Source organism: Mastacembelus armatus, chromosome 15 (assembly GCF_900324485.2).
Source record: "Mastacembelus armatus chromosome 15, fMasArm1.2, whole genome shotgun sequence".
Taxonomy (NCBI): domain Eukaryota; kingdom Metazoa; phylum Chordata; class Actinopteri; order Synbranchiformes; family Mastacembelidae; genus Mastacembelus; species Mastacembelus armatus.
In genome coordinates this window covers 3,988,220-4,132,398 of record NC_046647.1, presented here as the reverse complement: position 1 = coordinate 4,132,398, position 144,179 = coordinate 3,988,220, and the positions used below count along the sequence as shown (strand labels likewise).

Here is a 144,179-nt window from a genome sequence, read left to right as displayed (position 1 = left end):
TGACAGTAATTCTACATATAGGAATAAAACAGCTCCTCATCTTTTCTCTTTTTCAACCGTTGTGAAGAGACAGACCTACTGTACATTCATTCTTCTTACTGTACATTAAAACCTGCATCTATAGGCATTCCATCTTCCCACTACTGGGAAAACACCCTGATCCTTTTAAGCATGTATCTCGACTGACCCTATCTTTTCATCAAAAGTGATAAAAGCCTCGCCTTTACTTCTGATGCCATCTTCCCCCCTAGCTTCCCACCTCCTTACCTACAGTCGCTCTATGACTGCTACATCTGAATCAAGAATGCAAATGGGGCTGGAGCCTCACAAAGCCTGGGGTGACCTATATTACAGCTAATGATAGGCCACAGTGTCGGAAGAAGAGCTGGAATGAAAGAGAATTTGAATGAAGCTGACCCACATACAAAGGCACGACCAGTCGAAAAGGCATGTTCCTTCCTACTAAGTAGGCCACAATGGGCTTCAGGATTATGCAGAAAAGTTCCCCTTTCTTTCTGATGGATGGAAATGGGAAAAGTGATAGGGAGCTCATGGAAAAAGGAGCTTTTTTCTTACATAGATGGCAAACAGTAAGGTGAAAGTGCCAGCTTACAAATCAGCAGCTAAAGAGAGTGTGTTTATGTTATTTGGTATAACCTCAATAACAGAAATAAGGTGTATAAAAAAACACCTTTCAGTATAAAGCATCATTAATGTTTTTATGGTTATACTTAATACATCTGTTTAAAATTAGGGAACAGCAGAGGTAAATACAGAAACATTCACCTCTGAATAAGATCTTTTTTTTTCTTTTAATTCCTGTTTATTAAAACATGCTACCAGTGAGTTCATTTTGCTTTTTAAATACCCATTCCAAGTACAAAATCAAGTGAGTGTACGTACTCCACAAAAGTATGTGGATGTGTGTGTCCCTCTGCAGAGGGCTGCAAGTTCTCACTTTGTCTGAGACACAGGTAGGAAATGTTTTATTTCCCGAGCTCGTGTGGCAGTAATTGGTCTGGTGTGTTAATCCTAGGATAACAAGTGTTTTCCAAAGAGAGTCAATGATCATCTTACAAGGTCAGTTTAGCCCCGTGCGCCATGCATAATGGAGAATGCAAAGGCTAATAAGTACATAATCACATCACAGACACACACACACATGCACGCACACTCCAACTCATACATGCTTGTATTTTATACTCATTTCACAGCTAAGGGTGGTGTAGTAAAAAAATACAGTGATTTTTAACTGCCATCTTTCCTCTCTGGAAGGCTTTTCAATCTAACAGGGCCACCCTGCGGTCTAGCCAACACTTTGCCGTTATCTTGGCGGGGAACCCTTCCCCTTCGCCTCTAGCCAATGGGATTACAGCTGGGAGGTGGTGGCGGCAGCAACCACGCACCGTGACCCGTCCGTTTTTTTACGACTTCATTATTTTCCCTTCCTGCCATGCTCGTTTTCATTTGCCAGAGCAGGGCATAATGACTGTGCTATAAAAACGCTGCTTTAACGTTTGCATACTGTTCTCATTTGGTCCACCCCTCAACCCTTCAGCTAGCATATGGCAGGTAATCAGGTCTGCAATCAGGGCTGCACGTTACACAGGGCCCCGCTTTCAGCACAGGGGCTATTACCCATCTGTCTCATGACACACACACGCACACACACACACACACACACACACACAAAACTACACATGTATTCCTGCAACCATGCTAAAACAAAAAATGCAGATACTTGCACACAAATTCATCCATTCTCCACATAGATGCAAATGCTTAAACAAACACAAGCATCTACAGCATCCTATGTACATACATAAATTCATGCACTATCCCAGTGCCTAGCCTATAGAAAATCACTATATAAAAGTCTTCAGCTAACAATTTTCTATGAAATGTGCATTAATTATAAATTGTGTGGCTTTTCTTCTTTCACATTTCATTAGTAGCAAATGACCTGTGATTTCACAGTTTCACAGATCTATGTGACAAAATGCCTGATAGTATGTGGAGCTTAGCTAACAAATCTGGTCATTTATGAAAGAACTTTTGCACCTCACCTCTGCACACATTGGAATAATAATTTTACACATATGAAGACACATATATTCCCAATAGCTTTAGCATATGGTTCCATCATTAAGTATGAAATATATGCAAAGCCTGTAAAAAAAAGTCTGCTTGGGACACTTATTTTATTTTTTTATTGTGGATTTTTCTCCAAAATCATCTGACAGAAATCTAACAAACCCAAAATATATACATTGATTTTTAAATAAAACAAAATGTGAGCCTTGTGAACATAATTTTGACCAAATCTGGCTTGTTACACACAGATCTGAAGACCTTTCCTTCCATCCTTGAATCACTTACTGATGATGATGCAATCCTAACATGTTTAGGATCAATGTGCAAACTGATTTATGATGCCATTTTTGTTTTTGGCACACCAAAAGTAGTTCTTAACCTATTGCAGCTGATGGACACATTATACACGGCTGCATATGGGATGCGCGATGGAATGAAGAGGCCTGTGTGATGATGATGGACTTAGTGTGACTGGCATACTACTGTGCAGTCCAAAGGTCATGGTTACAGACAGGAGGGTAGAACCAAGAGGGTCTGTTTCATTTGGCAGGCAAGAATGGAACTTCCAAAACTCCAGCCAAAGACAAAAGAGACATTTCAGTGTAAAATGCTACAGAGGCAATTCAGAGGGCAGCCAAGACAAAAGATAAAACATGGTTGTCAGTAAATACAGCAGTGATGATAGGACAAACCAAGTCTGGCAACAGGAATAGAAACCATTACTCCCAACCAGACGGGAACTTTAAAGATTGGAAGAATCTTGTGGTGGGATATCCACCTCCAACCAGAAACCCCAACTTTCAGATTGTACAGATGTCCTGCCAAACAGTCTGCACATGCGTGCGTGTGTGGGGGGGGCGGGTCCATCTTTCATGTGTGTGCACAAATCCACAGTGTACACACATATTCTCCATCTTGGCTCCCATGTTTCATCCTCTCTGCTCGTCCTGTGTTGTGTTTGTCAAGCTCTCAGACCCAAATCCATTATTACCTCCTGAAATGACAACTCATTTCCACAAATGTAATCCCTTGCATTGCCTGCATGAGGCTGTAAAGTAAACACAGACCTCTCTCAACAAAGCACAGTGCAAGGGAGGGTACAGACGTGCTACTTCAAATTTGCATAGGGAACTCGAAATGGTGTACACCAGACTCGAGGGGTGAAAATGATAAAGACAGGGCATTTGGAGAGGTTTATTCTAAAGCACCACTATAAATATGGTATATATGTAGTTAATATAGCATGTTTTCTGCTATATTATGAATAAATAAATTAGGGTCGCTACCCTTAAAAGTAATATCATCGATTGAGTCCTTTAATTATCTTTCTCTTCAACTAAACAAATTCAGATTGAACTAATTCCACTCGAGGCAGATCAGCCATTTGTAAGAGTTCAGTTTCAGTTCCGTTTTCTTAAATCTGTCATTTTTATCTTAGTTATCTAACAGTGCAGCAACAGCTTTTATTTTAGAAAATCACCTTGAAGATCACCTTTTATATCTCCTCTTTGTACTTTCCTTTAAGCAAGCATCCAAAGCATTTCTTTTCAGAATCCTTTAGTCTATTAAATGCCAGACACCTGTGCAAAATCATTATTTTCCAGACCCCGGGGTAACAGGTCAAGATCCCAAAAACATTTAATAACAGCAAATCTCCACATGGGTAAAGCTGGAATCAGAGAATGTGTGGTATTTTTGCTTCTGGGCACACATAAACCCAAAAGCACAACTCCAGAGACACAAGGCAAAAGTTAAAAAGCCTGTTTATCTTTGGTAAACACATTCACACATTGCAAACACATCAACTGAATCTGTTTTGTGAAAAAGTCACAAATCAGGCATCCCCGCTGCCACAATTTGAAGGTTGGACGTCACACATCCACACATACACAGTTCCATCCTCCTAGACACACAATGACAGAGATAAATAACAATAAAAATACATCCTGCATCAGCCTGCCCACAAATTCATTCTTCACCCTCAGCCACATCATATGTGACTGGTTTAATCGCAGGCCAATCATTGTCAGGTCACAATTAATAAAAGCCACAACAGCCACAAAATAAACAAGTCTAAATTGCTGCCTTAATCGAATGATGCAAACATCGGTGAGTTACAAAAGTTCACTGCCGCCACTGACAATTTCCTAATTGTATTCACTCATTCATGGCAATTTTATTAACATGGAGCGGATGTCTTCTGCCCTTCCACTGTCACAGCACCAGGGATCTAATTTCATTATTTTCCACAAGATTTGCTTGACTACTGCCGCCATGTTAGTGGCATGCCATGGCCAGATGTTTATGCTATTTAAATGAGGAAGCAAAGCCTGTTGGGTAAACATAATTAAAGAAAGTTGAAGCTTCTTTTTTTTTTTTACTACTCCTCTTACTTGTCCTCTGTTTGTCTCCCTGTCTCTCCTATGACGCTTTCTCTCTCTTTCTTAACTTTACTTCATTAGACAAATTTCAATTAACATCAAAGCCACATATTTCTCTGAGCAGGAGCACTAGGCTTGCATGGAGGGCTGGGTACGCAGAGAAGTGTGACACAGTGGACAGCTATAACATGCACACACATACAGCATGCACAGATGCTTAACACTTAACATGCAAATATGCTGAGTTTGTCCACAAATAAACAAACATCAGTGAACAAGTGAAGAAAAGTGCAGAACAGAAAAAAAACAAGGAGCTGAAGTTTTCTTCACAGGAGATGTTGAGCTGTTAAAGGGCATCTGCTGAAAGTTGTGTGTCTAGCATGCTTTTGAATCATTCACAGCTCTGTCCTACAGTACCTGTGCAGCTGATGAATCCAAATACTGTTGACCTGTGGCGCCCTTGGCGTGTGTGTGTTTATTAAAATCATCACCCAGTGCGGCCCAATCACACAGGAATTACTGTCCACCTCTGCCGCATGCTAAATAAGAAAAGAGAGAGAATAACAGAGAGAGAGAGAGACTGAGGGTAAATTAAATCGCTCATGTCATGGCGCTAATAGGCCAGTCTCACTCTCCATGTAATTCCAGAGGCCAGGACTGAAAAATTAAGTTTAAGTTGGGTTAAAAAAATACAGTAAGAACAATCTATTAGGGCCAATATGACAAGCACTGTGTTATAAGAGGTCATTACAAGATTATGTAAACCAAGAGAGAGTGTTTCCATGCAGTGGTCATTTACATTGTGATTACTGAGTCAGAGTTACGCAGTGATTATACAGGGGGTGCCTGTGTCACACTTTACCCACAAACTCAGAGTATACACACACACTGACTTATGTCATGAGCGTATATTAAGGAGGATTTGATCTGCAAAATAAAAGCAAACTCACAACAACTCCTGTCTGTTGGATGCCAAGTGAGGATTTATTCACCATTACCCCTATTTTGAAGGGTGATTTGGGGGACACCTCACTCATAAAAGCTCTCATTCTAACCGCCAGAAGCAGAAGCATTCATTAACTCAATTTGATAGAACACACTCCATTCTAGGCGCGCATTACTGGCCTGTGCAGCCAGCTTGATGGCTGAAATATGCTTTGTGGCTTCAGCCATACCGATGCTTTTTAAGTATGCAGCGCGCAACACATTCGATACCCTTTAGTGCACACGAACTGAGTAGCTGTCAAAAATACAACAGGCATCTCAAGTAATTATGCAGATTTATGCAAAACATTAACAAGAAGAATTAAAGGCACAAATGAGGTGGCTACACTTGAATTGTTAAGATTATGAATAATTACCATGAATCTTTTTGCTCTTAATATAACTTGTTTTTGATAAACAAAGCCTTAATTATCAGAATACTTTGGAGGATTCCAGTGACCTTCATTAATCTTAGACAACAAGTCTCCGGTGAGACTTGAGATGAGGCCTACACGCATGCATACAGACACACACACACACATATGCCCACACACACCCATATAGGGTAAACAGGCACGCATGGCAGCGCATATACTAACTATCCACTCCAGCCTGGAGCGCGGAGACAGGTATGTCTCCTAGTTAAGCCAAGAGAGCTTCTCACACTCCCCGGAGTGTCCAGGTATGCTAAGCCAGTAGGACAGATGCGCACACACACAGACACACAGCAGGTGATTCAGATGCTCCTTTGAGAATTGGCAGCACCAGGTCCTTCACTAATTACAATTGCATCGCACTTCCCTCCCCTTTACACTTTATTCAAACTTTGTACATGAATATTCCAATGGAGCCATTGTGCATTGGACACGCTGCTCAAAATGTCCCATAATTAAAAGCATGATGTGCGAGATGAAAATATTAAGAGTGTTGAGACTCTGCTCAGATCTCACTTTAACTGAGGAAAAAAAATTATTTTTTCACACACAAATAACAGTGGAATGGAATGGAGGAGCTTAGTCTGTATATAAATTTGTTTTTTACCTGCAGCCACAACACCAGAACCGCAACGTTTTTCTACATGAATCCTATTGTACAGTATATGTAAGTATAAGTATTTTCAAATCACAGATTGTATAAAGTTAATTCATTAAGCTGGGTTTATAAATCAATGGGAACTGCGGAGTTATTAGATCCTCTGTGTAAGCCATGGTTGTTTGGGTGCATCGAAATTAGTACTACAACATAATATTAAAATTACAAGTTAAAGAAATCAACTGGATTGAAAATAACGTGTTTGAAAGCAAAGTCATTTGTTTATTTGGGCACAGTAGTGGGACGAACAGTAATTTAACAGATCAATAGAGCACATATGATACTGGAGACCACACCTGAACACTAACACCAGCTGACTACTGGCACAAAATAGCAGACAGCAAGTAAGAGGTTCAAAAACAATGGCTTCTGAGCCTGAGCAGAAGCCATTGTGGCAGACAACAGGTGAGTCTCAGACTGGCAACAAAGACTAAAGCTGCATCTGAAATCACATACTTCTCTACTATATAGTATGCGAAAAATAGTAAGCGAGAAGTACCCAGATGACCTACTACTTCTGCCCGAATTCTGAAGTGTGCATACAATGGACACTTTGCTATCCCATGATGCCACGGGAGAGGAGTCATCAAATTTGAAAATGGCGGAAAACGCAGACGTGGCCCTTTTAGTGTACCACTGTGGTTAAATTTCACTTGTTTAACATAATCTAAATAAATGGCTGATTTATTGACAGTTTAAACAATGTAAATTGATAAGATGATTTTGTGAATCGGCTGTAAAAAGATGTTTAATTAGTATTCCATTTGTACTACACAGATTCATACCATATAGAACATACTTTTTTAACGGGCAGGAAGTACGTTCTTATTCAAATGTAGTACCTACTAGAGGTGTGATAACAGGAACACTCTAGAGAGGAGTAAACAAGTCTTGTGTTGCTGAATTACAGGGTATCTTCTGGCCTAAACAATTTTCAAGGAGACATGGAGTAATTTTTAGCCAACACAAACTTACAGGAAGTTAAGTTAGTCCATCTTACATGAAAAAGATGAAGATAGTTTCAGTGCTGGGAAGACTAAGGTAGAGAAAACAAAGCAGTAGAGATGGTGTGGCAGTATCCAGGACTGACCCGTTTTAAAGCTAGTTAAGGCTTTTGAAACATCAGTCATGCAACGGATGTGTCATGTTTCCATCTACTGTTTAAGGTTTTTGCCACTGTTTTAAAAAGGTTAGAACCATTTCAAAATATTGATTGTTTAATGTGTTGATACTGTTTTGATAGTTCAAAATTGCCATCTCTACAAAACAAGCTACTGGCCAGGTTTTCACAGCAGTTCATGCACCAGCAGGGTAGCAGTACCAGACAGGCAGTAAGCAGAACAGAGGTCCAGAGCAACAGGGAATGCAGAGCACAAGTGAGTAGGTTGGAGAGTCATAGTAAGAATGGAGAGCCTGGTTTAATTGCAGATAGCTGGCTTCTATGCAGGCAGGCTGATGACCTGGGATGGAATGCAGGTAAGCGTGGGTGGGCCTGGCTAGAACAAGTAAAGTTGGGGCATAGACTGACCTGGGTAGGGGGCAGAACTGTATCAAAGTAAAACATTTTAAAAGGACATCCTGGAAATCATGACAAATAGAGCCATCATTACCTCATGTGTAATGGCAAAAGTGACAGTTAACCTGGAAATCTCTCATTAAATAAAAAGTATGCATATACTTTATTAGTTTTGACTTCTTTTTCACTTATGATAGAAATGACACACTGCAAGAAAATCACATCTGACAATGATGAAAATGCCAGACACCAAAAATGATCCTATTGATTAAGTCTCCACTGTTAACCCACGTTAGATACGATTAACTAACAGCTGCTGCTAAGCACTGAATACTCTCGGGCTCTCAATCAAAATAATGAAATGCACAGTATTAATATCATGTGCTGGGATGTAGCACTTTTCATTTTGTCATGAAAAAAATGTTAACTGACTTTGACAAATTCTTTTCTAGCTGTTGCATTAGTGGGCTCTGGACAGAACCTGAAAATGATCAAGAAAAGTGAAGACAAATGACTCAATGATCAGTTTAACTTACTCCACATAACAAAATCTCAAATATGTTAACCTCTGACAAAAATTGGAATATAACAAAACATGTAGCATGCAAGAGTGGATCCAAATGATAGTGTGTACGTTAGTATTCATACACACAGATAATCAGTGTGCATGTCAACCAGTCAGTCATATAATGAATTGTGTATTTTATATTTACATTTACATTTTAAATTTGTCTCTTAAGTCATTTTAACGAGATGCACACGTATGTCACAGTTCATCTAGTCTATTTATTCTATCTATTATTCTTTCGTGTCTGCCAATATGGACACAGTCAAATTATGTCCTGTCAAAACAAGTTTGTCACCCAGGGCTACATCATTCAAGCTCCAATGCGTGGGGTCCATAGGTCTCCACCTGGCACACGTACATCCTATGAACCAAGAGTGAACAGCGACTCCGATGCCAGTGCTGCAGGCTTGCTATCCAGTTGGGGCTGCTTGAACCCATTGAAGTGAGCACCCTTGATGAACCCCTACTGCTGTTGCCCTCTCACAGACTATACAGATTGCCGTGACAATCCTAGCCCTGTGCTTACCGCATCCCTTCCTACTTTCTAGGTCTCTTCCTTCTTCATACCTCTCTCTTCATCCCCTGGAGCATATGGGAAATCTCTCTCTCGCTCTTATATACATATATATGGTTAATGATGTTTTCCCTATGGTGTGTGTCAACTACAGATGTAGCGTTTCAAAGTGTCACACTTTTTTTTTGTGGTATGGTGGTATGTTTGTGGATGCCCTGGCAGTGGCTTTGCATCAGAAATGCAGTGGTTTTAATCCTGCACTGGGCTAAAAAAATATCAAATGTTCAGTCCCTCTTTCTGCCACTAGGTGTAGCAAAACATATTAGCCTCTTGTGCATAATACACAAATATACAGGTACTGCTGCATGTAAAAAAAATTTTATCTGTTACACCAGGTTTCTTGTATCTAGTCAAACATCTATTAAACATGGAGCACAACACCATAACTTGCTAAAATAGTAAACACTATGTACAGGTTCCTAAAATTAAAACATCTTTGTGTCCATATCTGATAGATCACACAGCTGCTGTCACAACCATATGTTGTCTTTAATTTTATCAGCAAAAATATTGTCAACTGGGTTTCATTAAAGCACAATATAGCCCACCACAGAGAGGGGAGACCAGACATACTGCTGTACAGTTTCAAATCGACTCTCCCAAATGACTATTTTACAGGCTACTTTTTCAATCACCCCCATGATATTCCTATAAGAAACAGCAGCATGCAGATGATTGTTGTGAAGCATGGCAAAAGTACAAAGTCAAAGTATGGCATTATTATCCTTTCAAAATTCACAAGCATCAACTGATAGTTTGGGAGTGTAGTTTTCCTCTGCTCAGGCTTGCACACAGATTCTTTCTGCATGTGCTCAAAACTTTGAGCTTGCACACAGATCTTATTGCTTGCACGGATTTCCTCCTTTCGCACAAAGCTCTGCACACACCTAACTTGCAGTGATACAACCCCATCAAAAGGCCTATATCAATAGGAACAGACTTCTGTTTGGACCAATGAAATTATTGCTGTTTAGGCCTCACGTCTCCCAGGCATCCTCACTGGTTGCAAATTCAGCTGCAATTGCTCCTCCAATGTGAGTCCACCTGATGCTTCCACTGCAATAAACAAAAATCGGACAAAAAACAGGCACACACATTTTAGCTCCTTGTAAAGGAAAAATTAGGTGTGTATGTCAAATAAAGAAACCAAAATTAAAAAATGAACTCCAGACTTTACATTCATTCACTTAGGCAGACGTCAAAGCAACAAACCAACAGGATACAACCCAGGACATGGGATGCGATAAAGGCATGGGGTGCTGGGTGTTTGAGTTTGGTATACATGTGAATGCATGTGTAAAATAGAATTTTAGAAGCAAAACACATGTGCAATGTTAATATGATGTTAATGTGCAAGAATGGAAAAGCCCATTAAAAAACAATGCGATGCATTTACACCATACAATGCCTGTAGTATTGCTGACTGTCTGGGCATGACTTAATCAAACTGATTATTGATTAATTCAAAATCGAAGACAATTTATTTTTACTGACATGCTAGATGATTGAGCAACAAAACAAAAACACTGTAAGAGAGCAGAGCATATAAAGTGACGTGAACTAACGCGCTGTACAGTATTGTAATTTGTCTCAGTATAGCTATGTTTATTTCCTGTCTCTTGCATTCTTACAATATTTTCCAACATCGGCAGTATCTAGGCAGTAGGCTATCTGTTGTCATCCCCTCGGGGCACGGTGTAAGTCGCAGCCTGGGTAGTAATGTTAGGCTCTCAAATGGGAAAAAATGTACATGTTGTAAATTCCCTGTTGTTTTCCCTGTTGTTACTTGTTCAATTAATATTACTCTGGCAATCTGTAGTGCAACCAGAGTGAGAGAGAGGGCCTTAGGGAGATTTTTTACCGGGATTGTTGTTGTGTCTGTGACATGACTGTGGACTGATGTTCCAGAATGCGTTCATGAAAGGAGTAAGTTGTATTACATAACTACTGCCATTACACAACACGATGTTGCACATATCTATGATGCACACTATTTAATAACGGTTCTTAAACTTGTTCTAAAGTGTTCTAAGTCAATTTCTCTGTATGTACCGTGAAGTTCATTTGCTAATCAGACTAATGCTAGCAGGCTACCGCAGCAGAGCGATCTACACGACCATGGACGTAAACAAAACACACAACTGGACACCGAAGTCGAAGAGAGAGGGGCCACTGAATCCATACACGCCCACCATCTAGTCTCTGAAAAGGCAGTAGTGAATTATTTGGACATACTAATTTAAAATCAAAATCCTTCTAAAACAGTTTTGAGGCTATTTTTTTTCACCTAACGTGAGGGAGACACTATTTAATGTTATCATATGTTGCATTGTACTGTAGAAGTGTATACAGCATTATAGTAGAAGATGGAAACGTGCTTTAGTGTTTTGAGCTATTGTGATGGTCTTGTGTAAAGCAGCACATAGAAAAACTGATGCAGGGTTGCGTTTCAATGTGTATTGAGGTTACTATTTTTTTTTTTACTTGATGAAAACTTTTTATTCATAAATAATGTCATGCTGGAAGGCCAGAAATCTCAATACCTGGTCAAGTACATGACTTTGATTATGAATTCTTCTCCACATGCTGAGCCTCTGCAGACAGCCTATGTTATGTTCATTTTTTTACTTAGTGCACTATTAACTGTTGTCACTCCAGGTCCATTTTGATTGTCAGTCATTTGACTTGTGTTGTGGTGGAGGGCACCCCTTCCAAAACCAAAGTGTTTTATATTATAAATGGGGGATCTTTTGAACTCTTCTGAAAACATTTATTTGTAGAAATTATCATGATTTTATGATGACCATCAAATTTGGGGCACTATTTCTCATCTGTTTACTTAGCGCCAGATCACTGATATGCAATAACAATGTAGGCATCCAGTATGTTTGAAATATTTCATATTGCCATGATTCCACTAGGACTGCTGTTGGGCCCAGTCAAAATCCTATCCTGGGATGTTTGAAGAGGTGGCAGCTACATATAGCAAATCTGTGTGTGACTGCCCTTGTCGCCCTAATAAGCAATAACTTGAACAGTAACTCTGGCCTTCCCCTATTGATCATGAAAACACAGAATTCCTCATTTAGAGGAGAACAAAACTAGTCAATATGGCTTTCAAATGTTTTACTGCCCTCTAGAAAACATCAATGCAGGAATATTGGCCAAGTTTACATAGACAGGAGCAAAGGAAGGGAGAAAAAAAGATGGCTGCCGTTAAGCTGTTAGTCAAGAGAGCCAGATTTACTGTTTCTCTTTCTACATTTTCTCTCTGTGGATCGATTGAGGAGTCAGCTCATTTTCTCCAACATCAATACTGCAGTGCCCAGTGCAGTTCACTCTCCCCTTCAACTTCCTTTCATCCTGGCCACACTGGAGCTTGCAGATGGTAGTTGTTGCCCTCCCCAGCACAGGATCAGTTCACACTCACCTTTCCATGCCTTAGCTGTGTGGAGGAAAGGAGAGAGGGAATCAAAAAAAATAGCTGACCTCTCATGAGTGGTTCGGGGCAATGTCTTCCTCCTTTGTAGTCAGTCGGTGGACTTTTGAAGACCTTTTCCCACTTTCTGCACAGCAGCAGGATGCTAAATGTTGGCCAGCCATCACATTTCCTGCACTTTCTTCTTACTATGGAGGTGTCTTGCAGAACGTCTTTTTAAATGCCTTTGGAGGTGCATGATACCCTCCACAGCAGCTCTTTTCAGCTTTTCCACTAACCCTCAAACCTTTAAGCAGCACAGGGAGAGAAAGTTGAAGAAAACTGGCCTGAATGGCAGTGCTCGAGGGCAGCCCCAACCTCCATCTTGGCACCCTGACCAAGGCAACCGGTGGGACAGTGGGGGTGGGGGTGGACTTGGCACACAACTTTGAAATTGTGGTCCAAGGTGTTCACAGGAAATTGTGCCCCAGGACAAGAGTTTGGTTTACATGACTTTTGTTTGATGCCTGTCTTTTTATATTTTTATTTCTTTTTTTGTTCGTTTCATTTTTGTTCTTTCACAAAAAAGGGCACACGTGCAGCCCGTGAAATCAGTCTTTTTAATATGTTTATTTGTTTTTGATAGACAAAAGCTTGGTGTGAACACTGTTGTGAAGAATCTAATAACAGAAACATTTTGTTACACTTTTTTATTTTTTAATGTATCTTTCACTAAAAAAAATTTGCCTGGAGATAATTTATAAGTTATTTGAACTGGTTAAAGGCACATCTTTGTTGACAATATATGTATTTCTGAGCTATAAGTTGCTTTTAGCAAAAACAGCTTAACAGCAAAAACAACTTATTGAACAGAAAAAAAACATATACAAGTCACTTCGGTGTAAAAGTTGCATTTCAGGTTATATTAATTATAGTCTAAATTAGTCTATGAAGAACGTAGGGTAGGCAAAACAACCAACATTGGGGTGGGGGGAAACGAAGCGGTGTATCTGAATGTCTGAATGCCAACACTCACTCCAAACTTTGTTTCAGCTGCAGACTTTACCTGCACTTTAGAGTCTGCAGTATACAGTGGGTACGGAAAGTATTCAGACCCCTTTAAATTTTTCACTCTTTGTGTCATTGCAGCCATTTGCCAAAATCAAAAAAGTTCATTTTATTTCTCATTAATGTACACTCAGCACCCCATCTTGACAGAAAAAAACAGAAATGTAGAAATTTTTGCAAATTTATTAAAAAAGAAAAACTGAAATATCACATGGTCATAAGTATTCAGACCCTTTGCAGTGACACTCATATTTAACTCACATGCTGTCCATTTCTTCTGATCCTCCTTGAGATGGTTCTGCTCCTTCATTGGAGTCCAGCTGTGTTTAATTAAACTGATTGGACTTGATTAGGAAAGGCACACACCTGTCTATATAAGACCTTACAGCTCACAGTGCATGTCAGAGCAAATCAGAATCATGAGGTCGAAGGAACTGCCCAAGGAGCTCAGAGACAGAATTGTGGCAAGGCACAGATCTGGCCAAGGTTACAAAAGAATTTCTGCAGCACTCAAGGTTCCTAAGAGCACAATGGTTCCACAAAGTCAACTATCACTGCAGCCCTCCACCAGTCGGGGCTTTATGGTAGAGTGGCCCGACGGAAGCATCTCCTCAGTGCAAGACACATGAAAGCCCGCATAGAGTTTGCCAAAAAACACATGAAGGACTCCCAGACTATGAGAAATAAGATTCTCTGGTCTGATGAGACCAAGATTGAACGTTTTGGCGTTAATTCTAAGTGATATGTGTGGAGAAAACCAGGCACTGCTCATCACCTGTCCAATACAATCCCTACAGTGAAACATGGTGGTGGGAGCATCATGTTGTGGGGGTGTTTTTCAGCTGCAGGGACAGGACGACTGGTTGCAATTGAAGGAAAGATGAATGCGGCCAAGTACAGAGATATCCTGGAAGAAAACCTCTTCCAGAGTGCTCAGGACCTCAGACTGGGCCGAAGGTTCACCTTTCAACAGGACAATGACCCTAAGCACACAGCTAAAATAATAAAGGAGTGACTTCGGAACAACTCTGTGACCGTTCTTGACTGGCCCAGCCAGAGCCCTGACCTAAACCCAATTGAGCATCTCTGGAGAGACCTGAAAATGGCTGTCCACCAACGTTCACCATCCAACCTGACAGAACTGGAGAGGATCTGCAAGGAAGAATGGCAGAGGATCCCCAAATCCAGGTGTGAAAAACTTGTTGCATCATTCCCAAGAAGACTCATGGCTGTACTAGCTCAAAAGGGTGCTTCTACTCAATACTGAGCACAGGGTCTGAATACTTATGACCATGTCATATTTCAGTTTTTCTTTTTTAATAAATTTGCAAAAATTTCTACATTTCTGTTTCTTTCTGTCAAGATGGGGTGCTGAGTGTACATTAATGAGAAATAAAATGAACTTTTTTGATTTTGGCAAATGGCTGCAATGACACAAAGAGTGAAAAATTTAAAGGGGTCTGAATACTTTCCGTACCCACTGTAGCTCCTTCTGTTGGGAAGCATTTTCACTTGTGTTACACTAGGAATTATAGTTTACCATGAGCATAAGCGTTTTTACTTTTTCAGCGGTACAGTATTATCTTCAATTGAATCAAGAGTGTCAAGAGTGCCATCTAACACTAGTGACTACTCGATAAAATTACTGTGTATATAAGTCACTTTGCTGTATAATTCGCAGGACAAGCCAGAGGAGTAAAAAAAATTGCAACATACAGTCCAGAAAATACAGTATATATATTTAAGTTGAATGCATTGTTATCACTGCATTAGAATAAGGAAATTTTATTTTTCTTAACATGTGAGAAAAAGAAAAAACATAGATAAAAAAAATAACAACAAACCAATGGGATACGGCATGGGGTGCTGGGTTAGTTGTAAAGAAAGTGGTATGACCCTTAAACACTATGGGCCTGATTTACTAAAGGTTTGCCTGTCGTCGCACAGATGGCTGCTGTTATTGCAGCGAGGATGAGGAGACGTAGAAACGGCAGAAGCAGAATGTCTGATAAACATACACCACATAAAATAAAATGTTTTTGTTGAGTTAAAATTGGACAACTGTGTTCATGTTTGCCACTGAAAGCATTTTGATTGTAAATAAATAACAGACTTTCAGGAAAAAAATGTTTGACTTTTGAGAGCATAACTTGTTCTGCAGTTGGCTCCAGGGAGTCGTACCCAGGTATTCCTGTCACCTGCTTATCAGTCAGTCAAAGCTGCACCTACTGCTCAATGCTGCTTAGGGGCATTTCTTCCCCCGTCACCCCACCCATTCACTGATGCTTTGTTACAAGCCGATTTTTCTTTTGTTCTTCGCTTTAAATCTTGCCTTCTTCTTTTGATTTCATCTGTTGTTCTTGATGTTTTCTCAACGGCATTTACTTTTGAGCAGATACCATCCCATATAGCGTCTTCTTGAGAAACAGTTACATTGTTTTGCTGTAATGCCTAACACCTATAATTCAGTCGGTTCAAACTTACTTTTCCTCTTGCACTCCAAACTCTTCATGGTGGAAAATGTTAAAATGCACAAAATCCTTATTTAAATAGGGCAGACTGCACAAGGTTTGCATGTGTTGTCATTTGCTAAAGTACTTTTAGTTGATTACCCGCACATGCAATTTAGTAGTCGTTGTTTGGGAATTTACTAAATCAGGCTCTTTGTCTATCATAACATCAATGATATGTCATCAGTTTTTTTTTCTAGTTTCTTTAGATTATCCTTTTGCAGAGTAATTCCACTTAAACAATGGAGTTATAGCAATCCACAGAGGCATATGTGCAACATATTGCTCAGACTCTGACCCCACCACCCTCGTAATTGGACATACGCAAAGTATTGTTGTTGTCTTTGAGCCCTCTGCCTTTGCTTGTGGTTACTTGCTCCAACACGGACTCTACAAAAAATAGCCAGCACTACTGCCATTTGGGTTCTAGTGTGTTTGTGTGTGTACCTGCATGCTCCCATGTGCCCCCCGCCTCACATATACACAAGACCCTGCCGCCTCCTCCAGGCAAACAGATGTCCCCCATAGCTGGGGTCCACATTTACACACAGAACACACATTTGAGGCAAGACGTGTAGTCACAAAAGATGTCGCTTGGCTGTGCGCTTCACATTGCTGCTTAAACTGTCCCACTTCAGATTACTTCGTTGCATATGACACAGATCTTTCCATGTTCAGAGTTGTGTTTTTGAACTACATGAATACAGAGTTACAATTCTCAAAATTTGAGTTTGTCAAATTTGCCAATCCAATAACTAAATCTGACATATAGTTGTGCAGCTCAGATAGCCATCCTAATTTTAGCATGCACAACACGGGGTTAGCATGGAAAAGAGAAAACAGTGTAAAGACAAGAAGTATTTGATTGATTTGCAGAAATATCCTCTGTCAGAATTGAACTTTTGTTACTTTTACACTATGCACATCTTTTCAATATCAATGTCAATTCACAGTGGTATGAGGTTACATCCTAGAATGGACACAGGTGGTCTCTTTTTAGGATTACTGAAAGAAACAGATATAATAAAATATGCTTTTGCTGGAAAATGTTGCCAAAAAATTTGCTCACCACCAGAAATGATATGTAGTCTATGCACACATACAGTCACACATATGCAGCAGTGAGTGTGATTTAGCCATTACAGACTTTATATGCATGTGAATGTGTATAAAAAAAAAGAGATTGTGTTTGTAAGTGAGGCTCGACCTGATAAATGTATTCAGTTCTCCGCAATACTGCCAAGCCCCAAAATTCATGTAAAACACCACAAAAAGGGATAGGCTGATACAAGATAATGAGACTTGAGCTTGATCATGGGAGCCCATCCCTATCAAATATCCTATTCTCTTTTTTCATTTTCATGGCTTTATAAAAAAAGAAAGAAAGAAGAAAACAGAAGACCAATGTACCTGCAAGCTGAAAACACACAGCCATACAGAATCTATAGCAACAGAAATGAAACAGATGGAAGTAGAGTAAGTGCTGAGAAAAAAGGAAAATATCTGTGAAGATGCAGTAAAACACAGCAACAAAACAGAAATAGACTCTTGATTACATCATCTGTAATGCACCATAATTATATGCAACATATAAAAAATTATTCATAATTATTTTCAAGTCCTTGAGTAAATGACCACTGTATACTTTTGACACCATTATTTTCTATTATTGTAAACCTTTCATTTATTTATTTATTTATTTTAACTTGATGTGTGATGAAAATAGGTTTTTAATGCTAGTTGAGATTTTGAGCATAAAATTTGTAGTATATAATCAGGAGAATACATACTTTAAATAATGATCCACCTTTTTTTTAATTCTTTAAGAATAAAGTTATTCGAGATATAAACATTTTTATATTTCAGTCACTTAAATGTATAAGTAAAATACAGTTACAACAGGTCTATAAATTCCAATAAAAATGGGAAAATAATTGTAATGCTTCTTACATGAGTAACATCATTATTTTAAAACTGTTTCTAATGTGCCTTTCATTTATTATTAGAGAGTTTAAATGAAAGATAAGACAAAGGACCCATTGTTGTGCATCTTAAATAAATAAATATTTCTACTTGTTCCCCACAGTTTCATCTGTGACAGAAAGAAGTATGTTCATGTCGTAAACAAAAACAATGTAAGAGAAATAGCCTCCTGGTCATGAATTTAAATATTGGAAGTATGGGAAATATTCCTATGATGATCTGCACGCCATGATGTCATAATATATTCTAAGAATTCTGTGTTTGACAGGGCACATTGTGAACTTTGCCACCTCCTGCATGTAACTGCCTGTCACAGCAATTTTGAAGCTGCTACCTTTTGATTCATGTCTATGTTTTGAGGTAAATTAGGCTCTCTGTTGCTGTATCTAAAACCTACAAGCAATGGTGGTATATGGAGTAAGAAGTGGGGGATGAGAAGGGGAGAAAAAGTAGAGGTCAGAAAGGAGTCAAGGCAACCATGTCCTTGTATTTCCCTCCAAGCAAATTAGAGGAACACAAAAGTCTGCTTTAGGAGCCTATTGGATTCATGTTGATACGCTATGAGATAAATATGCTAAAACATTCATCTGTGAGAAGGAGAAGGTGACAGAAAACAAGGATAAGGTGAGAGAAGAAAATGGAGGTGCAACAGGCACACACATATTTAGAAGTTGCTGGTAATGTGCAGGCATTCACCTATTGGACGAACATCTTTCACTTTATTAGCATGACAAAGAACACAATCATTTTGGATATGCCTGAATGCCATTTTCATTAACTTCCCAATGATTTATTAACAGAAGTGTCAGGAATGCTATGAAAGCTGCAGGCCTCGTCTAAAACCACCCAAAAAATAAAATAAAATAAAATTGAACAAGAAACTGTAAAAAAACAAATAATGCAAAGCAAATGAAGGAATGCCATCTTTAGAAATGAATAATGAAAGAGCAAAAACCTAACAAAGAGAGGTTACAGTGGTGAACAAGGGGTTAAAAGGTAATCAGTTTTATAATAGCCGATCCCCATTCTGAATGAAATATATATCCAGTTAATTATGACATTCATTAGGTTTTAACACAGCACATTCAAACTGAGACTCCCAGCTGGGAAACATTCTCCAGTTGGCTAATAGGAGATTCCATCAGCCATGACAGAAACTGAAACTCATATTTTATGCTGCTTCACAGAGTCTACATATACTGTATTCAACAAAAAAAAAAAGACACACAAAAAGATCATTTGCCTCTGACCCTGCAGTGGCCTTTTGGGCCAAATGAATTAGGACTGTTTTCACTTGTTGGAGCTGATGGTCTTATAACTGCTTAAAGGTTTGATCTCACTCATCAGTCTAGATTTTGTCAGAATTTTCAGTCTCTATGTATTTATGTTTTTTCTTTTTTTTTTTTTTTTTGAATGACTTGAGAGAGAACAGATGTTTTCCCCTTTACACCTTTCCTTCTTTGGCATCAATTAACATGATGTGAGTTGATTAACTCAGCAGATAGTATACTGCATGTTCATTTCTGTATTTGCTTAAAAGGTAAACTGCATACTCAAATTCTGATAGAACCCCCTCTCCCAACATATTTTACTGAGGCAGCAGAGAAGTGAGGTTGCAACTACTGTAGGAGGTGTGGCTTTGTGGCTCAACAATGTGGAGAGTTAGGGAGAATGACTGAACACCCCTCACTGTAGCATACACAGAGATGCAGAGCTGACTTGATCAACAAAACACTAAAAACAAATCTTTTCATTCAGTTCATTAAGCTCTTTGACTCATCAAAATCTGGTAAAATGATGCTGACCCAAGTATTTTCCTCTACAGATATTTGTTACTTTGCTTATAAGATCTTAAGATGATTAGACATATAAAACTTTGATATACAAATGCATGCAGTTTTACCTTTTGAGTTTTTAATATATACGGTAATATAAGCTGAACAACAACCAAGGTCAATGGAACAGGGGGTTCTCACCCTCACATCATTAATATGTTTCCTTTTATTTTGTTCAAATGGTCACATATCAGCACAAAAGGAAAATGCCTTCTTCAGTGTGCAATAGGTTCAAACTGAAGGCATCAGTATGTTTCTCTTCTACACATAGGACACATCATTGGTTCAAAATCGCATCACAAATGAGTTCACTGAGCTTAAAAAATGAAAAATTTGTGAAAAGTGAAAAATTTGAATAAACTTATAACTTGAATCAACAACTGGGCAGTCATGCTCACAGATGTTTCAGATAGATTTCCTTGCCTTTTACATTTTTTGATATTGAAGTTTTTCATTTAAACTGAAGAACTTAGAGCTGCAGTTGCACCTGCTGGAACCTACCAGAGTCGGTGCACACACAAAATTCAAAGCTGCCCCTAGGTACCTCATTAAATTAGAACTGTATGGTAACGGAATCCAATACTGCCATTCACTATGATTCAAACTGTATCCATTATTATTAGAAGAAACAACTATGACTCAGTTTAACACATTTTAAAGTAAATGGTCTTATACTTATATAGCACTTTTCTACACTCAAGAGCACTCAAAGCGCATTTTGCACTATTTTGCCCATTCAGCCATTCGCACACACATACACAGGCCCAACACGTGGACTAGTAAAGCCAAGGATCAAACCACCAATTATTTTGTTGGTTGACCTGCTCTATCACCTAAGCCACAGATACCCTGAAACATTTAGATCTAAAACATGACACATTCATTGAAACCCAAGATGCCAAAACAGACCACTTGATCAATTCCACAATCAATATGTTGTCCAACTGCCCTCTATATCAGGGTTGGATTGCACTAATATATTAGACCAATGCAAGCTTAATGCATCAGTAAACTGCTCCAGTACACCAGTAAATGAGTAAAATGCAAATTATCATTAAAGATTGAAAGTATTAAGCCTCTTTTAAAGATCAGATATTCACCACTTCAATTTTTGATTATTTTCTACATAATGAAAGTAATATTCTTAATATACTTAAGTACATGTATCTTTAGAGAAGCACATTGCATTCACAAAGAGAAAAAAATGGAGAGATCTGGAGCACATAATTATGAGATATTTTTCAACAGTTTGATGGTGAAAGAGTTCCCTGAGAATCATCAGGTTTTCATGATTTCTTTGGTATTACAGAAATGTGGTGATAGGTACATCCATAATGAAAACAAGTTCTTTGTTCCAAAATGTAAATAAATTTAGGCTAAAAAACGAGGTTCAATTTACAGCCCAGAGTTTAATTCAGTATACGCTTGGACTGAGGAAAGAATTGGGGCACTTCAGAAATGACCCGTGAATTATCAGGATTTTAAGATTTTTTTCAGTATTAAAGCAACATGTTACACGTTAAAGGTCTTCACACTTTTGGACAGATAAAATGTCTTACAAGAAACAGGAAGTGGACCAAATTGACTGTTAACAGTTTGTTTTTCCTAGTACCACTGGATGTACTGACAACTATGACAGAATTACAATGCATGGAGTGAGCTATTTTCAACCATAATGTAGAAATACTGCTAAGTGAAAATAAGAAGGTAATATTTTATACAACACTAGGTACAAAACCCATCAAATGAGACTTGCCATGCATATTTCTACAATAAAATATGAAGTGAAAACTGCAGCAAACCAAAACTGATTCTTCTCTTGCTTTCAGTGTTTCCTAAAGTGCAGTATGACTAAGTTATGGTCAGAAGGAACCATAAATGAGTCACAGACCTATTTCATTTGGCTTTCGACTTGATCATGACATGCTTTTATGAGTACACTTTTCATTGGTGTGAAGGTGTAACAGCGCATGCCAGTATTCTTAACGGTCTGCCTGGGAGTCCCACATCACCATCCTCACCAACAACATAAACACTAACAATGGAAAGAAGAGAAGTTGATTCTGAGAAGACAAGTGTTTTAAAGAACTGTGCTTTCCACCACTAAGCTGATGAATGACTCTCCCCGTCCCAGTTCCTCAGAAAAAAACAGCCAATGAAAATAAGCTCAACTGTGCAATTTAGAGGGCCTTATAAATCAGTCCTAGTGAATACACATATTTCCGTGTGGGGAAAATTTATATGTTTAATTACCGAGCGCAGGTGCCAGGCCTTGGCTTTACTCATTACAGTAAGATATATGAATGGTGGCGAGAGCCCGGATAGCACAGGACAAAAGGGAGGACAAAGTAATTAGCCAGCTCTTATTTAATGGGACCCTTCCTCAAGTCGTTCCCGGCTCCCGTTGCGGCTTCTCGTCCATATGCTTCAATTCAGAAGTCATTTCATAAAAGACCACTGGTGGCAGGTAGCACAGCAGCAATTAACACTGGCAGAAAATAGAATCGGCAGGGATTGAAAATTAAGTGTTAAACACTGTGTAATGTTTGATTGTCCAGCTTTTCTTACCACAGCCCTTCTCCTCTGCTTCTCTCCCTTTCATCTCACATGGATTTTCCCTGAGATGGAGAACTGAATGCTCACATCCCCTGCTGAGCAGAGCTGTGTTGCAAATGCCTTTGGCCATAGAGTGGTCGAGGTTGGTTTTGGCTGCATATGTGTATTTGGCAAAAATGTGTGTTTATCTTGTAAGTGGACTTGGCGGTGGAATCACCTTTAGCTGCATGTGTGTGTTTAGCCTAGTGGCACCTGTCCTGTGTATAAAGGATAGCTGAGACATTAGCCACTGCAGCCACTGTGCCAACCACAGGCCTGTACCATCTTATCTCAAGGACTCTAGACTTGTACCAAGCACGTCTGTGCCAAAGGAAAGCACTGACCATCCAGAGTGGGGTTACCACTGTTTTGATGTCTTAAGTATGAATGAATGCTTCATTATCTTTCTTATGAGGAATGCAGAAATAATGAATGATTTGTAGAAGTGAAGGAGCAACCCAGAAGCATTTTTTACTCAGTACTTTTTGAGGTTTATGTAAAATGTGTGAATGTGTCAAAACATCAGGAAATCCATTGCCGTTCTCGAAAGTGACTGGAACGTTTTTACGTCAGACAATCCACAGTGATCAGTGAGCATCAATAAAAAATGCTCCAAAGGAACAGACACTAGAAATAGTAAAAGAAAATCGATGTGCCAAAAAAATATACAATAATTTAAAAATACTGGTAATAAAATAAAAAATATAAATACAAGGTTAAAATAACATGAACAGAAAAATGAAGAAAAATAAAAAGAAATAAAACAAAGTAAAAATGCCCAGGGCATATTTCAAGTTGCATATTAAGTCAAATCAAATAATCAACTTCTGCTGTCTTTTCTCTATCTCATACTGCAGCACTGCTGCCCTTTACCACAGCAGGAGTGCAACATTTCTCTGCACATGCAAGCGAAAATTAGATTGTGAGAATGCATTCAAGTTAACTGGTGTGTCTGAGCTCTGACAACCAGGCTGGCAAAATACACACTCACTAAGCTTCCACTCTAACACCCTCTTTCTCATTAGCAGAGATCAATGTACAAAACTTTCAGCTTGTAGCGCTTTACTTGTAGCCAGCACGAACCATCGCTTTCACCGGTTCAAATGACAAACATCAGTGACAGTAGGTCATGTCAGCTGTTGCTAATTAATACTAATTCAGTTGAGTAACTTGTTAACACACCAAAATGAGATTCTGCTGTTTTGAGTATGTGCACTTTCTAATAATCTTTTGTGAGGGAAGAGTCTCCATGGATCTACAATGACTATCAACAAACTATAACACAAAAGTATTACAAATAAAGCCTTAGACCTTTCATTACCTAGTTGGCTACAGCAAAGCCTCAACAAAAGGCGTAGCATCTCTTTCTTTCTGTCTGTCCACACATAGACGTACAAAGACACACACACCAATCATGTTGAGTCAGTCCAGTAAGCCTGGGGCTGTTGGTTGGCCAGGGTATCCCTCACTGGACACCACTTGGCTGCTTCTGACCTCTGTATACTTTCCGTCTGGCTACAGGCTAGTAGCAATTGGCAGGCTTGCCTTACTCTGTGTGTGTGTGTGTGTGTGTGTGTGTGTGTGTGTGTGTGTGTGCGCACGCGTGCGTGTGTGTGTGTGTGTGTGTGTGTGTGTGTGTGTGTGTGTGTGTGTGTGTGTGTGTGTGTGTGTGTGCGCGCGCGCATCTCTCTGGCACATGTCAGCTCTGAGATTATAGCTTTTGACCTGTGTGCTCAGAGGCTGTGTTTGGCTCATATTTACAAACATTAGACTGTGCAGCCAAGGGCCAGTTTGGCCTGAGCAGCCGTGTTTAAGGGGGAATTAAAACACCTGATGTTCTCAATCTGTCTCAAAGCCAGTTATAGGCACTGTCCTTTGGCAGTCAGGACCCATGGTAGATAGCATGTGGACAGTAATGTTAAATGAAAGCAGTGTGCTTCATAACCAACTTCACAGTTGGGAAAATTCCAGCATAGTATGACCCTTTATAAATTGAAAAAGAATCACTTCATACAGTATATGAAACTCAGCTTAGGATACATCCACACTGAGCTGGCCTTAACTAAAAACACACACACAGTTGGTGACTGCCATCCACACAAACAATGTATCTGTCACACCCATCTTTCAAAACCTTCTCCAGAGTAAAGATCTTTACAAAAACAACATCGGCCAGTTTCAAGTAAGCAGACTTTCACTAACTATCTAATGGACCTAAGACAGAAATACATGGCACAAAATTAAGCCTTTTAACAAACTAAAAAACAATCACAGAAATGCATCAAACCACACAGGTCTTTCACATTCTGGCTGAAAGTTTGCCCTCTATAAAAAATCAAACAACATTTTACTAGAAATAGAAATAACTTCTATTCGGGTGTAGCTTAAATTTCAGCTGATTTCCAGAAAACAACAAAAGAAAATGTGAATAGATCCACTACTGTACTACTACTATACTAACATTCTTCACTTAGCAAAACAGCTAAAAACAGATCATATTAACTGACATCAACAGTATTTCTATCATATTCAGTACTGTAGAGGGGACAGATAAAATGGAACCAAAGTAGTAAATCTTTACTGCAGTTAACATACTTTGTCAGCAAGCATGCAAGCATGCAACGACTGTCCCTCTACCTGTCTGAGAACAGTTGGAAATCCTCAAGTCAGCCTGCCACCCCGGCTGCCATGTCTCCTCCCAGCCACCCCACCCAGGCTCCATGACCCCATTTACACTCCTACTGGGAACACAACCAGACAAGAACCAGAAAGAGACAAAAAGTGGAAGCAGGCAAACAAAGCAGAAGACCATTTGATGCTGTAAGCCATTTTCACATAGTAATACTGTTCTTCCTGTAACACTTACATATGACCATTTCAACATCAGTGAAAATAGCTGTTGCATATGATTCCTTGAATTAGTTTTATATCTAAACAGTAGATTTAAGCAGAATACAGTCACACACTCAGAGTAAATGCCCCTTCGAACCTTTCCTTAAACTACATTTGTGTAATATATACAATGTTATTTCATTGATGCCTCCCACCTAAGATGGTATTTTCCTCCCTCCATCCCTGAGACCTCATCTGTTTTTACTCTTTATTTCATGCTTTTATGCTTAGATGACTTGCTAACTCTGAATAACATATGTCATGAGGGCTTTGTCTCAACCATAAGAAGAAAATTTAGGTACTTTGACATCAAGGTGATCAAAAATTCTGTTTTCATCAGCCTTCATCACACCTTCTCCTTTTCAGTACATCAACTTTTTCCACTTCAGCCAAGTGGTAAAAGTTTTATTTTGTAATATTTGTTCTATCCACAAAGAACACTGAGCATGTGCCTACAGAGACATACTTTGTCTGTTTGGTAACTGGGCTGGCACAATTTTTGAAGGGAAAATAAGTTATTTAAAAAATGTACATCCCAGGTGGTAAAAGGTTCAGGATGAATTGTTTAATTGTTTTTGTATCTTGGTATGTCACCTTTTTAAACAAACAGAAGACCATTTTCCCAGTTGTGTTTTGTACAAATTTTGACTTTATCAGGAACTTTTATAATGAAAGAAAGTTTTAAATAACATATCTAATATTTAACTTACATCTTGAAAAGAGAACATGAAAATAACATTTTAAAAATAAAATTGGTTAAATACTATTAACGTAATAAGCCACAAAATGGAAATCTTTAGCATTTCCTGTCCTTTAACCTACAAACGAACCATGATCCACAACACACATATTATGTTAAAGGAAAAAAAGAGAGAAAAAGGCATAATGCAGGAAGAATAGGGAAAAGAAATAAGAAGACAGAGATGGTGTTTGGGGGAGTGTATCAGGAGGAGGAGTAATGAATTCCCAAAACTAATCTGAGTATAATCAGGGCATTGCCCCTGTGTCCTCAGCCCATCTACACGAACCAGAAAGACACTAGAGGAGTTCTGCTTACCCATAACCCCCAGTGTGTCGGAGGTGGTGTTCCCATGACCCACTTAACACATCTGGGTTAGCTGTGTTCAACCACCAACTAACACACACACCCACACAGCCAGGTACATAAAAAAAGAACAAGGCACATGAAGCACAGGGGTTCAAGTTTCTTTGTACACTACTCATGAGGTATGTTTAAGAAAAAAAGACTGCTGTTCCACTTCTCATTATTGCTAAATGTAGCATATCTATGACAGCTATCCATACCTCAGCATCCAGAGTTCACCAGTAATTGTTTTTTCTGAGCATTCACCATCAAACTCGGGAGGGGCCAAATGTGCGGCCTCACTTCACTGTATATAAACAGCACTGTGAGACAAACACCTTGAAGAGGCAAAAGGTTGTCTCGCTAGTTGTAGTGTGCGATGTAAACTAGCAAGGATTTTTTTTTTTGCTGAAGTGGGGCCTTTTTGCAGAGGCAGGAAGCGAGTAAAGGGCACATGAAAAGAGCGGTTAGTTTCTTTAAATGCAGGGGTAGTTCTGCCTGTATCGGATCCAAAAATAAAAAAAAATAAAAATAAAAAAAAAAAATGTTTGAAGTGTTTTTGTCTTTCAGGCAAAGGAGCAAAGGTGTGCTTTTACGTTTGAGGCAAAAGGCAGTCGTGTCTTCAGCGTTTGTGTTTGTATGTGTGTGTTTAAGTCCCTCTTGCTAGTTGAAAACTATCCAGAGCCCAGGTAAATGGCATGCCGTCCTCTGCACATGCCCAGTGGCTTTCTTGTTCTCTTCACAGAGAAGAGTTCAGAGGGCCGGTTAGCACCGTTCACAGTGGACCCCAAGGCTTGGTTCAAACACACGCACACACTGAAATTCATGCACAAAGATTTCTTTAAGCACACGCATGTAGCATACACAATTCCACAAACACATTCACACATGCTCAGCGGCTTTCATAAATTCAAGAAGCAGCAGCAGCTGTATACACATACACAGACGTGCACATGCACACACAGTTGGCCCATGGCTACAGTGTTCAAACAGGCGTTATATTGAAATCCAACAGTAGGGAGAACCTTGGGTTTTGCTGAGGTCTATAGCAGGTTATTGATCAAGGTTAGTTTACTGTGAAAACGCTGCCTGTGGCCAAGGGCCATTCACACCAGAGGTGTGTGTGTGCTTGTTCCCTTCTCTCCACAAAGTAACTGTTTCTTCATCACAAGCATAAAATCGTAGGGGAATAAAGATTAACCAATACTAATACAACACAGATGCCTGCCTTCATCAGTACATCAAATACAGACCCAACCTGTGTGAAACTGCAAGAAATTTGTCAACATATACATATGGGTTGTCTGTGTATGTACATGTCTCTACAACCAGGGTTGTTATGAAAGTTCAGACCTCATTCTAGGTTCAGGTTAGAATCAGTATTAGGTTAGGATTAGGGTCCAGGTTAGACATTTAGTTGTGATGGTTAAGGTCAGGTTAAAAGGTGATAGGGAATGTAGTATGTCCTCACTTTAATAACGTGGCTCACATCCTCCGTTTTCCCACCACCTGCACTAGGTTGAGAGGACTACCCTGGACACCGGGCTGTCTTCCTGTGCCAGCACACCACTCCATAAAAGATAGCTGCTGCCATCACTGTGTTGAAGAAGGTCCGGAGGAGTTCCCCCTAAACGACCTTAGCCTCCTCAGCCAGTGCAGCAATGGCCTTACTTATAAAGACTAGAGCAGGCTTATAACCAGTGTTATCTGACCAGTCCAATTTATTGTTGAGGTGAACACTCAGGTACTTAGAAGAGTTAATTCTCTCAGTGTCCATTCCCTGGATGTTCATTGATGTCAGCAAGCAGTTTCTGTGCCTTTGATCTTCCCTGCAATTATCTAGATGTGGTTCTGCAGACTTCCACAAAGTCCTAGATCACCTCTGTGATAACAGAGGCATTAAAATGTAAGTTAATAGGTAAATGAAAAGGCCATCCATCTATCCATCCATTATCTATATCCACTAATTACTAACCAGGTTCATGGGGATCTGCTGGACCCTGTCCCAGCTTTCTTTGGGTGAAAGGCAGGGGTACCCACTGGACAGGTCACCAGTCCATCAGAGGTAAATGAAAAGGCGTCACTACAAAAGAGAAGATCTGAGTTTGCATGTATTTAAGTAACCTGATTACTCAGAGAAATCAGATTACATGGGTCATACATGTTTACCTGCCCTTTTTATTATCTATTCTATACATGCATCAGTCAGGAGACAAATAAGAGGTTAGTATCTACTGACCTATTAGTATCCTCCTAGTCTATAGAAAGGTTGTTGCAGAGCAGCTGACTGCTCTTGCTTTCTAGAGGAAATTAAATCATGTCTCGATCATGGAGGGGTAGTGGAGCTGTCTTCCTTTACTAGCACAAGGCCTTTGATACTGTCATGATATCCTATTGAGCAAACTGGAAAACTATGGACTTTCCACACACACACACAATAAACTGGATTAAATCTTACCTAAGTGGCAGTCAAAAGTGTGTGAGGATAAATAATACTATGCCCTCTTAAAGGATGCACCATGGGAGTGCCACATGGCTCCATTTTGGGCCCTCTGCTTTTCAGAATGCACATCAATGTCCTCGTCTTGGTGTGTGATGTTATCATGTATGCTGATGACACTCATGGGAAAAATGGAACACAGGTGGCAATAAGATTAACAATGGAAATGCAGACGGTTGGTGATTGGCTGCAGAATTTTTGTCTCAAATTAAACATTGAAAAAACGACTGCAAGGTTTTTTACAGATATAAACTCTTAAATTGTTGAGATATTTTCTCACATATCTCAAATCACAAATCTCACATATAGCTAAATTCAATGATTCTTCCACATTTTTACTATGGTATGATGAGCTGGTTGCAGGCCTGTAAAACAGCTTTGAACCCTCTTGAATCATTACATAAATGTGCACTCAAGAATCATGATAAGAAAATTCAACAGTATCATCACTGTTACACACACACACACATACTTGTTGAATGTAATTTTTTAAACTTTGAAAATCTAATAATACACACTAACATCTGCCTTACTTTTCAAAATCATTAATGGTCTTACTGCTCCCCCTTTGAGAAGGTTTGTCACACTGAGCTAGGAAAAAAATAACTCAAGACACTTTCCTTTATTGCCATGAATCAGTGGAACATTTTCCCAATAGAAATTACAGCCTGACAAAGCAATGGCTAATATCAAAACAAATTTTTACCATTTGTGATGAATGTGTGTGTGTGTGTGTGTGTGTGTGTGTGTGTGTGTGTGTGTGTGTGTGTGTGTGTGTGCATGTGCATGCATGCGTGCAACATTTACGCATGTAAATTGGAATGGTTTTAGAAATAGCATTTGGTTGATGGGTGGGACTACAGGTGGAAATTAGCAACTTTGCTATAACCTGGTACAATGCATTTCCTTCTTTAGAGGTCACTGTAATATTGTCCACTGTCCCTGTATAAATAAAACTATACCTATACCTATACTTTGCTCTCTCATTTTGCTTTAGGATTTTTGCTGTTCTATTTTTTTCTAGGAAAGAAGGTATGACAAAAACGTTTCCAAATAGAGTTCATTGAATCAGATCTTGCCCTCATTTGGCTTGCTGTGTTCCTGTAGTTAAATAAGTTTTGTCTAAAGCTACCTTTACCTTTAACTGTGACATCAGCGAAGCCACATAACATCCACTGGACCAAACCCACAGCCAGATAAAACCAAGGAGGATAAAAGAAGGAGAGGAGAACTTAGTCCAGTGATGACAGCTCTTTTGTGTCCTGCAGCCACCATAGTGCTAGGAACTCCACAGACTCTTCTAACTCCATTGGTATGAGCCGAACTGTCTCGAACTGGAGTCTAACTCCCTACAGCTTATTGATGGCAAAGGAGCTGATGTCTCACTCTGTCTCCATCTTAATTTAATTTAGAGCTCATAACTCTTGGAGAGGAAAAGATTTCTGAATTCTAAGTTATCATTTAAATCTCAGAACTTAGACCCAAACCTAACCTGATTTTTAAGTACCTTTCTCCACCATTGCAGAATCACTTGTTAATTTTATCCCTCACCAATCTGTTCACTGTATTTATCATGTCATAACATCATTACTCACTTTTACTTTTTTTTGGAACAGAGTTCAAATAAATATCCAGATTGTACAGAACTGGCGAGCCTTAATGTTCTTCATCTCAATGAACATCACAGTGCAGAATTCTTCCCTTCAGATTATGAAGATCTAATATTGAGAATTGTTTATCATTTACGGCTGGAGACTGGAAATCTGCCTGATGCCCCTGTTAATTGTTGAAATATTAGTTATGAGGTAATAATATTTATAAAATGACTTTTTGATCAGTACAAAAGACAAGTTACAACAAATGATATAGTAAATCATCCAGAATCAATCAATGAGCATCAATCAATACACAGCTCCTTCATAAACAGCAGAATACAGAGTAAACCAAAGGTTTAGATATTTCTAGAATTGTATAGGGGTTGCTTTGTTATTGTCATTTACAGGTGATTTACACATAGATCTAAAGGCACTATGCTCTGAAATAGTACTTCTCATTTCTTCTGTCAAAATACACCAAATCCCACTTTGCACTGCTTAATTTGAATGAACCTCATCCATCTCCACCTCTCTTCCCTCTTATGCTTTACCATGGAAACTTAACTATTCGACAGCTGTGCAAAGTGAATTTCAAGGTCAGGACATTAAGCACTGATTATACTGGTTGTTGTGCCACCACAAAACACATCCCTATCTCTGCTCATCTTATAGCCTCTTCACAATGGAAGTCTTTAAAGTAATTCACTGGTTAAAAGCTGCAGCAACCACTAATCCTGCAGTGCAACGTAAAAATGCATATCGTTACAGGATACAACACAAATGGTTCAAGTGTGCTTTGCCATGATCACTCTACATAGCAGGCCCAAGGCTTAATCTTTGGAATACACTATTACTTACCATAGTTTATACAAGAAAATAGAGCTGTTGCCTTGGTCTACAAAATGATGTTTTTATAATTTTGCTTCATACATACACTAAGTTCACTATTGGTCCAGTTACCCCAAAACCTTGTTGAATTTCTTTAACCCTGAAACCATAGGTCAACCCACCAAACTACAAACTGATGAACAGCCAAAATGCCCTCCTCTAGGAACACACTCCCCCTGAAGGCCTAAAATTCAAACCAGTTCTCACAAGGATAGGAGTGCAAGAACACACATACACAGATACAAACACACATACCCCCACCCCGGCTTTCTTCTGTTTGGTCACTAATGGATGGTGAATCTGCTGCTTACTCATGCATAAGGCTGACAAATTGTCCCTCTACGATCATGGCCCCGCTGCTGTGTGATTTGTGAAAGATGGGACACGACAGCATGAGTCGGCAGCTCAGAGCTTGAAAAAGGGCACCAAGAATGCAGTCAAACTAGTCTGAAAAAGCTGCATTTGAAAAAAAATTGTATATCTGAGGGCTTACAGGCCACCAAGATGTGGATGAGCTGCTGCTGTGTGTGTGAGTGCATGTATATCCGAGAAAGACACATTTCTAGCAATGACCTTGCTGTAAAGTGAGCTAGGAGAACTTTCATCTGATTATATGTCTAGGGTGGGATATGAATTTACACAGGCTTCACCAACAAAGTCAGAATCTCAGAACATATATACACAAACGTGGATAGTCGGCTAACATATGAATTAATTTGACTGGATTTAACTGAAGGATAGCCCACATAATGCCAGTTTTCATAATGCACACTAGTCCCCATTTGAAGGGTATTATGTGTAATATGACCCACATACAGTCCAGCAGTCCCTGCTTACAGTACAATTTCACATAACATACTTACTGCTCTACAGGCCAATTTTTATAATACATGCCCTTTCCAGTCGAGTGTTATCTGGGAATTTAGTATATACCAGTAACCTGATTTCTTGTCTATGAGTGCATGCCAAAAGTAAAATATCTTTTTAAAAACCAATATTAATATTTGCATGAAAAAAAAACGTCATGAGTTCATGATGAGTTCAGTTTTCTTGGTTTGCTATGAAATCTATATGATGTATGAATTGTTTAGAGATGTAGGACATGACAAAATTAATTATTTGGGGTAACTATGTTGCATCATCAAGTTAGTTTTGCTGCATTGAAAAAGTAGTATAATTTTGAAGAGATCCTTTATTGCTCTGTGTAGGAAAGCTCTTATAGCTCTTAACAGAAATATTTAAAGGTCAAAGTCAGATACAGAGTGACTAGGATCTGGAATCTTGCTCTTGGAGAACAGGTACATCATCATTCAGTCTAAATCCAGGGCTATTTCAAGCTAACCAAAAAGTTGTTGTAACTGATACCCAGTCTTTGCAACTGTTAAGAGCATAAAGTCATCTCAGAACACACAACACATCCAACTCTGAGGTGGATAGGCTATTGTCCAGTAACAATTCTCAGCTTGCAGTAGGCACAGGCTCACAAGAATAGGACAGTTGAAAACTGAAAATAAAAACATATCCTGGTCTGATAAAGGTTGATTTCTGCTTACAAATTAAGGCAGCACATTACTGATCCAAAGCTATAGAAATATCATAATCACACATACACTTTTACTTCAGGATTTTCACAGATGACCTGTTTGCTGTCCTCTCTTTCTTCACAGCTTAGAGAGAAAACATGAGGACATGGTTAGATGCTATGGATCTTCCTATTAATGCACACACAACAAAGTTGTTGTCCTTTTAGAATTTCATTGCAGATTAGGATTAGGATTTTAAAATTATTTAAAGCTCTCTTGCTAATTCAGAAACTACACTTCTACTAAATCTGTGTCTCCTTTCTAACCCCTTTCTCTCACCTACCCCCAAAACCCTGTCTTCCAAAGGCCCGTGGAGAGGCAGCAGCTTTCTTGTCATAAACATCTAGCGGTCAGGTCGGCACTAAGTCTTACAAAAGTTACACATTTAAAAAAAGCTGCTTCTCTCCTTCTCTGCCTGTCTGTCATTCCTTCAGAGCAGAGTTTAGGCTGTGATAGAGATTACGACAGTAGTACTACTGCTAAAATCTATGCCAGTTGACAAATCTGGTGGGGCAGGTGTCTGGGGACGGACTGTTGAAAAAGAACTAGAGAGGTGTTTTGACCTGTGGGTCAGGGAATGGAGCATTTTGAACAGGTCCAAAATGGTTGATAGAGCAGACTGATCAGTTACGATACAAGACAGATGTAGGGCTATTGCACAGCTGATTTAGGTTTAATAAAAATGTGTGTTCATGTGCTGCAAGTACAGCACATCTGCATCTGCGTGTGTGACTGTTTAAGGCTGACTCCACAATCTGTGTACATAAGAGGGTGTCACTGGTCCGCAGCTCATAGGGACTCTCAACAGTCTACACTTGCAAAATGCTGAATTCACAACACTTCAAGAGCCACCCTTTACCACAGCAAAACCACGTTCTACCAGTCGCCACTGTCAGACACAATATGGTGTCCATATGCCTATGATGGCATCCAGATGAATCAATGTGAAGGGGAACTACATGGCATGGAGCCATGTTGGGTCTGATTAAACACTCAAAAGATAGGTGCTCAAAAGAACAATGAAAATATTTTTTGCTTGCTGTAGGCTTTCTTGATAAGTGATGGGTAACAAAACCACGATGTGCTATAAAAGATTTATGTACACATTTACTATACACATCAGAATCTTATTCAGTGGTTGGTTATCTCCTAAAGCTAGTAATTTTAATATAAATTTCCTTGTTTGTGCTTCCACAGATGGTACCACTATACTGAGGGAATTTCATCCAAAAAAAGAATGTAACTTGAGAAAATATCCATTTGGTTTGTCTGTACATTATAAGAAAATGCCATTTAATTAAATTAAAGCTTTGGTCGTATTTTTGTATCTGTGGCCATTGTCAGTTAACATCAATCATACCACTGTACTCACTAAAGTAATTTAGGAACTCTAGGAACACACAGCAGAAATGAGCAGCCAAATAATCCAAGTCATTTTATCTGATGTAATTCAAATGTGAGCACACCTTAAACATAGGAAATAATCTATCACAGCAAAGGCTGGATTACCCTCACCTGGGGCCCAGCCTCAAGATCTATTCAGACCACAATATTCCTGGTTTGGTTCACTCTCACCATTCTCCTAGAAGTTGATATCACAATGATTTGTTCACAACTTGCCACCAAGTGATCAAAACATTACTTATTGCAGGATTAACATAGATTATAAAAAGTATTATTCCAGAATAGGAGATTGCAATAATGGGAATTTGCATTACTGGGTACAATGATATTGCATACAACAGAAATCTTTTGACCTGGGGCCCCCAAGAATATTTATACACCCATGAGCATTGTATAGGAAATTCTGATGCTGATGGAGATCATAAAAGAGGAGAATGACCAAGAAGGAATACCTGAGTGAAGATTTTTTGGTCAACAGATGACAAAAAAAAATGCACTTTAACTTTATTGCACTGTTTGTTTATCAGAGGTAACACTGCCAAAGCAATATGCAAAGTGTAAGTCAAGTTAATTTGGTTTGGAAGTATTTATTATACAAGAATACGCAGGAGCAATTTCTATGATAATGTAAAACAACACAGAAATGTAGCTCTGCAGATTATTCAAAAGCAAAAACAAACTAATGATTATTGTTGGTGTGTACATGTATGTGTGTGTATTTGATCTCACTATATTGTAATGTTACTCTGTCTCACTTCCTGTCTCTGCTTCTCTACACCCACCACCTCACAGTTGCAGATTTGGCCGCTTAGCGCTCACCATGGAGCGACTTAATCACCAATGAAAGAAAGGGGTTGAGAAGGAGGGGATATGAGAAAAAAAGAGAGTGAGAGACATAGAAAGAAAGGAAAGCAGTGCTCTACTGCCCCCCACCTCCCCATCCAACCATCCGACCCCTGCCAATCCCACCCCCATACTGCCCGCGGGGCACCGTCACGGTGACAGCAGTATGACAGTAATCTTCCAGGGACACTTTTCTGTTTTTTTTTTTTTTTTTCTCTTTTTTTATGTTTCAATGGGTGAGGATGGGGTGGGGGTTTATTGTCAGCTCCCCCAATACTACCCCCACCCCTTCCACCCCATCCTTACTCAGAGGTACCATGACACTTAGACGATCGCCCCTGAACAACACGTGGGACAATGATGAGTGTTGCCGGCACTGGCACAGCTAGCCAGGAGCATCGACATGCCTTCCCTCCCTCTGCCTCTAAAAATACCTCTACACAATGAATCTGATAATAGGTTTATGCAATGATGTACCAGTGCATGGTAATGTATCCACCCCGACATCACCCACCATCACCTCAACTGATGTTAACCCAAAAAGGTTTAGCTATAGCCTGAAAACAACAGTATGTCAAATTGCATCTTAAGTGTATATATGAACAATTATCACAGCATTAAAAAAAATCAATGTCATTTGAGGATTTAAAGGATAAGGGTAGTGCTGTTTTATATTTTTCCTATTATCAGCAAATCCCATTTTAGTCCATTTTTTACTTTCCTACCCTGACATTCTTTTTCACTTAAATATTTAAAATGGATCAGAAGTGCAAAGCTTTTTTTTGGTTGTTTGGCCTTTTAAAAATTGTTTTTATTTATTTAATTTTTTGCTCAGTAATTTCCTGAAGCAAACAGGCACTCTAGTTTTTCACAAACATCACTCAGAAGGAAAACATACATTTGATGGGGACAATTTTCAGGTTTGGATTCATACACCGAAATTCAATTACAATGTGTGTTCATGGTAATGAAGGAACTTCCCGTCTGGTGCAACAGTGTGGCTCACCGATATATTTATGGCAGTTTTTGGATAACAGTGGAGCTCTACGACGTGCATGAATAAGAGAAGACTTTGAACACGTGCACAATTGTTGGGATCAAATGCTTGTTGGTTTTGTTTGTCAATGGCCTTTGCTGACAGTAAGGAAAATGTAGAGTAAATGTAGAATATCACAGGACAAATGTGTGACGTTGAGAATGCATGTGGTAAAAGGAAGAAAAGAAATAATAGAGGTCAGACAAGCACAACTTTTAGCCACACACTGCACTGAGTTATGATTGCAAAGCCACCTGTTTAGTGTAAGTTATTCTCTATATTTGTTTGAATTGGTGCACACGTAAGAATTTGTCTCCTTGTTGAGCACAATGAGGAGTAATGTGTCTATGCATGTGTCGGTAAACAGAAGGTAGAACTCCAGACAATAGGAAAAGAGCCAGATTTAAGAGCACTGTCACTTGGAGTGAGCCAAGCATCTCCATAAATCCTAATACACACTTTCCCTGTGGAAAAAAAGGCAAAGAAAGGGAGGGAATGAACGCATTTTCTTCTTATCTATCTGTCTTTCACTCTTTTTCCCCAGTGAGAGAGACAGAAGGGAATAAATGACTCCTCTCTCCTCGGTGTGGGCTGACAGCGCAGCAGATGGTGGTTTAAGCAGTGAATTTATGAGCGCCACAATCTTAATGTTGCAGAAAGAAAAGAAAAGGACTTGCATCAAACGCCACTGACAAATGCACTTGCTAATATTAATGCACTCCTCATTCATCCAATATGCTGCCTAATTGCTTTTCTGTACACAGTAATATGGCACCTGCTGCTCAAGTCCGGCACTCGCGTCGGGAAAGGGGAGATTGGGGGTGGGTGACAGAGAAGGTAGAGATGTGAAGGTAGAAAGAGATGAGAAACAAAGTCTCTCTCTCTTTCTCCCCCTTGTTTCTGTGATGGATGCAAGGTTGTGGATCATGCGCCAAACCTGTCAGTGTTCCTAATTAAAATTTTATACTTACAGGCTCAGGGAAAAAAAGGTGGAAAGCACTCAGTAAACAATCAGTTATAAGAGGAGAGAAAGGGAGAGGCCATCACAAACAGGTCTGCACAGTAGGACACGCTGAGGCATGCAATCCAATTTTAAGTACAGCATCATGTAGTGAAAATCCTTGGACTTTATTAGAGCACAAGGCCATCATGCCCACAGATCAAGCCCAAATCTAAAGCAGTGAGTTGGCCACCTTTGATGTAAAAAAAAGTTTTAAAAAGTCTCTTGTGGACATGCCTATTGTAATAAAAGCACAAACTGTTAACCTGTATAGTAATGTCACCTTCAAAGTATCAGTGACTAAAGCAGTAAAGCAATTTCAAAGAAATGAGCCATAAAATTAAGATGTGCCTTAAATTTCTTCCTAACTAGCCACAGTTGCTGTCATAAGCAGCACCGATATTCATTGTACCCTGAGTGCAAAATCATCATTAAACATCAAAACAAATATTTTGATTAGAACTCAATAAAAATAATCAATACCTTATGACTTCACAAATATTATGAAATATTCAGACCTGAGAACTTGCACATTATCTCTATTAGGTGGCAAAAATTCCATTTTCTACATTGCCAGAAACTGGTGTCAAATTTGTTTTATGTCATTATAAGTCATGCCTTTCTTTTTCAGAAATTTGACTTTTTAAAGTCAGACAAAAGGATATTATCATTTTAGTGCTTTGCATCATGTTTGGTGTCCATCTGGGGCCCATGTTAGCCCCCTATAGCCCCACCATTATCTGCCCTGCAGCTGCTGTTAAATGCACTAAATTGTAAAATAATGAGTTTGTAAATTGAACACAATTATGGATGCAAATTGAATAAATCCTCCAAACTTTAGATTGTCCTTTCTCCTCACATCAACACTTAATGCCTAATGTTTGATGGAGAGTAGAAGGAATTGTAGAGTAGAAAAAGTACTGGGATAAAAAAGTGAAAATGCATTTTGCTGTTTGAGGTGTCTAAGATTGTAAAAAAATGAATTATGATTTGATGGGACAGTGTACCAGTTATGGAATGAGAGGTGCAGTATGCATAGCTGGTTCCATGGTGAATGATCAATGCTTCAGATGAAGGAGTGCAGTAAAGCAAATCAACAACTACTGAATCTGCAGGAGTACCTGAACTGAAAACACACACACACACACACACACAGACACACACACATGCACAAACACACGCACACACACACACACACACACACACTGTAGGTCAGTGATTTCTGCGCTGGGGGGTGCAGTATAAATCTTAGGTGTCATTAAATGATTAATAAATAGGTGGAAATCATAAACATATTTCTAATATAAAAATGTATTTTACAATAAAAATGATTTTTATTTTGACCTCTTTCTTTTGTGAAATACTGCTACTCTGAAAAGTAATTGAACAAAACAAGTTGACTTGTTTCAGATAGACCGCTACTAATAAACATTAAACCTGTGATGTAGGGTCACACAGAGAGGTTGCTACTTGTTTAGGGAACAGTGCTACATATATTTATTGCCACAAAATAAAATGTAAAATCTCCACACAGTGCAAAACATATTTCAACATGAAAAAGTGAATTTCAAGAAAATTTGCATTTATGCAGAATTCAAAAAGATTATGCTAATGAGAAACTAACTGATATGAAAATTAATGACAGTAAATCAGCAGCACATTTTGAAAGGACATTAGACAAGTACCAATTGAAATATAAGGGGAATAAAAATACAGGAAAGGCAACTGAACGATAACCATCATGAAATGGGCCTCTATTATTACATTCAGGACCATAGCCAGGTTTTTAGAAGTTCTTAGGTCACAGTCCCCCCATAATCCCCACATCACAGTTTTTGAAAAATTTGAAACCAAAATAAATGTTTGAAGCAGTTAAACATAATTATACTTTCTGTAAATTATTTCTGAAGTTGATGGTCTAAATTATTTTTCAAAACCATCTTGCGCAAATTAGGTATTTATTATTTTGATGGTCTAAATTTATAAAAATTTAAATATAGTGTCTTCTCTAAAGGAAGATAAATTATTAAGCTCAAAAACACTGTGTGGAAGTTGAAATAATGCAGCAACAGACACCGAAACATCAGACACAATCAATCACACAGGATTCACTTTGAGCATCTGCCATGCATGCATGCACACACACTGACACACACACACACACACCTGCTTTTACCTCTCCTTCCCTCTCTGTCTGTGCATGTGGGTGGATGTTTTGCATTCATTTATCTTGTCTCTGTGTGTTTGCATGTACCATATGTGAATAACACTTCTAGCTTCTACTTTCAGCCACAGGCAGCACTGAGGTCACCACAAACCCTGTGGTTTTACAGTTTGTGTTTTAGGGAAGAGTAAAAAAAAAATTAATAAAAATTAATCACTGGCACATTTGCAAGTTGTAGGAAGACCAGAGCATTGCCATCATCATCTTTGCTGGTGATACACTACCCACAATCCTTTTCCACAAGCCGACTAATTAGCCGCAGAAAGGTCAAGTAAAGTCAGAGTGTGATTAGAAAGGGTGGAGAGAAAGAGGGAGTGGGGGGGATGAGGATGACACAGACAAGAAGAAAAAGAAATGCACATACATCTAGTTATGGGACGCATGCCAGAATGACACCCTCCCCACCCCCCACCCCATGCCCCCCTCCCCTCCTAATTTTTTTTATTCTCTGGTCTGTTCTGTTCCTCCTTTTACTGTCCACTTCCTAAGAGCTTTACTACAAAACACTGTCTTCAATTTTTAATGAAATGCTTATGTTGCTGCACCTGGAGATGTTGGCAAAGGTGGCCTATCAGGTAAGGTTTCCCAGGGGGGTCATTAAAAACAGAGATGCCACACAGATCGGATCTGCCTTGGTGCCAGCCATGATGTGAGGCCTGCAGACTCAAATGCAGCAGAGACAGGTGTGTTTCTGTGCTTTTTTATGGAAGTATATGCATAATTTGAGATATTTTAACTTTTTTACATTTTTGGTTGTATTTGTAGTTGTCATTGCTTTATGCTTCATGAATTCGGATTCAAGGTCACAGATAAATTGCTTGCTACTTTAATTACTACTTTATAACGTATCTGTGTGTACATATCCCTTTGTGTGTCTGTATTTGTCAGGTGCACATCTCTGCACATGCATTTGTAGGTATTTGTGTGTGTAGTTTGGTGCCAAGTGAAAAGTTGTAGGACTGCTGCTATTCCCAGTAAGCCGCGTACGGTGGTCTTGCCCCAGGCTTCTCCGCTGGCTCAATGTTGAGTCAAAACATCTTCTGTAGTTCAGGAAAAAAAAGTTAAAAAAGAAATACAGCAGAGTGTGCTTCCCTGTCTGCAGCAAAATATGGCAACATGTTGGATGACAATGCCATTGACACTGCACCTACTGTGCACTCCCAACCTTTAGGAATTAATTGGAATGAATACTCAGAATTACAGATCCAAATGATGTACAGTATGTGTCATTCTGCAGGCTTTTCCAAAGGAATGTGTGCTTTGCAACACAAAACACAGAGCTCACATATGTACATACACACAGACAATGGCTGTACACTTGCCCCTCTACTTTTAATAACCTGATCCACAAAGAGAGTAGTGTTTTAAGACATTCTGGCACACAATCTCACACACAGGCACACACAACACAGACACATGGTAAGTGGACTTGCACCCTAATGGAGTTTAATTACTCCCAGCACATCCATCAGGAGCTCCAGTAGGGGAGTGGAGTATTTTATCACCACTTTTAAGGGTTATTAGTACAAATACACTGTCACCCTGCATTACCACTGCAGCGCTTTAGGGTGCCATGCCCTCACCACATTCATTACAATCTCTATCAATATCTATCAGAACTAAATGCTCCCTCTTTGTCCCTCCACCTTCCTGCTTCCATGTTCTTTCCTCATACACTCACTGCCATTTAAAGATGAAGACTGACTTTACCCCACTACCCTTACATCCTACTCCTCATGCCTCCATCTCCCATCATATCATTTGACATGTACCTCTAAAATTTCACCTCATTAATCGTCCAGCAGACTTCCGCTTCAACCAACATAATGAAGTCTGGCAGCAGGCAAGGACAGACAGTGACTTTAAGAGTACAGTGGTCACTTCAAAGGAAATAAAAAAGGATTGGAGGACTGGATGGGCACATTATTCATTTTATGCAATTACCAAGTGCACAAAGGTGAGAGGATTAAGAGAGATTTGCCTTTTTTAAGACATGTAAAGTAAAGGGACAATTCACAGGATCTGGGACCTGACGGCTGAGACTGACATTTTGACTATCTGGAAGGGATGTTCTTGTTTAGGTCTTTTAGTCAGCCATAAGGTACATGCTATAACTTCAAGCAAATAATAACAGTCATAACACCTGTATATTGTCACAGTCCTTACACTGTAGCAGACATAGCAGCAGATAAAGACATAGTTGCAGCAGTCGAAGGGTGCACACTGGGAAAAGGATAATTGCAGTTCAGTACAATTTTTGGTACTGTTTTTACAGTTTAGGCCATTATTCCCAGTAGTAATACTAACACTGTCCTCACAAAGATTACTGCTGCTACTAAGATCTTGGAACAACATGACAAAGTCAAATGAGGACAAGGAAAATTTTTAATTGAAAAGGTTTTAATTATACAATCTGTCCATGGTGTACCCCACCTCTGGCCCAGCAGTAAATAATAGATGTATGTATGGATGTGTTTTAACTGAAACCCCCAGTTAGCTAAATTTCAAAAAAGATAAAAGAGAGAGAGAGAAAGTCGCAATGGTCACCCAGACTGTCTGACCACCTTCTTGGTTCATTTTTTACCTACATCCTGTAGTTTTCCAATACAGTAATGAATTATTATAACAGCATAATTGGTACACTCACTTTTGTTTCTATGTCCAAAATGAAGGGTAGACTCTTAGATTCTCTAACTGCTCATATTTCTTGCCCCTTGACCGTGTCTCCACCTGACTTGACTTTTTCACAAATACTACATCACACCTACAAACCTGCAAATACCACATTAAAAACTTCATAATCTGCGACTTTGACTGTGTGGAAAGTCTTTCCAGAAAAGAATTAACTACTAATAAAAAATAAAACTACAACAGGAGTAATTTACCTTGCTAAAACTAATTTCAATCTTGTTGCTACTAATTGAAATTGAATTATTGTAAGAAATTAGTTAGACTGCATGAATTTCCCAATTTAAATTAGCAGCACAGTTATACTGTATCAAAGAAAAATAGTCAGATAGCCTGATGACTGTAAAAGGAAAAACAAAGTTGAATCTGTCATTCAAGGAAATCAGTAACATCCTACCTGACTCCATATACCCCACGGTGCGATTACTGAGGTTTATCAGTTAGATTATTGCACTTAAAGAGTTCTCCCTCAGAAAAACAAACATACAGGTTTACTCAAAAGTCCAATCTGCCTTCTTTTATCTATAAGTCCAATCACTGCTACATCTGACTCCCCCCATCTACAGCATTAAATACAGAGCTCTGAGTCCTGATAGTGCTACATAGCAACTGTTGGACACAGGTTCCATGGCTGGGGAAGGTTATTTGGAGGTAAACCCACACAGCTTGGGCTTGCTAAGTGGCACTATTATCGTGGTTACACAGTGTTTAAGTCCATTGCACACACCTGGCACAGTTGCCTTGGTGTGCATTACTGTATAAGCCAACATCTTGAAAACGAATATGAAGCCCCAACCCCCTTCCCCTGAAAATAAGAGGAGCAATTTAAGTTTGATGTTGATGTATAGCAGCTTTACAGACTGCATATGTGTGCATCTGCATTTACATTGAAGCACAAAAAGATGTAGCGATTGTTGAAAGGCAGCCTTCACTTTCACATGGACTCCATATGTTCGACCCCCACCTCCCACCCCCACGGTCCCCAAAACACACAAGAAAATTCAACTGTTGCAGTTATTTTTCTTTAAAGTTCCTGTTTCAGCCCCCACCCCTCCCAACTGACCAGGTGGTTGTTTATTCTCTTTTAATTATTTCTTCTTTTTTTCCCAGGATCATGAAATAAAAATCTATACTTGGATTCCCCAAGCTCTCGTTATCCAGTTGCACATATTTTATAGTGAAATAAAACAGCAGCATATTGAATGTTGGAATTTGACCCCATGCTTTTCAGTCCATGCAAAGGTCGGGAAAATTAATTTTGCCCGCTATTATGGGGGAAAGACAGAGAAAAGTACTATGGAATGGAGACAAGCAGAAAAGGTTATGAATAAAATAAGACATTCTATGTAACTTGAACCTTTCAAATTTCGTTATTCAACAGTTGATGAGTTGGTTTCATGATTCAAATTTTCATGTGTTCATGTGTGTTGCTGTGTATACATTGTGAAATTTGAACTTGTAGACTTGGTGATATGGAAGTGTATCTTTTCAGTGCTCTTTAAATTTAATCTACCTCTAAAACGTTGTTAAGGATGTGTATGTGTGTGCATGTGTGTGTGTGTGTAAGAAACACCTCAAGTGCTGCTGTCATCCTTAGAACAAAAGCACTCAGCGTTACAAGCCGGTCCAAGCTGAGTTCTGCCCTGTTATTTATGGAAAACGAGGAGTGTATGGATTAAACAGATGATGCCAAGATGAACAACAACAACAACAAAAAAAAGCTATGATTCATTCCCAAACCATGGAAAAGAGCCAAAGGACAAACAAATCAATGGCAGTTTGGATGATATCTGGCCCCAAGCAGTGACAGGCCCTGGAGTCTTTGGCATGAATGTAAATGTGAAAAGTGGAGTTTTCTTTATATGCAAGGAGTCAGGCCAAAGCTAAAACATGTGCTATTTTATCCTGATTAACATTGCTCAATGCATGCATTTGAAGCAGCTGTAGTAGTAGTAGTAGTAGCAGCAGTAGCAGTAGTAGTGAAGCTTCAAGCAACTGAGGTGTGCTCTTTTTCAGCTGCAGAAATGATGCTGACAACAGTGAAATTCATCGAATTAGAAACCAGTCAAAACAATCAAAAAATGCACTGAATAAATTGTCATACTGTAAAATCTATGGCAAATTGTCTGGACAGAGGACCAATGTACATTACTACACTGGACTTTGCTTATGTAAATCAGCAGGAATGTGAGAAAGTGAGCTAGTCCTCAATATACAGCGGCAGCAGTCTGCTACTATTTTCTCAATGTAAATTTTAATGTGTTTGTGTGCTTACAGCGGCCGCGTTAAAAGGCACATGTAAGGGAGGATGAGAAAGAGGAAGAAAGAGAGCAGAGGGAGGAAGAGCGGAGAAAAGACGAGCCCTGGCTGGCTGCCACTCATCTGGGCACCTTTTCTAAGCAGGGCAGAAAATCAAACACGCCAGGAAAGAATTAAAGGAGAGAGGGAGAGAAAAAGAAAAATGATTTTTCTTATAAATAGCAGGGCTTGCCAGAAGGCAGAGGAAATGAGAGCAAGTGAGCGCTGGAAAAGAAGGGCTTGAGCTTGACACGGGGCTTAAAATTGAGAGGGGGCGGAAAGAAGGGACCCACTGCGCGAAAATGTCTCCAACCAAAGCAAGGATTAGTGTTCCAACCTCCTCCACCGCCAAGATCCGCCAGTACAACTAATCACCTTCACAGCTTCTCTCACTCACTCTCTCTCTTCTTGCTGTCCTTTTTTCACTCTTTTCATTCCTATCTCTTTTTTTGCCTCCACTCTGCTCTTTAAAGGATCATTTTGCCCCTCTCATCATCATTATAGCTAAAATTAAAGCAGAGTATGTTCTGCCAAGCACGATTAGCTGCTGCAGCCTAACTGGGCACAGTAAGGTGCTTGGGGTTTTTTAGTCAATCTAGTGTGCGGGTGCACGGTACATTACCAGGCACAGGAACACACTGCAAACTTCAAAAGGCATCTACATATATGATGACAAGGGATGTCGCAGAAACCCCCCCGCACCCACCCCCCATTCACACACACACCCTCGTCCTGCTTTCTGTGTGCCAAATCCCCTCTGTCACTCCATCGCTCACTCTCTGATAATATCACACCCCCAACTCCACCTTCTCCACCTGTCAGTCCATCCTTCTTTCCTTCACCTCTTTCCTTCTTCTCTTTTCCTCCCCATCACTGCCATCATTTCCTCTCCTCTGACAAGGCTCTTCACAAAGATGGCGACAGTGACAAGAACGGCAGTGTAAAAACATAAACAAGGCAAATTGATCACACAGAAGATGAGCCAGGCGGTGGATTTTTGATGGGTTTGTGGTGATGGGAGGTGTGTGAGTTGGGGGGACAATTAAGCTCCTTTCTCTCTCTTCTCTCTTTTACCCAAGCTCAGACTCTCTTTTTCCTCTCGTTGAAGGAGTCGGGAACACTCTGCATTTGCAGAACCAACCAGAGAAAAAGCCACTTCATAAGCAGATGCCTGGCATATGATTGCAGTTGGGGGAGTGTGTGAATTCATTCTCCTCCACTATAAATACAAGCCGTGTCTCTGTATAGGTGCAAGTTCAAAATGTAATTAGGCAGTGACGCAGAAAAGCAAGCTGCCTTTCTCTGTGTTTGCATATTTTGTCTACGAATAATGTACTACAAAGGCAAAATCGCTCTTGAATATTCATTTACAAATAACAGTTTGCTGATAAGGCCAAGGCATGTGATAATCAATTAGCTAAATGTTCTACAAAAGCCTGGCAAGAAGGAAAAAAATGTAATAATAATAAATATGCAAACACACAGGGTATGTTGCTAAAGTGAAATGTCAACTTCAGCAGAACTCTGAATATCCATACCACATTAGGCTAGATAAAATATCTCAAACAACAAAAAGGGAGTAGGATATGTATTTCCAATGAGTGCGTTAGTTTCAGGTGCTTGTATGAGAGAGGGTTTGCTTTACATATAGTGTGCCTAAATGCACCTGCCGTTGCCTGTGTAAAGTGTGAGGGATTAGGAATATTACAGAATATAGACACAAATAGAGTGTAGCTGGAATATGAAGCTGGAGAAACAACACAGTTCATGTGTCTCTGTGTGTGTATGACCAATTGTCTAAGTGGTCACTTCATCAGGATGACACCTGGCACAGTACTGCAAGTCATTTTTGTTTTGCTTTATTTGTTTTCAGAGTAATAAATTAAAATAGCACAATCGCAGTGGTTGAAAATTGGTAAACCTTTCCACCTTGCACTCTGTGGCCTCCACAGAGTGAAAATTATCTCTGTAGGGCTGTAACTAAATTATTTTCATTATCAATTAACCAGAAAATTATTTTTGGAATTAATAAGGGAATACTTTCAGTGTATTAGAGTGTACTTTTATGTCATCACATGTCCAAAAAACCAAAGATACATTTATAAAGATATACAAGTGTAAAAGGAGCATATTTAATCTCATTTTTTCAGGGAAGTTTTAATTAAAGCCATTTTGCAGGAACGTTCTGATCACAGTCACCTACTTACGGACATTCATACCTGGAAGCTGCCCAGTACAGCTGCAGTCTGACCTGCCAGACACTGAACAGCTCTGCTAGAACGTTGCGGTTACTGCTGTAATCAAAGGCACCTCATTGGTGGCAAGAGGAGAAAGTTACTTTTTCACTTTTTCTCATTTTGAGGTGCTGAAACGACAATGTTTCACATTTTTGGTGTAAATGATTAATCAGTGATCAAAACAGTTCCATGAAATGATTAATCGTTTCTTTGACAGAATGCTTCACCTCTAGATCTCTGCATACAAGCAAGTCATTTCGTGCTAAATTCCACAAGTCTAATTGTAAAGCATACCCAAAGGCAGTGTGGCAGTATCATGCATTACAGTTGCTACCACTGTACTGATCTGAAACCAATTACAATACTTGTAATTTGGCATTGTTCCTATTAATAACTGCTAGCAAATATAAGCAGCTGGTTTTAACAATAAACCACCAAGGCTTCTTCTCCTGGCCCTGTGCCCTCTACGCAGGGCATGTCATCCTCTACTGGCCAAAACATGAATTACAGCTGACCCTGCCTCCTGCAGCTGACCTGGCAGAGACCAAAGAAGTAGTGCTGTGCCAAAGAAGCCTATCATTTTGTCCTCTGGGGGGCAAGGAGGAAGAGGAGGGAAAGCTTCCTGGTGGTGGTGCTGGGGGGCTCTGCTACACTGGAGCAATGCAGCTGAGCTCTGCAGTTGACTCCCAAATGGCCAAATCTTTCATGGTGGGGTTGCAGAAGTGGTGAAAAGGTGGGTTGAATGGGTAGTGTTTGTTGGCACTAAGGAGTGGGCTAGTAAGACATCTGTCATCCTGTCATCAGTGCTGTCACATCATAAAACAAATAGGCTGTGGTTTTTGTACAGCCCAAAAACAAGGACAGCAAAAGGTGTCAGTTAGCTTGTGATCTATTAATGTTCTGTTCTGCCTTTCTGAATAAGCACTGGACAATGAGCTGCCCCTTGTCAAAGGGTGAGGAAACAGGATGGAAAACAGTTGCTAAGTGAGGCAACAACACAAAGCTAACAAATCAGAATACAATATTAAATTCCACTCAGTAGGCTGTTCTGCATGTGAATGTCTTTGGCTGAGGCCCATAACCACATTTAGGGGTGTAGAACTGCTGCTTCAGAGCGAGGATGAAGAGTGAGAGAAGGGAGACTGGCATATTTAATTTCCCATCCCTACCCCACCACCACACCAACACCCCTTTTTTTTTTTTTTTCTAAACAGGCCGCTGTACAAATGCAAGGTCTTTTTTAATGACACCTTGACTGTAAAGAACTTCACCCACTCTGCTGTGCTATCTGGTGCCTGCATGACAAGACGTCTGGCTTTGTTGCTGAGAGTGGAACAGAGCTTTGAACTGCAGACTGACAGCATGGGGGAAGCCGTTCCAGGCGTAAATAAAAATTATTGTTACTTACACATTTAACCCAGCACCTACATTACATTCCCCCATCCACCTACCCCTTCACTACTCACTGACTTGCACTGGGCTATGGAAGGAGGTACTGGTGGAGGTGGAGGGGGGGGGACAAATCTGACATTATGTTGCCCTCTTTTGGTAGGTGTTTGCAACTGCAGCTCACTGTCCTAACCACCTCAAAGGCAACAACTCAACCTGTTTTCCCAACTGCAGTGAAGCGATGACACAAAACATGGACAGGAGATAATCTAATAATTGAATAAAAAGGCTGACCAATAGAACAAGCCCCAGAATGTTGAAAAATAATTGAAACTGCATTGTGTATTTTAACTGTCTTCATAATGAGCTTGATTCTAGATCTAGATTCTAGATTTACCTTAGAAAGTCTGACCTCAGACCAAAGTGGGTCGAATCTCTATGTTATCGTGACAATGAATTTCACACCACTGCACCATTCCATTTCAAATGTGATTCATTTTCTCCTCATGACTTGCACCAATTTCATCATCTTTTTCTTCATCTTAACATTGTTTTTCCTTTCCTTTGTTAAAGCCAAAATCTCAGTGAGTTTAAATGAACTTACAATAGAAACATAATAGAAAGGCAGCACAAGACGACTGCTACAACAGTGACTACAAAAAATTGTAAGCAACTGCAACATGTACTAAAATAATGTAAAATTAAGCAAATAAATTCATTAGAAGCAAAAGAATGATTTTACAGATCCTTTTAAAGTGGCTTAAATCTACTGAAAGTAATGACTTCTACCAATTTTATTAATATCAGTTATTCTATGTGTCGTACCAGGAGGAAGAAACTGTGTTAAACTTTTATTTATAGAACATTGTGAAAACACAAGCCATATTGGTTCAGGTGTCTACACGTGTCCACAGGTAAGGAGGAATTAGCCCAACAACAGCATTCAGCCAGTGGGTATATCTATACACAAACAGCAATGGCCTCTCAGCTATAGCACACAAACTGCAGTCTGTTATACCATGGTGGTGGTGATCTTGTACCAAACAACGTCTTGCAAGCATATTTAGTAAAATAAGTATAAGCTAATAAAGGAAAATTAAGTGATTCTCTAGCTCCTAGTGTGATGTCTTATTTTTGTGTATTTTGTGTATTATTTTCTCAAAAGACAAGAAAAGAAAAAAATGTACTGTTAAATCAGTAAATCAAATCTAACCAGATGATGGAGAAACAGGTGAAAACTATAATAAAGCTTAATGACTGACCCTCAGATTGGATTTTAAATATGAAATGGCACTGAACAGGGATTGTGTTCTGCTGTTGATCATATTTTGTCACACACAGAGCCGAGCACACTGGCAGCGCCTGTCGTCAGGCAAAGCTCCAAGCCATTTCCCCTAGATGCATCTCGATTGAATCAATAGGGCTCTTGCAGCATATCATTAGACATAAGTATTATAATTACTTGTGTTATTAATTTTGCCTTAATACCAGGGATAATATGATATGTAATTCAACCCTGTTGAGGGAAAGGCAAATAAGATAATCACAAATGCATCTCTGATGAAAATCAATGTTGAAATGGATATACCAATAATGCATATGCACAGGGGCAGTGCATGCATATCAACCAAAAATGTTCTGTATTCATCTGGAACAAATATATAAATATGTCCAGCATATTTCACATGAGCACCCCTGTACAAGGCAAAACAATATGGATTTGTGTTGCCTCACAAACAATTTTAATAAAAAGCTATTGATTGAGGATCGAGCGGCTAGCCTGTGGGCGCTGAGCACCAGACCCCAGTGGGTCCAGATCATTAAAGTCCTCAACTGCTGGCTTCACTGGTGCAAATTTGTTCAATAAGGGTCTGGCACACATGCTTCAGGGTTTGATTTTGATACAGCTACGTCAAGCTGTTTTTGCCTGTTTCCGGCCAGAAACACTTTTAGTTAAAGCATGATAGTGAGGATGATGGTGTTTTTCTTCTTTATAAATATTACAATAAATTCCAATTTAAAAAGTTGGAGAGCTCAGACAATCTGGAAATGATTAATGAAACTGAAGACATATTACTCCTGCTTAGCCCAAGCATTCATAGCAAATATCACCTGAAGACTAAACAGGTTTAGTCAGAGAAATGTGCATAGCAATAAGAGACAACCTACAGCAATTCATGGCTGCTTTCACAGAGACACTGTAGAGCTTGTCATCAGCAGACATTCTCCTCAAAAAGGAAAAAAAGAAGTGCAAAATATACTCATAGTCTCTGCTTTATGTCAAACCTCAGCAAAATTTGTGCAGCCACAATATCTACATCCAGGCAGAAACAGACTTGCATACACTTTCTTGAGCAGATATCAAAGCCTCAGTGCACTGAGACAGTTTTAATTACCAGGTATTTTCTATATGCTTATGATTTTAATTTCTCCCTGCAAAGCTGGTAATGATATTCAAAACGCCTGCTGGCGACTCCAACTCCTTATTCTCCCCTATCTTTCCTTCACACTAAAATATGAATACCCTGGTTTATAAGCTTATTTGTCCTCCAGTCACTTTGTAAAGTCTTTATTCTGCCAAACATATCTTTTTAAAAGTGAGCCTTGCTGGAAGGAATGGCAATAAAGATTTTGGGGAGGGGGATGGGGCGGGGGGATCAATGCAGAATTTATTAGCCCACACTACTGAGACCTACTTCAATAATAAAAGAATTGATCCTTCAAAGTGAAGCATATTCTAGGCCGGCATGGTAAAGGAGGATGGTCCATTCCAATAGTGCACAGAACAGATGGAGAATCACAGCAGGCTATTTCACCCTCCCCCAAAATTCACATTGTATTTCCAACCCCTATTAGACTGAGTCGCACAATTACTGAGAAATTCCTGTTGAAATGCATGCATTATAAAAAAGCATGTCCAATAATACAGCATATGGAATAACATTCAATTGTCACTACTTTATTTCAAGTAATAAAGAGGATGAGAAAAACAACAAAAAAAAGATGGGCAAAGATAGCAGATCATTTGGGATGATATATGGGATTATTAGAGGATATATTAGTTACTATTATTTCATTTACATAACATTTTGTTGATTGTGGTGTCAATTATTTTTATCTAATTTTCTAATCGTGTTTTCAAAATAGGAACCACCAATATTTCCATTAGTCACTGGACACATCAGATCCCAGTAAAATGTGTGCACACAACCGTCAGTAGTAAAACACCAGCAGTAATCAAGCATGAGGGCTGGAGACGTAACAAGCACACTTCACACACTAATCAACCCAAGTGGACATGCACTGCATCCACATTCCTGGGATTGGTTTCTGCCTCATGGACATGAGCCGTGACTTAGATTATGAAATAATCTGGATCTTATTAGCAGGTAAATTCATTAGTAAGTAAGTCAAGATATTAGTGGGGAGGGTCAATTCTTGTGGTGTTTAGTGCTGAATGCAATGTGGGGATCAGACGCCACAGAGGAAGTATGTATGCCATGCTTTTACTGTGCAAATTCCAGTGATAGCTCTATTGATCTTCCTAGCCCTCTCAGGGTTTCCAAATCAACACATTAAAAACTATTACACAAAAATTAGGCTGAGATTTAATTTTGGGTCTATAAATAATCAGACATAGTAACCCCACCAATAATAATTGGTGGCGTTACTATGATCCACTGATATCTTCAAACGTCTTCATTTTCTGGTCAACAGTCCAAAATATTGTATAAATTATTAAATTCATTGTTCAATGCAAAATAATATTTGAGAAGCTAGAGGCAGCAAATATTTGCAGTTCTGGCTGATTAACAAGTCCTCCTATCTAAACAACCATACACATCACTGGTCCCTACCTTTAAATCTACACCATAGCATGCTTACCAGTTTGTCGTCATGGTAACAATCATTAATACAAGGTTATGATTATGGAATCTGCAGCGTTTCTTTAGGGTTATGCACAACTTTGTTAGATTTAGGAACAAAAAATACTTGGTTAGTTTTATTTGAGTTAAATAACCTCTGTCATGGTTGCAAAAATAAACAGGCAGTTAAGATTACAGAACAGTCATAGATTTGAAAAACACACACACATTTCACACAGGACTCAAATGGCAGTCTCCTATAAGAAAATCCTGTGTTTCCTGGCCCCACCACCCATCCAGCCTCCTCTAACATGGACTTTTTCAAAGTGGCAGGTTAACCTACTTGATTAATCAATTTATCCAGAGTTTAAACTTAATTCTACTTACTACTTACTACAGCTGTTAAGACTGTAAAGCTGAACTGAGCCCAAAAAAATTCATACGAAAAGAATTGAGTTACTTCATTAGTTTTATTTTTATATATCTTTGCCCCTTGTTAAAGTTTTGATTGAAAAAAAAACTTTAAAAGAAAATGTTACATGCATACTTGCATAAAAATGTTATGTAAGTTATAGTGTGTGCTGCCAGGTTATAAGCATTGCTGCCTGGTTTACAGTTACGTCAAATCTAGTATAAAGATATTAGCTAAAAAAGAAAGGGATTTCAGTTTTACTATGTCAATCCTTAATACTTAATTCTATATAAAATGTTACAGCCACAGATAAAACAAAAAATTATACTATTTTATCAATATCTAAGACGGGGAAAAAAATGACATAGCAAACACAGACCAAGTGTAGGAGTGTGCATCTGCCCATGTGCAATTTTTGACAAATGTGCTGACATATTACATATGTTTTCCCAAAGAAAATTAAATAGATGATGTTTTGTCCACTAAAAAAAGAAAATCTGGCAAATAATTAATTTGTTAAAATAGAAATAACATGAATTACGTGGTCAGAATGCACTATGTTATTCAGATTAAACAGAAAAGAGAAAAAAAAAACAAGTACATAATCAAAATGGTGCTCAGAAAAGGACAAAACACAAGATAATCTACAACTGGGCATGCACAATATCCTAAATGTCTTCAACTCATTTTGCTGTCAGGCCATTCAATCAATCACTGGTCCAGGCAACAATATGTCCCATTATCATTCAGATACATGCAAAACGGCAGGAAAAAAAAAAAGAACGAGATAAAAAGGCACGTCGGACAAGGCACCCCTGCTCACGTCTTGCTTCAAAGAAAGACAGCGAGAAAGGGAGGGAGAGGGGGAGGGGGAGAGAGAGAGAGTGAGAGAGAGATGCAGGGTACAGGACCCACACGGTGTAGTTCCAGCCAATTGCATTCCAGAAAAGTGACCATGGCCAGTGATAAACAAAGCACCATAGATCATTCCTCTCCCAGACGGAGCCCAGTGCTTGAGGCAGCGGAAAAGAGTGGTTAGAGAGAAAGAGAGAGGGGGATGAAAAAAGAAGCAGACAGAGACAGAAGACGACAGAGAGCTCACCGCCTGTATGCATCTGCCCCACTGTTATCCTCTGATGCTACATTTTGACGCCCTTTTTGCAACTGGGATGCCATTAAACCCGGCCGCACTTCTCGCCTGCAGATTTACTACCTATGACAAGAATGAGAGAGCGAGCCAAAGAGAAAGAGAGAGAGAAAGAGGGAGGGAAGAGTGCCGCTGCTGCTTCTTTCTTCCACTGTCACTGTGGCGATGCATCATATTCTAAAAACAAAAGAGCTTTAAATTGTTCGTGTTCCCAAAAAGAACAAAAAAGGGCATTCAACACTTACCCACTCCCAGACACAAGAGTTAGATTCAGTTTTCATTTGAGCCCAGTGTGCGTCACAACAGAAACTTCAGATATTCCTCCAAAACAGATGTGCATAGAGGAGCAGTGAGGTTCTCCCTCTTTTGTTTGTGAGTCTGTCTGGCTAGGTTTCTCTATTTGCATCAGCCAGCTTTTTTACAGCTTTGAAGCAGGTGGATGACAAGAGCATCAATCTCTCCAGGCACACTGTGTGGCATGCACATTTTGACACACTCCCCTCACCAGCTACAGTATAATCACACATTCCTATTCTCTCCTCACAGTTTCACAAATGAATATGGGCTCAAAGGAAACTGAAGGACAAGTGTGCATTGTTGCAGTGTGCTTTTGTAGTAAACATGTTTTGATTAGACAAGGAATTTTCTAGATTTCTAGAGTTCCATTTTCCATATGTTGTGACAATTTTCTGCACACTGGTCAAGAAAGGACACTGACAGATGGATCTAAGTTAGCAGCAGACAATTACCATGAGCCAAAGTCACAAGTTTTCCCATTAAGTGTTTTTCCTCTTTAAACTACCTTAATGCATTTAATCTATTTGTATGCTTAGGATGTCTTTAGTAAAAAAAATAACATAAAGGTAAATATTGAGTAACAAGACTGTAGTCATGCAGTCTGAGTATGTGTGTCTTATGTTCATCCAAACTCAACTGAGTCCAAATTGGGGTTAAGTGTGAGTCGAGACAGAATGGCAGCCAAAGAAGTTGGTGGAGACCAAAACAGAGATGAAAAGAGGGTGAATATTGAATTTAAATTCATCAGATGGCCATAAACCAACTCATAATGCATAACTGTATGCCACTATAACTGCTGGATATGTAACTGCAAGGCAAGGTAAAAATATACCAATGGTCCATTTTAAGTTTGCTCCACTGCCACCAGGTGGCCAAAAAATCTAACAAAAAGAAAATCAATGAAGGTACTTTCACACTGTGAGTGGTTGTGGCTGTAATATCAGGAAAAATCATCTAAGGTGCTTTAAAAAAGTTTAGCAACTAACTTTTCAACATAAAACATGTTTTCATTGGTTGTCGCTGCCAATACAATACAATGACAAGGACATTGGCAGCTCCTGTAAACAGCTGCTACTGTCTACATGAATGCTGGTAAACATTTTTCAATGTCTCTTTACCAGCAGTTAACAAACATTTTAGCTGACAAAGAAACATCCTGAATCAATGTATGGCATTAGCTAAACATGCTGTATTAATCTTGTTATATTTCCCGCCATTTTCTATTTGCTCACCATTTTCAATTTTGCAATAAATTCCATTCTGCTGGGTAAAGGCCTATATATGGAAGCCCGTTTCCTCCATTGGGTTGAAAAATGAAACGACCCTCTAAGTCAAAATAACGAAATTCAACACTATTGCAGTGGCATATTTTCATAGTGTGCTTGATGAAGGTGTAACTGCCTGGAATAACCATTGCATAAGAACAACCAACAATCATCAAGCTCCTAATAATCGCCCTTCCATTATGTATGCCATTCCCAACCTTTATGGGGGTCAGGATTTCTTGCAGCCAGCTGATCAACTTAAAATAGAAATATGTGGAGAAGCCATTTTAAGGACTATTGTGATGAGGATGTGTTTCATTCATGGATAGAAATTATGGCTGAGCACAACCTGGAAATGTCTGATGATGTGTATGAAGTTACTGAACTTTATATACAACTTCATCACATGGTCACTGCTGGGCTGGAAGAATGAGGTATGTGATTTGAAAAGAAATCCCAGCTCAGCCTATCGTTGTACTGCCCTAATGCCCTAACTTGCTGATTGTACACGACACTTGAAATATACACACACAGGGTGATTACATACATGACACTATTGCTATTACTATAAAAGGCTTTTAACATTTTTCTTACGCTATACGTTGTCTAACTAAATTGTCTTGGCTAAGCATTTTAAGCTCACTGGACCAATACAAATAGATAATCCATGTGTATCTGTGTATCTGTCCCCCATTGTTAGGCTGTGTTTGTATTTATTAGGGATCTGTTTAAAATGCTTTGTATCATTTTTAAACAGGAAAAACTTAGCTGCTAGTGCTTCCACCAAAGTAGTTGTAGGACAATATTCTTCTGTGGTCTGTTAGCAGATGTAAAGTGATGGGCGCTGTAGAACACCTCCCCAGGGAGGCACCCAGGAGGCATCCGGAACAGATGCCTGAGCCACCTCAGCTGACTCCTCTCGATGTGGAGGAGCAGCGGCTCTACTCCAAGCTCCTCCCGGGTGACCGAGCTCCTCACCCTATCTCTAAGGGAGCGCCCGGCCACCCTGTGAAGGAAGCTCATTTCAGCCGCTTGTATCGAAGATCTTGTCCTTTCGGTCATGACCCAAAGCTCATGACTTTAGGTGAGAGTAGGAACGTAGATTGACCGGTAAATCATGAACAAGATCCCAAGATACTTAAACTCCTCCACTTGAGGCAGGATCTCTCCCCTGGCCAGGACCTCGGACTTGGAGCTCGGACTTGGAGGTGCTGCTTCTCATTCCAGCCGCTTCACACTCGGTTGCAAATTGCCCCAACGCGCGCTGAAGGTCCTGGCTCGATGGAGCCAACAGGACAATATCATCAGCAAAAAGCAGAGATGAGATCCTGTGGTCCCCAAACTGGACTCCCTCTGGCCCCTGGCTGCACCTAGAAATTCTGTCCATAAAAATAATGAACAGAACTGGTGACAAAGGGCAGCCCTGCTGGAGTCCAACGTGCACTGGGAACAGGTTTGACTTACTGCCGGCAATGCGAACCAAGCTCCTGCTCCGTTTGTACAGAGACCGGATAGCTCTTAGCCAAGGGCCCCGGACCCCATACTCCTGGAGCACCTCCCATAGGATGTTGTGAGGGACCCATTCGTATGCCTTCTCCAAGTCCACAAAGCACATGTGAACTGGTTGGGCAAACACCCATGAGCCCAGCCAGTGTTCCACGACCGGGACAGAAACCGCATTGTTCCTCCTGGATCTGAGGTTCGACCACTGGCCGGATCCTCTTCTCCAGCACCCTGGCATAGACCTTCCCAGTGAGGCTGAGGAGTGTGATCCTTCTGTAGTTGGAACACACCCTCCGGTCCCCTTTCTTAAAAAGAGGGACCACCACCCCGGTCTGCCAATCCGAACACCACGCGATATTGTACAGGCGTGTCAGCCATGACAACCCAACAATATCCAGTGACTTGAGGTACTCGGGGCAGATCTCATCCACCCCCAGTGCTTTGCCACTGAGGAGCTGCCGAACTACCTCAGTGACCTTGACTTGGGTGATGGATGGATCAGCCTCCGAATCCCCAGCCCCTGCCTCTGTTATGGAAGACGTGTTGGCGGGGTTAAGGAGATCCTCGAAGTATTCCTTCCACCGTCCGACAACATCCCCAGTCAAGGTCAGCAGCTCCCCACCTCCACTGTAAACAGTGTGGGCAGAGCACTTTCCCCCTCCTGAGGCACCGGACGGTTAGCTAGAATCTCTTCGGGACTGACCAATAGTCCTTCTCCATGGCCTCACCGAACTCCTCCCATACCCGAGTTTTTGTCGCCGTCACCGCCTGGGCTGCAGCACGCTTGGCTCGGCTCTCTTGGAGGTGTGAGTCAAAGACCCCTCTGACAGAGGATTCAGCCAAACATTCCCAACAGACCCTCACCGTATGTTTGAGCCTGTAAAGTCTGTCCAGCTTCCTCCTCTGCCAGCGAATCCAACTCACCACCAGATGGTGATCAGTTGACAGCTCTGCCCCTCTCTTCACCCGAGTGTCCAAGACACATGGCCGAAGGTCGGATGATATGACTACAAAGTTGATCATCGACCATCGGCCTAGGGTGTCCTGGTGCCATGTGCACTGATGGACACCCTTATGCTTTAACATGGTGTTCGTTATGGACAAACTATGACTAGCACAGAAGTCCAAAAACAGAACACCACTCTGGTTCAGATCAGGGAGGCCGCTGTAGTCTTTTAGGGCAAAAAAAAACGTAGCTGCAATAAGGTAACATTATTTTTATTGTATTTTCCATAGCCTATAATAAAGACTAGTCTTATATCTGGGTGGAAATGGTCTTCATTTATCATTTAACCATAGCAACATGTGTAGCCTATTTTTAGTGTAGTAGTAGCCAATAAAGGAAATTACTGTAACATGCATCAGCACCATGGACAGCACAACAGGTGTTACCTGACCATCAGCCAGACATCCTTCCCAGACAGTCTAGAAAGGGTTTCTTTTTGTATTCATCTCTTTAAATAATAAAGAGCTGAATTTCAAAAACAGAGGGGCAACAAGGAGTCAGTTATTTGCAGTAAGTGTACCTGCCACCTTGACATCAACATACCGAACCCTCATTTACTGAGCTAAACCGTGTTGCACGGGTCAAACCGTGGCTGCATTAAAAATTCTAGTGAGCAGGATGCTGACCATGGTGTTGAATAATTTACCTACTACAATTTGTACGAGGTTGTCACTCTGTACCTCATCTGTCGCTTGAGAAGGAACATTTGCCACATCGTCAGAGGTGAGTTTTCTGGCTCAGCAGCTTTATGCTTCTCTTTTGCTCTCCTACGCCTCAAAGTTCTCGACAAAGGAGTAGGACTAAGATCTACCTGAGGACTTAACCTCACTTCCTGTCCTAAGGGCATGACTTTGGTTGGTCCATTACCCTCAACAGGCTTCAAACGGTACATTGGAATACCAGATAACTGACATTTCAATACATAGGGAATAGCACTCCACCTATCTTCAAGCTTTTGTTTTCCCTTGAGTCTAAGGGTTTGAATCAGAACTCTGTGTCCCCCTATGATAGCGAACTTTCTGATCATACCTTGCTTTATTACCCTGATTCATCTTCTCAGAGATAGCTTGAGCTAACTGAAACAGAAGCTGTCATTTGACTCTGTGTTCACTATGCCAAACATATCTATAGAGCAATCCATTATCTACTAACAATTTTTCCCACTCTTGTTTCAGAATCTTTATGTTGGGATGGTTGCGTTGGATACTACTGGCCAGTTTCTTATCACTAACTGCCCTCCACACTCCTCCAAGGAGCGAATCATCTCTCTGAGCCATCTGAAGCTCACTTAGACTAAGCACGGGTAAGTGAGCTGCAGCCACAGCAGTAGCTCGAGAGTAAGTTTTGGGGACAGCAGACATATGTGCCCTGGCCTGTTGCACTACACATGGGGAAGAGGCAGTACCTCTTCCCCGCTCTACAGACAAATCTGACATAGAGCCCTTACACCCACAGCTGGAATTATTTGTCACTCGTCATCAACCCTTGGGTGAGTATGTGGACGCCTAGATAACCTATCTGCATTAACATACTTGCGGCCAGGTCTGTATTTCAAGCAAAAATTGTAGGTGGTCAATGCAGGTCTTACGTCATGTTTTGCTGACTTTGTTATATAGGTTAGAGGATTGTTATCAGTTCTAACCTTAAACGAAGCACCGTAAAGATTACAGTCTATCTACAAGAACCCACGTCAGAGCTAAAAACTCCAGTTTATGGGCTGGATAGTTCCTCTCTGAAGGGGAAAGGCTGCAAGTGATGAAAGCAACGAGGCATAACCCTTTCTCATGTTCTTGATACAGAACTCCTCCAAGACCATCTATGCTCGCATCCACATGCAAAACATATGGCTTTTGTGCGTCTGCAAAGGCTAGCACTGGAGCTTGAGTTAGACAGTTTTTCAGGGTTTGGAAGGCTGTATCACACTAAGGAGTCCACTGAGATCTGAACAGCTCAGAAGACTTGTAGAAAGGTTTGGCAGATGCAGGTAAAAGTTTTGTATGTTTTCTTTGCAGTCCCTGCAGAAGATGGATATTCCTGCAGCAATTCAGAAAGAAGCCAGCACAGCTTTGAGAAATACTTCACAAAATACCGATAATATCCACGGTACCCCAAGAAAGATCTATTCAGTTTTTTATTCAATTCAGTTTTATCTGTATAGCACCAAATCACAATTCAGCCATCTCAAGGCACTTTACAAAAAAGAAAAAACCCAACAAATCCCTTATAACCAAGCACTTGGCGACAGCGGAGAGGAAACACATTCCCTTTAACAGAAGAAACCTCCAGCAGAACTGGGCTCAGTGTGGGTGGCCATCTGCCTCGACTGGTTGGGGTGAGTGGATAGAAGAGAGAGAAAAGAACAGCAACAACAGATAGACGCTGCAGGTTGGTGGGGCCAGTAACTGCACATGAGTAATATACAGCTCCAGTACCAGGGACACCTGCAAAAGATACAGAGAGAGAAAGAGCACAAACTAGGGGAGAGAGAGAGCACTGCGTTAGTAACACTCTGAGAACAAAGTGGTCTATTGGGATGATATGGTACTATGAGGTCTTTAAGGTATGAAGGAGCTTGATCATGAAGGGATTTGTATGTGAGGAGAAAGATTTTGAATTCTATTCCATATTTTACAGGGAGCCAATGAAGAGAAGCTAGTATAGGAGAAATATGATCGTTCTTGGTAGTCCTGTCAGGACTCTGGCTGCAGCATTTTGGATTAACTGAAGGCTTTTTATGCAGATACTGGGACATCCAGATAGTAATGAGTTACAATAATCTAGCCTTGAAGTAACAAATGGCAATGGCAATATTGTGTAAGTGAAAGAAGGTGGTTCTAGAGATTTGTTTTATGTGTGAATTAAAGGACATATCCTGGTCAAAAATAGCGCCAAGATTTTTCACAGTAGTGCTGGAGGCCAGGGCTATGCCACCTAAAGTAGCTATATTGTTAGAACAGCTGTTTCTGAGGTTTTTAGGCCCAAATACAATAACTGTTTTCTCTAAGATTAAAAGTGGAAAGTTGCTGGTCATCCAGGCCTTTATGTCATTGTTCTTGTCCTTCATACACACCTGAAGTCTGGCTAACTTGTTTGTGTTAACAGGTTTCATAGATAGATTAAGCTGAGTGTCATCTGCATAGCAGTGGTAATTAATAGAGTGCTTCCTAATAACATTGCCTAAAGGAAGCATGTATAAGAGAATCTGTCCTAGCACAGAATCTTGTGGAACTCCATAACAAACTTTTGTGCGCGTGGAAGGTTGATCATGAACAACAAATTGGAACCTGTCCTATAAATAAGATTGGAACCACTTTAATGCTGTTCCTTTGATTGCAATCACAAGCTCCAGTCTCTGTAATAAGGTGCTGTGGTCGATGGTGTCAAATGCAGCACTAAGGTCTAGCAGGACAAGTATAGAAACGAGTATATTATCTGAGGCTAAGAGAAGATCATTGGTGACTTTACAGTACCGTTTTTGTACTGTGGTGTGCGCAGGATATTAGTCTATAATTAGCTAAGATTCATGGATCAAGACCAGGCTTTTTGAGATCTGTGCTCAGTCTCTGGCTGAGGTTAGGATCTTACAGCCTCGATCTTGGAAGGATCAGTGGATATTCCATCCTGTGACACAATATGCCCTACATAAGAAGTCCTACCGAATTGACACTTGTCTCGGGAGATCTTTAATCCCTCATCTCTCAATCTATCAAAAACTTTCAAAAGGCGCTCTTCATGCTTTTCAATGGTTCGTCCAAAAACAATTTGATCATCCAAGTATACTAGCACTTCCAAGAAGTTCATACCCCCTACTGTACGTTCCATTACTCTTTGGAAAATAGCGGGGGCTCTGCAGATGTCCTGGGGCATATGCTCAAACCCTGCCAGGCAGATGTGCACAGTCTTCTACTTGTTGCCATCACTCATGGGTATTTGATAGTACCCACTCCTCAAGTCAAGAACAGTGAACCAGCTACTTCCTGAAAGACTATGGAGGGCATCTTCAGTGTGGGCCACAGTATACTGGTCGGGTATGGTCCGGTGGTTGAGAGTTTGATAGTCCACACACATTCTAATTTTCCATGGCGTTTTACGCACCACAACAATGGGCGAAGCATGGGGACTATGGGACTCGGATATAATGCCACTACTCTGCAAGTATTGTAGATGCTCTCGCACCAAGGCGCTCAAAAGACTTCATGACCACAGAAGTCAGGGCAAGGGATCTGTAATCTAAGTCCTGTGATACTTGTCTTTTTGGGGACTGGGACAATGGCTAAGGTCTTGAAGCAGGCTGGCACATGGCAGGTGTTAAAAATGTCTGAATACTGGGGACAGCTGATTGGCACAGTGCTTCACGTTAAGTAAAGAGCAAGCACAAATTGGTCGAAGCCAAAGGTAGTTACTACCGGTGAAGTAGACTGACAAACTGGCGAATGGGGTGAAGATTCTGGGCTTTTATGGTTCAGGAGTGGTTTGTGAAGTGCGTGCCTGCTCGCCTCGCACACCTGCAAATAATTAGACAAATGAGACAACAAACACAGAAGGGAAGGGAAGAGACACAAGAGGAAAAAAAGGGAAATGAGATGTACTTCCGCCTCATGACAAAAATACTTAATTAAAAGAAAACAATTACACATCAGTATAATAAACAATAACATCACCCAGAGAACTTGTGCTGTTCCGCATAATTTCAAAGGCATTATATCATAGAGAAACCGATAAATAATAATTGGTAGCCTGTGTGAACAGGGTCTATGAGCCACATCTAAAGCCCTACAGTCTTACTTACACACAGGGTCTTTTTGTGCAGACGTTGCAGACTCCACAGAAAAAAAATATATTGCAAAGACACAAATAAGCGTATTGGGCTATGGAGCCAGACTGCTGGAAGTGGGGGTACAGTAGCGATTCTGCAGAACGTTCAATATATTCCTACAATGTTTCTAAAACTGTCTTTCAGTAAGTTGAATTCAGTCAGTCAAATTTAGTAGGGTTAAGAGAAACTAACTTAAAAGCATCTTTGCATCTGAAATGTTATGTTATCAACAGATTTAACTTTTTATCATTTGTATAATTTGATACACATTACCTTCATGACACTCTCATTTCGACAGTGCAGCTATCAATGCTCAGTGCAGTGAAATGACCGAATACTATCTAGTATTAAGAAAGTATCTCGTTATTTTAACTTACCAAGTCAGAATATTGAGAAAGTATCTGTTATGATGTGGTTAGTGAAGGAGAGGTGCAGGACCCAATTGCAGGACTACACAGTTTCACTGGACACACCAGGGTCAGGCACACTGGAGAACACTGGACACACAAATAAAGCCATCAAGGCTACCCTGCCACTCAGCATTGGGACAAAATGAATACTCCACCAGACGGCATGGAACAAGACTTGGTAACTTCGCCACTCAAAAAAACCCCAAAACTAACTTTGCCACACAGCGTACAAACAAACTCTCTACTACACGAACAAACAAAATGTTAACTAACATGACCAACATAAGCAACAGGAAATCAGAAATATAAAATAATTATAAATAAATAAAAGTCCAAACAGGAAACCAACACTACAGACTATGACATGATCACATTATTTTGAATTACCAAGTCAGAATACTGAGAAAGTATCTCGTTATTTGGACTTAGAGGGTCGTTTTATTTTTCATCCCAGTGGCGGAAACGGGCTTCCATATTTATATGTACTCCACGAGAACAGAGAAATTTGTTCTCTCTCCTAGAAAAGAATGATGTCATTTTCTCACAGCCGTGGTTTGGGAGTTCTCACAGCTTGGTCTTGTCACATCATTGGGGCAAACCTTTCTTCTCATATGGTGTCCGACAACTATTTTGTAATTGGTCAGAAATTTAAAGTGGGCGTGGTTAATACAAAAAGCAAAAATGTCATTCCCGGTTTTTCCGCTGGCGGTTAGCAGCATTGGATAGTTTTGAGTTGGCTGGCAGAGGCATTAAGGAAGTATGAAAATCTTTATAATAGAAGACAAAATTGTAATAATTTGTGAAAAGAGGTACCCTAAACGTTGTGTACGGAGGAGAGCATCTGTCGTAAAAGATAGCGATATCCGATATCTTATTCGCTGTATTGTAGTTTCTGTCAGATTCCCTACAATGCTTAGCACATACAGTGGGTACGGAAAGTATTCAGATCAAAAAAGTTCATTTTATTTCTCATTAATGTACACTCAGCACCCCATCTTGACAGAAAAAAACAGAAATGTAGAAATTTTTGCAAATTTATTAAAAAAGAAAAACTGAAATATCACATGGTCATAAGTATTCAGACCCTGTGCTCAGTATTGAGTAGAAGCACCCTTTTGAGCTAGTACAGCCCTGAGTCTTCTTGGGAATGATGCAACAAGTTTTTCACACCTGGATTTGGGGATCCTCTGCCATTCTTCCTTGCAGATCCTCTCCAGTTCTGTCAGGTTGGATGGTGAATGTTGGTGGACAGCCATTTTCAGGTCTCTCCAGAGATGCTCAATTGGGTTTAGGTCAGGGCTCTGGCTGGGCCAGTCAAGAACGGTCACAGAGTTGTTCCGAAGCCACTCCTTTGTTATTTTAGCTGTGTGCTTAGGGTCATTGTCCTGTTGAAAGGTGAACCTTCGGCCCAGTCTGAGGTCCTGAGCACTCTGGAAGAGGTTTTCTTCCAGGATATCTCTGTACTTGGCCGCATTCATCTTTCCTTCAATTGCAACCAGTCGTCCTGTCCCTGCAGCTGAAAAACACCCCCACAACATGATGCTCCCACCACCATGTTTCACTGTAGGGATTGTATTGGGCAGGTGATGAGCAGTGCCTGGTTTTCTCCACACATGCCGCTTAGAATTAACGCCAAAAAGTTCAATCTTGGTCTCATCAGACCAGAGAATCTTATTTCTCATAGTCTGGGAGTCCTTCATGTGTTTTTTGGCAAACTCTATGCAGGCTTTCATGTGTCTTGCACTTCGGAGAGGCTTCCGTCGGGCCCCTCTGCCATAAAGCCCCGACTGGTGGAGGGCTGCAGTGATAGTTGACTTAGTGGAACTTTCTCCCATCTCACGACTGCATCTCTGGAGCTCAGCCACAGTGATCTTTGGGTTCTTCTTTACCTCTCTCACCAAGGCTCTTCTCCCACGATCACTCAGTTTGGCTGGACGGCCAGGTCTAGGAAGAGTTCTGGTTGTCCCAAACTTGTTCCATTTGAGGATTATGTAGGCCACTGTGCTCTTAGGAACCTTGAGTGCTGCAGAAATTCTTTTGTAACCTTGGCCAGATCTGTGCCTTGCCACAATTCTGTCTCTGAGCTCCTTGGACAGTTCCTTCGACCTCATGATTCTCATTTGCTCTGACATGCACTGTGAGCTGTAAGGTCTTATATAGACAGGTGTGTGCCTTTCCTAATCAAGTCCAATCAGTTTAATTAAACACAGCTGGACTCCAATGAAGGAGCAGAACCATCTCAAGGAGGATCAGAAGAAATGGACAGCATGTGAGTTAAATATGAGTGTCACTGCAAAGGGTCTGAATACTTATGACCATGTGATATTTCAGTTTTTCTTTTTTAATAAATTTGCAAAAATTTCTACATTTCTGTTTTTTTCTGTCAAGATGGGGTGCTGAGTGTACATTAATGAGAAATAAAATGAACTTTTTTGATTTTGGCAAATGGCTGCAATGACACAAAGAGTGAAAAATTTAAAGGGGTCTGAATACTTTCCGTACCCACTGTATGTGTGCAGTGGGAGCGACTTCCCAGGAGTTCTGCACTTGAGTTTCTCATGGAGTATGAGATGTTCTGGTGAGAACTAACCTTGTTTTTGTTCTTGCCACCTTTAGAAAATGAACAAATTTCTCTGTTGCCTCATGTTTACAGCATATACGAATGTACGAACATTTACATGCACTATTGATTTTTATAGCATATATAACACTGACATGCACTTTATTTTCATATTTATACTATGTAAGAATTATGCACTCTGCAATAAATTGTAACATGAAAATCATCAAAATAGTTTAACCAATATATTGAGATGTGCCTGCCTATTATTAGATTACCTACGTGGTACACAGCAAGTTGTATTTTCAGCACTATTTTCGAAATGATGTTGAGTATTGCAATATATGGCACTATATGTTGGTATCGTATCGAATCATATCGTATCATACCATACCACACTCTATCAAGGTATGTATCATATTGTTCCCCAGGTATTGAGGCTTCGAGGTACGTATTGTATCATGACATTTTTAATGATACCCAGACCCTACTGCTGTACAGTATTTCGAAAATAGCAACCTGTAGCATGTTGTACAGTAGGATTAGATGGTGCTGGCAGCTGAATGGGCAGTTACACTTTGCTGTTGTGCTGCAGAATACACTCAAGCAGATGCAACGTTATCACTTGCTTCCTAGAGGTACCTTTATTTTTGGCTATAGCCATTGTGATGTAACTGTGATCACTTGGTATATTATTTGAATTTAGAAAAGTTTGAAGGAATTTAAAATCTAGACACTTTCAAATCAGTAACGGAAGTTGGAAGTGCGAAAAGTAGCATTTATTTTCACCCCATGTACATTTTACCAACTTTTCATTGGCGACAGGAACACCTCTGATCAATCATAATGTAGCTTGTTGGAACATCACTTAAAAACATTCAACCTGGCAGGCCATCTTACTAACTTTGCTTCAGCTAATGGAGTTCTTAATGATAAAAAGGACAAAAGTCTAAACACAAACGAATACAAGATTAAGCAAAGGGGCATCCTGCAGGATGAATGGAAAAACACTAAACAGCGATCCAATTCTTTCTTTCTTTCTTTCTTTTTATTTGTTCCTTTCATGAAGCAACAGAAAATACAAAGCCATATGCCATATACAACATATTTTTTTTACAATTTCATAACTGGAAAGGAGCAGTTAGAAGAATAACATTCTTATTTTTTATCTGCCCCTTTGCTTAATTGAGAGGAATATATATCTTAGGTGGCCCCACCATTAGCCATTTACTACCCACACAATCAGAAAATGAAAAATAAAACAACATAACACTAATTACATTTAACATAACTCTCAAATTTGATCTGTCGATACATTTTTTTAAACTGAAGAATATGTGTACATCTTTTCAAATCATTTTGTTGTAAATTCCAAAGCTTAACACCAGTAAAAGAAAAACACTTTTTTTTTAAAGTGGTGCGAGCAACTTGATACTTAAAATTATATCTCCTTCTATGATTTAAATCTTCAGAACTAAAAACAAATAGCTTTTGTATACTCTCTGGCACCACTCTATTTTTAATTTTAAACATGCTTAATAAGGTTTGTTGTTATATCAAATCTTGAAGCTTCAGTAAGCCAGACTTGATAAATAATGTATTTGTATTTTCCCTATATCCAACTTTATGTATTATTTGAATGACTCGTTTCTGCAATAAACACAATGGCATTATATTAGTTTTATATGTATTTCCCCACACTTCCACACAGTATGTAAAATAAGGCAATATAATTGAACAATATAACATTCTCATTAGGTTGCAAGATAAAAAATACTTTTTTTCAAAACAAATATGTTTTTGGACTCTTTACTTTTAACATATGATATATGAGATTTCCAAGCCAAATCTAATATAACCCCAAGGAATCTAAACTCATATAATTTTTAAATTTTTACACCATCAATAGACAGTGTTACATCCTCCTGTTTCTTCTTAGCAAAAACCATAAACTTGGTTTTTTCTAAGTTCAATGAAAGCTTATTTTTGTGAAACCAGTATTTAAGTTTAACCACTTCATTTTCAACATCTTCTGTTAAATGTGTTAAATTATTTCCTGAACAAAAAGAAGTCGTATCATCTGCAAATAAAACAAGTTTCAATAAATTTGAAACTTCACAAATATCATTTATATATAAGATGAAAAGAATCGGACCCAAGATTGATCCTTGTGGGACTCCACATTCAATACCCATGCATTTTGAGGTGTGGCTCGCAAACTGTACATATTGATGTCTTTTGTGTAAATAACTTTTCAACCAATTTAGGGCCACTCCTCTTATACCAAATGATTATAATTTTGAAATTAAAATGAAATGATCAGCAGTATCAAATGCCTTCTTTAAATCAATAAAAACTCCTATTGTATATTTCTTTTCATCAATTGCCATTGAAATATCTTCTATTATATTCATTATTGCCAAGGCTGTAGATTGATTTGACCGAAAACCATATTGACTGTCATTTAACAATTTTTTTTTTTCAACAACACAATTTAATTTTTTAACAAACAACTTTTCTAAGATTTTAGAGAACTGCGAAAGCAATGATACTGGCCTGTAGTTATTAAAACAATGTTTTTCACCTGTTTTGAGAAATGAAATAACTTTAGCAGTTTTCATACCATCTGGAAAAGTACCTGTTTTAAATGAGAGATTGAAAACATAACATAGGGGTCTAATTATACAATCTATAGTCATTTTTATAATTTTCATGTTTTTTAATTTTTGCACCACAAACAGTATTGCATTACCTTATTCTCCCCTTTCCAACCTTCATTCAAATATCCCTGTTTACTTGTAATTTTATTTGCTAAGTGAGGTCCTATATTTATAAAAAAATGAATTAAATTCATTAACCACTATATCCAAATTTTTTATTACATTATTATCTGTTGTAAAATAATTTGGTAGTTCTAGTGGTCGTGTCTTATTTCCCATTACCTTGTTAAGAATATTCCATGTGGTCTTAATATTATGTTTATTTTCAACTAAAATCCTATTATAATATTCCTTTTTTGCTTTTCTCAAAATGACAGTTAATTTGTTTTTGTACATCTTGTATCGTTTCTCAAAAGTCTCTGTTCTAAATTTTAAGAAATCCTTATAAAGTTTATTTTTCTTTTTGCAGGCATTATATAAACCCCTTGTTATCCAAGGGTTTTTATTAGTGCTGTGTTTATTTTTACATAAAACCTTTGGGCAGTGCTTATCATAGAGAGCTAAGTAACAATTAAGGAGTGACCCATATGCAGAATTTACATCATCTGCATACACTCCTTCCCACTGTTGTTTTAGCAGGTCACTTCTAAAGGCATTTGCTTCATCAGTCCTGATCCTTATATATCTATGGCAATTAACAATTTTCCTTTTTGGCAATTGATAATTAAATGTTGCGACTACAGGTAGATGGTCACTTATATCATTTATTACTAAACCACTAGTTATATTATTCCCCAGAACATTTGTAAAAATATTATCAATTAATGTTGCAGGAGTTGTAGTAATTCTACTTGGCTTTGTAATTAATGGGTACAACCCTCTACTGTATAATGCATCCAAAAAATCTGAAATTTTTTTCTTTGCCTTTATTTTTAGCAGATCTATATTAAAATCACCACAGATAATTAGTGTTTTATTTTCATTTAACCCATTCATAAGATCATCTAAGCTGTCTTTAAAAAATTCCACATTTGAACCTGGTTTCCTGTAAACACACATGACAATAATATTTCTACTTTTCTTCTACAGCAACACTCTCCATTAAGTCATCAATTACAGAAGTCATGCTTTCCACTGGTCTACATTTAAAGTAACTGTCCACATAAATAGCCACACCCCCTCCAATCCTATTCATTCTATTGCTAACATATAAATCATAACCATTAATATTCAAATCAGCTATTTTCCCTTCATTTATCCATGTCTCGGATAAAGCAATTAACTTAAATTTACTTTTAAATATATCCAAACAATCATTGAGTTTAGTGAAATTTTTAAATAAACTTCTACAGTTGAAATGAATCAATGAAAATGTCTTATCTAGTACCATACTGTCATTAATTTGTTCATTTGTGTAGTATCTGCAAGAATCTTTTATATTATTAAAACATGAAGTTCTGGATCCAAATCACTCTCAAAATCATAATTGCTGTGTTCTGTACAACCAAATCTTGAAAATGTTTGAGTATCAAATAAATCAGTCATTTAACGAATACTGTGTTCACAGCCAAAATAATAATGTTTTCTCATTCTCAAACCCCCAACACAAAGTTTCTCACCAAGACTACATGCCTTGACATACATAAGGCAAACATAAAGAGCAACACCTAGGGACCTGGCCCAACTTTAGAGAAAGATTAATAATTGAAACCAAGCATGGGCCAATAGATGTAATGGATTTCATAACCAAGGGTGCAGGTAAAATGTCCACAGAGCTTTGGGAAGGTTTCATTGTACTCACTATCTTAATGGTATCGTTTAAGGAAATTGGGCAAAAGGAATCCAAAATTGGAAATATTTCTGAGTTAACTGTAAGAGGGTTTGCTGATGGTACAATGCTAGCCCTGACGGCCATAACCTTGCCCACAAAATGAAATAAAAAATGATTACAGTCATCGTTAAAAACACGGGAACAGGCAATGTAACAGAAAGCACAATGCTGGTAATAGTCTCAAACAGTCTTAGGATTCCTTTTGCAGGCGAATATCAGATTCTTAAAATAAGATGCTCTAGCATCCTTAATCAAATCAATCATCAAATCTGATGGGAGCTCTTTAAGATATAGGGAGTGGACTTGGAGCTGAGTAGCTTTCCACAAATGCTCAGTCTTCCGACAGACACGCCTGAGGCGACGGATGGCATCGTATTAAATACTTACCTTTAATTACCGAGGATTTATTCGTAGTTCGCCGAACTTCAGCCTCTGCCACCTGCGCCTTCCAACCCCGGAGATTCTCCTACGCTCCCATTGACAGCATTGCTGGTCTCCACCTGGCTTTCCAGCCTACCATATAGCAACCATCGCTCACCTGGTAGTAGTCTCCTTCCTGGACCGAGACACCATTCGTCTTAGTCTGAGCTACCCCTCATTCCGTGGACCAAGACGCCCTACATCGAACAGAGACTATTTAAATAATAAAACGCTATTTTTCTTCACTGTATCTGCATGTGGGTCCTCCTCCCTAGCATACACCCAACAGACATAAGACAATATCATTTGAAATAAGAACTTTGCTTGAATCAAACGTGGTTGAGAAATTCTCAACAGCCAACTGGCTGATCCTGCAAGAGCAGGACACCCACTTAACAGGCAGTGGTTCCTCATTACAAGCAAGATCAAATAGAACACATTTGTGATCACTAACATAAACATCTTCAATACAAACAGCACCAATGTTTAAACCTTGAGAGAAAACTAAATCAAGCATATGCCCCTTACCATGCATAGGACCAGAGACATGTTGAATAAAATTAAAAGATTCCATTGTGTTTAAAAATTCAGAAGCAGTATTGCAGGCAACATCATCCATGTAAATATTGAAGTCACCAACAATAATCACTCTGCTCAACTTAATAATAGACGATAGAATCCCTCAGAAAATGGGGTCACTGGTCCAGGCAGCCAATAAAGTAAAATACAATAAAAAGAGTATGATCGACCGAGGTGAAAAGAGAAAGAAAGAGTGTGGTGAATCCCCTAAGTAACATTCTAAATGCCCAGGTGAAATCAAACAGGTGAAATTAGGTGGGTGGAAAGTGAAAAACAGTGGCCAATCTACTGCCTGACATAGAATTTGTCTTTGACTTCCCCTTTGGCTGCCCTGATGCAACCATCTTTACTTGGTAAGAGTTTGGTTACTTTCCCTACAGGCCACAGGGCTCTTGGCAACTGCGAGTCAGCATTCCATTCCATTCAATTCAATTCAATTTGTATAGCGCCAAATCACAATACAAAATCATCTCAAGGCACGTTACAAAAACTAAAACTAAAAACCCAACAAATCCCTTATGAGCAAGCACTTGGCGACAGTGGAGAGGAAAAACTCCCTTTAATGGAAGAAAAAACCTCCAGCAGAACCGGGCTCAGTTTGGGCGGCCATCTGCCTCGACCGGTCGGGGTGAGTGGATAGAGCAGAGAGAAAAGAACAGCAACAATAAACAACAAATACACTGCACGTTGGTGGGACCAGTAACTGCACATCAGCGATATACAGCTCCAGGACCAGGGACACCTGCAGAAGGTACAGGGAGAGAGGACAGATAGAGAGGGAGAGAACGAAGTTAGTAACTATCAATCGTGGAATATGCATTTAAGTGGAGGGGAGGGGTAGGGTAGGGGAGGGGAACTTAGTGCACCGATGGAGAGTCCTCAGGCAGTCTAGACCTATACCAGCATAACTAAGCCTAACTATAAGCTTTGTCAAAAAGGAAGGTTTTAACTCTAGCCTTAAAAGTGCAGAATGTGTCTGGCTCCTGAACCCAGACTGGGAGCTGGTTCCACAGGAGAGGAGCTTGCCTCCCATTTTACTTTTGGAAACTCTAGGAACCACAAATAGACCTGCACTCTGAGAGCAACGTGCTCTATTGGGATGATATGGTACTATGAGGTCTTTAAGGTATGAAGGAGATTGATCATGTAGGGATTTGTATGTGAGGAGAAGGATTTAAAATTCTATTCTGGATTTTACAGGTAGTCAATGAAGAGAAGCTAGTATAGGAGAAATATGATCTATCTTGCTAGTTCCTATCAGGACTGTGGCTGCAGCATTTTGGATTAACTGGAGACTTTTTATGGAGATACTGGGACATCCTAAATAGTAATGAGTTACAGTAATCTAGCCTTGAAGTAACAAATGCATGAACTAGTTTTTCTGCATCATTTTGAGAGAGGATGCTCCTAACTTTGGCAATATTGCCAAGGTTAGGAGGTTTTTCACAGTAGTGCTGGGGCCCAGGGCTATGCCATCTAAAGAAAGTTATATTGTTAGTAAAGCTTTTTCTGAGGTTTTTAGGCCCAAATACAATAACTTCTGTTTTCTCTGAATTTAAAAGTAGGAAGTTACTTGTCATCCAGGCCTTTATGTCAGTTAGACACGCTTGAAGTCTGGTTAACTGGTTTGTGTTATCAGGTTTCATAGATAGATGCAACTGAGTGTCATCTGCATAGCAGTGGTAATTAATAGAGTGCTTCCTAATGACATAGCCTAAAGAAAGCATGTACAGGGTGAACAGAATCAGTCCTAGCACAGAGCCTTGTGGAACTCCATAACTAACCTTTGCGTGCTTGGAAGGTTCATCATGGACATGAACAAATTGGAACCTGTCCTATAAATAAGATTGGAACCACTTTAATGCTGTTCCTTTGATTCCAATCACAAGCTCCAGTCTCTGTAATAAGATGTTGTGGTCAATGGTGTCAAATGCAGCACTAAGGTCTAGGAGGACAAGTATAGAAACAAGTCCATTGTCTGAGGCTAAGAGAAGATTGTTGGTGACTTTTAACAGTGCTGTTTCTGTACTATGATGTGCTCTAAATGCTGATTGAAAATCTTCAAATAGTTCATTCCTGTGTAAGTGGTCTGATAGCTGCTTAGCAACAGCTTTTTCAAGGATTTTAGAAATAAATGGCAGGTTGGATATTGGTCTATAATTAGCCAAGACTCCTGGATCAAGACTAGGCTTTTTGAGTAAGGGTTTGATTACTGCAGTCTTAAAGGCCTTTGGAGTGGTACGGAGCCACAGGAGAGAACTGGTATATTCTACACCATATGATCACACAAAATGGTAAAGCCCACCTAGTGTTCAACTGTTCCTTTGAATATGAGGGGCTGAACCTTAATGACACCTTGTTACCTGCTCCAATTTTGAGCCGCTCTCTCCTGGGTGTCCTCCTACGGTTCAGGGAGCATTGTGTAGCCATAAGTGGTGACATATGTGGGATGTTTCATCAGGTCCTGTCCTGCGGAAAGACCACTTCTTCGTTTCCTATGGCGTTACCTCCGGTGGGATAATCCTCCAGATATTTATGAGTGGCAAGTCCTTCCCTTTGGGACTACATGCAGCCCCTGCTGTGCAACCTTCGCTCTGCACAGTGCTCCTGATGAGGATGTGAGATTCTCAGTGGATAAATGCTTCTACGTGGACAACTGCCTACAAAGTTTACCTTCTATACAAGAAGCATGCCAGCTAGTGGATAAGCTACACGCCCTCTTGTTCTTGGGGGTTTTTGACATCCGACAATGGGCCAGTAATGTAGTGGAAGTTGTCAGCCATCTACATCCAGAACCCAGGTCCACAAAGCTGGAGTTGTGGCTATCTCAATATAAAGCCAATCCCTCAGAGTCCACCTTGGGCCTGAGCTGGCACTGTGAATCAGACCAGCTAGGGTTCAAACATAGACCTGTCACATACACTGCCTTCATGATGTGGAGCATTTACCGCGTGCTCAGTCAGTACAACCCCCTTGGAGTCATCCTTCCCCATGCTACCCAAGCCAAGGTGATCGTGCAACAGCTATGGGTGACCCACCAGGACTGGGACAATCCACAACTCCCTAGTGAGCTCCGGCAGGCCTGGATAGTCTGGGAAGAGGAGCTTAAATACCTTCTGCAGGTAATGCTCCCCAGATGCTATAAACCCTCCTATATGGATCATTCAGGCATATGCTGGGAGAACCACATCTTCAGTGATGCCTCTGAGAAGGCATATGGGGCTGTGGCTTACCTGCTTTCAGAGGGTCACCAAGGGGAACTACACCTTGCCTTTCTGCTAGTCTGATCCAGAGTAGCCCCACAAAAGCAACAGTCAATACCGAGACTGTAACTCTGCGCCACTCTGATAGGTTGATAAAGTTGATAGCATATGAGCTCAGTTAGACAAGACCAGAGTTAGACAAGACCACCACTGGACTGACTCCACCATTGTGCTCCACTGGCTCCATTCTGAGTCTTGCTGCTACAAGGTCTTTGTAGGCACCCGGGTAGTGGAGATCCAGTGGAGTTGACCATCAGGCAGAATGGCGTTACATAAATTCTGAAGGAAACCCAGCTGACGATCTGACTCGTGGCCCTCTCATCCCACCTTGTGCATTCCTGACTCTGAAGATACCCCTGAACTAAAAGCAGGGACATTCTGTGGGACAACTACCACCATGCTTTGATCTCACAGCCGAACACTGCTTATTAAAGACTATGACACTAGGCTCCATCATCCAGGACCTGAGCGAGTGTTTGCTGAACTCCGCAGGCAAGTGTCGATTCTGAGAGGCAGAGAGGCCGTTAAGAAACATCATAGGTCATGTATTGAGTGTTGTAAATGGAGGTCAAAACCAGCAACTCAACAGATGGGTGATCTCCCCCTTCCCAGACTCAGATTATTTAAGCCTGTGTTCTATTCGGTGGGAATGGACTGTTTCGGACCTTTCATAGTAAAGCTGGGACGTTAGACTGAAAAGAGGTGTGGTCTCTTATTTAAGTGTCTCACCACTCTTTGCTCAACTCTATGGACACTGACGCCTTCCTGCTGGCACTGAGGAGGTTCTTTGGACGGTGTGGCCTGCCTGCCGAACTGTACTCTGACCAGGGCACAAATTTCCGAGGGGGAGACACCGAACGCCGAGAAGCCTTCAGCAAACTCTGTCCAGACCTACAACAGCTGTTGGCCAAACAATGGATCAGTTTCTACTTCAATCCTCCGGCTTCTCCACATTTTGGAGGCGTGTGGGAGAGGGAGATCCGGTCGATAAAAGCTGCTCTTTGTGCCACGCTAGGATCAGAAACCATATCAGAAGAAGTAATCCTGACAATTCTGATTGAGGTCGAGGCCATCCTGAATTCAAAGCCCCTAGGATATCTCTCGTCAGATATAGCTGATCGGGATGCAGTTACACCAAATTGCCTGCTGATGGAGCAGTCAGATGGGTCACCACCCAAAGTGGTGTTTTCCGAGTCTGAACTCCTCACAAAGAGGAGATGGAGGTACTCCCAGGTATTGGCCGACAGATTCTGGACTGCATTCATAAGGCATTACCTACCAACAATGCAGTCCAGAGGAAAGTGGCAAAGATCCTCACCTGACCTTGATCCTGGCACTGTAGCCATGTTAGTAACTACCTTGGTCCTTGTGGCAATTTGGACAGGTAACATGGGTCTTCCCGGAATTGTTCCAGCTGTTTTTCACAAACAGTACTTTACTATTTCGAATAACACAAATGAGAATGGCAGATCGAAGCACTCTACATCATTTGACAGACATAACCCTGCAGGACATGTTCTCCTTCCTGTCCATAATTGTGTACATGGGCTATGTGAAATTCACTGCGCTGACAGATTATTGGTGGACAGGAAACTTGTATAATTTCCCTTACCTACGGCAAGTCATCACCGGGAAGAAGCTTGTAAAAATCTCACAGGCTCTTCACATAAGCAGCACTAAAGATAGTGCAGCAAATGAGGGAAAAAGAGGCACATCTTTTGCCTGTCTGGGAAAGATCAATCCCTTGTATAATGAAATGAGAGAAGCCTGCTGCCATAAATACCATCCAGGCTAGGAGATTCCCATTGCTTCAAAAGCTTGTGTGCTTTTCAAGCAGTACATGAAGAGAAGCCTATGCGTTGGGGCTACAAGCTTTGTAACCACTGAATGGTTATACATGGGACGTTTTTTTTTATGAGGGCAAGAATGGAGAAACCAGTGGCAAGGGGCTGAGTTATGATTCATTTATGAGACTGGTCAACATCATCATCATGCTGGGCACAGAATATAAACTCTTTGAGGACAATTTTTATACAAGTCCAGCCCTATTTCATGATCTACCTCAGCAGAGGATCTGTGCCTGCGGTACCATTAGAACAAACAGGGTGTGCTACCCAAAAACAAAAAATAATGCCCTGGGCCAAGAAACTCCTCGTGGCAGCATCAGGTGGCTTGGGGCAGACGCTTTACTGTTTGTGCAGTGGCTAGACACGAGACGTCTTCCTCTGCTCCATGGGATGGAGACAGTTCAAAGAAAGATGGAGGATGATGATGGACAATGTGCCAGTGCCTCCAGCCATAAAAGACTACAACCGGTATATACCACACATTATATGCAGATGGGTTTTATGGTTTTTGAAATGTGATTTGTATGCTATGTATTTGTCATTGACTCAGGTACATGAGTGGCGTGGACCTTTCACATGCACTCATTGGCTACTATCATGTGCTGCATAAGACCAAAAAATGGTACAACATGTTCTATTACCATTTTGTCAACATTGTTATTGTGAATGTCTTCCTCCCCTACAAAAACATTTGTAAACTGAAAGGAGAGGTCCCAATGCATCAGAAGGCATTCCGAGAGACACTCGCTGTTGAGCTTTCACAGGTTGGCTCCCACAGAAGCACGCCACTATAAACTCCTGGCCCTCATGCACATCATCAGCCAGCATTCATCAGTGGTCACAAGATGGCTGGCCAACTAAGAAGCAGAAAGTGTCACTAGAAGACAGCCATAAAATGTGCTACTTGTGACAAGCCCTTGTGCTTTGTCCCCGATCGTGACTGTTACAACAAATGGCCCATAAGCCAATGTTGAAACTGTAAATATGTAAATAGTTTGTTGTGTGTGTGTTTTATTTTATATTGATATAATTACCTTTTTGGTAAGCACTTGTTCTGACAATGTTTTATTGTGAATAAAGTTTAGTTTCACTGTGGAAATGGCCATTTCACTGTGTTTTGGCTTCAATATCCTTATTTAAATAATACTGAGAGGATATCTGGATATGAAATATGATTCATATAAGTGTAAGCTTTCCAAGTCCATACCTCCCAGCTGCAGCTCTGTACAAAAAGAATTCAGGCGAGAAAAAAATGTTTTTTATTTCTATATGTTCCAACTCCTATAAATATATACAAGTTACACTTACAGTAAATCAGACTGCTGGGGTAAAAGTTCAGATGATTACCTTCACTGTTGCGCCCTCGTGGCGGTGACACGGGAAAAACAGGTGAGGACCCAAATGCTGGACAAACAGGCTTTTATTTTCCGCTACTCGGCGGGCAGGCAGACAGGGGGAACAGAAACTTATCAACTCCTTTCAGCATGGGTACAGTAACTAATGTTCCGGCAGGGAACAAAGGGAAACGGAGAACTTAAATACTAGAACCCAAAACACAGGTGAAAGCAATCTACTAATGACAGTGAACATAAAGGCACCTGGAATAAGACACAGAACAGGAACAGGAAGTTAACCAAAATAAAGTGCAAAACAGGAAACCAGGACTCGGGGCTTAACAGTACCCCCCCCCCCCAAAAGGCCAGCTCCCAGACGGCCCAAACAGTCCCAACACAATGTCCAGGGTGGGCGGGCGGGCGGGAGCAAAGTTCCATACTAAGCCCCAAACAGCGCAGAATCTTGGGTCGCTCTGGGAATCGACCCCTGGGGCACACAACGTCCGAGGCCGTTCGGGAGGACGGCCTCGGACGCAGGCGTGGGTCCGAAGCCGTTCCGGGAAGTCTGGAGACTCTGGAGGCGGCGGCAGACGAGGCGGTGCTGGGGACTCTGGAGATTCCCCAGCTGCCGCCTCAGCGGGGGCTGGTCGGGGAACTCTGCAGACTGCCGCTGCGGCTCTGGGAACTCGGCTGGCTGCCGCTGCGGATCTGGGAACTCGGCTGGCTGCCGATGCGGCACTGGGAACTCGGCTGGCTGCCGCGTCGGCGGTGGCTGGTCGGGGAACTCCACTGGCGGCCGCTGCGGCTCAGGGACTTCGGCTGGCTGCCACATCAGCGGTGGCTGGTCGGGGAACTCTGCAGGCTGCCGCTGCGGCTCTGGGAACTCTGCTGGCTGCCGATGCGGCACAGGGAACTCGGCTGGCTGCCGCGTCGGCAGTGGCTGGTCGGGGAACTCTGCTGACGGCCGCTGCGGCTCCGGGAACCTTGCTGGCTGCTTTTCCATCAGTTTGCACAACTTTGTGTAATTCAGAAAAATAGTAAAGGTGTGTGTTAATTTCTGATTAATAAAAACATAAATTAGCATATAAACATTAAATTTTCTTTTAGTTAATGAAGAAAAATGTGCATGATTGGAATGCTTAATGGGTATATAAAAAATTCATAATAATTTAAAATACTCATGTTAAGGATAAGTGTTTTACATGACAAATTGGCAGAAATGATGAAGAAAGCGTGGCGGTTTGAAACATTTTTCCCAAAACTGTATCACGTGCTATCACATAGCACAGGGGGAAGTAGAACTTGTTGCTGGTAGTGGTTATTGTGTGGTTGCGTTTTAATTGGAATTTTCTGGTGTTTCGGCCGTTTTTTTGTAATTTGTCTGTTATACTTCATACCATTATTCGCAGGATGCCTTGATCTTTTCCGACCATAATTTAATTACTTGTTGGGTTGGACTGAACATTATTAGCTATAGCCTAACTCACTAGGACACCTGCCCTGTTCTCCACTCATTCTCCTGACACCACAGCTTGATTTTTCTCCTGTTTTTTATTTATTTTTATTTATTTTATTATAATTATATTCAATTCAATTCAATTTTATTTGTATAGCGCCAAATCACAATACAAATCATCTCAAGGCACTTTACAAAAACAAAAAACCCAACAAATCCCTTATGAGCAAGCACTTGGCGACAGTGGAGAGGAAAAACTCCCTTTAACGGAAAAAACCTCCAGCAGAACTGGGCTCAGTTTGGGCGGCCATCTGCTTCGACCGGTTGGGGTGAGTGGATAGAGGAGAGAGAAAAGAACAGCAACAATAAACAACAAATAGACACTGCAGGTTGGTGGGGCCAGTAACTGCACATCAGCGATATACAGCTCCAGGACCAGGGACACCTGCAGAAGGTACAGAGAGAACAGAGAGAGAGGGAGAGAGCACAAACTAGGGGAGAGAGAGAGCACAAGGTTAGTGACATTCAATGGAGGAATATATATGTGAGGGGGGAGGAGAGGATGAGAGAGGAAGGGAAGAGAGGGGAGGGTTAGGGTAGGGGAGCTCAGTGCACCGATGGTCCTCAGGCAGTCTAGGCCTATAGCAGCATAACTAAGGGATGGTTCAGGGTTACCTGAAGCCAGCCCTAACTATATGCTTTGTCAAAGAGGAAGGTTTTAAGTCTAGCTTTAAAAGTACAGAGAGTGTCTGCCTCCTGAACCCAGACTGGGAGCTGGTTCCACAAGAGAGGAGCTTGATAGCTAAAGGCTCTGCCTCCCATTCTACTTTTGGAAACTCTGGGATCCACAAGTAGACCTGCACTCTGAGAGCAAAGTGCTAATTTTGAGACAGGACGTTCCTAATTTTGCAATGTTGCACAAGTGAAAGAAGGCAGTTCTAGAGATTTGTTTTATGTGTGAGTTAAAGGACATATCCTGGTCAAAAATAACTCCAAGGTTTTTCACAGTAGTGCTGGGGGCCAGGGCTATGCCATCTTAAGTACCTATAATTTATTGAGGTTTATAGGCCCAAATACATGTTTTTTGATGCGGAAGTGAAATTTCTCAGAAAAACATATCCTACCACCAATCCAGTGAATATTAAATTTTTTTTGTTATGAAGTGGGTGGTGTGTGGGATGAAGGAGAGGTGCACGACCCAAATGCACAACACAGTTCTTTATTAGCCTGGACCCACCAGGCACAGGCACAGGGACGTTAATTCCGCCACTCAGTGAGCAGGCAAAATAACTACGCCACTCAGCATTCAGGACAGGCAAAAATAACTACGCCACTTGGCATTCAAATGAAAAACTCTCCCTTCTCAATTGGTAACATAAGCGTACACCATGTAACCCAAGTTAATGCTCCAACAACAAACAAAGAACAACAGGGGATATAAATAGACTCAAGACAAAGGCTAACTAAACACAAGTGAAACAAATTCTAATGAACATAAAGCTACCACAACATAGGCGCTACAGGAAACTAAACGCCAAAATAAATGTCCAAACTGGAAATCAAAAATCCATCCCATGACATTTTTCAAAATCATAAATACAGTGATTTTTCCTACACCCAGATGAAATTGGTACTCCAACCTGTCATATAATAATTATATTTTATTATATTACTATTTCATCTCAAATTCAATTGAAATAATAAGGTGCAACAATTAGCTTATTACATATCAAGTGCGAGAGTAGCTGTATTGCTGACCTTTGCAAGAAGTTGGCATTATTAGCCAGACGTTGTTGACCTTTTAAGGTTTAAGGTTGGGTTTAGGGTTTAGAGTTATCAGGTGGCAGGGGGAAATGACGTCATTCTTTTCTTGCAGCCCTGGGAGAGAGAACAAATTTCTTGCTTCTAGCGGAGTATGTATAGGCCTTTATGGTCATGGCTAGGATAAGGGGTCAAGGTTATTTTAACCATAGTAGTAGTTCAGAAAAAGAAAAATATTCCTCTAACACAGTGCATTTTCGTGAAATCTAACATAATTTCTTAGGCGTGCCGAGATAGGGTTGCCACCCTTAGGGTGTCCCCCCCCCAGGGTCCCCCCCCCCACCTTTGCGCACACAGACACACACAAAGGGTGGCAACCCTGTGCTGAGATAAATGTTGGTGAAATAGACAGAAATCTACCGTATTGTGGCTTATTTCAGCAGAATAGTTTTTGCTGTGGTTAATCTTCTACCATTTCTTCATGTTAATACCACAAAATTCGTCAGAGGTTCAAAATCATATGCTCCTTTAAAGTGTTTTTGGATCAAACATGCCCTTTGGAAAGAGTTACTCACCACATAATAGGACATTAGAAACTATATAACCACTGACTTTTAAACATCACGCCATTGCCCCTGTCTTGTCGGAATTCCGACATTTTTGAAAGTCATTGAAGGGAACTAAATGACGTCACTGTTTTGTTTTTCATGGCGGGATGCGGATGCTTCGCCCTCGACTTTGTATGCCGTCTTAGAGTGAACTCAATCTATGTGACGTCTTCTGTTTTCAGAGGCGTTAACAGCTAGCTGCTAGCTGTGGATTAGGTGGCGACGTTGTTTAAAGTTGTAAACTAATTTCTAACATTAGTTTATTCTGCCAAGTTTGCTAACATTAGCTATCGAATGAGTTCTGCATGTAAGTTAATGCATGTACGTTTGATGGAAAGTTTACTGGCAAAAGACAACCCACTGCTATTACCTCTCAACAAGGAGAGAACTTTATACGACGGATTTCTTACTGTTCAGGTACCGTAACTTAGTTAATGTAGCTGTATGTGGGATGTTCCTTCGCGAACATCTGAACGACTGTCCAAACTGAACTGAATCGATTAGCTAATTTAGCGTTAAAGATTCTGTTACTTGTGTGGGAGACTATGTATATAACTTCCCACATTTGACTAATGTCCAGGAACCTCTGGTAAATTCTGCCTCTGACTTAAAAACTTTGACATTTGCACCCACTTCAAGCTATAAGTGTGCGTGAGTGTATGTCAGTGTTACCCGAATTTTGATAATATGGTAAGCAAAGATATAAGGCGATATTTTATTTAAAGAAAACTGATATTAACTACTTGCTTTACATCGAAATAAATGGCTTATCCTTTTGATTCAGACGTGGTCTGAAAAGTTGTTCTATTCTGTATGTATATTTTCTACAACGTAAAGAAACTTTATATTATCCAATTTCTGAATGGGGTTCAAATTTTCGTCACTCATGGCCCAATGGATAGAGAGTCGAGCAAAAGTTTTGGGTTTGACTCCGACAGGGGGGAGTGAATAGCCAGCGCCATTCCACGACTGAGGTGAGACCCTTGGGCAAGGCACCGAACTCCCAACTGCTCCCCCCGTTTGTTCGCTGCTGTGTGTGCACTTTGGATGGGTTAAATACAGAGCACAAACTCCGAGTAACCATACTTGGCCACAAGTCACTTCACATTTCGATGGAGGTTGAATTTTTGTCATTAGTGACTTAGTTTTAGATGTTATTGCTATTATAACATTGCACATTTGTTATTTAACTTAGGTCATGTTATGTTTTTATAGGAACAGGACTTCAGAATGAGAATACAACTCCCACCAGATCGCCAAATCAAACAGGCCAAGTATAAATGATCATCTCTCTTTCCATGAGACCCGTCTCAGACCTATTTTTGTTGTCACAAATTGTAATATATTATGTAATGTTAGAGTAATAAAGAGTGTGTCTAATTGATAGTGCTTTCAAAGCCACATAATGTGTTTTATGTACTATTTAATATTGCTGTAAGATAACCGTTATTAACTTTGTACTGTAGGCTGCACTGCAGTTGGCAGTTAAAGCACCTGTTGCGTGGATATGAGCACATAGTGAAGCAGGTAAACATGTGTAAACTGTGTTGTAATATGCTGCTTGTTGCGTCACAATATTTTGTGTTCTGTTGTGTCAGCCGTCTTTGACTGAGATCACAGTGATCATTGTGTTTCATGTTTTTTTGTCATGTCATTTTGACTCCTTTGTGTATGCTGCATTCGGCGTTCCTGTGCTTTCTGTCACTCATCAAGGCTTGCCTCACTCAGAAGCAGAGAAAAATATTTTTCACTGTTTAATTAACATTGCCTGGAAAATGTCCCTATTTGTTATGTAGCCCCTCAGGGTTATTTGGATGAGATTGATATTTCACCCCGGGCTGCAAAGTTCATTATTTTCACAGCCTCTAAGCTATCATTAATTATTAAAGCTGGTGGCAGCCCCCATTAATCACAAACACTGTGTTTGATTTGAATGGCTGGCTAGAGGAAAAAAATAGACACTATCACTTCATTATCCTCCCATTCAAAGATGTCTTTTCTCTCTTCTTTGACTACCCACAGAGGCTGCAGCAGTCGGCTGATCTTGTCAGTTTCATTCTGGAGCTGAAGACTGTCTTGGTAAGGAGGACAGTGACACACTGGCTAGCAGAGTCACTTTTACATTGTTGCTTTCTGAATACAAAGTAAATGGGAACCTTCAGGTTCTATCAATAGCCATGATTGTGAGGCACAAATGTACATGTGTGTTTTGTTAGATTAATGAAAACTGTAAGAGCTTTCCACCAAACAAAGACATATGACTTATTGCCCCCGGTTCAGTTTTGCTGCATTCATCTAGTTCGCTTTTTGCAGAAAGACGATGATGTAGTGACGTTAAGTTGTGATATGATGCACATACAAACCTAGACTTAAATAAATAGCGTTCTCTCTCTGCTATTGCAGGAATTGGGCCTGAAGAGAAGTTCTGAGTGTATCGCCATTCCACCTCCACAGTATTACTCACAGCTCATCTCTGAGATGGAGACCCTTGGATGGGACATGTAAGTGGGTAACTAGCAGCTATAGCTCTGGTTTTGTCTCTGCATTCTTTTCACTAGTAGTGCAAAATGCATTTATGAAAAATGTTAATCACGTTTGTATGTCGGTTTCCTAAATATTTGTTTTATGTTTAGAACTAAAATATAATGTTTAGATCATTTTCTGGTATAAATGAGGGGGCCTTAATTCTCAATCTGCATGTTACTTTCTCAAGCAGCAATTCATTATTTTGTCTAGAAGTGTGGAATGTGCAAAACAATGCAGAGCTTTTGGCCAGTCAGATAAATTAAAGCATGCATTCCTGTAGAATTTTTTTTTTACTATGGTCATAGTAGATGTGAGATAAGATGGAACATCCACTACAGTGAGGACTTTAGAGAGTTGGAAAGTTGGAGAGTTGCACAGCACACCCCATCAGTGCAGCCTGTGCTAAACCCCCACTGCAATGTGATGGAAATTGAAGTTTAGAAATGCTCAAATTTCCAAACATTAAGCATCTAATGTTGACAAACCAGTCACTATGCTGATACGTAGATTGTGTTGCTACTTATTAACCATCAGATGAATCTAGTAGATATTTACGCTAATTTCATCTAAGGTTTAATGTCTCTGTCAGTTTAGTACAAATGACCCTGCAGTGTCATCTACAGGCTGCCCGTGGTGCATTTTGCGTTATTCTTGCATTATTCTTCATCCATGTGCTTTTATGTATAGTACATATATACTGCAGCCTGACCATGGCTTAGCTCCACTCTGCTCTATCTTATCAGGAATCAGTAATCAAACAATGGCGATAGGTTGAACTAAGAATATAGATGATATCCCAACCTTACTGTATTTGACCATAAGATGTTAACAACATCACTCACTAACACTCATCTCACTGCATGTTTATGAACAAGTGACAGAATTATTTCAAATCTGCAGTTGCTTCAGTCCACATGCTCCTTCATATAGCATGTGCACTTTGGTATACAATGCCTTGGTGTCGTGTTGTGCGAAGGAGGAGGACCCACACACAGATATGAGTGAGCAAATATTTATTAACAAGTTCAATTATCGGAGAGGACGAAGGGCGTCTCAATCCGGGGAGCTTTTTCTCTGGGAAAGCGGGAGTTTGCTGGCGACCGGCAAGGAAGGAATGGCCGGGGAGACCACGAGCGGCGTGTGTCAGACCTAGACCAAAATACGGGGGTCTGGCCCAATGACGCCCCAGGGTGTAAGGTGACTCACCCATTAGGCAACTGAAAACCTGGGAATGTTCAGGAGGGCTATTTGGGGAAAAAATCTCACCTGAGATTCTCCAGTGCCGAAGCAGCCAGACCCCCCAGCGCCGCCTACTCGGCCAGTGCTGTTTGGGAAAAAATCTCTGGGAAGGCCCCTCGGGTGAGCTGAGGTCTGAGGTGAGGAGCCGGCCGGGAATGGCTGTGAATGGCTGGCGGAGACTGAGATGAAAAGCTGGCTGAAGGCTCAGGTGAGGGACTAGCCGGAAACTCAGGTGAAGGGCTGGCCAGAGGCTCAAGTGAGGGGCTAGCTGGTGACTGAGGTGAAAACCTAGCCATGGACTGAGGTGAGTGGCTGGCCAGAGACTGAGGTCAGGGGCTGGCCGGAGACTGAGGCTAGAGGATAGCTGGAAACTCAGATGAAGGGCTGGCCGGAAACTCGGGAATGACTGGCCGGCGACTGAGACAAAGAACTAGCTGGAAACTTGGGGAAATGGCTGGCCAGAACTTCTTCGGGGATGCTGTTGTCGGCGCACAGAGGCCCTGGAAGCAGAATTTGAGCCTCATCAGGGACGCTGTCATCGGCCGACTGAGGCACTGAGGTCTGTCTCTTCGGACGATGGCAACGCTGTCATCAAGGCTGCAGAGCAGGGGAGTCTGGTGACAAGACTGGAGACTCTGGCCAGCGGCATTGGAGGCTCTGGCTGCTGCAGCTCTAGAGGCTCAGGCTGCTGTGGCTCTGGCTGAGGCGGCTCTGGAGATTGTGGCCGAGATGGCGGCGCTGGAGCCCCTGGCCGAGTAGGCGGCGCTGGAGACCCTGGCTGAGTAGGCGGCACTGGGGGTCTGGCTGCTTCGGTGCTGGAGACTGGCAGCGAGAAGGCAGCTCTGGGCTCCGGCTGCGGGACCTGAGATGCGGCTTAGCCCCTCTGACGGGACAAGGGGCTGAGGGAGTGAAAGCTCCGGCTGAGGGAGTGAGAGCTCAGGTTGGCAGGTTAGGCTCTCTGGTGAATTAGCTGGAGATGGAGTTGACCCATTCCCACGTTACCTTCGTCATCACACTGTGGGCGTGCAGCTAACGGGGACAGGGGCGAGGTCCCATGGAGTCAGGGGCTGAGCCTTGAGTTCCTGCCATATGGCATATGGCGTTGAAGGCTGGAGAACCGGCAAGAAAACCTGGGGAACCGGCAGTGAGGCTTGGAGAGCTGGTGGAGAAGCCAGGGAATCCGGTGGTGAGGACCAGAGATCTGGAGGTGAAGCCTTGAGAGGCAGCGGTGAAGTGTGTAACGCCGACGGGGAGGAGTAGAAAGCCGACATCGGCAACTGAAGAGTGGAAGGTCTAAGCACCAGCGAAGAGAGGTTGATACCCGGCGGTGTGGAAGGCTGAAACGCCTGCGGGGAGGGGTCGAGAACCGGCGATGAGACCAGGGCAGGCGGTGGGGAGGGTTGAAGTGCCGCGAGGCATAGCTGCTTTGCCTCGTGGATGGGGAATTGCTGGCTCCTGCACGCCTCCAGCAGGGTGTATAGGGAGGAAAAAAGCAAAAAGAAAACATCTGTGCCCCCTTTTCTGATACACCGAGCGCTGAAGCAGTCGCTTCTGCTGGGCACATGCGGCCATTTTGAGGCAAAGTTGGAAAGCGGCGAGGGACTCCCATAAGGGATGCTCCCCGAGTGTTTCCCTTTCTGGATCCGCTAGGTCAATCAGTGGCCAGTTTGTTCTGTCGTGTTGTGCGAAGGAGGAGGACCCACACGCAGATCTGAGTGAGCAAATATTTATTAACAAGTTCAATTATCGGAGAGGAAGGGCATCTCAATCTGGGGAGCTTCTTCTCTGGGAAAGCGGCAACTTGCTCCTGACTGGCTGGGAAGGAATGGCCTGGGAGAACATGAGCGGTGTGCTGGCAGCAGGTGTGTCAGACCTCACCAGGTTAGAGATGTGCAGGTGACCTGCAAGGTAAGTGGGTGGTAGGTATATGTTTAGCCTTTTTCGTAGAAAGAGAGCCGTGAGTAGTTTCTACCGAGGAATTAAACTGACGACCTGGCGACGTGACTGGAGAAGACAGAGGCTATTATGGTTGTGGGATGTCGAATGATTACACGCCTCCTCACCTGGCACACCTGTAAGTAATAAACTAAGAAGAGAGACGGACACAGAAGAGGGAGAGAGACACACGAGGACAAGGAGTGGGGCTGCATTGTTGCCTCATGACACTTGGAGGCCTGGCAAGAAAAAAGAAAGAAAGTTTTCACCACATTTATTTCAGTGTACCAGCATAAGCCTCTAGAAATGATTCAACTGGTTTTCAACAAGGTATGAAAACCAGAGAGATGTAACTATGATCAGTATTACAACAATAAACTACTGCTGGAATACTATTGCAGGAAAAACCACTAAATGTAAATTGTAGTTTAAATTGCTTTACAGCAAATTCGTATCCACTTTCAATGAAAAACATGTTCCTTCCCATTTACATGGTATCAGGACACTCTGAAAGTAATTTGCTTGCAGACTTGCTTGCTGTATATCAATACTATGTTATTTCTATTTCTCTATAGAAGCTGAGAAGTAGAGAAAAAATAGTCAGTTATAACCAACTCATATGCCAGAGATGAGGAGGGGTTATAAATGAAACGGTAACTTAATAATAATTATGAATATTATGCTTTTAACTTTTGCGTATTTTCCCAATACGGCTGAAAGACTCCACTGATATAAATGGCTATATCAAGAATTCCTTGTCTTTTTCTGCCAGCAGTCTAAACTAAGCTTCAGCAACACAGCCCCACATTAACAAATGGCTCTTAATGAGTTCCTTATTTTTAGTTATTGAGTTAGAGTTAAATTCAGGTCACATTTAATAACTCTGAGCCCACGTGCAGCGACAGGCCTGGCTAATGCTGTCAATTCCACTCGTCAGGAGAGAAAGGAGATGGGGAGGGGCTGTTGATAGGAAGATATCTTGGATTAAGCCTTCACTGCTGGACTCATTTTCCACTTTCCTATTAATGATCATGGCTGCAATTATGATATTAGCAAAATGCAAATGGCCCTAATTGAAGACTCTCTGGTTGTAATGGTGGTGGTGGGGAGGGGGGTATGCAGGTATGTTTTACACTGGAAATGGGACCAACATAATTTTTAGTGTCATGTTACGGTCAGGAGGCATTATACACAGTGGCCCTCAATCTCCAAAGCACTTGAGATTCGCTTAGCGTCTTAATTGGTATGGGTTGTGCTAATAGGCACCAGGGGTTTTCATCAGAAATTCTGTCTGCTGATTGAACCAGGTAACAGAGTCTGTCTCTCGCATCTCTCTGTCTCCATTTCTGCATTTGCGAGTGTGGTCATCTTAATTGGCTGGAGATGGCATACCATGTGTTAATTAATAAAAAACCAAGGTCGAGTAGGTCAGAAGTTGCCCACCATCACACTGTGTCACCCAAATGTAGCCCTCAAAGCTCATTATGGGCACAGCTGGCCTTTTGGTGAATGCACTGAGCACTGTCAGATTGTTTCTCTACTCTTCTGAGGCCAGTTAGTGGTGGCTCACTGACTACAGGGTTCTGCAGGGTAAGTAAATAGGTGTGTCTCTAGAGTTTGTAAAATTTGTGCATTTCTTGTGCACTCTCTTTGCGCATACATTATGTTAGTGTGCATGACTTGCATTGTCTTCTATTCCCTCAGTCATACCCTGTGTATGCCATCATTATAAATATGAATTTCAAATGCAAGTCAGTTAAGAACTACATATGTGTTAATCTCACTAGTCGTTGTCAATACGAACAAAAAATAAAAAAATCAAGTACAAATGTGCATAGTCTGCAGCAGCTCACTTGACCATGTAGTTGCAAATGGGATGCTCTCATCAGTCTTCCCAGCAGGACGTCTGACTTTCATGCTGTTTCCATCATAACCAAGTAACAGGTGCCAGCTAGTTCTAACTATACTGGGTTTGAGATGACAGAAGAGAGGGGATGGAGATGGGTGTGTCAGCAATACACCTATAAGTTTTGTAACTGTCAATAATGTTTGCAGAGAACTAAACCTTTTAAGGTGGGCACTGGTTTGAGTTTTCTGCTCTTAATACAGAATTAAATAAGTGGTATGATTATGTCTCTTTTTATGCCAAAATTTTCAACAACTTTAATATCCACTTGAAAAGTGACTATTTTGCCAGACAATTTTTTTCTTAAAGCAACACTAAATTTTGCTCACAGTTTCCCCCATCTGGTTGAGAAGCGCAATTGTCTGTTACCAGTGTCGTAAATACTGTTGCTGTATTAGCTTCCCTATGGGCAGTGCAGCACATGTAAATTTGTTGACTAAGCTGACAGAACTGGTGAATCCAGAGTGTAAGCCTGTCCGATATTGATTCAATTCAGTTTTATTTGTATAGCGCCAAATCACAATTCAGTCATCTCAAGGCAGATCCATGCTCAGTTTGGGCGGCCACGGCCTCGACCAGTTTGGGTGAGTGGATAGAGGAGAAAGAAAAGAACAGCAACAATAAACAACAAATACACTGCACGTTGGTGGGACCAGTAACTGCACGTCAGCGATATACAGCTCCAGGACCAGAGACAACTGCAGAAGGTACAGGGAGAGAGGACAGATAGAGAGGGAGAGAACGAAGTTAGTAACAATCAATCGTGGAATATGCATTTAAGTGGAGGGGAGGGGTAGGGTAGGGGAGGGGAACTTAGTGCACCGATGGAGAGTCCTCAGGCAGTCTAGACCTATACCAGCATAACTAAGCCTAACTATAAGCTTTGTCAAAAAGGAAGGTTTTAACTCTAGCCTTAAAAGTGCAGAATGTGTCTGGCTCCTGAACCCAGACTGGGAGCTGGTTCCACAGGAAAGGAGCTTGCCTCCCATTTTACTTTTGGAAACTCTGGGAACCACAAATAGACCTGCACTCTGAGAGCAACGTGCTCTATTGGGATGATATGGTACTATGAGGTCTTTAAGGTATGAAGGAGATTGATCATGTAGGGATTTGTATGTGAGGAGAAGGATTTAAAATTCTATTCTGGATTTTACAGGTAGTCAATGAAGAGAAGCTAGTATAGGAGAAATATGATCTATCTTGCTAGTTCCTATCAGGACTGTGGCTGCAGCATTTTGGATTAACTGGAGACTTTTTATGGAGATACTGGGACATCCTAAATAGTAATGAGTTACAGTAATCTAGCCTTGAAGTAACAAATGCATGAACTAGTTTTTCTGCATCATTTTGAGAGAGGATGCTCCTAACTTTGGCAATATTGCCAAGGTTAGGAGGTTTTTCACAGTAGTACTGGGGCCCAGGGCTATGCCATCTAAAGAAAGTTATATTGTTAGTAAAGCTTTTTCTGAGGTTTTTAGGCCCAAATACAATAACTTCTGTTTTCTCTGAGTTTAAAAGTAGAAAGTTACTGGTCATCCAGGCCTTTATGTCCTTTAGGCACACCTGAAGTCTGGCTAACTGGTTTGTGTTATCAGGTTTCATAGATAGATAAAGCTGAGTGTCATCTGCATAGCAGTGGTAATTAATAGAGTGCTTCCTAATAACATTGCCTAAAGCAAACATGTACAAGGTGAACAGAATCAGTCCTAGCACAGAGCCTTGTGGAACTCCATAACTAACCTTTGCGTGCGTGGAAGGTTCATCATGGACATGAACAAATTGGAACCTGTCCGATAAATAAGATTGGAACCACTTTAATGCTGTTCCTTTGATTCCAATCACAAGCTCCAGTCTCTGTAATACGATGCTGTGGTCAATGGTGTCAAATGCAGCACTAAGGTCTAGCAGGACAAGTATAGAAACAAGAGTATTATCTGAGGCTAAAAGAAGATCGTTGGTGACTTTTAACAGTGCTGTTTCTGTAATATGATGTGATCTAAATCCTGATTGAAAATCTTCAAATAGTTCATTCCTGTGTAAGTGGTCTGATAGTTGCTTAGCAACAGCTTTTTCAAGGATTTTAGAAATAAATGGTAGGTTGGATATTGGTTTATAATTAGCCAAGACTCCTGGATCAACACTAGTCTTTTTGAGAAGGGATTTCATTACTGCAGTCTTAAAAGCCTAAAAGCCTGGTATGTAGCCTGATACTAGAGATAAATTTACCAAATCTAATAAGGCAGGTTAGTCAGGATGGGGTCTAAGACACATGTTGATTTAGATGAAGCAACTGCTGACCTGAATTCAGAGAGATCTAAACATGAGGTCTTATAGATGATTCAGGAGCTACTGTAGTAGAAGATTCTTTTATGGCAGCTATAGGAAGCATCTGATGAATTTTATCTCTAATTGTTATGGTTTTATTCTTAAAGAAACTCAAAAAGTCATCACTGCTGAGAGCTAAGGGAACACTGGGCTCAACAGAGCTGTGACTTTTTGTCAGCCTGGCTACAGTGCTGAAAAGAAACTTGGGATTGTTCTTATTTTCCTCTATTACTGATGAATAGTATGCAGTTTTGGCTTTACAGAGAGCTTTTTTATATGTTAATAGACTGTTTTTACAGACTGGATAAAATTGTTCTAAATTTGTGTAATGCCACTTCCTTTCCAGCCTTCGTGATGCCTGCTTTAAGGTACGAATATGTAAACTGTACCATGGAGCTAATCTCCTCTGATTCACTAACTTCTTTTTCAGAGGGGCCACAGTGTCAAGAGTTTCATGCAGTGAGGCTACAGCACTGTCAACAACATAATCAACTTGGTGGGGAGTAGGATTGAGGCAGCTGCCCTCCACTATGTTGGCACATGGCATAGATGTAAATAAAGATGGAATCATTTCCTTAAATTTATTAAGAGCTTTGTCAGATCTGCTGTAGTGGAATTTTCTTCCAAATGCTGCATGATCCATTATCATAAATTCAGAAGTTCTTAAAGAATGATCTGACAAAAGAGGATTTTGGGGAAAAGGGTGTGATTGAAAGGGTGGGTTTATTAACATTTTCAGGGAAACCAATTTAATCTAATATCGAATTAAATGCAGTGCTGAGACTATTATTTTCAACATCTACATGAATGTTAAAATTTCCCACTATAATGACTTTATCTGAACTAAGCACTAAATCAGACAGGAAGTCTGGAAATTCAGTTAAAAACTCTGAGTAAGGGACAGGTGGACGGTACACAATGACAAGTAGAACTGGTTTTTGTGTTTTCCAGTTTGGATGTGAGAGGCTAAGAGTAAGGCTCTCAAATGAGTTCTAACTGTTCTGAGGATGAAAGTTTAATAATAAGTTTGAGTGGAAGATTGCAGCTACTCCTCCACCTCGACCTGTGCTTCGAGGAACATGACAATTTTTATGACTGAGGAGTTGATTCGTTTAGACCGATTCGTGTTCAAGCCTGTGTCTGATCTCTCTTCTTTTCTTCACTTCCTCTGACAAAACACTCTTTGGTTTCTTTGCTGGCTTTGCCATGGCGTTGGTTTTGAGAATTCTGTGTTAGATTGTTTCGTCTTATAGTTGGCTGTTGGCTAACAGGTCACACACTCTTCCACTGGCAGAAGATGGGGGGCTGAGTGATCCTACCTGAACATGAAAGTTACATAGTGCGGATGCAGCTCAGGTTGCAGTGGTGGTAGAATTCGTCCAGTTAAGAGTTGTTCTTCCACTGAAATCATTTTAAAGACATTATTTTAAGGTCGAAAAACTATGTGGTGTTACTTTTGCTAACATACATAGTTCCTCTGTTTTCACCATAAATTTCAGTTTGTGACATTAACCTATAAATTATTTTCTGACATTATGGCTAGGCATTTGAGTGTTAGCTGTAGCCCAAATGATGTGCAAATTAGAAAGCTGAAATTTAATTAGCAAATCATTTGGATTCAGTAAGCAGATTCAAGCTTCATTTGGGTTTGATAATATTCTCTCAAACTCAGCTCTGTCAGTGTAGAAAATATACATAGTCTTTTTAACATAATGTGTGAGAGTAATTGCAGTTTGTACTATGGTGCTAGCATGCTGCAGGTAGGACAGTGTGAGTTGAAAACTTGCAGAAACTTTGCACTCTGCCTATTAGACTTAACAGACAACCACAGAAACACCCAATATTTAGTGATTTACTTTTGAGATAACCAGTACTCTTTTATTCATGCTTTCTGCAAACACCAGCACTTTATTTTGCCAGTTCAACGACTTATTTGTTTTATTCATGTATTGGATCCTTGTCACTTTGTTCACTTGCATAGATTTATTTACTGTCTTGCTTGACATGTTTGTATTTTTAGCAGAAATGGGTATTTTATGGTACCATACAATGTTTGTCTACCTAAAGTAACTTGGGCATTGTCCATTCAAAAAGTTCTCAGCTGCTACTAGTTTTGACCTTCTAGTTGTACTGATATTGGTATTGACATATCTTTTTATATGTATATGTGTGTGTATGCAGGTGGTTTTAGTGATAGCTGAGTAAGTGTGTTAGCAGAAATTTGTCTCAGGTCAGCATGCAACTGCTTTGTCCAACTGGCAAAATCATATCATGTGTATGTATGCATGGATGTTTGTGTGCATATGACACTTCAGCAATGTTGGCCGTCACTGGGTTTTGATTGTAATTGTGTGAACAAGCAGACAGCTTTATGAGTCGGGCAAATCGGACACAGCGTCCAATCATTCCATCACTTCCCTGTGTGTGTGTCATTCCTGAGCACACCACTCACATCACTTTTCTCTACAACACTTGATAAATCCCCAGCAGATATACAGCCATGTCAGCCTCTGCACAGAGCATCCATCGTGATGTACTGTAAATCTGGAGGAGGACTTTTGTCTTAGATCAGTCTTTTGTTTTCAGGACTCAGTAGATGACTGAATAGGGTGGGGTGGTGGGCTGACTAGAGCAACAGTAAATTTAGCAGCACTGTTCCCTCCAGCTGGCTCATATTACCTGTAGTCATTTGAGCCATTGTTTAGTGCAGGTTTGGGGATGTGTTGACACTGTTCAAAATTCATTTACACCTGAATGTGGTAGGTTCTACCACATTTTTTTAAGTTTGATTTAGAAGAAACAATAAATGGTAACATATTCTAAAACAAGGTCAGGCTTCTTCTTTTCTTTGTCGCTCTTAACAGTGCAGTGTGGTTTCATGCCTACAATTCCCACCATTCAGGTTTTCCTCTAGAATATTGCTTGTTTTGTCATTGTGGAAGAGTTTCTACATCATATGGGTAGTCAAGAGACACGCAGAAGCTTTTCCTTGAGACCCTGACTAATCAAATCCTTCTAATTTGTGACTTTTCAAGCAGGATGACCATTAAGCTATTCAACTGATATGATTTGACTAGGTTGTTTTCAGTTATTTTCAAATTGTAACATAAACCTAAATTATATTTTTTTCAAATGTCTTGTGTTTATCAAAATTAGTCTTTGAATTTGTCAATGCTGATTAGTATAAAATTTGAGCATTATTTTACTGTGTGATGAGATGTGTGTAAGTGATGTAAAGATTTGCAGTGGTATGTATCAATGAGGTGATGTGCTGACTGAATGGTCCTCAGATTAGTTACTATTGTACATTTAACATGTACATAAAGTCAGTGTGTATCCTTGCAATTTTATTAGAACGCATAAAACCCAAGGCAGTTCTGGTGACCCAGGTTGAAAGAAATTTGCTCTCAGCCTCAGCATAATTCGATGTGTTGTATTCCAATAGAGGAAAAAATTTAATTAGAGGAAAAATGTCTGTAGTTATGTCCTATTGTATTTGGGTCTAAATGTGGAACTGTAGCATGATGTAATGTCACTATGTTGATATCTGGAGTGATAAATCTAAAGGCAGAGTTGATGACTCAATATTGCTCCCTGCTGCTGTGATTAATGATGGATGATGGCTGCTGTCAGTGTTCAGTGTTATATGTAGCCTTCTGTGTGAATGCACGTTGATTTATGGCATATGTATTGTGTGTGTCCATCTTCAGGCTGCTTTTCATAGACACTGAGTTCCAAACGTTGAAACTGAAGGCAGAGGACTCCTCCGGAAGGCAGCACATTCTCACTATTAAATTCAAGTCCAAGGTAAGACACACACTTGTATGCACAGGAGCATACACACAAACACACACACAGAGTTTACAGTAAGGACTGGATCATTTTAACACAGAAATTATTCATCATCAAATGGAATACTCTGCATCTTAATGTTGACCTACAGACAATCTAGATCCAAACAGGTCGACTTCACCAAGCGCATACTGGATCTTGATAGCAAATGACTGATTTACATTTGTATCCCAATATCCAGGTCAAACTGGAGAAGGTGTGCATAGACCTGATAACCCACTGTGACTGAGATATAGCACAGATAAAACATCTCCACACAGACCTCAGCATGATAGAAAAGCTTCCTCTATGCATAGGGAATTCCAGTATACCCACACTTATCTGTATAGCTGTTGTTTCTGCTTGCTCCTTTTCAGAGAAGCACACAAAACCTTTTATGTGTCAGTGAAAGAGGGAGAAGGACCCAAATAAATGCAGGACACAAGTTTATTAGGCGTGTTACGAAAAACACACCCTAGGCTCTAGCATGAACAGCACAACGCTAACAACAAACACTAATCTGGTGGTGAACAAAGGAAATGGGCTGGTATAAATAGTCTCTGGAAAAGAGTCCAATCAAACAGGTGAAACTAATGAACATTAAGGATGTCCCTATCAACCCTTTTCCCCTGATTCCAGTTTGGGTCATTTAATATTCAGTCCCAATTGGATTTCTCATTATTTAATAATTATTGAGAAAGCTGCCAACTGGACATATCACTATAAACTGTAATTAAATTTGCAAGGTATTTAGGTGAAAGTATAAACTATTATTATTACAGAAACTTCATGTACTTGAAACTAATATTTTACTGTTTATACTGTCGGGATATCTTTCTCACTCCTGCATCTCTGAATAAGTTCCCTTAAAAGGTTCTTTCGTGTAGTGACACAAAGGCTGTCAATTTACCTGGAGAGTAGAGAGTAAAGAGTTTGACACCTCAGTGCAGAAAGCTGGAATCCCAGGTTTTTCTGGATGCTTGGAGCACACAAACATGATCTGGCACTCAATTCAGTCAGCAAAGAGAAAAAAAAATAGACTTGCATGTGGTTTTCTTAGATCTAGCAAATGCCTTTGGACCTGTACCACATAGTGTACTGTGGAAAGCACTACATTACTTTAAAGTACCAGAGTTAGTAAATGGTTAGTGACATCCAGGTATGCTTTACAACAAAAGAGTTCACTAAAGTATGGCAACAATTAGAAACAGGCATTATGGCAGGATGCACAATTCCACTATTAGTTTTTACTATGGCAATGGAAGTTATTATTAGGGCATCTAAGTGGGTTGCAGGATAGGAGAGGCTCCAGTCAGGACAGCGGTTACCACCAATTACTTGCATACATGGATGACATGACAACCATCACTACCACTGTACCATGTACAAAGAAACTATTGGATAAGTTGCTTTCTAATTTGAAGTGGGCCAGGATGAAGATTTGCAGACAAGAAGTTTTGTCGAGATGGGGAAGCAATTCCGACAGCGTTAGAAAAACCAGTCAGAAGTTTAGGCTGGTGGTACATTAGAGCTCTCAGTGATAAAGAGCAGGTCCAGGATCTGAGGAAGCAGGTGATTGATGGCATTAAAAGAATAACACTCATAGTACTACCAGTGTTTGGTGAATTTTATTTCTAGCAAATAGTGTGGTGTTTGGGCAGGTAAAGTGCCATGAAGCTTTGGGGCTTTCCCTCAAATTGTGCTGGAAAAGATTCAAAGCTTTGGGGTTTCAGAGCAGTGACATCTGGTGGTGGACTGCAGTCATGGCAGCCTGTGAAGAGCTGGACCGAAGCACAGACAGTGGTTCACCGTTTCACGCCTATGTCCCATTTCAGCAATAAAGGTTCAGTTAAGACTGTGTTCATTTTACTCTACTGTTGTTCTTTGTAACTATAAATAAATACCTATGCATCATTACTTCATTATACATAAAGAAAATTATTTCTAAATGCATTGCTTTATACTATATGTTTGAATTATTAACCATTTGGGAAATGGCAGACTTATAAGAGAATTCTTGTGCCCAGAGGCAGTGTGAGGGCAGAGAGGTTTTTCATAGGTTTTTATTCAAAATATAAAGCCACAATATAATATGTTTTCATCTGTAGCAGGCTTTAGTCGGTTCCTTCTTTGGCATACTATTTTCCCTGCTTTTGAAAATGTATGTTCACACAGAAAGGATGACACTGGAATACAGAGGTACTTGCAAGCCAATTTCCACAAGTGGGGATAAAGTGTCCTGCGATGTTGTTCTCGCATCATATGAGACAGAAAGAGAAATTATCTATAATGGAATAAAATAGTTTACATTTCAGCAATACCTAGTAAAAAAAACACTAAAATCTGAATTTTCACCATGATACTGGCACATGCATTGCTAACATGGTGTTGAGCATCCACATGGCTGTGCAGCAGTGCTCACAGGTCGTACTCTTGGTCTTGGTTGTACCCCCCCAGTGTACAATGAGGCTCAGTGAGTGCCTGTGGACACTTGCTATCGGTGTGCATTTGGAGGTTGCAAAACCTAACATCCTTGAACCTTGGGTCCAAAATTGTAGCCACAGATAAGGGTGTTACTTTTTCAAGGCCACTGAGTTTATCTGTCAAATAATTTTTAAAATTACTAGCCAGTGAACCACCAATGCCAGAGACCATTTGGGAACACTGAGCAGAACTGAAATGTTTTAACATTTTGGTGAGTGGAATCACCTTGTACCCTGACACTCGTTTCTCCTTTGAAATCTCAGTTGTCTGATGAAATGGCCTGAGTACTGCGATTTATGGTTTATGGTGTCATATTTATCAGCACTGAAGGGTGTTATGTCAGCGCTCAGCAATGCCAGTGCTGCCCCCAGTGGTTCTCTCTGCTCATACAGAAGCTGAAACAGAGAAAAAAAGTGGTGTTCCATTGGGTGCCCACCTCTTAAATCAATTTACTCTGTTACATGCCCTTACTGGTTTGGATTGCACACAACTTTTCTTTTGCTGTGGTGCTTGGCTTGAAGTGTCCCATGATTTTGCGATTTAGCTCCGGAGTGTGGGAAAGTGATTTCCTCACCCCCAGATTCAGCATGTGTTCATAGCTGTAAATGTGTCTGATGTTCAATTGATTGACAGTTGTTATGGGCTCCATTGGTAACCACGCCACTAACTTTGTTTTTTATTTCTCACTCAGCCAATAAAGCACCAGTAGCTTCTTCTATATGAGCTTCTGAGTGGGTCAGGGGAAAATGCTGTAGCCATAAAACTCTGGCCAAATCCAAATCTTCCTTTAAATAATGGCTTGTAACTACCAGATACGTATCCATATTAATGGATGTCCACAAGACCTGCTTCAGCCATGGTCCTCTCCTCTGTATCTTGCCTTCACCATTGCCTTCACAGATTTTCTGCCCGGAATGATGAAAAGGAAAGTTTCAAAATCCTTTGTTCTCAATCAACGCTCAACATTCACAGGATTGCTAGCTTGCTGTACATGACTGCTGTCATGCCTGGCATTCAGATGTCTCAACATGGATGAGGTTTTATTACTGTAAGACAACTCTTGCGTGCACAACAAGCAACACACCTAAAGATAATTATATTTTTGAGACCAATCTAACATAGGCAAGGCAGTTGGCACAACTCAACAAAACATCATTGAGAGGGTGCTCTCAGAGCCATATTGATGTCCTATTTTGAAGTAATAAAAGCAATAGCATTAGTACATTAGCAAAGAGAGGGCAGAAAGCAACATATGTTATGCCACCAGGTTTAATATAGGGAGTGCTGGAGCATGATCTGGTCATGGGGCCTAGAAGATATTTGACGGTGTGGCCTGATAACCCCCTCTTTGGGGCCACATGACAGGGCAATCTAGATAGGGAGCTTCCATATGAAGGCTCATTCATTTCATGGCACATTCCATTGTGTATTTTGGTAACTGTAAGGGCAATCCTGTATCTCAAGCAGGTTTGCATATTCTGGGCATGGTGAGGTGGTGCTTACCAAAGCCCAAATGACATTCACTGGGGACAAAAGAGGGTAGTGGGACCTCACTCTCGGTGGGAACAGGGTAAAAATAGATCTGAGTCCTTCCTATTGTTCCAACTGCTTCCACCAGATCCATCGCCAGGTCATCCCTCACCAAGCACAGCTGGGGCGGAGGCAGCACTGGCACAGACACATGAATGCTTGGCTTGGCAGGCATGAGAAAGGAAGAGCAGAAGGAAAGGACATAGTGTTTTGTGATGTTAAAGGTGAAATGAGAGAGGAAATCTGGCTTGTGTATCCTGAACAAGCTTTTTATTGATGACTTAATGAAGTTTTAGTGTCATATTAACTGGCTGGCTGGCACTGATGCCAGGATTTATTGTGTATTCCTAAAAGATTGATGATATTCAAATAATGGCTGAGTGACAAATATTGAATATGATCAGATAGCAAAGACCAACTGCTATTACAAGCAAGTTAGTAACCATTACTGTTAAGTGGAATTACCTGTACTTTGATAGCTAATCTTGAGTGAGTACTGAGTTTGCATTGATAGCAATTAGTATAAACAATAAATAATCTAAAATGGTAGCAAATCAAAAAAGAGAGAGGCTTCTTGATAAAATATAATAAACTTAATCAGTGGAAAATGAGAAATAAAAGCCAGTTTCCTATATAAGCCTCTTTCAGATAAAGGTCTGGTTCCCTGTACGGTTAAAAGCAAATCAATTATTTACATATAAACATCCACCCATCCATCAGGGGTAGAGTTTTTGAGGCTTTATCGATCTTACAATATGCCAGTTAACATAGCATGACCACATGAGAAGAAAGTGTAAGGAGAGCTTTTAAAAAGAGATTTTAATACAGGGAGGGCAGTCAAACCTGGTATTCTGTCCCAGAGTAGGTAAAATCAAGGATTCAGAAGATCAATTAGTATTCATATTTAAATGAAGTCGTAATGTGTGCTATATAAACCTTCCCTCTTGTGCACCCACAGCACCCTGCTGAGGCTCCTGAATGCTCAGCTGACCTCCCCATCCCTCTGGCCATAACATGGACCCCACAGGTATGTCCAGGAACTGTATGTACCGGTTTTTTCATTTTTTGTATCTATTAAGTGAAGTTGTAGTCAGCATTTGCAGTGCTGCAAATAAGTGTTCTGTGATCAGGATTGATGCAAATAGTTGAAATAGGCAGGACTAATTTTCAAAACTCAGTATTAATTTAAAACCATTAAAACTGCTGTCTATTCATATTTGACAAAACGTTGCTGCAAAGTGTTAATGTAACACCTAATAATCATAAACCACACTGAACCACATTAAAATATGCTGCTTTTTATGTATGTCTCACTGATTTTCTAACTACATAACAGAAACCCTGAACTCTGAAAATAATATTTTCTATCTAAGAAAAGCACTGAATTAAACATCAGTAGTCAGCCTATGATATCGCTTTCTGAGGTCAAATATTTAAGTTTGTTGTAGACTCAGTTTAAAGTTTGATAAAAGTGAAAATTGTCAAGCCTGTATAACTTCAGTTATTAGGAACTGTCATTTCATGGAGCTCAACTCTATATGCATTTTATGATATTCTCTAAACATTTCTCATCATTTCAGACAAGGTCCACTGTGATTAAATCTCTATAACGGCAACACAACAATTCACAAAAATTTTCAATTAAAAAGTCACTCGTCCTTAGAATGTTTCATTTAACTTTAGCAATCCATAGCTCACCCAGCTGTACTTGATGTACAAACCCAACCTAGAGAATCATATTGAGTTTCATGAATAAACAGTATTTTTTCAGTCCTACATTTCTCACTCTTTATATTGCTGCATGGATATTTGGAGCTGTGGGTTAACAACACTCCCATGGTAGATCAGACCACTGTCAGATGTATTGTGTAGCACCAGAACTTACTTAATTATAGTTCCCATAATAACTACGTTTACAGTTGTAGCGATTCAAAACGTCACACTTTTTTTACCATAGTATGTTTGCAATGCCTGACAGTGGCTTTGCATCAGGGATGCAGTGATCTAAATCCTGCACTGTGGTAAAAAAATAAATAAAATAAATCTAATGTGCAGTGCCTCTGTCTGCCACCAGGTGTCACAAAACCTATTAGCCTATTCGTGGCCTATTCGTGGTTGCGTGAATAGGTACAGCAGCAAATAAATAACCTAATTATAATCTCATGGGCTTCTCAGGTTTGATGTATCTAATCAAAGATCTATTAAACATGGAGCACCACACCATAGGTTACTAAAATAGTAAACACCATGTACAATTAGCTAGGATTAAAACAGTTTTAGGAAAAAGGGTTGGCTGATTGTCTTCATAAAATCAAGTGAAAAATTCCTAAATATTAAAGTAAAACACGATTCGCACACAATAATCTGTTTCTATTTAACAGCTACTACTGTACATTCTTTCATTTACTTTGTGATATAAAACAGTGGTGGACATGCATGCAATGGTGCATAAAAAAAATCTGACTTCCCCCACCTTCCCCACCATCCCGAGTAAAAAATTATGTTCATGCACCAGTGATATGAACCCAAACTGTATTTATTTCTGAACAATCACATGACCTTTATTATACTTTATATACTAGATATTTCATCTCTGTAAATAAGGCAAATAATAATGGCAAACTGAATTGTGATCACATTCTTCATTTGTAAAAGGTCATGGTCAGTAGACATATAGTAGACATTTCAAGGCTACGACAAATGTCCAGCTATTATGTCACAAGCATTATGCCAAGCCTGTCACATTTTTGTATTATACAAATATGTTTGATATTTTTGAAGGGTGATGTTTCCACTTAATGTTTTTAGTGTGATGTTTTGAGGCCAATTGAGACTCAAACCGTGATTAAGAGCTACACAAATCCACTTGAGTCATCCTCTACTATCTATTGCATAATTTGACAAAACACTTCTCCACCTGCCGTATTAAGACATTTTCTTCCAGCCCCTCAAATTTAGTCCAGTATAATTGGCAATACAGTGCTTTGATGTAAAACCAGCTGTGAGCTCTTTGTATCTCTTTGCCTCATTATTGTTGTTTGTCGTCTTGCTTCTTTCACTACAGCTCCGCTTTTCATCGCTGCCTCTGCCTCTGAGGCTGTGTCACTTATTTACTCTCTCTCTCTCTCTCTCTCTCTCTCTCTCTCTCTCTCTCTCTCTCTCTCTCTCTCTCTCACACACACACACAGTCAGTCACAGTCACCTTGTCCATCATAAACTATTGCACCATATCTGAGCACTGGTCTTCCAAGAATTTCAAATATATTACGTGTGTGTATGCGTGGATGTGTTTGACAGTGTTGGCAAATCAGAGAAGAGGTAAGAGAGAAAGAGAATTTGAGCAGAGATATGCTAATGTGTGGGTGTGTGTGCGCGTGTGCGTGTGCGTGCGTCTGTGTGTGTGTGTGTGTGTGTGTGTGTGTCTGTGTCTGTGTCGTTGAGCTGATACATGGCAGGCGTACAGTGAGGACCAGCTTAGAACAGTGCTACCGTATGGAGCCTGTCTGCCTGCTGGGCCGTTGATGGATCTCTCCCACACTGCAACATGAAGTATGTGTGTTTATGTGTGTATATACCGTATGTGTATGTATGTGCTTGCATTGGTGCCAAGTGTGTGTTTGTCTGATGTGTGAAGGATGCGTGTGTGTGTGGTGGAGGGGGAAGGGCCTGTCTGTCGGCAGTCCTGACATGTTCATTTGAATGAGTAATTATTGCCTGCTCTGTTGCAGGGCCAAGACGTGCCACACTGCGTATGTGTGGAACTAGAATGGAAAGAAAATAAACCTGTGTGTATGTGTGTGAGTTTGTCCTGTATGTGTGTGTAATTTGTGTATAGTTTGTGGCCTTTGTACTTGTAGACTGTGAAAAAGGGGACTTTTAATAACCAAAACCTGCATGTATTAAGAGACTGAGATGTGAATAAAAAGGTGGATGTGTGTGTGGGTGCCTGAGTAGTGGTCACCAGAGCCAATGTTGAATGCGCATCATAATTGACTTTACAGTATTTGCTGTATATGTCTATTGCCTTGTGTTTAAGAAGCATATCTTGTATAGCTTGACAAGTTTATTTAGTAATTATAATACAATGATAGCTGAAGATTGACACTACCAGGAGTAGGGCTAAAAACATTGTTTAAATAAATAAACATTAAGCTGTGATTAATCGTTACATCTGGAAAATTTCAAAAGGAAATTGTCTCTATATTACTTGTTTTGTCTGATTAAAAGTCTGAAACACTAGTTCTCAACCCAAATGATAATATTGCCTTTTTAACTTGACAGACGGGTGAAACATTTCAGCAATTAATGAGAGCAAGATTTGAGAAAAAGCTGGTTCAAAATGTGTAGAAGAATGTATTTCATCTTTGCTATCCTATTAATCATCTATAAGATTTAATTTGAAAACGGGTAAAAAAAATCCCAAGTTTTAATTTGTAATAGATATGAACATTTCACTCTTCAGAGGTTGTAACCAGTTTTTGTTGTTTCATTTTATCAGACCATTGTGGCCAAAGTTACCCAAGAGCAGAACTGTTTTATTGTACAATTTTTGAATCTATGTGATGATGGACCTTTATTTGTGAGGCTTTAATTGTGTTAAGTAGGAGTGAATTCTTTCAGCATGACTGATTTTCCCAGCTAAAATGAGGTCTGTCAGAGATCATCAGTATATAAAGAGGACTGAGTGAGATGGCCAAGGAGCAAATCACAACATAAGATTTAGTGTCACTCATACTTTCTTACAGCCTTCTACTCTCAGCCATGTTCTTCTCTCAGCTAGAGCAATAATTCATTTACCAGCTCTTCTTCCTTTTTGTCCTTTCTGAACTGGGCCTAGCGTAGTTATCCTGAGCTGTAACCGTAATCATGCCACTGGCATTAATTGGGCTGTAATTGCTGAGGCTCTCAGCACCTGGACGATGCTTAATTGTGTGCACTGTGCTGGCACAATGACCCATAATTTTTGGTTCATTTTTTCCCCTAATTTTTTCCCTCTCATTCCATCTGTATTGCTCTCCCACACTTCTGTCATACTCCCCTTCTCTTCTCTATGTGTCTTTTCTTGATGAACATGTATGTGCCTTAAGTTGTTCCAGTTTTCAGTCACCTGGTGGCTTGTCAACTGCTCTTGCAGTTCACTCTTCTTGGCTCAGATAAGACAGTAGAAGGTATTTTGTTGTAATCAAAAATGTATAATAAAATTAAAGGATTCTGGTAAGTGCACTCTCTTGAACATAAACTTAATCACAGTTTTACTATCTCCAATCTACTGTGGGAATTAGCTTTATGTACTATGCAAATACTAAACTTTTTATGTGACTTACCAAAGAAGTGAACCTAGATTCAAACACCAACACAGGGAAACTGTTTACATGCTATAGTGTATTAAACTCTGTGAAGATATATTTCGTAGTAGTGGGTCTCTCCACAGGCATAAATAAACTTGACGACCTCACTGCAGACAAACCTGCAGAATGTAACTGTAACCAGATTCTGGTAGCTAAGAAATAGCTTGCAGTATCTAGCTGCCCAAAAACCCACAGGTTTTCATTTTTACATTTCTGTTTGAGCTTTAGGGGTGTCGGTGAGCGCATTTGTGAACTTTGGACGGAGCCAGGCTAGCTGTTTCCCCTGCTTTCAGGCATATTGCAAAGATAATCATTCCTTTGAGCTTATCGCAGACATGAGAGGTCTTCACATCTAACTCTCAGAGTTGATGTACATAAGTGTGTTTCTCTCATCCATTCAAATACAGGACTAAGCAGTTTAAGCAAAACATTATATCCACAAGTCCTCACCACTATAATTAAGTCTACTTTAAAACGAGTCAATCAGAGATTAGACAGCTACTAAGGCTGCAGTAACAGAAACGACAGTTACAGTTTGGGCAATGACGAAGATACTCAAAACAGAGACTGCTTCTGGCTTCAGTGTTGTATCTGACATCTGTTTTGCTCTGACTTGATAGAGTACTCTGCAGCAGCTCCATAAGCAGTTCATGCTGGTTTTGGAGTCCCTGACAGAGTTTTGGGATGTCTTGGACGAGATTGACAATCAGACCTGGATTCTGGAGCCAGAAAAACCCAGCCGGTGTGACACCATGAGGCGGATCGCCATTGGTAGAGTGCAACATGTGCTGGATTTCACCCATTAATGTTGATCAACACTAATTATCACACATACAGAAATGCTCTACATTATAAAAAAGTAAGTTATTGTTGAGGTACATACCTGTGTGTTTGTACAGGCAACAATGTATCCATCAAAGTGGAGTTGGATCCCAGACACCCTAAGATGCTGCCAGAATGCTGCCTGCTGGGAGCTGAGCATGGTGCGTAGGACCCCAGAGACATTGCAACACTTCAAAGCACAAGAAGTGTATGCACCATTACACACCTAAAATGGACACACTATATTTTAGCATGGGAAATCCTCTCTTCCCTTTTATAGTCTTGAAGTGCCCTTGAGTTTTGTGAGTAAGCTGTACACTGGCAAGAAAAAGCTTGGAAACACCTACACATTTATGTATTTTTATTATCTTTGGTTTTATCAGTTCAAATGTTTGAAAATGGATCACAAATCACAAAACAAAACCAACAATTAATTTTAAAGCATATCTGAACACAGAGCAATGGTCAAATTTGTTTGTTTACTTTCCATCAGAAAAAAAAAACAAACACCCTTTGCAGTAAAAAATCCTGGCATTCTTCTGAACACCACAAACTTGGACTTATCAGTCCATAAGACTTGGTTCCAGTTTTGTAAAGTATGCTGAGCTTAGTGGTTTTTACTTGCCAACTCTGTCCATGAGGCCAGCTGACTTGAGTCTGCTGTGTACAGTGCCTATGCACACTGGTTTCTCTTCTGTTTTATTCAACAATGCAGCCAAGATGGGAGCAGTGAAACGTCTGTTTCTCAAGTGGGACACTCGTAAGTACTTGTCTTCTTGGACAGATGTCCACTTGGGCTTTCCACTTCGTCTTCTGTCCTGATTGGATGCAGTTATAGCATGTCTCTGGAGACTGTAGTGTGAGAATCTAAACTAAAGAAAAAAAAGGTCATGCATGATCCAATGTCTATAGCTTTTCTTTAATACTGCTGTGGACTCGTTCTAAAAAGTAAACTCATCTGGATTTTGGCAGCTGGATAGTCACTGGACACTGTTTGAAGTGAAGTTACTGTGTAAGAGTTTGGATTTTAACACCTGAGGGTGATATGCCTCCCATGAACCAGGAGCAACAAGACACCTTTCTTGTTGCAACCACGCACACATCCAGGCTGAGGGAGAGGACGCCACAGAGGGATCATCACAGCTCAGGACCGAGACCCCCAGAAGACCAAACAGGCAGACCTCAACCCAGCCAAAGACACACCACCCAAACACAAACGGACCCTGGGCCCGAGGCCCCGTGAGTCCAGACACCGCACACCCATCAAGCACGGGGCCAACCCCCACCAGAGAGGCCTGCGCTCCACACCCCAATGGGCAGCCGGCACCCACCACGACAGCACTGGCCAGGGAGTCCCAGGAACCACTGTGCAGGAGGACAGGCAGGAAGCAGAGGAGGAAGTCCTGCTGCAGGGAGCAGGGCCGACATACCACGATGCCTGCAGGTGGCGACCATCACAAGTGCCAGCAGCAGCGAACAGTGTAGGGGTGAGCTGTGGACCCCCGCCCCATTCACACACACATTTACTGATCCCGAAAGAACTGCCCTAGGGCCACCCCGCCCTTTACCCAACCCTCCGTTCATCTGCCCCCAAGGACTTGTGTTGAGCTGAATGAAAAAGGTAGAGGGAGTAGGGGTCACAAGAGGAGGCAAAACATGCTCTTTCCATGAGCCAGCTTCCCAACTGGTCCCAGGATATGACCCCAGACCAGACCAGGAAGTGAAGTCACTCCGCCCAGGCAGGGTTGCCTGGCCCCCCGAGGCCCCATCCCCAGCAGCGGAAGTCGAACTTCTGCAGCCCCCTAACCCCCCAGCCCACAGAGCCCACACATAGCCTCTCTTTTAGACATTAAAACGTAAATTTTAGATAGTAGTTTAGGAGTTGACAGGTTGATGAATTTGCTTACCATTGAAGGTAGGGATAAGTAAAGTTGGTTACCTTTGAACTTAGCTCGAATAATGGATTTCAGTTGTTAGTATTCAAGGAATTTATTGCTACTAATTCCATGCTGTGTCCCTAGTTCCTGGGATAAATGTTCTTGATTGGATAATACCTTCAAGATATCTTATACCTTTATCATACCACTTTAAGAAACTTAGCATTTTCTTTCTTATTTAGCAGGAGGTCAGGATTGTTCCAAATTTGTGTAAGTTTTAAGGAATTACCATCAGGCTTTCAGAGAAGTGTTTATGTTAATGTTTAAAGCAGCTGTGTTCTTTAGAAGTAGAGCTGATGAAAGGTAGGTTACAGTTGATTTTTTTGCTCTATATACCTCCAGGAGTTGTCAAGTGGATTACGATGAATCCATTTAGAGATATATTGTAATCTAGTGGTCATCAACCTTTTGTCAGCCAAGATCACTTTTCATGTCAGACAAAAAGCAAAGATCTACCGTACCTTTTAGAAGTTTAAAAAATAAAATCCCATACAGAAGATCAATTGTGGAAGAATATCTTTTTACTAGCAAAACATTTTGATCACAAATGTGACAGCTGATGTACAAATATAGAACACAGTATCTAAAACTTACACTGCACTTCACTGCAGTTTATATTGGCTTCCAACAACTGAAGCATGTCCAGAAAGAATGACATGCCAAAACATTAAAAGACCAATTAATCTGTAATAGTGCTGACAGAGGTGTCTCGTTTTCTGTGTGTATAGCGAAAATATATTATACATGGACGGATATTTGACCGTGTGGGCTAAACGTGCACACTTAATGTGACTACTTCAATACTGATAACAGCCCTGTTTAGGCTGGACCTTATCAATTTAGCCCCGGGGCTCGTTTGATACCAGGTCTTGGTATCCATCCCTAAGTATGAAATACTGACAGAAGGCAAAACCAGGCTCTTCTGGTAAAACTCGCCAGATTGTACGCGGCGCAGTGCTGAAAATTTGATTGGCACACCATTGAACCAATCAGTTAAATGGAATATTGGTCTTATAACAAACATATTTGCAGCAGTGCTCTGATTGGTGAAACATAGTAAGTAATTTTTGACCCTTAACGACTTTGAATGGCATAAAGATTAACTTGTTGATCGTGATTGACGGGTTGACGACCACTGTTATAATCTGTTTGCCAGGAAATAACAATAAAAATCTGGTAATTCTAGACCACCACAATCTTTTGCCTTTTGTAGGGTTTTTAAACCAATTTCTATAATAATTTAGGAATTTGGTCCACTTACTTGAACCAAAGAGGTGAGGGTTTAGGAGGATTTTAGGGAGGATCATCATTTTTATGTTTGTGATTTTTCCTATGACTGATATAGGCAAAGTGTTCCATCACCCGAGGTCATCCCCTTATCGATTTCAACAGAGGTGTAATTTAGCTCTATCAAGTCTGACAATCTGGGAGAGATATTACCACCCAGATATCTAATGTTGCCTGACTGAAGAGAAGATGTAGACAAAGATTGGAAATCGCATTTGTACTACCTAAAATGGTAATACTGTGAATTTAGTCCAATTGATAGAGTAGTCTGAGAGTTGAGAATTTGTCTATAACTGATTGTTTCAGAGTGAGTGCTTTGTGAGATTGAGAGGAAAATACATCATCAGCATAAAGGCTTTTTTTTATGTTGTACATCTTCTGTTTGAACTCCGAAAATATAATCTTGTTGAATAGCAGCAGCTAGAGGCTCAATAAAAAAGGTGATTAGAGAAAGAGAGTGGGCGACCTTTGAGGACTGAACCTTGTGAAAGTATGATCATTTGTTCTGACAGATGCACTTGGAGAACTATACAGTGCTTTCATCCAACCTATGAAGGTGTTTCTGAATCAAAATTTTTGTAATGTGGAAATACGGAATCCTGTTTGATCGGGGTCGTCACGGATCTTCCTCGCCTGTTCTGGGATGCCCAAAACGACCAGATTATGTTTCGAGCTTGGAGCTCAATAATGGATTCCTTATTTTCTTCTGAGATCTTCATGTCCTCAGTTAGAGATTTCACTGAGCTTCAGAGCTCTTCTCAGATGTCAAGTCAGCCACCTGATTCTGGTTGAACTCCAGAGACTCTCGCAAGGCCTGAAATTATTTGTGGAGTGCTTCCACTAAGGAGAACCTGGTATCTAGGCTGGATAAATTTTTATTGATGCCCAGTGATGAAAGGGCTCCTGGGGAATTCTGGGCCTTTTCAAAGGGGGATCTGGCATTACTTCCTTTCATCATAACTTCTTGGAAGCACTCCTTGCTGTAGTCAAAGTTCCTCCAGAATGGTAATGTTGGTGATAATAAAGAATATAATAATTTTACATAACTAAAGCTGTTTTGTTCTATCCTATTAGTTGATAGACAGTAAATTAATTAGTTGTCTACTGTCTATCACCTAATCAATTAAAATTCTAATTGATTGGCCTTAATGGAAAAAATTGTGTCCTGTGCCCCTTCGAAAGGATGATATCACTGTAACAAACAGCAAGTTTGTAATTACAGTGATCTGAAGTATCACAGTGTACAGTGAAGTACAAATTCTGCCTATGCTGCCATTATTCAGATCAGAAGTTTTTCACTGATTTCCGCAGCTTGCCTTCAGTCAGGCTAGTTGGATTGAGTGTTTTGTATTTTCATGTCAAAAGACTTGCTTCCAGAATGGCGCGTTTTCATTCTTGCCATGCCAACATGGAGGCCATCAGTGAGCTTTAGCTTTCTATTTAAGTTCCTGTCAATTGTTGGCCATTGTTTCTGTAAATCCAAGGTCATGCAACTCCTAGCCTGTTGCCTAGCAATGCAACGCCAAAGATATTAAAAACATACGCCTCAAGATGGGAGGCAGTGACAACCATCAAGTGCAAGGATCACACAAAATATTGCTTTTTGCATGCAGAAATAACTAATAATGAAAGTGATGAGTGTTGCACAGAGACCAAGCTCCCCTTGGAACAGGTGAAGCAATGATGCTTCTGCTTGTCTGATGGTGGTGACGCTGATTGTCATGAAGGACATTGTTGTCAAATATGAGCAACATTTGAGAGCATACAAAGCATGTTTTTACAAGACAGTCTAATTTTCTGAGGGCTTATAAACAACAATAGCACATCTGCAGGCATTTGAAAAAGGGTTTTAGTGTTTGTAGAGTTATGTATTAAAAATATAAAATCATTTCCTTTCTTTTTTTTGTTGTAGTGGTTACTCCATTGCGAAATAAGCTGAATTCCAACATGCACTTGTGGTAAGGTTCTCTACATCAAGTTATACTTGAATGAATGACTGGATGTAGTTTAAATTTATTCATCACTAATCATTGTTGGTTTTGCTGTTTTTCCTGGATTTCATGAGCATTCCCTACTTTTTAATAGTTAAATGCAGTAACATTATCAGTGCCAATCCCTGCATACCAGGTCTACTGCTCTGATGGCAAAGAACCATCTGATTGCAGATGAAGACATAATTACTCTTCATTTTGAAATACAGGGCAGATTAAAAATTTCACCACAGGTTTTAACATTTACCTCACTGCATGACATGTCTGAGGAAAATCTGCCTGCACCACTGTTCAGTTTGAAGCTGCAGAAATGCTCTGTATTTTTTTTTTTCTACTTTTTCTTTTTTCATACCATTGGTGAAAGCCTCCTAATCATCCCCCAGTGTTTTTTGCAGGCTCATTTGCATGTGGTTAATTAGTGTGTGAAGGAGCTGTCTGTGGTCTGCTGGCAGGAACCCGAACTCCAGCGTCTTGCACAACCTCCGTGATGTTTTGAAGATCAAATTCCCGTCACCTGCCACCCACGAAAAATCTGTATGTCACACAGTTGCCCCCTTTCCATTTCAGAAATGTCCATTCATATCAGGATTACCTCTAGGCGTGTGTGTGTGTGTGCGCGTATGTTTATATCTATGCATGGATACTCCTGTTTATCTCCTTGAGCTTCAAGTTAAGGGGGCGGACATACAGCACTACGTATTTTTCTGTCTATTTCCATATTTTTCTTTCTCTGTTTTGTTTTTCCAAGAGGTGGGCAGAAATTCTCCTTTAATTGGGTTGTTTACAGATAAGATCATTAGAATAACAAAGATGGCAGAATTCTCTGCACTATCAAATCGCTTTAATCATGCAAAACCATTTATCTCTCTTTTTTTAACACTTGTTTTCCCCTCTCCTCTCTGCGGATGGGTTTAAAGGGCGTTGTGTTTATCCGCTGTCGCCGCGTGATTAATGCCTTAGCTTCATTAACATTCAGAGGAGTGCAAAAAAGTTGAGTTGGCCAGATGTTGATTTTTTTTGTTTTTTTTTTTTAAATACCTGCCATCGTCTTTCTTAATGGTTGGCTCCTGAAAAACAGGACCTTCTCATTACACCAAAATGCAAACAAGAACAGTGAGAAGGAGTGTGTGAGTGTGTTGAGACAAACAACCTTCTAGTTATACTATTTCTGATATCACAGTATTAGTGGTTACAGAGGTCCTGCCCAAATCTTCACACCTGTACCAAGCCTGTAGCTTAAAAAAATGTGCTACTTATTTCCATTCATTGATTTCATTGAGTTTGTGTATACAGGACTTCAGCGTCGAGTGTGGGATCTGTTATTCCTACCGTCTTGAAGCTGCCATCCCTGATCAGGTGTGTAATGACCCTCGCTGTGGCCAACCCTTCCACCAGGCCTGCCTCTATGAGGTATGAAACCCCACCCACACACACACACACACACACACACACACACAAACACAAAAACAGGGAGTGCAGCATCTACAGATTTTCCACTCTCTGTCAGCACCAGACTGCCTTGCTGAGACACTCTTCAGCGCTGATCAATGAAACGTTATGACAAGAATAGACAGGAGCATTTGGTCTACATTATAAAAAATGAAATGGATACACTAATAGGTAATTTGTTAGTGCTCCTCAAGCAAATGTTACAGGTTTAATTTTAGCCATTCGTATAAAACATAATAGCTTTAGTGTTGGTCTATGGGAAATTAACCAGCTGCTGTCCACCTTTGTTGTGATGGATGACTTTTGTGTTCAGATACAAATGTATAACATTCACTATTTATAATACACTAGTTAGCTGTGTGAGGCCTTGACCCTAAATGTGATTTATTAGTCAGAATCTATACACAGCATGCAAATGTATTTGTCATTAATTGATAATCATGTTTACATACAAATGTGTGCACTGACGTACTGATTTGTTATATAAATGTCAAGTTAAGTTGAATAATTTTTACTGAATCATTTTAATTATTACTCTTTTCCAAGCCAAGTTACAAAACTGGTTTTGCTAATAAATGACCTATTGAGATTATAGATGAGACATGAAGCCTGATATTTGATCAGAATGTTTCAGTAATGATTACATTTTGCAACAATAACAAAATATATCTCAGACTACAAAATACTGTAGTACAAATAAATGCCAGTTGGGTTAGCAAAGGTCTAAAACACATTAATGGTACCACTGTATTTCTGGAACACATATTTCTCCACTTATGCAAATAAACTTTCTGTCACAATTTAATTTTAAATGGCTAAAACTAAATTTTGCCATCAGTCTACACAAACACAGGCCACTTGTCCAGGGTGTCCCCTTGGCTTTTGCCCAAAGAGAGCTGGGATAGGCTTCAGCAGATCCCCTTGACTCTAAATAGGAATAAGCAGGTATAGATAATGGATGGATGTATGGATCTACACTGAAACCTTAGGATCTCAATTGTACACTAAATGACAGTTTGAATCAATTTGGAATTATTTTGGCTTATTGACTGGCAGGCAGAAATGGAAATTTGACCCATTTATAATTTAATCCTAGAACAGAATAAACAGCGCAGATGAAAAATTCTGTTGTTGGAAATAACTATGCATTACAAAAGACTCGAGGCTGGGTTTAATATAACACTTGACCTCCTACAAGTGTTGTTTCTGGAAATTAGCTGTGATGCTACAGTAACTTTGTGTTTACATAGTTAATTGCTTTCAATGGCATTACAGATTCCTAGAAATGACTTGACATTTCACTGTTTACCAGCTTAGACATTTGGTTTTAATGCTTCACTGAGATCTAGTAAGTCACTAGTTTAAAGCAATTAGTTAGGAAAGATTTGGTGGCATTCTTTCAAACTGTGCTGGTAAAAAATCTTTGGACCAGAAAAAATTGCATGCAGCCCAAATTGTTTTGTACAAAGTATTTCTGTCATCCAACTGCTATAAAAAAAAAAAAGATAGTTTACATGGACAACACACAGCGTGGTTACTGATGTGCACAGTTTTATTGCATTATTTAAACAGACCTGTACCTAGGTCTTAGGGCAGCCAGCCAACAATTAATATCATGATTTGATATATTCAGTACATTCCTTGCTTTCATTGCTGTGACAGATGTAAATAAATTGATGTCACTGAGAGAAACTCCTGTACTATACCAGCTGAGAGTCAGGTTGTTTATAGGTAAAACCAAATGTGCTTTTCAGCACACAGCCGCAGTGCTGGCTCAGGTGACAGTGGAGTATGAGGTCACAACACATATACGGGGCTTTCTGTTTGGCTCTCAGAGGCAAAGAAGGGCATTGTTCAGGTGGACTGATGCTGGTTGATAACACTTAGCTTTTCCATGTATCAGCACGACGAGGGATTATTATATTATTTTGTTCATATGCATTGTATTCAATGATACTAGGCTGAGAACTTCTTTAAAAGCCATGGGGGGGGGGGGGCATTCTAAAGTTCCTCATGAAAGCCCTTAGAATGCTTCAAAGTCTGAAACAATCCTGAATATGCCTTTTAAAGTGTGCAGTAATAAGTGTACATTGAAACAAGTGTTATCACTTGACACTGACACCTAAGATCCAAGGCAGTGATGTGACAAAATACTCTTTTTGCTTTTCCTTCAGTGGCTGCGAGCACTGCCCTCCAGCAGACAGAGCTTCAACATTGTTTTTGGAGAGTGTCCTTACTGCAGCAAGGTATGTGTGCAGCTTACAGTGTGATTGACAGCTGCTGTCTGTTCTTCACCAAGGCCTTCACTGCACAGTCAATAGATATTCAAAAAACTTAATTAGAGGCTCTATACATCATGTACCCTTCTCTTCTGAAAGGCTGCTGAACGTGTTTATAACAATATGTTGCATTCAGCCTCTTCTATTGAAGCTATTTCTTCTGTGAAAAGGATTAAGTGTGTAATACCGGATGTCTATGAATGCAGCAAGTCATTGATTCAAAGTGAAAAGCAAGTTTTATTTGTGCGTATGATTTTTGAGCTCCTTCATCTAAAGTTCAGCCAGATATGAGAGCCCACTTAATTTTTTTATAAAGTGATCCTTCATACCGCATGTAACTATAAAGAGCATTTAAAATGCAGAATAAACAGCGGCTTCTCTGTCTGTTGCAGCCTATTACTGTGAAAGTGGCAGCCCAGAAGTGCTGAGAAGTGGCTTTGTGTTCCAGTCAGCGTTGTTTCGACTTCGGCAAACTAGCGGACCTCTTACCTGCTTGAAAATTAGCTTGGCTATCCAAAGGTGTTCAAATGCAGTTTTGGATAATTACAAGAACAAAAAAAACAATGACAGCCAGAAAGGCGTATCTGCACAACAGTCTGTTCCTCTGTGTGGCACCAGCTTTCTGTCCCGGCTGCTGGAGAGCAGAACTTTCCCAATAACCAGCACTCTCTCTGTGTTCAGAACAGAGGTTACTGGTCCATCTCTGATGGCTGTAGCCTGTTCTGTGATTTGTTAGCTCTTTATCCCATCTTTCTGTGTATTCCATCTGTGCCTGGCTCATAATATGAGACTCCACAAATAGGTGTTTTCCACTCTGCAGGTAAATTTGATGTTCGTGTCTCATTGCGGTCACAGTCAGGTCATCTGTTTTCCTGGAGGTCTTTTTGGAATTATTGTTCTGTTAAAGAGGATAATTCAGGTGTTTGCTATTTAAATACTGGCAGCAACAACGTATTCTTCTGCTGTGTGATGTGTATTAAGTGCAAATAAACTTGTGACAGATTGAATGCTTGCTGAATACTTTTTGTGTTTCTTTGTAATAAAAAGTCCTAAGTCCTATACAGTGTATACAAACAGTATACAGAAAATACTTGTCTTGGAGCCATTTTTGTCAGCTCTAGCAAAAGTGTTGATACATTTTTACACAGCAAAAAAAAAAACACGATGACTCTGGCTGTTAACGTCGCCTCACACCTGTTTAGACTGAGTTTTGGGACCTATTGGAGGGCCTCTGAGATAGCAAGCAGCAATGGGTCGGGGTCTCTCCTTCTCCTCATCCTCATCCTCATCAGCATCATATTTTCCACTTGATCTCGGTGATTTTCTGACAGCAGGGAACCCCCGCTTTTCCTTCTATGAGAAAACAAGAAGAAAACATATACTTATATGAAGCACATGTATCTATGGTTATAGCCTTAAGGAGTCCTCATAATGAAGGTAAAATATGGTTTAAGATTTTTTTTTTGTCAAACAGTCTCAAATTGATGACATGAAAATAAGCACAAAATGAAACTGAATGTGTAGGTTCCTTGAATTTCCCTTCAGGGACTAATACAGCTTATCTCATTTTAGTATTGACTTGTTTCATACTTTACCTGTTGTGACTGAAGTTTATTTGCACCAGACTTCATGCTCTCCTCTACTTCATTCATCTCTGGACGGCTTGCTTTGGAGGATCCTCTGGCTCGTCCTGCTTTCTGCCGTTACATAAATGTGACATGATTTATTCCTGAAGCCAGTTAACAAAGGAAAAAAAAAAAAAAAAAACTTTATGCTGTTTTGTTTCTCTTCATGTGTGTTTCTCCAGGCACTTCAGTTGTTGCTGACCTGAAATATCTGCACAAAATAAAGTATATACTTTTATACCTATCCCAGTTCCCAGTTTCTCTTAAATAAAACTTCAACTCTTCAAAGCAATTGTCAGATATAACTAAATTTATTTGTGAAACACTAGCGGCACATGATTCAGTGAATATGCCCACTGAACGGCATTTATCTCAGTTGACATTTACTCTTCTCGCTAAACCGCCTGTAAATGGCCACTTCTGTTTAACTAGAGATCAAACTGGCCAATCCTTTAGCATGGAAATTAAATGACAAGAAGAGGAGAGGAAATCAGGAGCATAATTGGGGACACCCTGTGCTGTGTTAAGTGTGTGTCATCAACTTCCTCAAATTGGGCCATTGAGAGGGCACTCTCTGGACCCAAGGGGTCAAGAAGTAATTCTGGTGAATTTGAGGAGAATCATGCTGCCCCTCCAGCTTTAAACTTGACCACCCCTGGCTGACATATCCATTGGTGAGGGGGTTGGGGTCAGGGGGAGGTTAACCCTTGCTGTCACATTTCCCCACCCTAGGGTTAAGAGACTCAACAAAGAATAGGAAAATTTCTGTCTGACACTTAATTTGTTAAATGTTCACCGAACACAAATACCATTTCATGTAGTAAATGAGTTTTATCCATTCAACATTAAATTTACAATACAAAGTGTGCAAAAAATGAAACTCTTAAAGGCCCTGTATCAAATATATTACAGCATAGTTAAGCTTCAATAGTGATTGTCACTGACACAATCTCAAACTTCAATGCATGACTCTAAAGAAAAAGATGCAGTTATGTAGTGATATGATCTCACATAATACAACCCACTCAACAGCTCTTTAGACCCATGTGTTCTCACCTTTTCACTTGTGCAAGGATCTGCTAACTTGGTGGGCAACGCCCCTGCAGGTCCTTGAGGCATGGAGAAGTCCAGCTTTCCTGAGACTGCACTGGCCAACAGCTCTTTGACATGCTGGTAATCCGGCTTGTCTTGGTAGCCCAGAGTTTTCACATACAGTAGGAACACAGCTACTTCATCTAAAGACAGGAACACAGTGGAATCAAGCAAAGCTCAACAACATTAGATCAATTGGTATAATTTGTGGTCGGACAGGCAGTTTATTATCAGTAGAGTTAGATTTTACTGTGAAGCCGTTTTATGCTACTACCAGCTTTGGTACTGGTGCACCCTTAGCATGAAACCATTTCTGGCAGACGATTGAGTCATGCTGTAGCAAAGGCAGGTCACACCTGAAGGTGTCACAGTCCAGATAATACACAGCCTGGCAATGTATCTCCCAACAGAGAATAGATTAGACATGCTCACAGTTATGGATGTGCATTGTGTGTATGTGTGGAAGTGCCATTCACAGTCAGCCTCCATGTATCACACGCTGGTCAGACAATGTATATGACAGATTCTGCAGTAGGGTTTGTATCTCTCCCGCACACAAACACTTAGCTGATGCCTACCTAGGCTCTTATCTGTGGTGGCCAGCCGGGCCTTGTCAGCAGAGGAGCACCTGGTCCCAGCCATACATCACACACTCTAAGCCCTGACACAGGTGTGACCTCTCCTCATAAAGAGGAGTTAAAACACGACAAACTTTGAAATGCATTCAATGGGACAGCTGTTTAATTGACTAAAGTATTCTAGAGCCTCAGATTTCATCACTTCACCACCACCTAAAACGTCACACCACCACCTTTTTTTTTTTTAATCCCAGTGCTGTTTGTAAGAATGAGCTAAGGTCACGCACTAGGAACTGAAGTCTTGCCAGGAATTCTCTGGTCCTGTTTCCTGAGACAAAAAAACAGGAGGAGCCTGGGACTTAAACGTGCCTGTCCCTGTATGCTTTACATAAGTACAGCATAAGTATTGAAACAAGGACAGCCTTCTGCAAAACATTACCACCCTAACATAACAACAAAATGTTTGAAATACCACACTGTAACAGCTGCAAGAACTGAACTGAGAACTGAAATATGACATGTTGAGGATACATTTCCTGCTTTTGTTGTGTGGACCTAATTCAGTGGCTTAATGGTAAGTCCAGAGTTGAGTTTTATCCCTCCAAACAACAGGAACAGCTGTGGCCACAGTATAACCTCATACAAACAGGGTGCTGGTTTAAGGTATCTTGCTTATGCATCCAGGAATAATGGTGTACAACAGCCATCGCCCATGTGTGTGCCCTGAGAGTGTCAGCCCGCCACCTGAGTTAGTCTGAATTAGAAGTTGCCCTGTGGCCCCGGATTACCTGTGCTGGCTCTGCTCACTGACAGCTGCTGGACTGAGTCTGGGAGGTTATCCATCAGTCTGAGAGGAGTAAAGGAAGATAACATGGTGAGGACAGGAGTGTTATGAGACATGGAGTTCAGGGGTAGTGTAGTTTTGGATTTTGTTTTCCCTTAATAATACAAACCTTCATTTAAAAACTGCATGATGTGTTTACTTGTGTTATCTTTGACTAATATTTAAATTTGTTTGATGATCTGAAACATTAAAGTGTGACAAACATGCAAAAAAATATGAAATCAGGAAGGGGGCCAACACTTTTTCACACCACTGTATGTACACCCTCTGTCTTTACTTTTCCTTATCCTAGCAGATATTTGGCACCCTGTTTTGTAAAACATATTTAGATTGTAGGAATACCTCAGACAAACACAAATTAAAGACGGACATTAAAGGGGCATATAAAAATCCTGCAAGTGAATTTAAGAATTTCTAAATGGACAAGCTATTTCTTGTACTGTAACATACAGTGGAGGACTGCAGAGCAACAATAACCTAAAACTTTAAGCACCTGTAAGGCTTTGCCGCTATGTTATGCCTTTTGTTTCTACTGCATTTTATACATATAGAATGTGGGTAAACATCATTAAATACAGTGGGACAGCATCATTTCGAGTGTGTGGACATCTTATTATCTTATATTTCTTTCTTCAAAAAACATAAGATAAATTCAGGTAAAAAATAAAATAAAAAGTGCAAAAATCAGAAACATCCAATGGATCCCCCTAGAGAACCAAGCTACAAGTTGCATTATGTTTGTACAGCTGACCCACCTAGCCTTGGCCTCCTGGACCTGAGCTGGGTTTTGGAGAACACTGTCCCAAGGCAGAGACCCACACAACCAGTGAAGAAGACAAAAGCCCAGAATCTGTAGATCACCACGTCTAGATGGGGCTACAGTGAGACAAAAAAAAGTCAGACATGGTTAAATGGTTAAAAATTCAAATGTGACTTATATTTATCAGTCATTCATATTCTTTTACATGATGCTTATATCTTTTATCCACAAATTATTCCTGAATCCATCACAAGCTTTTATATTTGGTAATCAAAGCAGCTTTCCATATCTCTTCAATAATGTGGCCCTGTCCACGGTGGACTGGTGACCTGTCCAGGGTGTACCCCTGCCTTTCACCCAAAGAGAGCTGGGATAGGCTCCAGAAGATCCCTGTGACCCTGGTTAGGAAGATATAGATAGGTATAGGTATAGATAGATAATGAATGAATTAATCTCTTGAAAAATTCCACAGGCTAGAGGAAAATAAAAAAGCAGTGGAGCAAAAGTTGGCTGTCAACAAAACAATCAAGGTTGGACACAAGTACTATCTGAGCAGATTCCTGATTTACAAAACAAAGAATAAGTGAAACTCCTGCAGCACAGATACTAATTCATACTATTGCATATAAGTCTTTTATTACTCCTGAGGTCTGATAAATTGCTTTGAGTGAAGTTAGAAAAAAGAGAGCTTAGCAGATCAAAGCACTACTTGCAAAACACACCTGAATTTGGTGTTCAAGGTGCATTGTGGGAAATGTAGGCCGCAGGTTTTCACAAGGAAGAAGAATGTGTGGAATAAAGACATTATCTCTGGTTCTACCTCATGGATTTTTATCCTTTTTTTCCTGTCTGTCCAAGTCTGACAATTTACTGGTGTGCTATATCAAAGCAACTATTTGGGATATATGAAGACATGAAAAATCTATGTATGACACTTGAGGTTTCCCATGAATTTATACTTCTTTAAAAACAAGTCAAGAGTGTGTTTGCATCGTACTGTGTGTTTGTGTGAATGATTGCATGGATCTACATTAATGTGTTAGGTTTATCAATACTTGTGAACCAAGTCTATCCAGAGGGGTCGGGCATGGCGAGTTTTAGCAGCTCGATACTGTAACGGCCACTCCACACGTCTCCGGAGAAATTACCTATCGACTGGTTCCATCAGAGGGGAGAAATCTACTCCCTAAGCCCCACCCAGCATTGATCCTCCCCAGCCAACAGTCTAGTCTGAACAGGAAGCATGGTCACAGACACACAGCACATTACACGGAATGCCAGGCAATCTGATTACACATTAACAAATTTGTCGTATATGAAATACAAGCATTCCAAATATTTAAGCCATTACAGATGGTGAGCAGAGTGCAAAGGATGGAAACACTTCAAGCCAACAAATTTCCCAGTTTTTCCCAGCAGGAAGACTGAATGCTGACAGAAACTGTACACTGACTGACACAGACTGAATTTAGTCAGTGTATAACTTTCTTTTGTTTAAGATATATTCATGTTAGTGCATAACTGCTTCATTTAATAAAATGGATAAATTGATGTTTATCTTTGGCACTTTAATCTCTCTCTTACATAACTAATAATGTAAATATTTATTATTCTAAATATATTATCAAACAATTACTGATTTACAATGCATTGATTTACAGAATTAGTTTGTAATCATTAAAAGCACTAATTTGCTGATAAATCCAGTGGTTGCCTGTTGAAACCAGTGGCTCAGATTGCCGATTTGGAACTGTATGAAGCTACATGTACATGAATCATATGACCTGCTGCAATTTTTGACCTCTCAGTGTCAACTCTTTAGGGCTCGGACATAGTGACCCCTCCAGAGTTCTGACATCCAATCTGTTTTCTTGACTATTCTCTTGGAGTGAACTTGTGGCAAATGACTGGACATAGTTCAGAAAGACACACATTCACTTCAATTCACTTTAGGACAAGAACACTAAGTCCAAGATCAGGGAAAGGGTAAAAACAAACAAACAAAAAAAAAAACATTTCTCAAACTTTCAGAATTTTTAGGTGCACACAAAGAAAAGTGCATTAAATGGCTGGAACACAATGTATGATTATTTAAATATGATAACTGATCATTTTCAAAGATAAAAATATTGCCTTTGTATGACAGCACCATGAAGTGTGTAAGTGTGAAGTATTTGATGGGTTTAAAAAGTAAAAGTAAAAAGTGGTGCCAACTCTTTAATGTGAACAAAGCTGTGAAGACAGCAAAAACTGCCAACTTTACATTAGCTTCATACATGAAACTCTCACTCTCTCTCTGTTACACTTCATTTCAGTAACTGATAGTAAGAGTTAGGTCTTACTACTAAGTCAGCATTACGGTGTGTGTTCTGATTGTTGTAAAAAATTACATAGCACTTCATAGCTACTAAAAGCCTGTTGAAGAAGAATAAAGATGAAAAATGCATGCCATAGAGAAAGTGTTGCAATTCTCAGAGTGCCATAACAGATTAACAAATAAAAAGATCAACAACTATATAAAGCGTTGTTGCCCTCAGTGCATGCTCTGAGCACGTCATTGTAGCTCATAACAGTGTTGTGTGTCTGCTCTTCTGTATTTTAATGTGTTTTGCCCTTATATGGGAAATGGTATGGTACAGTGCAGAAATATGTATGTGCACATACTCAAACAGCTCACAAATGAGTTTTGATATACTTAAAAACACATACACACACAATCCATAAATACAGAATACTTTCTCTCACAATGCACATTCTCTACATGCTTTAGAGTTGATGCAGTGATAGTGTGGTTGTTAATTATCTACTATTGTTATTCAGATTCCCTAAAGTACACTGCAGTGTCACACACTTAACCCTTCTGCTTCACAGTCTTATTGTCTGAAGACGGTCTGCTGTCTGCTGGACGCCCACCGAATGGCAGTAATTACACCGTTTAGCTCTGTGTTCAAAGGCATGCTACTTACAAGCTGCGTTCACCAAATGTCACCATGACAACCTGTCAACATATCCATGGGTATTGGTCGATCAGGTCAAAAGAGGACAGATAAGGGTCTGGTGCTTGGTCATAATCTCCATGTGTCAGTTTCTTCCAATGGCTGTACATTTTTTCTCATAACTGTTTCCTTTGAAGGACCAGTGCAGGCCTGTGTTTAAAAGTATGATTATCATTATGTCTGTCTGGCTTCCAGCGATCTTGTGTCTCCAATGAGGGCAGTTCCTGGGAAGAAGGCTACTCACTTACAATTTGTTGCTTCATGTAAAAAGGCATTTCACAATTTTTAGAGCTCTGCTGCACCATCCCTTACTGCTTCATAATTCTATTACAACTGTCAGGATTTCCATCTCATAGCAAGTGCTGAGAGGATATTTTCTTCCCCTCTTTTATTTATTGATCACATTGGTAGAAACACTACTGCAGCGATTAGCCTGAGCCATGCTAACTCACAATGTCGAATTGGTGGGCAGGGAAGTTCACCAGCATGGAGCTCACAAAGGTTATCTGTGGCTCAGGTCTCGCTCTAACCAAACATCAAAGCACTTAATTAATGGAGGATGAATACAAGATGCAGGTTATGACTTCAGCTAATTAGGGAATTGTTCAACAGAGACGGTGCTGGGAAATTCAGCAGGGGCTGTAGATGGAGAATCGATGGTCAAAGAAGAGTGGGAGCATGTAGGCAATTTGCCAGTTAATGAGTTCCCAATATCAGCTGAGGGAAGCTGAGGGTGGCAGGGCAGAGAGACTGTTTTACATGTATTGACAACAAAGACTGCAAACTCTAGGGACAAAGATTTTAGTAGTGTTAATAAAAATGCTGTAAAAACACCAAAATGCTATCAGTTGTGAAAACTTGCCATTCTGAACTTTAAAATACTTCCTTTTATGGAGCAAGATGTAGAGATATTTTGGTAATCATTACCCCACATCATCTTACCTTACTGCCAATGAAAAATGAACTGCTTATTTCTTGTTTGAGTCAACCGTAATACAATCAACATTATGTGTGTTATTTGAAGAATCTTGGAGATTACTGTAAATACTACTCTTTTTTTGAGCAAAAGCAGACATGCACCAGCTAACACACTACTGGATACAAGTGAACTGTTTTAGGTAGAATTTTGCTTGATGGACAAAATCAGCTGCTCCCTTGTAGGGAAAATTCACTCCATTACCCATAAACCCTGCTGTGCATTGTGACTGCTGCAGCACACTCTGTCAATCAGCTAGATTGCCACAACATATTCAAATCAACTGACCATTATTCTGCTCACCACATGTGAAACAGCACCATCTGAGATTTTTGTGCTCATGAATTGGAAGGCTTACCAACTCCTTTGTGTGCATCAAGGCTGGTGTACTCAATGGTTCCATTGTGCCCCTTTTTGGGGTTTTCCCGGTATTCTTTATGGTCTCCATCAGGACAGTATCTGTAGGACAGCCCATAGTCTGCTAGATAGACCTACAGAACAAACAATATTCATAAAGTGTAACACAGACATCATTACTATGCACATGCTAAATAATTAATAGAAATCAGGAATCTCCAGTGGACTAACCTTTTCAGGTTCTCTGTAACCCAGCATGAGGTTGGCAGCCTTAATGTCTGCATGGACATACTCATTCTCATGGATATACTCCAGTACATCCACCTGGCACAGGAACCAGTGACAGAGGAACCAAAAAAAATGATGATGAGTAGCGCATAATAAAACAGTACTGATGAATACACAATGTCATGGATATGTTCTGCTGACCCTATGCTAAACAGAAGTCATTATCTGGTAAGGTGACCTCTGACTCTGAATTTAAACAACAATCAATAGACATAAAATGCACCAGTTCTTGTCCAAGCTGGAGCACAGTGGCTTTCTTCAGTCGACCTCCATTGCGATTGCAGATTTTCTGAAGATCACTGCCCAGTCGGTCCATAGCCATGAAGCGATACCTGAGTGGGAAAGATCACGTCAACATGCCATTCCTGAATGACAGAGGAGAAACACATTTTATAACAAAAAATATGTGTGGACATAAAAGCAGGTCATTGAACCAATTCCAGAAAAACACAGTGTGTGTGACAGTGAATGAGTCAACAGATAGTTCGCCATTTGGCTAAGCTGTAGATCAAAGCTGAAAGCTGATAAATTTGCTCTTAGGAGAGCATTAACAACCTCTTAACATTTCTGTTAGCTGTGTGCATTTCACATCAGGGCCCAGAATTTACCTGATGTACAACACAACAAACAAAAATATTGATGCTCATGCATAGACAAGTGTAATACAATCAAAAGTCAAGTTGGCCCTGCACGTCATTTCTTTTGCATTCCACACATTTCACATTGTGTAATGTACTTTAAATTTTGAGGGTCCACACATAAAGTCTATTTTTTCTAACTTTAACAAACTATATGTTATTATTTGCACCTGCTAACATGTTATAAAAGTTAGATTCAGACACAGTATATGTAAATAATCTACTGATATTACTTTTACACTAATGAAATGAGCAGAAATATTAGAGATCACCCAAATATCTGATAAAGCTGTTCACCAGCTGCGGGCTACCTGAGGTTATTATATTCAGCAAGTCCTGATCCCCAGTATGTTGGGATGCCTAGGAAGTTCAGATTCCTGGTTCTCATCCATGTTTGCACTGGAACAAGATTAGAAAAGAAAGAATTATGTAAATGTGTGTATTCATTCTAGTGTTTTTCCACTCCTGATATACATTAAATGGAGTGCCTGAAAAAACTGGAGCCTCAGGAGTTAAACCACTCATTAAAGTGAAAGCACAACTGTAGTAACGAGAAAGCAGAAAACCCTCCCTTGGATCACTTGCAAATCGGTGCGGGGAACTTTTAATGACATCTACCATTGGAACTTCAAATCTTTCGTTGTATGATTTCTTTACCTTGATTTTAACCTCCAGTCTAATACTTCTCCTTTTCACAGAGGAGGCTGAACAAAAGTATGGAAAGTAGGCAAATGTTATGCCCAGAATTCAGACTGATCCTTTTAAGTGTAATAATGGATGCATACAAAATCAATATCAGTGCTGACGGTACTAACACACAACTACAAACAAATACACAGGGAAGTCCCAGACAAAGCAGTGGGTCTGGCTCAGCACTTGATGGCGTCTGGCCTGACTGGCACTCAACCAGGCTGGCAGGTGGTCAGGGGCTCAGCGGAGGCCCAGGCATCATTACATGTGAGTGGCTGCGTCTCTCTTGCTCCTCCGCAGAAGAAGGCATTGGAGAGCCCAGACAAGCACAGAGAGGGGCCGGTGAGAGGGGGGTTGGAGGGGTCTAACTGCCACCGAGGTGCATGTTTGCTTTGGCTTATTATTAATTACTGTGCAGCAGGCAGCAGAGCCTCTGTGTCTGCTGCCACTTCATCAGTCAAACACACTCATGCTCCAGCAAGCTGCTGGGACGCTGGATGGGTGGTGCTACTCACTGTTCTCTGGTTTGGCTGCCCTCTGGTAGAACTTGAGCTCTGAGAACAGGGGGCCATTCTCATGGTACTCCTGCACATAAAAGAACACAATGTCCAACTATTTCATTATCAGCTGTCTGTGCCTAAAACACAAAGTGAGGCTATAATAACAATTACTGTCGCAACCAATGAGCATCTTTTCCACTTTACCACTACAAATAAAAATATTCCTTCAGTTCCTTTTTAAGTAGAAAATATTTGGAGCATCCATCCCAATTAAATGAGAAGGGAATCTCTCTTCAACCACAGGTGCTAATACAATACAACTTTGAACTTACTGACATGTTATAAAAATCTGGTTAAAAACCTACAGAAATCATCAAATCATCATCAGTGAATCTGAGCTTATCAATGAATGAATCAATGAAGGCTGTCTGCAGAGTAAAACAGCCATCTCTGACCTTTGTATTATGCTGTTCTATATCTTTGCTATGTCAGGAATTTACCTTGTGATAGTTCTGACAGAGGAACACCCTCTAAACTGCTGCTGTTGCTTCATCAACCACAATTGAAGCTATCATGTACCTTTCCACTGGGTGACTGTAGCTGCTCTGTAGGAAGCCAGTTGAGCATTTGAAGCTACAGATGCTGCTCTAGTTAAGTAACTGTCGGCCACGCCAGGTTCATTTTTTTCACTGAGAAATCAACTGGCTTTGATTTGTATACAGGATAGAAAGTCTTCAAGCAGTGTCTTAACTTGTTCAGCTTTACACTGTCAGCAGCTACTTTGAGACACAACGCAGTGTTTTGATATCTGCGACATATGGAGCTGTCAGTGTTAATTCATTGACTGCTTCAGCTGGTAGTTCTTTCACAAACTTCTCCATGTCTGCAATGGAGTATTATACATTATTTACATTTAGCCACTGCCTTACCTCCCTGGAGACGCCCCCCATTTTGGGAACAACCCAGCAAGTGACTGTCTGATGCATCTATGCCATTTGAAAAAATATGCTACTATTCCTATAAAGCACTGCATGTCTAAGATAGCGTCACACTCAAAGTTCTATTCTGCTACATTGTCAAACATTACTTCTGTTCATAATTTGCTGCAGTTTTCTTACAATGTCTTCAAACTTAAGCACATAATGTTTGGTGATGTAAGAAAAGAGGAAACATCACTCTGCTGCAAGCAATTTCTCCATGCATTATTGTCCATAATCCTAGTAATGTCTGCTTTCTCCTTCACAGCAAGGGCATCTTCCTATACTAAAGTTTCAAAAAAAAAAAAAAAAAGCATTAGCAAGTCCCTGAAAATGGATAGGGTGTCTTTGTGGTCTTTGTGCGGCAGAGATGTACTCACCACTTTAATAACAAAGTCAGTATCTGCTGCAACAGGCCTGCCCACATCCTGGGAGGCTAGAAAATAACAGGAGAAAGTGAGGAAAGATGAGAGAAAAGGCAAAAGCTACAAAACTGTAGTACTTTACTTGTAAGTCTTAACTCTGGATTCAGCCTTGGCCAGGAAGAAATTTACAAAATGCTGTATTGAGCAGCTGATTAGAAAACAAAGGTCTTCACAGATTAGAACTGCTCACTGTCAATGGTCAAATTCTTCCACAATCGATTTTTTTAAAATCAGATTTGTTCCAACAGCTATCACAAGGGGAAAAAGACATAAAGCAGTGCAGTGGTACTGTGAAGCATGTATGTATCTGGCCTGTACCTTACATAGCCCACCTCTGAGGAAGTGACTGGGTGTGTGCCTGTGTGCAAGTGTGCAAGTGTGCTCATTACAGTACCGAGATAGATAAGTCCAAAACCACCATGACCGATGATCTGCCCCAGCCTCCATTTCTTTCTCTCAGTGTCAGTCAGAATGAAACCGTCTGGGAGTGGTTTCGGTAAACCACTCTTTCTGCGTGGTGCCATAGAAACTAAACAAGTTTCAGAAAGTATAGGTTAACGTTATATTGCCAATGCCAAATTAGTGAAACAGATGAACTATCAAATCTGGGTGACAACATTAGTTTTCAAAACCAAATGTAAGGGAGGTAATAGGTGAGCAAACTGCTATTTTCAGTAGCGTTATAACATGAAAACAAAAGTGAACAACACTGAGTTCAACATCATACCTACTGCCAGAGTGCTTAGGAGTTTAACTAGCTAAGCTAATCGTTTGGTAACTTTAACAGCTAACATTACATAAACTAAGCAGCAGATTAGTCATTTAACTTGTGCACTAAGAGGTAATTTGACATGACTTACAGAAGGAAATATACGCGACCTCCGAAAGGAATCGAAACTGTACGTCGTCAGTTGGCCGTTTTGATCAGAAATGTATCGGTAAGCTGTTTCACACCCTGAAGTCAGGGCTTCTTCTCTAAACTGGCTGGTTTAGAAACAGAAACAAAAATCGCTTCCTGAAAGTTTTCCCTCCCGCTAAACCGCAGAGCCAATCGCTTACAAGAAAACGTTTCTCAACAACCAATAGCTAATAAATAGAATATTAGGGGCGGGAACATGCAGTAATAGACATTCGGCTGTGTTCGAATGTCCCCCCTACTCCCTATAGAAGGAAGTACGCTATTTTGTAGTGGCGTCCGAATCGCTAGTAACTGAAATTAGTGCCCCCCCCCCCAAAAAAAGAAAGAAAGAAAAGTAGTGCCCTCAAAATTTCCCACAATGCATTGTAAAGGTAGTGAGCAACGATGGTCACTAGACAGGCAGAATAGATCGGCTTGCATTATACTGACAAACTTGGTGCACATTACTTTTGAAGAAGCAAAAGTTAACGCCTCATTTATTTCAACATTTATGTATTTCGTTTAATAACTTCCATGCCTTTGTGCATTGTGTTGAACTTGTAAAACATATTGAAGATAGAACATTGTCATTACTTTGGCTCCCCAACATATAAAAGGTAGCCTATGGCCTAGATGAACATATTGCCCAGTAAGATTCATGCTTTCATTAAACATGTTTATTTAAACTTTTAAACTGTGTTGTCTGCTTTTGTTTATTCTGTTATATCCTTAACTAATAAGACTATATACATCACACAAATATCACGCAGACACTCCCACACACACACACTTCTATCTTTGTGAGGGCACTAATTGACATAATGCATTCCTTAGCCCCTTACCATAAAATCAATTATTTGTTCATTTATTTATTTAGTTACATTACAAATTTGACACTTAAAAGGCCTAAACCCTGTGATTTCCCTGCTACTGAATAGCCACAGTCCACCCTGCTTTACGGAGCAGATTATTATGCTATGATAGTGATGTTAACTTTAGTTTAAAAAATATATTCTACTGTGTGCGAGCCTTGTAAAATTTAACGGTCAGCCGAGGTGTCATCCTTCAGTTTCACACAAGGCCATATACAGCTTTGTCACAGTTGGTACTATGGTTTCATCTTCTTCTACACAAAATGGTCAGTACCACATCAGGTTAATGAACACAGGCTGCAGGAATAAAATGCAATGCTGGAACCAGCGGTGGACACAAAAACACACATTTTCTCCACTCATCGCTCCAAATCAAGCTTGTTTTATTCCAATGAAAGGATAGGGAAAATGCCTACTCCTCTTGTTCCTGTCAGTATGCACCTGCAGTGAGCCTATCAATCTACAGGCACCCTTAGAGCCTCATTTAAGATTCAAGGATTTTGTTATGAACGGAAGAAAATAAAAGTGGATGAACATCAGGTAGTCATAAGGAAAACTAGGGGAAAACTGAGTCCGCTTTGGATTGAAGTCATGTGCGATGTTTGTCTGAAGATCAGTGGCATAACACTTACAGTGAATGCAGTCTAATTATTGTATAATAGAGGCTATGGTGTATCTGAATGCCTGTTATTTACTGAGCTTACATCTAATTGGCTGAGGAAGGTTTTTAATTGCGTAATCACTCCCTAACACATTTTCACAAATGTGTACATCATCAAGTGAGCTTAGTATTAATGCTTTTTATTTTGTTGGTGATATGTCCATGCAAAGGATCATGGGCAGTTTTGAACTTAGTTGAGTTTTCAGCTTCAAAGTAAGTAAAGTGGCTTATAAGGCAGGATAACATGGCATCTGCTGTTTCCATCTGCCTTTTTGAAAGAACACTAAATCACTTGAGTACCATTTTTAAAGCTTGCCTTCCCATTGTCTGTTGAGTTTGTGGTGTTTGGAAATTTTCTTCATGCCAGTGTTTGTTATACCAGTGGAATTCATGGGGCACAAACTCCACAGGCAATGAAGCGGGTATTTTCAGCCTTTATGTAAAAGAAGAGGAATCTTTATGGAGACATTTAGATTTCTTTTTGTGTGATGCATGTTGATTTAGTGAGCTTCAGAGGTGTTCGGTGTATTTTTGAACTGTGTCAGTCTAGCAGTCTCTTCTGTCTGTTTACTCCCAGTATGCTCTTTTTCTTCTTAATAATCTTAATTCTATCAGAAAGGTTTACAGTCAGGGTTAGGGGTTAACTCTAATCCAACTTCCAGAAAAAGCTGACAACTTGTGACTGATGCTGACAGTGTGCAAATCTTGGTAGCAAATGAAAGAAATGGCCCAATCTCCACTTGCATTTGTAAAATGGGCATGTTGCCCTCTAAACCTCAGATCAACTGGCATTCTGAGCAATAATTATTAAGTATGTACACTCTGATAAGACAAGAAACAGAAAAGTCTTTTGTCGTAGAACTGTCTTTTTTTAAGATTACTAATGTGATTTCTAAACTCGGGCACCCTTGTGTCATGACTTACAGGACAGTAAGTAGAACTGTTTTAAACTTATGTGCTACAGGTCATAAAATGCATAAAGCATACAGCTCCATATAGGATGTGATTTATGCTGTAACATCAGACATTTGTGTTGCATAACTGTCAAAAATGCTCCTGCCTCTTTGCAACTTGTGTTTGTCCACTGGCTACAGTTATTTTCCCAAAATGATGAATTATTCCACAGACTAGTTTTTTAATGAAATATTCTTAACTTCAGTGAGACCATCAGAGGTTAAATGTGCTGAGTAAAGTCTTTGTCCTTGTCCACTAGAATACAGCTGTACAGCCTCACACCAAATCAATCCAAGCCATAGATGTTAACTTCGTTGGTAACCCCTAACTGTGACCCTGGTTTTAACCCATGCCTCCCTTGATCTCTCTCTATTTTCTCTCTGTTGCCCTCTCTCTTTCCACTTGCCCTCTAATGCTCTTGCTCTCTCCTCTCTCTCATCTCCCTCTGACTCTGTCACAGTCTCACCCGAGGTAATTGTTCTGTGAGCTCAGAAGTGCCAAACCACATTGCAGTTTCCTTTCCCCACCTCGCATGACACCAATCTCTGTGAGGGCGCAACACCATTTTATGTAACTGGCCCTCATGATGGAGATGGTATAATTGTCCTAATTAGAGGGGCCTGGATCAGGGCGGCTGTGGCTCTGACCCACCCCGGCCCGAATCCAAATGGTGGGAGGCTGATAATGAGCCAGTGTCTGCCAGTTAATGTGCTGTGTCTATCAGTAAGAGATACTCAGTATGGACACTGTGCCAAAGAGATGGAGAAGGTTTTGCTATTTTTGATTTATTTTTCATTCCCGCCCTTTCACCCACTCATGCACATAAATTTACATTTTGCCTAAAAAAAAATTAAGTGCTTAATTATGTACAGAAGTCATACCTGTCAGCACAATAGTGGGTGTTACAGTTTGTCAGTAATTACAAACATCTTGCCCTCATATCATAAATGATATTTGTGAACTGTTTCATTTTATGAATCATTTGTTCCTGGCCTTGTGTTTGAGCTCCTATCATGCAAGTGAGTCACTATTGCAGGTTGTGACTTTGTTCCCTGCATGAATATGAGATCTATTGCCAGTTCAAATGAAACCAATACAAATCTAATGGCCAGTAATAAGATGCTGTTTCACTGTTACTGAATGTGCGCTGGGTCCACGCCAGTGTCTGCTTCTATAGATGTACATGTCTTTCTATGTTTAATGTAATCACATCATTGGTCAAGGACAGGATTGGTCCAGAAATGATTGTTTAAGGGTTAAGACTTAGTTTTAGGGTAAAGGTTAGAATTAAATTAACATTAGGCAAAGAGCTGGTGTTTCGTTATGATGATTAAATGGGTGGTAAGAGGCTAGAGAATGTCATGTGTCATGTCAAGTGACCTCACAACTATAGAAAGACAAAAATGTGTGTGTGCATTCTAAAAAGCTGTGCATGATTTGATCCTAATAAAATCATACTTTCTGCTCGACGGAGCAAGCACTGACCAGGATTCAAATTAGGCTTTAATGGCTTCCATGCCTGGGGCTAAACTGAAATGTAAAACCCCAAACCAAACATCATTTAGTCCTTACATTCCTTGATACGGCCCAGCAAGTAGAAATTGGAGACAAGTTGTTTAACTGTAATTTGCTTTGTTTCATGCAAACATTGCATTGAAGAGGCTGCTCTGCTCTATGTGAGCAAAGACGGTCATCTGGATATGTGTTGTGGTGCTATTATTGTTCATTTATGTTCATTTATGTCCACTGATCTCCCAAACACACCAAATCATTGATTTACGTTGTGTTTTTTCCTCTGGCGTGAAGAGCCAGACAAACAGATCAAATAGCATTCAGAAGAAGGTTTAAACAATCCAGGACTTTTGAATACTATTTAGGCTGAACCACTACTATATTCACATATATCCCAAAAAAGGCTGGAAAAATGCAGCACAGTGGATTGGTGGTTAGCACTGTTGCCTCACAGCAAGAAAGTTCCTGGTTAGAAACCCAGCAGGGGCCTTTCTGTGTGGAGTTTGCATGTTCTCCCTGTGCTTGCGTGGGTTTTCTCTGTGTACTCTGGTTTCCTCCTACAGTCCAGAACACATGTAGGCCTATGACAGGTTGACTGGTGATTCTAAATTGCCCATAGGAGTGAATGTGAGTGTGTGAGGTTGCTTGCCTATGTGTGGCCCTGCGATGGACTGAAAGATGCACTGTATCAGATATAGCTAATAGCATGTTAATATCTGTAGTCCCCAGGTAGTCCCCACGTGTCTGCAGGTAGACAAAATATATATTAGGTAGGCAAATTCAATTTGCAGAGCACTATAAACCAAGTAGGACCATGAATTCAACTGTTTAAAATCCATTCACTTCACCCACAATTGCATACTCCTACCAAGCACACCACCACCTCTCTACATGTACCAACAAAACCAATACCTCTACAGAGGTATGTAGACTGTTCTCATATCCAGACAAGCCCATTAGGGTGAAAACAATGGACAAAATTTTGTAATGCATTGGCCACTGTGTTACTGGAAGAGAGGTTCAAGATCTTGGGAGAAGTCAGGCAGACATGTAGTTGCAAACACTAAAGAACTGATGTAGAAGTGTTAAACTATCAGCAGCACTTTTAAGTTATGGTGGACAATGAGTCATAGATTGACAAAAACCTGCGCTGATAATGAGAAACCTGACAGACCAACTATCAGCCAACATGATCACCATGGTATTTTTTGCATGAGAAATGCACCTGAGTCTGCAATACTGACCAAAAGGGCTGTCGTGCATTTAAAGGCTTGCACAAATATTATGGTTATTTTGGATCTCTACTGGCTCCATCTTTCTTTGCTATCAGACATGAAGATTTAATATTTATTAAAACCTTCCCAAGCCTTAGCAAACTTATTTTATGTATGTGATGTGGTTTTAGAGAAGTGTGCACTTGGTTGTTTCAGGGAAACACTATTTTTCATTGGAATGGAAAAAAGTCTGAACTTATTTTGTTACATCATTTTTTATTATTATCATTATAATGTAGTATATTCAAGCTCTAAAAAGTTCAGCAGATAAAACAAGATCCATGTCAAATGGCATTAACCTTTACTTTGTATTCTCTAGCCTTGTATCTTCACAGCATTACTGTATTTGTTCAGTGGTTCTCTGAGAATAGCCAGTTCTAACATTAATACACGCAATATCAATGAGCTCTTTGGACAATGATCAATACATTACCACTAGGCATGCTCCTGTCAAACATTTCCCAGCAAGCTGCCACATCTACATGTGTGGAGAAAATGTGATAAGACAAAGTTGAGCGAAATCATCTTATCAGGTGCATAGAAGGTTGAAGCAGTGGCCTTTGTTACGTGACATAAAAAGCAGTGTCCAAAATGCTCTAGCACCTGATGCATTCAGTAACTAGATGGATTTAGTTGAATGACATTAGCCAAGGCATAACCAAGTCCACTGTCAAGCTTAAGAAAGCAAAGTCTATGAGTTCTTTGCAGTTGTACATGTACTACTACAACTACTGTTGTTTTTCTAACACAGCCAAAATATTACCTTCACCTTATATAGTATTACATATTGTGCAAAATCATGTTTTAGTTTTGTTAATTTAGAGTTGTTCGTTAATTAAATTGATTAGTTCTTATAAACAAGTTTCAGCTTAAAAATCACTTGCTCACATGTCAATGAGCTGTGAAAGGCTGGTTAAGTGCAGTTGCTGGTAATCTTTTCATTTTCAATTTTGTTTAAGTATCTGTGTTTTATTTTGTAACACAGTTTTTCACAACCACAACGTTTTCAGAGCAGAGTTGGCATAATAGCCTTGCTACATTTATTGAAGAGACCTTGAATAAATGTGTGTTTATGTGTCTACTGAACATTTTCAGTCAACATTGCATGACCTGCTGACTTACCTGCTCTAACCCACTAATCAGCCTGTTCTCATTCCCAGTGCATCAAATACTAATGCTTTGTAAAGTACCTTTGCCTTGCATACAAATGTTATAGAGTACCTTTGGTGTACCCTATGACATGCACAGGCTATATAACAGAGAACAATGTTAACACAGTAGTACCAGTGCCTATATATACCCACAGGTTTTATCCCTAAACCTAGTCACAGCTTTTCTTTGTGCCTGTACTGTACCTAGTCACATAGTTTGTGTGTTTAAACAGAAAAACCTTGTAACATCTTGTTGTGTCTAAACCTAACCACATCATTTTTGTGAAGTAGCTTTGGCATCTCTTATGAATGTATCAGTTTGAATCCCCAATGTATTCCTGACAAAGCATCAATATTTGACATCCTGTGAATAAAATGTGTTGCATAAATCTAGATACCAGTTCACTTCAAACCCACCAACACACTGAGAGAGAGACTGGTTCAGCCTAAAGACTGGAAACCAAAACAAAAGAGGAGCAATGTAATGTATGCCATACAGTGTAAGGAAGAATGCTCAGACCTCTACATTGGAGAAACCAAACAACCACTTAACAGGTGGATGGCCCAGCACAGAAGGAGCAGCTCCTCTGGACCACAGTCAGCTGTGCACCTCCATTTAAAAGAGAGAGGACACTCATTTGAAGACAGTGATGTACATATTTTGGACAGAGAAGATAAGTGGTTTGATAGAGGAGTCAGAGAAGCTATAAATGTTCAAGTGGAAAAACCCTCCCTCAACAGGGGTGGAGGACTCAGACATAACTTATCTTCAATCTACCAGTCTGCCCTTTTATTTGTTCCCAGGAAATTAAGGAACACATCAAATGTTCATACTCTGCAGACAGTTGGTGAATCAGAGGGGTCACATGAGTCTACCGTTAGATCCTAACCACCCTCACCTGAGCTCACTTCTTTTGTTCACCTAACGAGCCTATTCAGACCAGGTGTGAAGTGAAACCAACTCAGGTATGTGGGTCTAACAACTCTCACCTGATTTACATAGCTCACCTAGTGAGCCTATGGGTCAAAGGGGTGGAGTGAAACCAACCTGAAAGATAAACTGGAGGTTCCATACCAGCTTTCTCTTAGACTGATGAACCCACTTGGATGAGTACTGAAATGTTTTGACCTAAAACTTGAAGTCCAGTTGCCATGACTCAACCTCTAGATAACTTCACCTGGATGACTGAGAATCTCCACAGACATTTTGCATAATGTCTCCATTCTTCTAAAGCTAAGGGGCTGCAAAGTAGTATAATTTTGCAGGACCAGATGGATGTACTGAAGGTGCGCAGCCAGATCCTGTGAAATGATATCAACAATGTACACAAATAAAAAGCTAAAGTCAAATGATGCTAGGACAAAATGGGTCATATGTAAGTTTCCAATCTGGTTGTCTATGAAAAGAGAGATTATACAATCCACAAGTGGGTAGAGGGGTGTCTGACAACAGGTCTATAGGTCAAGGTGAAAGCGAATATGCCAAATTTCTACTAAAAAACTTACCAAGGTCAACTGAAAAAATAATGGAAAGGGGCAAAGGCAGAATAAACTCCAGCTAACAACTTTACCAGGTGACCAGTTAGTTTGTGGGTGAATTTAAATATGTACATGTATTGAACATGAAGGTTTATTATGTCTGGTTTATGAATTATGCGTATCATAAACAATCTTAATAATTTGGGGCAGCAGATCCTTTAAACAGAAGATCAAACAGTAATACAGGATATCAGTTTACAATCTGAGGGAGAGTTCCCCCAATCCAGTAATGTATTTACCGTGTAAAATATCATTAATGATGCCAGTCAGTTGTCTTTTAAGATATTATTCAGCTATTTACAATATACACATGCTATTTACACAGGGGGATATGAAGGTAGAACTGATCTAAGAAATTAGCCACAGCTTTTCCTCAGGTTTACTGAGGTTCAGTCCGTTCCACTGTGGGCTGGTCCAACTGCAGTCTGATGGCGGGTTCCTATGAGAGAGTAGACATTCCCCAGAGTCTTGGGCTGCAGGCCTGGAGTCCGTTTGTCGCCTTTCCTTACTCTCCTCCTGGGCGCTGCAGGATCGTCTCATGGAGTTGGTTGATGTGAGATGGTCAGCTGTAGGCCAGCCACACGCAGGGAGAATGTCTTCATTCCCCCTATTTGTAGCCTGTAAAACAGTCTCTACTTTATGGTTCTTCTGTAGCTCTCTTTCTGTGCCTCTTTCTCCTCAAGGCAAGAGTACCTTGAGAGTCTGGACATCTCTTAACTTTCTCTGAATTTGTCTGGAACTGTCCATTTCTGTTCTCTTCGGGGTGTTCAGTTCCAGAGTTCCATTCTTTCAGAGTCATCCTCAGAGAGTTCATTTTTCAGAGTTCAGGGTGTGTCTGTCTGTGTACTATCTTTTTGTGAGTTGCAAATCCCTGCTGGGCAAGATCTGAATTGTTAGTTTGGCTGGATTAGCTAAGATGCCTAAATGTCTGCTAGTGGCAGGATGGAGATTTTTGACAAAGATTTGTTTAAAGTGGACATCTCCTTCCATGTTAGGTTCATTTCTGGAGCCAAAATAGACTCGACGGAGTCTGTGGTAGTATTCATAAGGAGGCTCCTGGCAGTTCTCTTGGACTTAGAGAACAGCAAGTAACACAGTTTAGTTTAAGTGATCAGTGTAGGACTTTGTTGTAGGCAGTAGCCTGAGGAAATCGTTGCAGATAGATTGAAGCATTTGATGTGTCGTGCAAGTTTATCAAGATCACACATTGTGGGATGCTGATCAGGATGATCAGAAAGGAATGGAGTGCATGCTGGTGATGATATCACAGGAGGATCATGGATCCTTAAAGAAACATGCTGAGGGGACAGCTGTGCACCTGCTCATTGGGTTTTCAGGTCCACTAGTTATGCTTTTACCACAGTAAGCAGGTGTTCTGTTGCAATCAACTCCTCCTTGTGTTGGAGAAGATCATCTGCTTATGATCATAATTCTGTTCTCTCAACTCATCTCTTTCTGTTTCTGCTGTCTAGTTCTGCTGGAGGTTTTTTTTCTTCCGTTAAAGGGAGTTTTTTCCTCTCCACTGTCGCCAAGTGCTTGCTCATAAGGGAATTGTTGGGTTTTTAGTTTTAGTTTTTGTAAAGTGCCTTGAGATGATTTGTATTGTGATTTGGCGCTATACAAATAAAATTGAATTGAATTGAATTGAATAGTTTTAGAGGTTAGCTCCTCAGGGAGTCTTTGTGCACTGTGTTGTGCATTTTCTGACAGCAGGATTTCATCTTTCAGATTTGTAACCTCTTGTTTGCGTTCACACAATCTTTGACTTGCTTATTCTAACAAGTAGTTAGCTTGTCTTAGCCTAGTAGCCATGTTTATGGCTAGGCAGCCTAACATTTTAGTTAGGTGCCGGTTATCAAAGGTCTCTGTTTTAGCATCAATTCAATTCAATTCAACATCAGACTAGATAGAGGGGACTGAAAATCAGAGGCACTGCTGTTTGGAATCTGTTCTGCATATCCCAGTAATAGATCTTTAGTTAAATTCATTAACACTGCTTCATGCTCAGACAGGGTGTAATCCTGGCTGGGCTTCATCTTTGTGGTCACATCTCGTGGGTTTATCCCAATGAGATGTGATTCTTTTCTGAATTTTTTTCACGAAGAATGTGTTATCAGACTTGAGCCACTAATATGTTTAAAAGCAACCAGGAGTTCTAGGATTTCATCCTTAGGGAGGCTTAGCCCTCACTATTGTTGTTGATAACACTACCTAGGAAGGGCTATCACGCATGTGCAGAATAGCAAAGATAACCAGAACGGGAATTTCCTGAGGAAAATATGTGTGATTGCTGAAAGCATGCTGTTATTGCCGCTTGCAATATATGTCAATCACTTCAGAAGTTGGAGATTGTATCTCATCTCAAACATTTAAAAAGGCAACCTTAGCTAGGAGTGAACCCAAGTATTCTGCACAACAGACACACACCCTACCCAGTGAAAAGTGACTACTAAGTGAAAAACTGAAAACAAAGCTGTTTATATGGCAGAAAAAGAGAGACACACTAGCACTTATTTCTTAACCAGGGTCATGGGGATCTGCTGGAGCCTATCCCAGCTCTCTTTCGGGTGGAAGGCAGGGGTACACCCTGGACAGGTTACCAATCCATCACAGGGCCACATATAGACATAGAGACAAACAACCTCACACACTCACACTCACTCCTATGGGCAATTTAAAGTCACCAATCAACTTAACATGCATGTTTTTGGACTGTGGGAGGAAACCGCAGTACCCAAAGAAAACCCACGCAAGCATGGGAAGAACATGCAAACTCCACACAGAAAGGCTGGGTTGTGAACCCACTACCTTCTTGCTGTGAGGCAACAGTGCTAACCACTCATGCATCATGCTGCCCCTTAGTTATTTTCTTTTTTATTTTAAAAAGTAAAAATTATGCTTTCAATAAATTTGGATAGCTTGATAGTTGATCGTTTTAGGGGGGCTGAAATGACAGACGGGGGCTAAAGCCCCCCTAAAGAGGGTCTAGAACCTCCCCTGACAGCAACTGAAAAAAGCACAAATGTCAGGGCATGTCAAAACTTGTCCAGGGCCCCAAAACACCCTTAGATCCCAGAGGGTTAAGCGGTACTGACTAGAGATATTCCATATACAGCTTGGGCTCTGGAACCCAACTCCTTGATAGGGGCAGGAACCTCTTCTACTCTAAGGTTGCCTGTTGTGAGAGGTGGTGTTCTGTTGTTGGACTTCTGTCCTAGTCACAGCTTGTCCATAACAAAGATCATGTTTCGAGCATAGGGGATCCATCAGTGTATGTGGCATGCCTGGTCAATGATCGACTTTGTGGTTGTATCATCTGAATTTCAGCTGTATGTCTTGGACACTCAGGTGAAGAAATGGGCAGAGCTGTTAACTGATTGGATCTGCTGGGGGAGGAGGAAGTTCTACAGACCTAAATGATTTGAGGGTTAGGAAATGTTCCCCTCTTGTCAGAGTCTTCAACTCCCAACTTCGTGAGAGCTTCAACCAGATCCCAAGGGTGGTTGGGTATGTTGAGTCAGAGTGGCCCATGTTCTCCACCTCCATTTTAGACGCAACTGGTCGGAGCTGTGGTCATAAGGTCTCTGGTGGCTTTCGTAGTGGCAACTCCCAAAGCTGGTGGTGGACACCAGAAGTATGGAATGCTGTCAAGCTGAAGAAGGAGTCCTGTTGAGGCTGGCTGGCTTGTGGGACTCCTGAGAAACCTGAGAGGTACCGGCAGCGTGCTGCAGCCTGGTGGTGGTGGACGCAAAACCTTGGGTTAAGAAGGAGTTCGGTAAGGCCATGACAGAGGACTGTTGGTCAGCCTCAAGGAAATTCTGGCAAACTGTTCGGCGCCTCAGGAGGGGACAGCAGTGCTCTGCCAATATTGTGGTTGAGAAAGCAGAATGTGGTGAGTGGTGTTAGAGAGGCTGGTGAGTTGATAGCTACAGACTTGTGACATTGAGAGGACAGGGTAGGCATAAAGACAGTGGAAGCTGAAGACATCCAGCACAGAAGGGGCTGTTTGTAGCAGCATGGAATGGTCAGACAAAGTAGGGATGTCCAGGCACACTGAGAATGTGGACAGACAGGGACTCACCCAGCTGAAGCTGCTGGATGAGAGAAAAGCAGGCAGGCTGACACTTGAGCAGAGGTGAGTTGGATGGTGGAAGCAGGAAACCACAGAGCAGAATAAACACACATCTGTTTAAATGCTACTCCCTGGAGTGCACACAAAAACATGACTTAGAATAATAAATACAAACAGAGATGTCTTCCCAGGTCCCCAGAAATGTTCTATTATTAGTACATAATGCTTCCATGCTATAAAATATATTTTCATAAGTAGTTAACAAGGTAAACAGTAGGTGTACATCTACACTTCTGCCATTTTCAATGTTTCGGTTCAGCAAATACAAGTGTATAGATTCAAGTAATATGTATTGTAATGTGCTCAGATTTTACAGCTTTTAGTTTGTTTTCTCTCTGTGTTGTAAATGTGATTGTTGTTATTTGTGTAGTACATGTAATTGTGTTTATTATTATAATTATTTAACATTTGATGTAATTTATAATCAGGGTAATTCCCAGAATTTAAGGTCCTATGCAATTGAATAGTTTTTAAAACAAAACATAAAATCAAATGAGTGGGTATATGAAGGCATGCAATCACAATGCAGAGTGATTGCCAAGTGGCAAATAGAAGACTGAAGAGAGCAAATAAAAAAGTGCAGTTTACAGCAGTGCCCAGTTTCCCCAGTGTAACTGGTGCTATTGATTGCATTCATGTTACTATAAGAGCACCAAATGAGAATGAATTTGCTCTCATAAAAAATATTTTCATACCCTCAATGTCCAAATTATATTTGATGCGGATGTGTTACCAACAAATGTAGAGCTCATATTGAGACACAGTGGTGTTGTGTGCAGACTCAAGGCTGGACAATGATGACACTTAACCTCCTAAATTGCAATTGCTAATTTCAGTGGGTCCAACCTTCTGCACCAGCAGCATTTGTGGTATCCACCAATTGCAGCCATTCCACTGCACTGATAATGTTCACACTATGTCTAACAAACAGCACTTTGTTTTTTGCTGCAACCTCCCAACAACCATGATTTTACACTGAGTGAACTTTCTTTTCTTGGACTTCATATTTGCCATGTGTGTCAATATGACTGAATATTTATATGGGGTGTTTTACAGATTATAGGAAAATATGGGTGGGACAAAATGCTCTTTCACGTATGCTAAATTTCAAGTTGATTGTGATTTAAAATGGGAAACAGGCGAGTGGATTTCCATGTGCACTGCATTATAAATTAGGATGTTGTCGTTCATTCTGTTGTTTTGTACATCACCTTTTGATGTGAATCCTGCACAGTTGTAAAAATGAGGACACAGAGCTGGAGTGTATGAGCTGCAGATCCTGACTGGTGGCTTGGCACAGGTATGCTGTGGAGTTTGTGAGACATGCTTGATTGAAGAGTCAAAAAGAAGGTCATGGACTGCCACGCCCCTCCAGCCACACATACAAACATTCCTACACCAGAAATGTCTCTTTATTTTGAATTAAGTCAAACTGGCTTGCATAGTCACTACTCGATAATCCAATCTATATGCAAAAAAAATCTAAATATAAGGTTATTTCACTTGTTAAAAAATTTTATACTGCAAAAAAGTATTTCCATTTGTGAAATATAGCAAAAATAGTGGCACAGTGATTAGTATTAAAAATCTTGGGATGGGTCAAAGCCAAAGGACAAAGTTTGTCAAAGGGATGGACAATGTGAAGTGTAGGTTTCTAGCCTACAAGATGAATTATGTCACTACACTTGAATGAGTAATTGGGTGTTGAAGGGGAATTTTTATGTACGGAAAATCTGAGGCAGCTCCAGTTTTTCTATTTCATGTGTGCTGGAGGTCAGGCAACAACTAATATTCAGCTGTAATTTGAAAAGAAAAAAAGTGAGTACATAAGTATCTCATCTAAACTCTATACAAAATATGCAGGAATGTAAGTGCAAGCATGTATATAAGGTATGAACGTTCACTGAGTTAAGAGTGTTGCCATAATTCTTGTGTGTCTACTGTCTGCACATTCAATTGAAGCATTTTATTTCTTCTGATATGTGAAGCAGGAATATATGTAAAAGAATGAAAGGTGTGGGGGGCATAAGTATATGTTTTAAGCAAAATTGCACTCAAAGACATAAGGTTTCAGCTCACATACAGAATCCACAAAACCATGTCTATTTTGAACTTGCATGTTTTTCCCACATTGCTTCTGTAAATACCTAAAGCTGCTTCACACAGCCTCAGAAACAGGAGAAGCCTCAGCAACACTAAGCATCCAACATCAAGCTGCCTTTGGAAAAAAAAATCACTACACACAACAACAAAGGAACACTGCTGGCAAGACACATTTATTGATTTATTCTCTATGCTAACAAGAGTTTGTAGTTGAACAAACAAACAGCACTTTGCTTTCCTTTTGTTTCATCCCAAGTCCCACCCCAAATCATTTTGACCCCAATAAACAATATACTTTTGAAAACACAAAAGAATCTCTGATGTTGATCCCAAAGTTTCTTTCCAATTTATGCAGGTGCATGTATGTATGCAGACTACAGGGGATGCAGAGATCCGGCCCTACTCTCCTCTCACCTGGGGCTCTAACTAGCTTAGAGAGTATGGTCATACAGCTCACAGGTACTGCAGGGCAATTACACAAAACTATCATTTGCCAGAGACTGCCTTTGTCTTTGATGTTGATCCTCCAACAACAATGGCTTCTCTTTCTTCATCCCTCACCAGTATTGACAGAGTGTTAATTACCAAGGCAGTTACAATCTGCATCCAAACTGCTGTTGCCCAAATGGTGGGTTAGGATCCTGATTAGGGTCGCACAGAGTTCTAAAGAGGACTTTTAAGCAAAGGTCGCAAAAGTAGTCACATTCTATACTTATGTAGAAATACATATACTTGTGTGAAAAAAATATGAGTACTGACTCGACTCTGTTATTCAAGTAAAAGTAAAGAAGTACAGGGTCTGAAATGTAGGCTGCTTAAGTAAAAAAGCAAAAATGTTTTTTTGCTGTTAATGATTCACAATACATCTTTTGATAACTCCACAAAGCTAAAAAAGTTTGACACAAAACAACCTGCACGGTGCTGGTACAGGGAAGAAAACACAATCCATGAATCATTCTCAAAGACGATAACATCGAACAGTTCTTTAAAATATGGCCATGGATGGGGAATGTGGTTTTCCGAATCTGCTACATTGTTGTCGGACTTGCCAACACTCCCTGGATCCCTTTGTTCCTCCATGTCGCACTGCAAGTTTTCTCTCTATCATAATTTGTACACTCACTCGATTTCCCTCACTAGCAGGGCCGGATCTAGGCATGGGCAGGGGTAGGCTTAGCCCGCCCAAACATCAGTCTTGCCCACCAAATAATTAGAATTTAGTAAAAGACAGAATTTGTCTATGAGTTTTTACGATTTGTGCTTTGGTAAAGGCGATGTAAGGCGGGCTGGGTGTTAAGAAGTTTGAGCGATAGCTATAGACCGCCCCAACCAATTAAAAAAATAACACCATGCAGTATTTTCTTTGTTTTTATTAGTTGAAAGCTGGTATACTCTCCACACTTGCAACTCGCTTTCAGTGCAGAGAAGCAGATTCAGTTTCTGACAGACAAGAACACGAGCGATAACAAGAAGGAGTATTTGCATGCAATGCATAGATTTTTGGTGCCTATAAGGAAGCCTGTTAGTGGCTCCAGCAGCCACGATGCTGCTACCGTTCTTTCACAAACTCCATCTTCCTACCTCACTTCAGAAATAAACCCGTTTCCCTCCACCTCAGCTACCCAAAGTCACGCCATTGGTAGCAAAATATTGGACCTGAATTTAAACACACTGTCCAAGCCAGTATTAAATATCTACCCCAAATGTATATTTGGGTCCATATCGCAGTCATTTAATGCTGGGTAGTACTGTTCGCGTCCATGGCTTGAATACAGCGTTTAGCAGGACGCGTAGTTCTGTTTTCCTTGTCGTAAGTTCAGTGTTGCTAACGAGAGAGATATCGTTTTTACTTCGCGTCATTATACCAATTGGAAAGCAGCACTGGAACGCTATTTTTAAATAGACTCTTGAGCAATAAAAATTGGTCAGAACCACTAGTAAATTACACATTCTGTTTAGTAGTCTATTCAGAATCATGGAAGCATTGTAATGTGTGTTAAATGAATAAACAAACAAATAAATAAATCATTATTCTGAATTTATCTTAATAATTGCCCACCTAGGATATCTGCCAGCCCACCTTTCCACAGCTGGCAAGAACTGGCCCTGTTCTCTAGTTAGTTACGTC

The 144,179-nt window shown here is 40.3% G+C and overlaps 2 protein-coding genes across 10 annotated transcripts; one reads left to right on the top strand and one right to left on the bottom strand.

The window, feature by feature from the left end:
* The first annotated feature begins 81,427 nt into the window (after positions 1-81,427).
* fancl (FA complementation group L) lies at positions 81,428-115,349 on the top strand. Of its 5 annotated transcripts, none has more exons than XM_026310138.2 (14): positions 81,428-81,737; positions 82,536-82,594; positions 82,787-82,847; positions 83,343-83,399; positions 83,724-83,821; positions 94,962-95,058; positions 100,055-100,123; positions 105,065-105,215; positions 105,344-105,427; positions 110,403-110,448; positions 110,934-111,015; positions 111,775-111,891; positions 114,105-114,176; positions 114,602-115,349. In XM_026310138.2, the coding sequence occupies exons 1-14, from the start codon at positions 81,615-81,617 to the stop codon at positions 114,635-114,637; spliced, it is 1,152 nt and encodes a 383-aa protein (XP_026165923.1). In that variant the 5' UTR covers positions 81,428-81,614; the 3' UTR covers positions 114,638-115,349. The 5 variants fall into 5 exon arrangements, with proteins under 5 accessions (XP_026165923.1, XP_026165922.1, XP_026165925.1 ...); XM_026310137.2 differs by having other exon boundaries at positions 82,536-82,600; XM_026310140.2 differs by lacking the exon at positions 110,934-111,015 and having other exon boundaries at positions 82,536-82,600.
* vrk2 (VRK serine/threonine kinase 2) lies at positions 113,917-127,975 on the bottom strand. 5 transcript variants are annotated; one of them, XM_026310129.1, is made up of 14 exons: positions 127,816-127,975; positions 127,350-127,484; positions 126,911-126,966; positions 125,569-125,638; positions 124,675-124,762; positions 123,949-124,057; positions 123,669-123,761; positions 123,439-123,571; positions 119,104-119,224; positions 118,293-118,351; positions 116,891-117,069; positions 115,805-115,906; positions 115,404-115,562; positions 113,917-115,107 (listed from the first exon to the last, which is right to left on the bottom strand). In XM_026310129.1, the coding sequence occupies exons 2-14, from the start codon at positions 127,477-127,479 to the stop codon at positions 114,733-114,735; spliced, it is 1,674 nt and encodes a 557-aa protein (XP_026165914.1). In that variant the 5' UTR covers positions 127,480-127,484; positions 127,816-127,975; the 3' UTR covers positions 113,917-114,732. The 5 variants fall into 5 exon arrangements, with proteins under 5 accessions (XP_026165914.1, XP_026165917.1, XP_026165918.1 ...); XM_026310132.1 differs by lacking the exon at positions 127,816-127,975 and adding an exon at positions 126,672-126,816 and having other exon boundaries at positions 127,350-127,433; XM_026310133.1 differs by lacking the exon at positions 127,816-127,975 and adding an exon at positions 126,693-126,816 and having other exon boundaries at positions 127,350-127,433.
* Positions 127,976-144,179: the final 16,204 nt, after the last annotated feature.

Excerpts from the sequence above, each read along its gene's own strand:
- fancl (XM_026310135.1), top strand. The coding sequence starts at position 81,615 with ATGAGTTCTGCATGTAAGTTAATGCATGTACGTTTGATGGAAAGTTTA. Across the intron at positions 83,822-94,961 it reads GAGACCCTTGGATGGGACAT|GCTGCTTTTCATAGACACTG; the intron begins GTAAGTGGGTAA and ends GTCCATCTTCAG. Across the intron at positions 95,059-100,054 it reads CTATTAAATTCAAGTCCAAG|CACCCTGCTGAGGCTCCTGA; the intron begins GTAAGACACACA and ends GTGCACCCACAG.
- vrk2 (XM_026310129.1), bottom strand. The coding sequence starts at position 127,479 with ATGGCACCACGCAGAAAGAGTGGTTTACCGAAACCACTCCCAGACGGT. Across the intron at positions 118,352-119,103 it reads GTCCAGGAGGCCAAGGCTAG|ACTGATGGATAACCTCCCAG; the intron begins GTGGGTCAGCTG and ends TACTCCTCTCAG. Across the intron at positions 115,108-115,403 it reads CCAAAACTCAGTCTAAACAG|AACAATAATTCCAAAAAGAC; the intron begins GTGTGAGGCGAC and ends CCTCTTTAACAG.